Source organism: Dipteris shenzhenensis, chromosome 1 (genome assembly GCF_047967505.1).
Source record: "Dipteris shenzhenensis isolate YYH24624 ecotype China chromosome 1, Dip_SZ_1.0, whole genome shotgun sequence".
NCBI lineage: Eukaryota > Viridiplantae > Streptophyta > Polypodiopsida > Gleicheniales > Dipteridaceae > Dipteris > Dipteris shenzhenensis.
Genome location: NC_141596.1, coordinates 41048195 through 41192373, shown reverse-complemented (window position 1 = coordinate 41192373; position 144179 = coordinate 41048195). Strand labels below are relative to the sequence as shown.

General features: G+C 43.3%; 2 protein-coding genes across 13 annotated transcripts; both read right to left on the bottom strand.

The window, feature by feature from the left end:
* Positions 1-14672: 14672 nt before the first annotated feature.
* LOC147905841 (uncharacterized) lies at positions 14673-22181 on the bottom strand. 4 transcript variants are annotated; one of them, XR_015541814.1, is made up of 5 exons: positions 21824-22181; positions 20316-21569; positions 20156-20223; positions 15044-15129; positions 14673-14908 (listed from the first exon to the last, which is right to left on the bottom strand). XR_015541814.1 is itself a non-coding variant. In XM_087382033.1 (2 exons), exons 1-2 carry the CDS (start codon positions 22127-22129, stop codon positions 20643-20645), a joined length of 1233 nt encoding a protein of 410 aa, XP_087238159.1. In that variant the 5' UTR covers positions 22130-22181; the 3' UTR covers positions 20165-20642. The 4 variants fall into 4 exon arrangements, 1 of the variants encoding a protein (XP_087238159.1); XR_015541815.1 differs by lacking the exon at positions 20156-20223 and having other exon boundaries at positions 20513-21569; XR_015541817.1 differs by lacking the exons at positions 15044-15129; positions 20156-20223 and having other exon boundaries at positions 20513-21569.
* Positions 22182-25131: 2950 nt separating this feature from the next.
* Positions 25132-108076, bottom strand: LOC147905840 (Phosphoglycerate mutase family protein). Of its 9 annotated transcripts, none has more exons than XM_087381989.1 (6): positions 107635-108075; positions 107289-107534; positions 74695-74779; positions 74107-74321; positions 73873-74023; positions 25132-25239 (listed from the first exon to the last, which is right to left on the bottom strand). In XM_087381989.1, exons 1-5 carry the CDS (start codon positions 108003-108005, stop codon positions 73900-73902), a joined length of 1041 nt encoding a protein of 346 aa, XP_087238115.1. In that variant the 5' UTR covers positions 108006-108075; the 3' UTR covers positions 25132-25239; positions 73873-73899. The 9 variants fall into 9 exon arrangements, with proteins under 9 accessions (XP_087238115.1, XP_087238129.1, XP_087238139.1 ...); XM_087382003.1 differs by lacking the exon at positions 25132-25239 and adding an exon at positions 48812-48832 and having other exon boundaries at positions 107635-108076; XM_087382013.1 differs by lacking the exon at positions 25132-25239 and adding an exon at positions 50724-50745 and having other exon boundaries at positions 107635-108076.
* Positions 108077-144179: the final 36103 nt, after the last annotated feature.

Sequence of the window (144179 nt, the reverse complement as noted above, 5' to 3'; positions counted from 1 at the left end):
CAAGATTGCTATGGTTTCATTGAGGAAGTGAGTTCCTCGATCGCTGATGACTAACTCCAACGGGCATCCAAACCACGTGATGACTTGTTCATATAAGAACTTGGCGGTGGATCTTGCATCAGCCTTTGCCGTGGCTATTCCTTCTACCCACTTGGTGAAGTAGTCGGTGGCTAGGATGAGTATCGAGCCCCGATCCCCTTAGCGGTTGGGCTTACGAGACCAATGAAATCGATGCCCCATTTCTTGAAGTGTTGGTTAGCCAGGATCCCGATCAGGGGCATCATATCTGCCCTGTGTGGGATTTGGATGCGCTTGCAGGGGTCACATCATTTGATGAATTCGATCGCATCTCCGAAGAGTGTTGGCCACCAGAGACCAGTTTGCAGCACTTTATGCACTGTAACCTGGGTAGCAAAATGGCCTCCTGCGATTCTTGAGTGGGCTTCTTCAAGCACCTCAATGTATTTGTGTTTGCATACGCATCTTCACAGTATGCCATCCTTACCCATGCGGTAGAGTTGGCCTGCTATCACTGATATGGTGCTGCATCCTTAATGAGTTTACGGGCTCTATCCTTCTTAAGGTCTTGGACTAGGGGTAGTCCATTGGCCAAGTAGTGGCCGATTTCGGCGGCCCATTCTAGAATGACGTCGAGGAAGAAGAGGGAAGCATTGGGGAGATCATCTTCTACTCCGTTGGAGCTTCGCCATTTGGGATCCGCGATAGGTGGTTGGCTAGAACATGGGTTTTGCCCTTGCACACAACGACTGTAAAGTTGAATTCTAGCAGGATTAGCATCCACCTAGTGATGCGCCCATCATGCAAGGTTTGTTGACCAAGTACACCAATGCTTGATGGTCCACGAAGAAGACAAACTTGTTAGCTATGCCTAAACTTCTTGACTGCATAGACCATGGCGAGACCCTCACTCTCGTAGAGTTAACTTCGGCCTCATTTAGTTGATGGCTCACAAAGTATACCAGGTAATCCAAATTATGCTCCTCGAGCTGGGCTAATACACATCCAATGGCAAAGTTAGAGGCATCAATGTGGATGCAGAATATTAAATTCCAGTCGGGAGACCTCAGTACTGGGGCGGTCGGCTAAAGCTAGCTTGAGGGTTTCAAAGGATGTTTGACATTCCTCAGTCCACTCAAAGGATACTAGCAGTTTGTATAACGAGTGGGCTATGTTGGCGTAGAACAAAATAAATCTATGGTAATAGCGTTGGTGGGGGGCAGTAACTCCCAAATGAGTTTGATTTTGTTGTGGTCCGTAGAGATTCCATTCCGAGACACTCTGTGACCCACGATGACACCATGTTTGACCCCAAACTGGCACTTAAGGGGGTTGAGGGATATGCAGTATAGGCGGCACTTCTCGAGGATGAGCCTGAGATACTGCAGGTGGTCATTCCATTTTGAGTTCACACATATATCGTCCAAGAAGACTTCCACAAAGTCCCTCAGGTATTCCTTGAATACCATGATCATCATACATTGGAAGGTAGCTAGGGCATTGGTTAATCCAAATATCATAACCCTGGCTGCATATACTCTCCATTCGGTTGTGAAGGCGGTCTTATGTTGATCTTGGGAGGCGATTGAGACTTGGTTCTAACCCGAAAATCCATCCAGGAAGCTATACGCTTCCTTTCCAGCTACCCTTTCTAGAACATGTTCTATGAATGGCAAGGGGTAGTGGTCACGTCTTGTGGCTACATTTACCTTCTTCAAATCCATGCATACTCTGATTTTTCCATTCTTCTTTAGGACTATTACAATGGGTGATACCCAATCTGTATGCTCGATCTCATAGATGAATCCTGCATCTATGAGTTTTTGGATTTCTTCCCTCACTATGAGTGCGTATTTAGGATTCATAGGATAGGGGCATTGCTGTACTCGCCTGGCATCATCCATCATGGGGATTGTATGCTGTACTACTGCGAAAGGTACACCTTTAATGTCTGTGTATTTCCAGGCCATGCAGTCCTTATATTTCTGTAGGAGAGCTATTAAGGCATTCTCCTCACTGGGTGTGTCATCGGCAACAAATATGGGTTGTGGGTCTTGCCCTTCTGGGGCTAAGTTTACTTCCTTGATCGAGGCCGGTCCATCATATCCTTGAGAACAACCGTCTGGATCTTTTGGCCTGTTGGTTGTGATCCTGAATAGTATAGGCCTTGTAGTGGGCTGGCACCTATCGTATGTCTTCTTTATCCTCAATTTCCTTCTATTTTTCTATTGGAGTAGTGGACTTTTTGGCCTTAGCCTTGCCTTTGGATACAGGGGACTTGGGACCTGAAGGGGGCTCTTCCTTTGTACTTATAGAGTTGACAGAGGTGGTTACCTTACTCACCCTGTTTCCCCAGTTAGAGGAGAACTCATGGTGGGTGGTCATGGCACCTACGTAGGTCAACCAATGAAGATCTGATTTTACCCTTACTGTTCCCTTGCTTACCTCTCGGGGTTTGAGCATATTGAACATCCTTAAGGGAACCAGCGGCATCAAACCCTTGAGCTTTGGGTGGTGATCTGAAACCCTACTCTTTCTAGGAAATCTATGTTGGCTAAGATGTGCATCCAGTTCTGCGAGAATTTCGGCTCGAGAAGAGGTGCATACCAAAAGTCGCCAAAATCCTTCTCATCCTCTTCCTTGTCACAGGGTTGGAATAGCTTTACGGAGGTGGTTTGGGCAGTGGTGTCAGACTCTGTGAGGTGTCCTGACAATGGGTGGGCCTTGTAGGTATGCAGGTCCACTCTCATGGTTTGCTCTGCGTGCTACAAGTAGATATTATCATTACGCTAGTCATGCACGACAAGTCTAAACATTCACAAGAAGCATCTGCCTAAGATAGCTTCATATCCGGGCTGTCGAGTGAAGTCCATGACCACGAACCTGACAGGGTACATGAATCCAAACACCTTAATGTTTATGCCAATTAGTACTCCCAAAGGTTCAGCGGTTCCTCCATTGGCTAGCACTAGATTGGTCTGCTCGATTGTGGATTTTCCCCATTTTTCCCAGCATTCCTTGGTGGGTGCAGACACTCACTCCTCCTCCCCCATCTAGGATGGCTTCCACCTTCTGGTTTTGGTAGACTATGGGGATTGAAGCATTTGTGTCATCACCCTTGAAATATTGGCCTAACTTGTTTATGGGAATCTTGGGTAGGTTCTGCCCCTTATCTAGCGTTGATTGGTTGGCTGGCAGGGGCTGGAGGTAGGAACAACCTATTCATCCAATTGGACAGATCATGACATAGGATGGGATTTCCTCTTAGCAGAGACATGAATGGCATTTTCACTTCTGTAGATAGGAAAGTAGCCAACCCGGCACTTTTGCAAGGTTCTGGTGTGACTTCTTCCTCCATGGACACCATGTCATCAAAGCCATATAGGTCTCCTTCTCGTCTTGGAGGTTATGCAACATTGGGTCCTCTTGGAACATCTTTAGTATCAGGTCCGAAGCTTCCAACTATTCCAAGCTGAGGTGTTCCTCTTCCTCCACTCTTTCTGGGACCTTGAGCGATTTTGTTCCTCAATGCCCCATCAGGTGGGCTGGATGAATAGTATTTGACCCCCTACTAGCCTTTAGTCAATGCTCGAACTTATCCTGGCACTCATGCACCAAGTTTTGGGCATTCTTTATGTATTGCTTCTCTAAGACCAAGTTAGGGTAGGTCTAAAGATAGGTGGGTGCCGGTGCCAGGCCATGAGCCTGCACTAGTTTGCTTACTTTTGGAATCGGAGGTACCTCAGGGTCACCCTAGATGGAAGACTGTTTGGACGTAGACGAGGTGGCAAGGGTAGCTGTCTCCTCATCGGAATCTCGTCCTGGATGAGCACCTGATCGGAACTGTCACCTACTTGAATGGCCTTCTTGGAATGAGTTAGAGGCTGTAGAGGAAACTCTTCACGAGGCAATAGGGATACCTTACCCTTCTTGGTGAGCTTCCTCATGGCCTTGCCTAGTGCCTTGGCCTGCATCCTTGTAATGACTTATAGTGGCACTGCGACCACCTAGCCTTGTTCAATGCTAAGCAGATTGAGGCTGGTGCTCTTTGGTGGGGTGAGGAGTGGTTGGTCTTCTCGTGGGACAGTCCTAGAATAGAAGCTCCATGCCACATCCTGCACACAAGGGAGTGGGGTTGGTTGCGGTTGGGGCGGTGGGCATATGATCCCTATATGGACAGTCCTTCAAGAAGTGTGGGCTTTGGAATTTGAAACAGGACACCAGTAGGTTTGAAGTGCCTTGGTAGGGGCATTCACTTGCTCTATGGGGACCTTGGTAGGTATAACATTGGAGCGAGGGTCTCCGAGCAATTGATTTCAGATCTCTTGCTCTTGTGTTTACAGGGGTAGTTTGGAAAACGGGGACTTATTGATCCTCTTGCGGGAGGTAGTGAGCCAAGGCTTCACTCCCCTCCTCGTAGGGGTAATAATCATGAGGTCCATGATCAGGGTCCATTTGCTCCCAGTCGTTGGGCAACTCTTCAACCAACACTTGATTGACTGGGGCAATGTGAGGTAGTAGGGGTTGCGGACCTAGTATGGGTGGGGGCAACGAAGCAGCCCGGTACTCGCTAGAGCTAGCTACAGAGCCACCTTGCAAGATCTGGGGGTTGGGTGGGGTTGTGCGGCCAATGGGGGTCGCATTTGATACATGGGTTGGGGAAGGGACCTCGAAAATCGACATTGGAAGGTATCATGGTTTCCCCATCTATGGCAGTGTGCATAGTAGAGTGTCGACCTTGCCCTTAGGCATAGGCGTTCATTGGAGCGGTGATTGCCATTGCATACCCCACACCAGACAAACAAGTCGGGGTTGCTCGGCACCTCTTTGGAGGTTCCTGCTCTCCATTGCTGACCTAGCGGCTCCAAGAGATTGGAGGCTACCTCACTCACATCCAAACTTGTAGGCTTGTTAGCCTCATTCTTGCTTGACTCTACACTTGAGGACCTAACCGATGGGGCGACTTAGGAGGGGGACGAGGCCTTGTCCGAATCCACTTGTCCATCATATTGTCACATATACGGACGGCCACCTTGCTACATAAATCAAAGGAGGTGGGATTCATCACCATGAGGTGGTCGTGTAGCTTTGGGTCTGCTAACCCGATAAGGAAGCGAGGCAACAGTCGTTCGTCGCTCATTCGCTCATAGGAAAAACAAGGGGCATTGAGGTGCTTAATCCTTGCAATGTAATCCCTTTGTCGTTTTGTTTTACCCCATACAACTGGTTGATCAGGCTCCATTTATGGCCGCTGGGAGCGAATCCCACAATAAATGCCTTTCTCAATGTCTCCCAAGTGATCGTTTCCTCTAGGGTGAGAGCCCTATACCATTGACCTACCTTGCCGTCTAGGCTAAGGCCGAATGCATTGGCCATTTCAAGGTCACTTGGTGCACCAAAGGCTTCACAAATCTGCTCAAACCTTTCCACATGGGAGACCGAGTCTCCTTCTCTGTGGAATTTGGTCATTAGCTTGGAAATGGCTATGGGACGGCTTCTCGAGGGGTTTGCCATCCCTGCTAGGAACACTGGGGTGTGTGGAGGTGGTATTGCCCCCCTTCCTAGGGAGTTCACCAAAATACGCATAGCCTCGTCAGTCAACACCGTTCAAGCAGCTAGTAGACGTGTTGCTGTGGGCCTGACGGGTGTCATAGGGCTGGCTAGCCCAGGTGGTGGTGTCCATGTAGTTGCTGGTGTCAGCATTGGGACAGAAATACCCATGCCTATGTTCATTGGTGGAATCGGTATAGACGGGAAGGGACCGACTCCCGGAGGTGGTGGGTCCTGGGGCATGGTAACATTGGCCCCATACTACGGGCGGTAGGGTGGGAACTGCGGTGCCCCAAAGTTGGCCAAGGATGGTGGGGCCAGGACTCTTAGAGGGTCATGAGGCATTCCACCTTGGAAGTTCCTGGTATCCCCTCGACTCGGGTCTTGTCTATGGAATTCCCTCATCCATGGATCTTCATCATCCATATTCTCCCACTGGCCTTCCCTTCCTACAGACATGCCGGCAAAGGGGTTCTCCATGTCCGTCGGCTCTATTCGCCCTAAGTGCCAGAACATATTAGAGAACGTACCTTTAAGCCTAGATGCAACCAAAGGTGTAGGAGAGTTGGGAGAGGCTACACTCGTGAAGGGGGCTTCTGATGCCCTTGGACTTGAGGGGCCTTGCATCACTACTTCAAGGCTCTCTATTTTGTTTAAACTCGATGGAGTGTCTGGATGGGGACCTACAAATGAGTGGAGGCTCGGGATCGAGCTTCTGGACTCCCAACTAGGGTGGAGGGTGGGCTGAGCGTAGCTCGACGTGCTTTCTTCTGGCACTGGACCCTTTGGCAAAATCCTTTTAGACCTCAAGTGCATGTGGGATGCCTTTGGCTGGGGACACCCAAGCTGATTTGAGGTTCTGGAATTTTTTGTTAATTCCTTAGCTACCCCAGAGGTATCACACCGGTTGGCAGGATAACTCTATAGCACCGGTCAGTGGGGTGCGGGTATAGCAACGAGCAGTGTAGTATGGTTTTGGTGATGGGCAGCGACATAACCTTTCAGCGACGACGATCGGTGGAATAAGGAAATAGCACCAGTCGGTGTGATGGATGTATCACGACGATCGGTGGGAAAATAATTTCCACGTGGTCGGCGTGATCAGTCAGAAGGGATATCCCCACGGGAGTAGGGATACAAGATGACACCGAACGGTGGGATTGTATAGCGACGATGGTAGGGTAAGCAAAAAACACCGGACGATGGGATTGCACAGTGACGAGCGGTGCGATGGAGTAACACGATGGAAGAGGGGAATGATTATGACCATGGACGGAGGGGTGGGTTCACCGCGCTGGTGGCTAGATAGTCAAATAGCAACGATTGATGGGGAACCACTACAGCACCAGTCAACAACTTGTCAGGTCGATGCAAAAGTAACTTTGACGCGCATTAACTCCAGGCGACGGGGTAAACCGTAGTCAAAGGTTAGGTCAGCGGGGAAGCATTATGGCACTGAGTCAACGCATGTTGACTGGCAGAATCCGACTAACGCATCAGTTGGTGGGGAAATTGCTCGATACAATATGCTATAGCGCCGACTCGACGGGATAGTCATACACAGTTTCACCGACTGAGATTTGGTGATTTCTGAGGATTTTGCAGTTTTTGTTCATGATTTTTTGCGATGGGGGGGTGCTACACTACCTATTCTACCTACTCAATGAAAAAAACTTGAAAACAAACACTTTTTGAAAGTCAAAATGCAAAAACTCCGAAAAGGGGAGTTCTAGAACATGAAACTACTTCAAAACTTGACAAAATCCTTAGTTTTGTTGTTTTTTAAAGGTGATTAGACCACACATACACCTTAGCAATCAAGCCTACTAGGTTCCTATCAACTTGAAACACCAAAAAGCATCCAAAACAAGCTTCCCAAGCTCACAAATGGCATTCCTACATGAAAAAATAGATTTCCATCCTCTCTCTCTCTCTCTCTCTCTCTCTCTCTCTCTCTCTCTCTCTCTCTCTCTCTCTCTCTCTCTTCTCTTTCCACCTCTCTTCTCTCCTACAACTCCACTAACAAGCTCCAAGGTAAGCTTGAAAACTTGTGCAATGGAAATATATCGAATGGAGACAAGTGCAGATGCTAAAGCATACCTTTTCTCCTCGGCAGCGGTGCCAAAAATGTAGTGGGTCTCAGCAGTACTCACATGTCATGGGGTAGTTGAAGATATGCCGAGGGAGCCTCCACTCCTAGCTACTTCTTGTGGGAGAAATGCATAGCACTAGCCATTCGCAAGTGTCACTCAAGCGGCAGATTGTTGCAATGTGGTTTCACGTGAGGAAGAGGGAACAGGAAGAGGGGAGGGGAGAGGGAGGAGGGGAGAAGGAGGGAGGAGGAGGGAAGAAGGAGAAGGGAGTGAAGGGGGATAGAGTGACAACCACAAAGGCACTACAATGGAAACAAGAGAACACCCAAAACACTCTCTTCTATATACTTTCTAATAGGCAAGGGTGGCTCGAGGGAGGCTCGCAGAGGCTCGGGGCAACCTCGGGGAGCTTTGGGAGAATTGAGAGATTTCTCACCATTCAATTAAGATCCCAAACCAAATTCACGAAAGCGCAGAGAACTGCGCCATGACACCTGTCAATGATATGCAATGCTGACTGCCAGTGACTGGAGCAGAGATGCCATCTGACACAGATTGGCAGCGTGACAGTGCAGACTCTACTGACATTGTAGGTCAGACTTCAGACATGTGGCACGCTGCCACTACTGCAAGGGGCCCGGCAAAGGACACCGCGACTGCAAGTGGCCAGCAGAAGACACATGGCATGGCACATGCCAATGTGGACCACCAACATGGCACAACAAAGGGAAAATGATGATGTGGCATGTCAAGGGAGGCGGCAAAGCAAAGACTCCTGCAAATGGAGGCGGTAGAGCAGAGAGCACCCTCCAACTATAGTCTATAGAAAAGTCCACTCAGTGGACTGACAGTTAGAGTACGAGATCCGATTGCTCACTGCTCATCAGTGCTAGCACTGCTAATGCATGCGACAGAATCACCACATGGGACGGATGCCATGTTGGCACGATGGGCCACAATGCAGTGGATTGTAGACTGTCTAGCGGTGCCATATGGCGGTGAGGAGATGACACTACGCACTGCGATGACATGGCAGTGTAGAGTAGAAGGCATTGACGGGTTGACACATGCGTGCGGTGGCAAATTGCCACATGGCAGTGGACAGCAGGACAGTCTGGTGGATTGCTACATGGCATTGCATCGTAGAGAGAGAGAGAGAGAGAGAGAGTATGGGGGGAGAGAAGGAGAGAGAAAAGGAGGGGAAGAGAGAGAATGAGAGAGAGGGGAGGGGAGATATATATATATATATATATATATATATGATGTTATGTATAATAAATATAATATAATATGTTATATAATGTGATATATTGTGCAATATAATACATATTGCATATTATATATTATATTGCACAATATATCACATTATATAACATATTATATTTATTACACATAACATCATATAGATATGTATCTCTCTCTCTCTCTTTCTCTCTCTCTCTCTCTCTCTCTCTCTCTATATATATATATATATATATATATATCTCTATATATATATATATAGAGAGAGAGAGAGAGAGTGTGTGTGTGTGTGTGTGTGTGTTGAAAACTTGAGACACACGGAAGGAGGGCATGCACACGCATAGCCATTCGAATGGAAGCACACACTTGCACATAGAGGGACTCAGGGAGTAGCCACAAGAAGAGGGGAGGTGACAGGGTCACCTCCCCTCCCCTGTCACCTCCCCTCTTCTTGTGGCTACTCCCTGAGTCCCTCTATGTGCAAGTGTGTGCTTCCATTCGAATGGCTATGCGTGTGCATGCCCTCCTTCCGTGTGTCTCAAGTTTTCAACACACACACACACACACACTCTCTCTCTCTCTCTCTCTCTCTCTCTCTATATATATATATATATATATATATAGAGAGAGAGAGAGAGAGAGAGAGAGAGATACATATCTATATGATGTTATGTATAATAAATATAATATGTTATATAATGTGATATATTGTGCAATATAATATATAATATGCAATATGTCAATATAATATGATAGAATATATTGACATATTGCATATTATATATTATATTGCACAATATATCACATTATATAACATATTATATTTATTATACATAACATCATATAGATATGTATCTCTCTCTCTCTCTCTCTCTCTCTCTCTCTCTCTCTATATATATATATATATATATAGAGAGAGAGAGAGAGAGTGTGTGTGTGTGTGTTGAAAACTTGAGACACACAGAAGGAGGGCATGCACACGCATAGCCATTCGAATGGAAGCACACACTTGCACATAGAGGGACTCAGGGAGTAGCCACAAGAAGAGGGGAGGTGACGGGGGACAAGCAACCACGATGAGAGGAAAGGGGGTGGTAGAATGAAGGTGAGGGAGGCTAAGAGAGTAGCTACAAGGAATGTTGGTGAGAAAAGGTGAGGGTGTCTAAGAGAAAATCTGTAAGAAAAAGTCGATGAGAGGTGAGGGGTGGAGGGGTGGAGGAGTGGGTAAGTGATGCCGAAGCAAGGGGAAGAAATCGTAAGGAGAGGGAAGGTGAAAGTGGAGCAAAGATGCCGTAGGTCAAGAGAACAGCTCTGGGAGGGTGATGATAGAAGCAAGGGGAAGCAACCGTAAGAAGAGGGGAGGTGAAGGTGGAGCAAAGATGCCGTAGGTCAAGAGAAACAGCTCTGGGAGAAGGGAGTGGTTAGGAACTAAGGGAGCAACCGTAAGGAGTGGGGAGGGGGAGGTGGACAAAATTGAGGGGGCTTGAGAGACAACTGAAAGAAAAAGTAGTGAACAAAGGTGGTAGGGACTCAAGAGCAGAGGTTGAGGGGCAAAGCGAGGAGAAAGGAGGGAAACATGGAGAAAAGGTGAGAGAGCACACATAAGGAGAGGGAAGAGGGAGGTGGAGCAAAGGTGGGAGGCAAGCTTGCAAGAATAAGAAGATGAAGATGGAGAGCAACTGTGCAAGGGGGGTGGTGAGCAGAGAAGTGGGTGGAGGGAGAAGCCACAAGGAGAGGGGAGGTGAAGAAGGGTGAAGGAACAACCACGAAGAGAGGGGAGGTGAGGAGGGGATAATGAGCTAGAGCGGCGATGATGGGAGCAAATGTTGCGAGGGGGTGAAGGTCATGAAGAGAGAGAGACTAGAGGCATGAAGTAGTGAGGGGAATTTAGAGAGAGGTAGAGAGTAAAGTGTGCCGAGAGACAGGCTAGGAAGAGAGGAGAGAAAGTAGAGAGGGAAGGACAAAACAAAAGAGGTCAAAGGTGGTGATGAGCTTTAAGGTCGTTAGGGGTAGATATCAAGGCTACACTTGCCTCATCTTTCATGAAGATGAAATGTTTGAGAAAGAAGCTAATGGAATGTTTGAGAAAATAGTTCATTTTAATTTTTCAAATGAGGAACCAAAGATTATGTATGAGTCCATACTACATAGCTTTAGTGGGTGAAAAAACCAAGGGTGGTAAAAAATATTTACTCATCTATCCCTTACCCCATCGGAGACGGGTCAACCTACTCGTGGAAGAGAAGAGGGAGCTTGTATTCAAACTTGTGCAAACAACAATGAAGACCAAAGTCAAACATTTGGTCTTTTATACAAGTCACCTTTTGAAGGGAGGGCTAACCTTTTCCTTTTTAGCACTCTCCCTCACTTTACAACCATGGGCTCTTGGGCTCATAGGGCACCAAGGCATATTGCTATTCTTACCAACTCTCCCTACTAGCAAAAATAGTGCTTGTGTTAACCATATTAAAAGCCACTCGTCACTCAAAAAACTTGTCTGCTCTCTATTACACTCTCCTTCCGTTTGCAAACCCTCCAATCAAACTTACAAGCTCAACCCAAGCATATACATTTAACAAAATGTGGAATGACTACCAACTTCAATCATGGGTGGACAAAAAGTTAGAATTGAGTGCTTTTGGAAGCTCCCTCACAGCCAAAATTATAGTAGTTGCCAAAGGGGTCCTAGCCGTGTGTGTGTGTGTGTGCGTTTAGATTTAATAATCCCATCAATAAATGAACCATACAATTAATTCAATCATTTGGATAATCACAAAAAGCTGTAGATGAGAAATGGATTGAATTTTTTAAAGAAAACTAAATTGAAGTAACTTTTGACAATATTGCAATCCAAAAGTTTATAAGGAAAGCAAGAGAATTGGCAATATAATTTTTCTTTCCACCTACCTGCCACCATCCAAACCAACCAATTATTAGAACAATGAAGGTGAATTTGGATAGACAGGTAATGTCTATATCCCCTGGCTTGTTATCACTTTACCAAAGAACTTGAACAAATCTTTCAGATTTCTAAGATAAAAAGGAAAGTGTAAAGAAATTAAGCAAGAAAAAAGAGGGGGTTTACCATTTAAAGAACTTAAAGTATAGTTCCAGAGGCTAAAAAGTGAAGGTGACAAAGGAGGTTTAGTCAACAAAAACTTAATAGTAGTTATATAACTAGGTGTCTAACTATTTAAGGGGAGAATCCATTCACTTGTTAAAAAGCCTAACAATAGTTAAACAAATAGGTACCCAATGATTTAAGGGGGGAATCCATAAACTTACAGTAGTTAAACAACTAGGTGCCCAACTATTTAAGGGAGGAATCCAAAAAAAAAGCCTAACTTACTTTAATGAATTGTCAAGGAAATAAATGAGGAACATATAGTTTGCTTATAAATTAAATGAGAAAAATGAGGAATTGATAAGAAAAGATAAATTTTTAAGAACAATTGAAAGTTAATGAAAGTTATTATTGAAAAATATTAAAAGGTATCGGGGGTAGTCCAACCCCAAATGAGAAAATTAAGGAGGGTAGTCCAAATCCTTATTTAGCTAGTTAAATAGAAAATTTTAATTAAAGTCAAGGGGTATTCCACACCCATGCTCTAGACAAGCAAAAGGAAGTAAAACCAAACTAGCTAAAGCACACAAAAAAAACAAATAAAAGAATCAAGCAATCAATTTAATAAAGGTAATTTCCTTTATAGAAGGTAAAAGCAAGGGAAAAACTAAAATCAATTGCCTTAAATGAATACATAATTTAGATAAAATTGCAAATTGATAAATGCATTAACATGAGCAAAGCAATTGCTTAAATAAGAAACAATAAGGGATGACTTGAAATTGAATCAAGAATAAGGGATGACTTGAAATTGAATCAAGAATAAGGGATGACTGTGAGGGGGACAGTGTTAGGGACAAATCAAGAAAAGAACAAAATAATCAAGATTGTGAGGGAAAAAATTGAAGGCAAAATTCAAAAAAATAGTGGAAAAAATAAAAGAAAATAAAAGGTGAAAAAATATGAGAGAGAGAGAGAGAGAGAGAGAGAACTACAGCGAAGAAGTGGACACTGTTAAGCCAGAGTAGCAGCGCCAGAGAGCTTTGGGTGATTTCAAGAGTACGTGACTTCGTCAAATGCGCAAGGAGTTTACGTGATTTCGTGACTATGCGAGTATGCAGACGATTACTGGCAAAGCAATTACCCATAAATGAGAAAATTTTGTGAAAGTCTAGCCAACAAAGCGAGCAAAGGACCGAGTAAAAGGAACCCAAGCAAAGGGGCTGTAACACGAGTCACGGAGGGCGGGCTGGTTATCAACTGACTAGACAACTCTAGGAAAATTCTTTAAGTAAGGCGACAAGCTTCCAATGAAGACTTTTCCAAAGGTCCAAAGTGAAGGAAAGCAAAGCAGAAGGGAAGCTAACGACAGGCACCTAGGCAAGAAAGTCGAGTCACCTATCCAAAGCTGCCATAAAAAAAGTTCCAAGTGAACACTAAACCAGGGAAGGAAAATGTGTCACAGTTGCAAAGAGAAGGCGTGAAACACGAGAGAGGCAAGAAATGCCAAGACGGTGAGAAGGGAGGAGCACATGAAGGTCTACTTACCTTACGTATGGGGAGCCACAAAAGAACAGAAGACAGGAGAGTAGGCAGAAGGAGCTACAAATCATGCCTGCAAAGAAAAGGGAAAGGCGCGAATCCAGAGCCTTGCAAGAGCTGACAGAGCTACATGAAAATATAAAGGAATTAAACCAACAAGAACCATCTCATCAATCACAAACGAGAGCAACAGTAACCACGCAGTCGTAAGGAGGAAAAGAGCAGAGCCATGCTCGTCCAAAAAGCAACGTAAAGCCTTAGAGTCATAGTCATAGTAGGGAGAAAAAACCAACGTGAGCGAGAGTTGTTGATAACAGTTAGGCCCAGAGAACTAAGCACTCCATCACGATGATGAGCCCAAAGTAAGAGGGTCATGGATTGCATGCATTACAACACCATGATGCAAGCGTTACAAGTTCATCAAGCATGGTCGAGGGTGGTGAGCCCGTTAAGGTTAGGGGTTTCAAGTCAGGGTATAGTTAAGGGGGTTTAATAGTATAGGCTAGGCATATGGGGTTTAGTAGGCTTAGGAGAAAAAGAAAGTGGCAATAAGCAAGAAGCTCAATAACTAAACAAGCATGACCGTTAGAGCAAGTGGCGAGGGGAGGTGGGCATGAAGATAGAAGAAGGGTGTGGGGTATTATATATCACCTATAGATAATGTTCTAAGACTTATTTTACAAGGTTAAAGAAAATGTTTAGTGTGTGTGTGGGTAAAATTAAAATGTTTTTAGTACAACAAGGGAAATTTTGTAAAGATGGGAATAAAGAATAAACTAGGGGGAGGGGGGGGAGCGGGTAGAAGCAAGTAAATGGAAAAATTGCAATTGTGTGTGTGAGTTTAATAATCAAAAATAAAAAATAAAGGATTGAAAAGTTTTATATTGTGTATGTGGGGGGAAATTTTTTTTATGAGTTCAAAGATATACTTGTGTTGGAGATAGGGGAAGTATGGATGTGTATGAATGTGTGTGCGTGTACAGATGGGAAATTTTATTTTTGAAGATATTAGTGTACTCTGTGTGTGTGTGTGTGTGTGTGTGTGTGAATAAGATAAATTATTAAGCTAAATTAATGTGTGTGTGTGTGAGCGATTGTGTACATGTGCTGGATTTAGATTATCCTGCCTTCTTGTCATAAAATGATATTTTTTAAGGCTTTGTAAACAGGTTGTCCATTTTCATGGGACTGTTCTATGTAATATAGTGACAAATGAATTTCACCCCCAAAAAAAGTGTGTGTGCACACACCCACACAAGCGTGTGAGTTTAACCCCCAACTAGGCTCTGGTGAAACCTCAAATTTTTAAAAGAGATTATAGTACTAGCATTTCTCCTCATCATGTATAGTCTTGAAATGCTTCAACGTGATGCAATGCTCACAATGCTCTCCATGGGCCCTTGATACCAAGTCAAAAGAGAAGGGTTAGAAAGAGAAGTTGTAAATACAATTTCAACCACTTTTCTTGCTAAAACAATCAAAACCAAGATAACATACTACAACACCCCATGTTACATGAATCCATGAAATGTACCTAGCCTTTAGCTTGTTTTAATCCCTCTTGATAGTACAAGATTTAGGGGCACCCTCAAGCTCCAGCACAACTTGCAAGGAATAATCCTGTAGTATCGTTATATAAAAACAAAATGAAGAGCAATGTACATACTAAAGGGTTGCATCTAAATGACCACATATATCACAGTAGTGGTGAGGTCAAGTCAGTGCATACACATCAAACCCAAAGTCAAGTGAAGGGGGAACAATACAAGGGACATCGTCTAAGCAAAACAAAAGAAAGAGGGCTAGAAGAAGTAGCAAGTAACGCAGCCCAGGGTTGTTTGAGGGGAGGCTGGGAGTGTTTGGGGTTGCATAAATGAGGATAATCATGTGAGAAGTGCAACGGAAATAAACGAAAGAGAGAGAGAGAGAGAGAGAGAGAGAGAGAGAGAGCGCGCTCACACACACACACACACACACTGAGAAGGAGAGAGAAAAGACACAAGAGAACTGCAAGTGATCTCTGGAGAAAACCCCGCTACAACTGGGGGAAAACCTCGGAACCAACAGGCTGCTCGAGAGCTCAGACAAACAGCTCAACAACCTCGAGAAATAGAGACACAGAGTGTGGATGGACTGCTCCACTCCTGCCCTAGGATTGCTTAACAAGGCAGGCTATGTTGCTCCACAAGGCACTGGACAGCAGTGGCTATACTGATACAAGAGATGATGTCAAACAATGAGAATCGGGAGCCTATATATAGGCAGCCCCCGCTTCCTGGTCATCTGATCTAAAGGGGACCGACCCCCCTGCTGTAAGGTCGACCCAGCACTAGGGCTGGCCACAGCCTTATAAAGGGGGGCTCTCCCCTAGCCTATGAAGGGCTGACACAAGCCATGGTGGCCAACCTCCACCCTATGCTCTACAGCCCTCATCTAGGGCACTTGTAAGCGCATACCCATGCCCCATGCAACACAACAAGGCATATCTGCCCAAACAACCCCCTACGTGGCAACGCAGAAGCAAAGGAAAGTCACAGTCCTACTCTCACGTGGACAGGCACACCCACAACACAAGCCCTCTCTCTATGCTACACTCAGTCACTAGGCGAGCACTCCCACAATCAAGACCCTCTCTCTAAGGTGACATCAGGAGATGATGTCCTCTAATACCCCCTCTCAGCTCCTGGATGGAACAAAGAAGCTAGGGAGCTGGGTGTGTTGCTGGAACAACTGGAGGAATCCATCGTGTGATACTGCACCGCTGAAGACCTCCACAGGTACTGTCGAACTAGAAACCTGGAACTATTGCTCCCAGGCCGTAGGTGCTAGGTACACTCTTCTGGTCTTAGTAATGGTACACTAGGTCAACTGTCCTGCCAAAAGAAACCTACATCATGAGCTTGACGAGTACCTTAAAGGAGCAAGAAAAACAATAGCCAGGAAAATTAATAATCACCGTCTCTGCAGAGTCTCAAAGTAATACACCACCACCAAAGCATGTCCTCCTTGCAACTATTTTCCTTCTTCTCCGGGTCTGTTTCTACGAGGATGCCATCCAACATCGTTTTCAGATAGAACAACATTCCAAAGTTATTTGGGTATGCCATATATTCGTTGTAGGTGTGGATCGGTGTACAGAGTTTTAAGGCTAGATTTTGTAATGGGCTCTTAGTTGTGTGTTAGACTGTCACCAAATCGATGAGCTTTAGTGCTCAAATGGCAACAACGGGTGTATAACAGCTCACAAGGATCAATCAACTCTGTCTGGGTTCCCACACTGACAATCTACTGACCCATCCGGATCTCCAGCAGCATCAGACACTAGTTGCAGCAGAACACTAGGAGACCCCCTCTGGATCTGCTAGGTCATAACGTCCAAACAAAGTAGAAACTAGTAACAAACTACCTCCTGAGTCAACGGAAACAACTCCTCGTGGCTCAAGATTCTGCCTGAAATCCTGTCTCGATAAATAACTCCCTGCTCGATGCACCTGACCAGCAGGTCCACCTGCCACAGACAAGCAAGCAATCCTCCATCATGATCCAGAAAGCCTGCTGGCAACACCTGCCTCGTGTTACTAGAAGGCTTGAGTAAACGTGGTCGCAGCAGTCACACTATTGGCCACCTAGTTACTAGACCCCTCTACGTTCCTTTAGAGACACTAACGCAAATAATGACCTTTCTGGTCACATCGATTACACGTTCGGGATGCCTTGAGAGCTTCTCGTTCCTCAGCTGTCAACTGCTTTTGTTGATCAGCTGTCAAAGCCTCAGGCTGATTGTCGTAGGTATACCGACAAAGCGCTCCTCTTGGTCAAGCACCATGGGGACCAATTACTCCCAGGTCAACTCATTCACCCTTCCACTAGTGATCAAGGATGAATAGAAGGCCCCGTACTGAGAGGATAACTGGGAGAGTAGAGTAATGGCCATGTCCGCTGACGAAATCTGCTTCCGTGCCTTTAGGATCTCTTGCTGAAGTTCCTGTAACTTGTTGATGTGTTCCCGCATCGATGAAGACTTCTTGGGATCCAACAACCTCATCCGGACCTACAGTGAAACCCTCTTCATGGGAGAGGTCGCCAAATGCTCCCATATACTTTTGGCCACTGTCATGTGCTTCACATGATTGATCACCTGAGGAGTACAGTTAAGAAATATAAATGATCCTACCCTGGCATTAACACCGTTCCATAGCTAGGACAAAGTCTCGGCCTCCTTCCGAGCCAGGATGCCAAGGTCCTCTACGAGGGGATCTGGTCAGGCAACACCTATCAAAACGTCAAAATCTGCCATGTCGTATGACTGTAACACAGGTTCCATCATCACCCGCCAAGCGCCATAATTGAGCCCATCTAGCTGTCGGTCAACCAGGAACGTGGGCAACACTGGAATTCTAGTCTTGTTCTCTGCCATCTCGGACAAAGTCACCATGTCGGATTGAAGAGGACGATATACTGAAAGAGAAGGTGGATGGGATGGAAGGGATCTGAGGGTTCAAGAAAGGAGAAGGCAGAAGAAGAGGATGAAGGGGCTGACAGCCCAATGTACCTTCACACCTCGCTTTCCGTCCCTTTGAGACACCACCTCTCTAATCTGACGACACCCTTCAAAGTCACCCCTTTGCTGGTCACCCGAACAGTCCACTCCTCAAACACGCTCCTCAAAGACACCTCCGAACAGCACCCTAGTCCTCCTCTCTGTGTGTTGGCTCAACACTCCCTCCACCCCTCAGGTCTCAAGCCAACCGTGGCTCTGATACCATGTGAGAAGTGCAGCAGAAATGAACGGAAGAGAGAGAAACGGAAGAGAGAGAGAGAGAGAGCACGCCTCACACATACACACTGAGGAGAGAAAGGAGAGAGAAAAGGCACAAGAGAATCGTAAGTGACCTCTGGAGAAAACCCCACTACAACTGGGAGAAAACCTCAGAACCAACAGGCTTCTCGAGAGCTCAGACAAACAGCTCAACAACCTCGAGGAATGGATACACAAAGAGTGGATGGACTGCTCCACACTCCTGCCCTAGGGCTGCTCAACAAGGCAGGCTATGCTGCTCCACAAGGCACTGGACAGTAGTGGCTATACTGCTCCAAGAGATGATGCCAAACAATGAGAATGGGGGGCCTATATATAGGCAGCCCCCCCTGCCTGGTCGGCTGATCTAAAGGGGACCGACCCCCCTGCTGTAGGGCCAATCGGCCAACCCAGCACTAGGGCTGCCCACAGCCCTATAAAGGGGGGCTCTCCCCTAGCCTATGAAGGGCTGACACCAGCCAAGGTGGCCAACCTCCACCATATGCTCTACAGCCCTCATCTAAGGGCGCCTATAAGGGCATACCCATGCAGCACAACAGGGCATATCTGCCCAAACAGCCCTGCACCCCTCGGGGAACCTCCATGGCCTACGTGGCAACGCATGAAGCAGAGGAAAGTCACAGTCCTACTCTCACGGGGGCGGGCACACCCACAACACAGGCCCTCTCTCTCTAGGCTACCCTCACTCACCAGGCAGGCACACCCACAATCAAGGCCCTCTCTCTCTAAGGCGACATCAGGAGATGTCCTCCAACAAATCATTGTCATAATCGAGATATCAACAAATCTGGTTCAGTAGATGTTTGAAATGACATGAAAAGTGCCAGCACTCCAGACACTGCCTCCGCTTCAACTATGGACAAGCTTCGCTCTTTGATGCTCCTTCTATAGCAGATACCTAATTGGAGATCTTGAGTATGTTCCAAGAAGTCCTTCATCCTTTGACCAATACAGTGTTCTAGCTTGTGGTCCATTCACTCCTCTCTCTCGGAGACTTAAATAGTAATTCCTTTGCACACATTTTGGATGCTTAAATCCTTGCATGTTGACCTTACATGATTTTGGCAACACTAGCCTATATCTATTGCGCCTAACTACCATAAGGCCACTTCTGCCCTCCTATAAATACCTGACCACACAGTCCATTCCTCTTCTGTTCACTCCTCTTGATGCCTTACTTAGTATTTCCTTTGCACACATTTGCACTGCATAGAGCTTTTCGGATTCACCTTTTATGCTTCTGGCAACATGAGCCTAAGGGTTTCTACTATCTGTTACACCTACTTACTATAAGACCACTCTGCCTTCCTATACGTACCTCCTTTAAACACACTGAAACCTTGGATCCTAAGGCCAGTAAAAAAGGAAATTGATCTCCCTTTGGCTGTAACAGGGAATGCATCACACTGAATCTTGAGAGGTAGCAGAAGTCTAGATCAGTGAAATGAGAACCGACGAAGTGCACTGACAAAAAAAGCAAATCTTCCCCAATAAACTCAGTTGTGGGACCCAGCAAAACACAATAACGCTCTCACAAGGATTTAGCTTCCTCCACAAAATAGAATGTAGAGAATAGACTAATAAAAATCAAACCACGTGCCAGTCACCTAGCTTATATTGGCCCAGAGCACAGCAGGCAATAGGTGTCCAAACACAACTCTGGTATTCTTTTCACAATGACTAAGAAGTATTGACAGATTACTAAAGTACCAGACATTCTCTTCACCACAAAAAAGTAGGGCATCCAATCGCACATCCCCACACGTTAAGTACAATTCACAAGAGCACATTCAAAATGAGATCTAGGAAACAAAGTGAGCTATGCACCTGGACCATGTTTGTGCGTGATTGAATCGTTTATGCCTGAGGAATGAATCAAACCATGTGTGTAGGCCCTGGTGATAAATGGTGTTCAATGATCAATCGTTTATGAGAAATGGAGAGATCAAAACCTGACACATCTGTGCAATGGTGTACATTGTCTTACAATAAGATTTTGTCTGTAACAGCCACACAGATTTTCCTCCACCTCAAAGAGACATACAGGGGAAATTTAGAAAACCAACCAAAAGGTCACGCTGGCTCCTCAAAAGAATTCCATGATATCTGAAGAATCGGGCCCTAATGCTAGGAGAGCTCTGCAAAATCTTGCTTTCTGTAAAAGGTGGGAAATCACAGACAAACCTGCTTCAAAGGTCTGCATATTGCCACAGCTTCATTGGATCTGAAGGCTCAAATCCTCACCATCCTAAAACTTCTGATGATCTCCAGGTATCCATGTTCCAAAAAATACCACCACCTTGATCGAATGTCTCTAACCTCGCCCATAAAGAACATCAGGGGTCCGCAATTCCTGGTAAAACGGGAGCTCGAGTCGCTCTCTAACAACGCATTTTGGAAACTCATCTTCCGACTTCACCGTGCCACTCTTTTTAGGAGGCTTTTCATCACAAGCAGAAGGATGTTCAATTGTAGATGAATAAGGTCGTTCTTCATTTGTCTGATGAATGGATCCGACTTGAGGTGATTTCTCGGGTTCGGCCTGTTCGATGTGCAAGCTGTCGGGAGAAATGAGGTCACCGACATGATGATAATGAGATCGGTGTGCTGGCGTCCTGGAAACTCTGGAGACGGATTTCCTCCTCTTTTCCCCTATATCAGTCAAGGAAAGAACCGCAAGGGTACTCACCACTATCAGTACGACTTTAGAGGATGGTCCCGTTACTTGCCCTGTGATTTTCCCCGCTATGTAGCGCAGTAGAGCAACAGAGCTTTTGACAGCATTCGCAGCAAATGCAAAAGCTCCCGAGTTCTTCAATCTATTTGCCGCATCCATAGCCACTTCTAAAAGCCTATCAGGCTCTCTTTCCTCCTCGTACTGAAACGCTAAATCACCATCGCTTCCCTCATCGTCTTCTTGGGCTTCCTCCAGCTCAAAGTCAAGGACTTCGCTCCTATCCTGGGGCTCTTCAGCCATGTCCGATCTCTGCCCTGGGCGGGTCCTTCTGCTAGGAGCTGAGACAGGGCGCCGTGGAGATTCATCGTCGTATACTTTCGGATAAGGCGGCAGCGGCAAATCATCCTTGTCAGCCACACTTCCGCCAGCAAAAGCGAGGGCTTCTTGAACTATTTCAGATTCTCTACCCCTGTGTTCTTTGAGTCTTCTAAGAAGAACTCGCCTACTTTCCTCAATCTCAGCAAGACCTGCGTCTCTTTCTGCTCGCTGTTGCTGTTGCAACGCCTGCCAGGCGAAAACAAAATTTAGAGAACGGAAAGTACGCACTCAAAGAACGTTACGTAGTCGGTGACGAGATGCAACGTAGAACGGAAAAAGGAGAGAACCGATCTCCCAGGTGTGTATGGCCTATACGGCCATTGAACAAGTGTTCCCAAAGAGAAGAAAAACGCGATTCCAAGGTCCACTGCAGCATTACAGGCAGTGGTACGTGAGAAGAGGCAAACCGAACCAGAAGAGCTTTAGAAAGGCGAAGGTACCTGCAAAGCCTCCAGGTTCTCCTCCAATGCTTCCAGCGCATCTCGAATGGAAGCCAGGCTGCGCACCTCGGCAGGGCCATCGGCAGGGGGCCTATCGAAGGAGGAAATGCCGTTTTGGAGGCCAGTGCGGAGGGAGGAAGGATCAATGGGGAGGGTATCAAGGGGAGGAGGAGGAGGAGGAGGCGAGGAAGAAGAGGGAGAAAGAGAGGGAGGTGGTGCGTTGAAGAGGCGATCGATGGCGAGGCTGAGCTTGGAGTGGAGCTCAGAGGAGCGGGAGAGGACGACGGCGATCTCCTCAGGCTCCATAGCGACACAGCTCACAGCACAAGACAAGCTCAAGCCCAAAACCAGCTCTGCAAAAAATGGTAAAATGAAGAAGATGATGAAGAAGAAGCAACAGCAGCATATAAAAACCAGCTCATACATTCTCAGTGGCAGCTCGTGTGTGTGTATCCTCACACGTGTGCACAGATTTCCGATGTTGTGCCCGTGTGTGTGTGCGTGCCTGAGCACGGCATGCAGAACACACGCTCGTGCGCGCGTGTGTGTGTGTGTGTGTGTGTGTGAGAGAGAGAGAGAGAGACCATTGCTATGTGCATTGGCACGTAGCCCAAACACATGAGCAACAGGAGAGCATGTAGGCTGAGAGAACTCAAGGTGCCACGAACGACAACGAGAATGGCCTTTCCAATTGCCTTTATGAGCCTATGCGCACATCCGGATCGGACGGTTCCCAGAACACTAGAGCCAGGAGAGCATGGAGGTTGACAGAGAGTGAAGGTGCCATGTGAGACTGTAACTCCTTTCTGCTCCTCTGGATCGCTATTGTTGCCTACTTCTGGCCCAACCATCTTGGTGTTATTTCACAAGATCGCACACATGTGGGTGTATGTGCGCATTGTGCACTCCCCCTTACTCGTAACTTCTTGCCACTTGTACCAATCTTCCATGTGCATCTTACGCACTTGTGTAGTGTTGCATGTATGTGTTCAATGCATGTATGCATGCACATCCCAACATATGCCTCTCGTAGCACTCACTTGTGTTTGCCCATGGGGCATGCACATATGCTTGTCACAAAGAGAGAGAGAGAGAGAGAGAGAGAGAGAGAGGGAGAGAGAGAGAGAGAAGGTGTATGCTTGTGTGTGGGGGGAGGGGGAGGGGGGGATGGGGTCGGCCGGACATGTGTATGTATGGTGTGTGTGTGTGTGCGTGTGCATGCGGGGTGCATGGTCATGCATGCAAGAGAAGTTCATTGTGGATGCGTGTGTGTGTGTGTGTGTGTGTGTGTGAGAGAGAGAGAGAGAGCTTACAAAATAAGCAAGCTAGGGATCCCACCAAGGCCCTGCCTTTTAGAATGTTATAGTAGGTGAAAGTGTTAGTGTGCATTTTGTGCAAATGTATGCAATGGAATGATCTGTCCCATATGCGAATGAGGTATGTGCTTGGTTGTTGGGTTTGTCAAGGTTGCTCCAAATATGGTCTAAATGAGAGTCTTAAGTTGTTAGTTCTCAATTGAAGTGAAAGTAGTCCATCATGGTTTGTAGATTTGTTGATTGTGGGAGGCATCTCTGCTGAAGTGACCACTACGGCCTTGCTTTCAACAAGGTGGCACAATCACTAAGGCCCAATGCACGCACAGCAAAAAATGTGCCTCTGGTTGTTGTGAATAGTTCCGTTCACACACCTAAATGTTTCCCCAACTCATGCGACTCTATTGTGCATTTGGTGCTCAAATTGGCACCTTGATTTTGGAGGGTGCGAATTTGGGCACTGGAGCGCCATTTTTTCTCCACCCAATAGCGCCTTGACATTTGGCACTACCATTGCATTGAATGTTTCTTCCTGCTCTATCCAAACCAATGAAAAATGGACAGGTGCAACTCTGCATCTCACACAGCTCCCCACTGCAATAGTTAGACAAACTCTGCCGCTCGTATTGAATGCCACCATCTGGTTCATGCGCGATAAATTCAGATAATTGGAGTTGAGAATCAAAGTCACACCAGTTGAGCATTTTTTCACTGGCCCTAAGTCCCAAAATGTAAAGTAGCTCGGATAAATATTACAATAAAATTATCCAATAACTTGTAAAAGGGAAAAGAAAGGTGTAAATTGGAAGGAAAGGGAAAGGAAAAAATGCAAATGAAGGTGAATGAATATGGGAAAGGTGGATAAGTAAAAAGAGAGGAGTGAAAAGAGATGAAAGATGGGATGGACCTCTTTTTTTTTTTTAATTGTTTCAATCATTTGAAGGGACGCATTTAACTTAGCTTAGGGGTACACTAATGAATACGAATCTCCCATTTTTCACTACTTGGGGAGACATACTAGGGGGGAATGGACCATTAAATATGAGTGGGGACCTCGCCATTTTGGCAAGAGATCCTCATTTAAATAATATCACATGCTTATAATAAAGGTGGTGTCATACAAGCTAAATGACAAAATAATTCGCTAGCCCTCATGTAAGGCCAAAAGCTTAATCCACATGTGAAGTTTGGTATATGGTGGAGGATGCGATGAGAAAGACATGCCTAATGTCGTGGTTCAGTATTGGCCCAAGGTGGAGGACTGCTCTTTTAGGAGATACTCAGAAGCTCCCATCTCATCAATGCGGCCGTGTTTCTAGCGGTATGGGAAACCAGGAACAAATCGGTCTTTCAACACCAAACGGAGAAAGGATTCATGGCCATGGCCATCATGAAAGAGGTAGGCACATACTTGAAAGACTTCAGCATTATCACGACATGTAAGGACCCAGTGGTTAGCTCCGCACTGGGAGATCTAGGAAGATATATGGCACTGCGATAGGTATTGGTTGCGTGCAGCGCTGGTCCTAGGTAGGAAGCCCCTTTTGGACCAATTTTGTACTTATGGTCTATTTTAGTTCTGGGCTGCACCCTTGCAATACACTCAACAATTTTATTTAATTGTATTAAGAAAAAAAAACTTAATCCACACAAAGTGACAAAGTCCTTTAGGGGCTCACAAAAAGACAAAAACCTAAGCCTAAAAATTGCCTAAACTACCGTTAACCCTAATACTAAATGCCCCATAACACGGTTAACTTGACCAAATGAACTACATTCTGAACTATGAGCTAGACTAACATTCTTTAATCAGCACCATCATTTAAGACCATTGCAAGGCGAAAAAAACGTGTGTGTGTGTGTGTGTGTGGAAGACTTGACAACATCCCTTTGCATAGTGAAAAGACAAAAGAACGAAGCTAGACAATGGAATAGGACTAATTGCATTAATGAAAAAGTTGGTATAAGTCGGTGAATCCCTGTTTATAAAGGAAACCAGTAGTGTGCCATTTTGTAGAAATGACTTTGTGGAAAGTGTATAGAAGTTGAGCTTGGATAAGTCCTGGCAAGCATCACTTTTATTGAAGAAGGGAGTCTGCCTACCTGCCACCATCCAACCAGAAAAATGTGGTGAGAACCCACTTAAACCTTAGTTGGGAAGACATGTGTCATAAACACCCCTCCCTTGTTATTGGGGTCACCATAAAAATAGAAACTTGCAAACTTATACAACTCAATGTATACTTATAAATGCAATGAAAGACGATCTATTTAGGGAACTGAATTAATTTGAAAGTAATGTGAATGGGACATTTAAGGGTGGTACAATGAAGAAGAGGGGGGTTATGACATAGATATGTGTGTGTAGGGAGAGTGGAAAAAAGGGTTTTGAAAAAAGGCAATTCATATGACAAAGGAGAGTAAGATTAAAGGAAGGAACGAACCAATTTTAGTCATGAGACCAAAGAGACAAAGGGGAACTAAAGAGAAACAAGCTTAGTCATAAGAAAAAATCAATAATTGTTATAAGATAAAATCAATGGCAAAAGAGATAAGAGGGACTAGGGAGATAAGGGATAGAGAAGCTTGAACGAATGGTTGGAGTAGTGGATATAAGTACAAAGAGCTAGAGAGGGTAATAAGTTAATAGAGAGACTAGACGTACGGTTATTAAATAATAGAGAGGCTAGTAAGTTTAAGAGATAAGAAGTAAAAGCGAAGGGGTAGGGTAAGTACATAGAGGTAGGGAAGTTAATAAGTTGATAGAGAGGCTAAAAGAGAGAGGTTAATAGGTTTAAAAAGGTTAGAAGGGTAATAGGTTTAAGAGGTGGATAGGTTTAATAGGTTAAAGAGGTTAGAAGGGAAATAAGCAGCCTTTGTAAAGGAATCAAAGAGGGAAAGAATCAAAGGAAAGAATTGAGCATGGTTTTTTTAATTTTAACTAAAAGGGGAAAAGGCATAGAGATAATGAAAAGTAGTGAGGTGAAGGGGGACAAGGGTTAGATTAAAAAACACGTGAAATGAAGAAAGGGAGGGGGTTTAAATTTTAAAAAGGAGGGCATAAATGAAAAGTGGCATTAAAGCATGGACTTGCCACGTGAGTCCAACTTCCAACGAGGGCTTGGAGGGAGGTGGCAGTATAACCGAGGGAGATTTTCTTGCACAAGGCGCGAGAAGTAGGAAAAAGTGTGCGTGCGACCATCATGCAGACTCCAGATATTCTAGAGGAGAACACGGGCGCGGCCAGCGAAGAGCAAAGCTGTAGAAGCCGTGCACAGACTTGGAAGGCAGCGCCAGGGCCCAGGGGACTGAGTCCTGAGAGTAATTAAGACGGCGAGCAGCCAGGGGGAGATGGGTTGGGAGTGGCGTTAGAGCAGGCAGGGTAGAGCGATTGGTGGACCGTGGATATTGGATAGGTTGAAATTAGAGGAAGGGAGGACGAAACTTAAATAGGAGGTGATCCAAAGTCGGGGGTGAGTATGGAAGGGAATGGTCAGGTCCAGCAGAAAGGTAGACAAGGTTGTGGGAGAGGAATAGTCGAGGAGAAATAGGGGAAAAAAGGGGGGAATGGGAAAAAACCAATAAAAATTAAGAGAAAATTATAAAAAATTAGAGACATAAGAGGAAAACATAGACAAAAATTAGGGGAATTAGGGGAGAAAATGGGAAGTGTTAGAGAAATTAAATTGGAGAATTTAGAGAAAATTAGGGAACAAAAGATTAGTGACAAAATAGGGAGATAATGAAAAAAATTAAGGAAAATATAGGAAAAATATTGGGAAAAAAAGGAAAGTAAGAGGGCAGAGAGAGAAAATAAAAGAAAGGATAGGATTAGGGAAAATTTAAGGGAAGCTAAGGTGAGTTTAGGAAAAAATAAGAGGAAATTTTAGGGAAGTTATGATAAAATACAGTAAAAGAGGAAGAAATTAAGGGAAGTTAAGAAGAGTAAGAAATGTAAGGAAAATTTTAAGAAATTAAGTGGATGCAAGAGAAAAAGGGAAGAGTGTGTGTGTGTGTGTGTGTGTGTGTGTGAGAGAGAGAGAGAGAGAGAGAGGGCAAACTTTTGATGCAAACACTTGTCTAGAGAATATCCCTTTTATTGAACGCATGAACCAAAAGATATTCAACATTTACTCCCACAACATCACATAGCAAAATTGGCATATCCCATTGGAATGACCTCATGCACCATTTTTGGCAAAAATATACCTAACCATTGTTTAAAGCATAAAAAAGCACCCATTTTTACTTTTTATCTCACCTTGATCTATATTACCTCACAAAGGTATATATTTTCCAAAATTATGACGTATTTTATGTGCAACACCTAAGGAATTAAACACACCATGCTTTCAACATGATTGAATAGTAGCAAAGAGCATTGAAGGCTCCTTTTGGAATCATTCTAATCAATTTGCCATAGTATCCCTTGAACAACTTCCTGACACATCTGAACTATATTTCCTTGAAGCCCTTTTCATCTTATGAATCTCAAAGCAAAGGGGAAAGAGGGAGAAAATTTTACTTTTTGTATCATGGTAAATTCATTATGCATGACGAGTTATAACCAAAAGGAATTTTAGATCAAAAGATGAAAACAATTTTATGTAGTGCCCATCTAGCTTCAACAAAGGCCTAAAGTGGTGGTCCTTATAGCAAAGTGAGATCTAGATTTCAAGTCTAAGCAAGAAAGGCATAGAGGCAAATTTAAAAAAAACAAGAAATACTACAAATGTTTTTTTAAAATGCACACCTACATGCCAATCTCATAGCCTACCATGTGTTGTTTCAACATTGAGCCACGTGGCACTAATCTATCATATCATCATTCTTTGAGCTTGGGACTCCAAGGTCCACGTCGCCATACTCTTTTGCACGGAGAAATAACATCCATAGCCAACCTATGTGATCCCATACTATGCTCAATGCCATTGCCATAGATATCCGACTTAATACCCCGATGGCATGCTTTCCCATAACCTATTAATGTCTTTTGATAGACCACTACTGTGCGGTGCTTAAAACCATCTTGTAACACTATCGACACTAATTAATCATTACCTGTTCAAGCAAAAAGCTTATCCAAAAGAAAGCACAAGTCTCCACCAAGGAAAGACGTGTCGAGTACGTCAACCACCATTCAGATCCACTTGTCAAAGAAGCTGTATACCCTAACGTCGAATTGGAGAAGGCTCAATTTTTGACAATGGGTGGAGAAGGAATAAGCCCGAATTGAAGCTAAAAAGAAAGTGCAAGATCCAGTCCTTGACTTGTCTCCACCAAGTCTTGATACCATAATCGAACCTCTGTTCCATCAACAAGGGCCACAACATAATGTTTCACTATACCAACTGGAAGGTGCATCCCTCTCTAGCTTCCTGAGTTGCCCCCTCTCCATCCCCATTGGAATCCTCTTATGGAATTGTCCCAACATTTGGGCAAGTTTCAAGGGATGGGTAAAATCAGCAAATCTCCCGCCACCTATGGAAGAAACAAAAGACAACCCAGTCTGATTGCATGAGAGAGATGATATATGCAATATCACTATGCCTTTGATCCATAGAGCACATGATGAGGTCTAGGACATTGTGTATGGAGGCGTAGGTGTGAATGTCTTATCAAACAATCTCTATAATGCATGGGATCTCCCACGATGAAGAAAGATCATTTTAACATCTGCCTTGCAAATCATTCACACACAAAATCCTTGGGTATAGTTAATGGGGTATCCACAAAGGTAGCAAGGATACGATTTTCCCTCCAGGTCACAGTCTTGGATCTCTTGGGACCCAAGACTTTTATCAAGTTTTACTCGGCCCTTGGCTACCACGAGAAGCATCACTGCTCCATGATTGGGGTATTGATCAGCTTACGATAAAAAATCATGGCACAGCAATGAGAATCAATGTGGGGATAGGAGCAATCAAAGCCATTGTGTCGAGACCATTCGATAATACCTCTTCGACCGTGGTATCTAGCAAATCAGCCCTTCCACAACAAAATGCCTTGGTAGGTGACACACAAAGTAATATCAACAGTTGGATCCAAGCATTAGTGACAATCGACAATGGCCATGCACTAGATCCAGTCCTCCCACAAATTGATGCAAAGGTCATGCAAGTAGAATCTCCACTTATGCCTAAAATCCCAATTGATCCTGCAGTTTCAATGTTTATGGCCAACCTTGAATGGGATAATGATCTTGAAGAACAGACTCTCATTACTTCATAGTAGATTTTGGACTTGGAACATATTTAATGATTCTAAACCCCTTTAACAACTTTTATATAGCTTACAGGCATAATTATGCTAGATAGGTTATGAAGCCTCCTTGTAATAAATTCTATAATTATGAAGGCATGATTCTCTTCATTCATGTGTTTGGATCATATCGTTGTTTGGGGGAATCGGTTTTGCCTTTGCAAAGCAAACAATCAATATGATTTTTTGTGTGAGGAGATTTACAAGGGGGGTCTATAGGGGTCTTGGGGGGGATGGGCAACGTGTTGTATGATGACTTTCTCTAGAAGATCACAAATAGAATGACTAAGGGGACTTGCAAGGAGAACTCTAAGGGATGTATGAGTATTAAAAGAAGAAGCCTTAGCTCATGCTACAAACCTATCAAGGGTATCCTTTCAAGGGCTACAATGGTACCCTATCAAGGGTATCCTATCAAGGGCTACAATGTGGGCATTATAAGTTTTTGGTCTAGAAATATACTCCTTGCCATAAAAATTGAGATTAAAGTGTGAGTTTAAACCTTAAGGTTCCTTATAGACTTTTTAAAAGCTCTATTTTAGCCCTTGTTTTTCGCAACACAATATAATTAGGGCTTCTTTGAACAAATATGAAAAGGGAGAGGAGAAGAGTGGAGATGATGAGAGAGGCCACAACTAGAGAGCACACCACAAATGACTAATTGTACACTATACTAGTTAAAAATAATGAATTTATACATACCTCTTTAGGATTAGGGTTAGGTTTTCCAACCCTGTGCCTTTTTAGCACTCTTTGTGTTAGTGCTATGCACATATGAACACATGGTGTTGATATGAATCCTCAACACCTTCCCTCAAGATGAACACCATGAAGTCGGCCTTCCCTCAAGATGATGATTATGGGGAATGGAATAAGGACTGAAGATTACATTCCATCACACCCCTTTAATGGGAATATCCTTTCTCTAAGTCAAACCAAGAGCTTGTCGATGTTTCACAAAAACCCATTTCTCAAGTGGTTTGGTAAAGATATCTACAACATTCTCTTTGCTATCACAATGTTGTAATAAGATGTCACCAAGTAACACTCTTTCTCTGATGAAGTGCTCTCTAACATCAATGTGCTTTGCCTTGAAGTGATATATTGGATTCTTGGCTATGCTTGAGTCAATTGATTATTGTAGTATATTGTTGTTGGATTTATCTCATCAAAGTAGTCTATTTCTTATAATAGTCTTTTGAGCCATATAGCCTCACATGCAATTATTACGACCACACTATATTCTACTCCTATTGAATACAAGGAAACAGTTGTTATAACACCTTGATCAAGGAAAAATGCATATCCTTATGTGGATCTGTTGGTCTCATGATCTACTTAGTTAATGTCACAATATCCATGCAATCTTGGATGACCTCCTCTATATTATATCCCAAATTTTCTTGTACCTCTAATGCAGTTTAAGAATCTCTTGGATGCATTCTAGTGAGATTATTTTGGATGTGCCATAAATTGTGCTAGTGAAATTACTGCATATCAAAATATCCAGCCTTGTGATAGTCATAGATATAAGAGATCTGATGAGATACTGATGGTACTTATTTGTAGGTTTTTTGGAACTTTGGTAAGTTTAAAACTCTACTCCATGGGAGTGGCTATAATCTTGCAAACCACCATATGAAACTTCTTTGGGAGACTATCCACATATTTTTGCTGGCTCATGAAGGTGTTGTCTGAGTCTCTCCAGAACTCAATGCCAAGATAATAATGCACAAGTCCAAGATCTTTCATATAAAACTCTACAAATAATTCTTGTTTCATCTTGTTGATGAAGCTCTCATTGCTTCTTATCAAAATCAGATTACCTGCATACAAAAGGGCAATAGTAATGTCTTCCCCTTGAGCTTTGTAGTAGAGAGTATGATCTGCAATGGACTTGATGTCTCCCAAATTAGCAAAATACTTGCCAATTATGCTATAGCAACTTTTGAGTGCTTTCTTTAAGCCACAAAGACTTTTCTTGAGATGGCAAACCTGATTCTCTTTTCCTAGTTCAACATACCCAGCTAATTGTTGCATGTAGACTTTCTCGTCTAGGTAATCATTGTTGATAAAAGCATTTTTGACATCTAGCTAGTAGGCATTCCATGTGCTGAGTGTGGCTCTTGATCTAAAAAATATTATGGAATCCATGTTTGCTACTGGAGCATAATTCTCTCATAATTCTTCTCATAATCTTGACTATATTGCTCTGCAAAACCTTTTGCCACTAGTCTAGCTTTGTATCTTTTAATGCTACCATTTGGATTGTATTTGACTTTGTAAACCAATTTGTTTGCAATGGCCTTTTTTCATAGTGGAAGGTCGCATAGATCCCAAGTATTGTTTTTGTACAAGCATCACATCTCTTCATTCATAGAAGTTTGCCATTCTAGCCTATTAATTGCATCCTCAAAGTGTAGTGGCTCTTCTATAGCCATGATGGTAGTCATAAGAGAATAATTGGTGTTTTCAATCTGAATTGCTTTGCCTTTCTAAACATATATCAACCTGGCTGGTGGTTTGATTTCTCTTGTAGACCATCTGCTTTGTTGCTCTTCTCAGGGAACTTCCTGCAATTCTTGCTCTTCTTCATAAACCGTCTTGGTAGGTGGTATTTGGTGTGACTATCTCCTATGTATTTGATGTTTTCCATTCTTATTCTTCATCAAACACTACATCTCTAGAGATTATAACATTTCAAATGATGGAATCATACTTGTATGCTTTTCTCTCTTCATTATAGCCAACCATGATGTGTTTTATGTGACTTAATATCCAACTTTCAGCAAAGATCATCATGTATGTGGGCATATGCTATGCAACCAAAGAAGTGGAGATTCCCAATGCATGGCTGGTATCTAGTTTATGCCATATAAGGCGGCATACCCTGAATTGGTTCTGTTGGAAGCCGATTAAGCAAGTACTTTGCAGTATGAATTGCCTCTACCCAATATTGATTTGGAAGATGCTTCTCACTGAGCATTGTTGCTCTAGCACTATTTGCTAAAGTCCCATTCTTCTTTTTAGCCATTGCATTTTGTTGAGGAGTATCTATGCATGTGAATTGCCTTTGAATGCCATTACTTCTGCAAAATTTCATGAATGCTTAAGACATGTATTCAACTCTTGTGTCTAATCTAAGAACTTTGATCGTTCTGCTTGTCTGGTTGTCTACCATGTCTTTGAATTCTTGAAATTTGGAAAAGACTTCAGTTTTTTGCTTCATGAAATAGACCAACAATATCTGCTATAATTATCAATGAAAGTCAAGTAATGAAGTGAACCATCAATGTTGTGGGTCAAGCGTGTTGGTTTGTCTACCATAGAGGTTGAGTATGTTTCAGCCACAGAGGGTTGCAAGGAGGCTTGATCGGCTAGTGGGGGATTTGAGGATTCATGCATGTGAATTGCCTTTGAATGCCATTACTTCTACAAAATTTCATGGATGCTAAAGATAGGTATTCAACTCATGTGTCTAATCTAAGGACTTTGATCTTTCTGCTTGTCTGGTTCTCTAGCACGTCTTTGAATTCTTAAAATTTGGAAAAGACTTCATATTTTTGCTTCATGAAATAGACCCAACAATATCTGCTATAGTTATTGATGAAAGTCAAGTAATGAAGTGAACCATTAATGTTGTGGGTCTATGCAAAACCCCATACGTCTACATGAATCAAATCAAGAATACATCTTGCTTGAGAGGTGCTTCTCTCAGAGTTTCTCTTTTTTGTTTTCCAAAGCAACATGCTTCGCAAACTTTTCCAAGAAATTGTAAGTTTAGGAATGCCAAGTGCCATATTCTAATTTCTCAATTGCATCAAACTTTTGAAATTGAAATGACCATATCTCTTGTGCCATATTGCAAAAAGTGCCATCCTGTTGAGTTGACATGGCATGCAAGTCTAGTATTGAAGCTAGCGTCCTAAACAATCATCCTTCTTTGACTACTTTTCCCACTAGTTCATATCCCAAAACGTATCCTTGATTGTGCATTCGTCTCCATCGAAGAAGATTCTATAGTTATGTTCCATCAGTTGTCCAACTGACAAAAGATGCACCACTACCAATGTAACAAGGATCTTGATCGACATGGTCAACTTGATAGTTGCATTCCTCCTCCTTAGAATCACAAAAAATGTCAAGATACACTATGTTAGTCTTCTGCATATCCTTACACACAAGTTGTATGGTGTTGGGTCCATTGCCACCATAATGAGACAGTGACTTTGAAGTCCGCCATGATGATTTCCTCTTCCATGAGAATTTCCTCTATTGCTACTAGATTGACCTCCTTGGTCATACTGCTTCTTGCAGCAATCTCATGCATAATGTCCAAACTTGTGACAATAGCTGCACTAAATCTCTAACATGTTGGTGATGGATGCATTCCCTCTTCCTTGAAATCTCCTGGTATTGGAATGATTTCCTCTTGGATGCTGATGTTGGTGCTCTGCAAATGTTGGGATTTTGATGCCGATGTCCAATCCTCTAAGATGCTCTTCCTTTGCCTCTATCTCGACTGTAAATGGCTGATCATAGAATGACCCTTCTGTGCTTGAATGGCCTACATCATGAGTTCCTCACCAAGTAACACTAATTATAACCTCTTCTAGTGTTGGAACTTGCCTTGAATGGAAATAATTTGGACTAGATTCTCATATCCCTCTACTAGTCCATTCAGGATGACTTAAACCATCTCTATAGGCTTATGGTCTCTCCTGTTTGCTGCAAATTGATTGTTGTAATCCTTAATTATGAGTACATAAGGATGAACAGATTCAGTGCTATTGTAAAAACTCTGATTAATAAGGTTTCTAAGTGTTAGAATCTAGAAGCATTCTTGGACTCATAAAGAGCTGCATGCTTCTTTTGATGTCTTGACCATATTGAGCTATACAAGCATGAAATCTTGCACATTCTTCTTGACTTAATGATGAGCATACTTATCTTTCTTGTCACAATCCTCTTGTGGTTGGAAAATGGCAGGATCTACTCCAGATGTAGACCCAGTTGGTGCAAGTGTAGACCCTTCTACTTGTGTTCTGGCAATGATGGGATTTGCTTTAGGTTTACTAGATGGCTTAGGTGTAGACCTATCTACATAGTCCCACTTATCTTGAAGTGCAATTATGGTCTCCATTCAATACTTCCATGTAACATAATTGGAGTTTTCTAACTTAGCAGGTGTCTGCAAATTGAGGTTGCTAGTGGTAGACATGATGCAAAATAGTACTCAATGTGCCTGTGAAAAAAACAATCTGTATCAACTACAATTGAGCTGGTGGTGAAGATAGAACTACAATATATATCAATATGTTACAAGGATTTTGTGGCAATAGATGCCAAGAATAGCCATGAAGGCTTTACAAGGCTCAAATATCGTGCACAAAATGTGAAAAAATAGCCAATAAAGCTTTAGAATGGTGGTATGAAGTGTTAATCTATAGCCAACCCACCAAAAAAATATGCATGTGGTAGTGCTGACACGGTTGCTAAGGTGTACTGTCGACATGGCCTAATGATGTGTTACTGGTGACATGGCCTGATTATGTAGACTACTAAGGTGTCACTGATGATAGATGATGATGTGGACTTGATGACATGGCCAACGGATGTGGAAACTTTTGATGATGTGGCATTGGTTGTTGTGATGATGTGGCCTATGCCACATGTTAGATGACATTGTTGATAAGGTTGACATGGTAGATGGTGCTAACATGACTGCGATGTGTTAAATCTTTGACCAAACCTAGTTGTGGCTGAAATGTGGCCATGTGTTAGTGGGATGACCAACCTCGGGTGATAAGGTTCATCAAAATCTTTGAGATTCCATCAAAATCTTGTAGATTCCATCTTCTTCTCTGTCTCCTTCCATCCAACTTTTCGCATCTATTTGGTGGAGTGTGTGCTGCTTGTTGAAGCCCACACAGCAAGCACTTGTGTAGTTTTATTGTGTTCCCTTGGATCATGCAAAGGTCATGGTTGTTGGAGGATTGTTGTTGATAATCATTCTTTTATGCCCATGTGAAACCTTCCCTGACTACATTGCTTCATAGGGCTTTAGTGGATCCTTTGTTATGGAATTATTTCTAGTAGGATGGATATTTTATCTAGTGATGCTTGGTTCTAGGACCAAATTCCACTATAATGGGAACTTCCTGGCATGAGTGATTGTAATAGGTAGACATTGGGTGGATGGATTGGAGCTAAGTACTTGTGACCTTTCAAAGAAAGAAGAAGAAAGAGAAGAATTTGAGGAGTAAGTTAGTAGGAAGAAGGTGTTAATAGGGGGTGATGTACGATCCTATTGGTGTTAGCAGGATGTGCACACTTTCCGAGCAAAAACCTACGAGCAGAAAAGTCCGAGCGATAATTTTTGACACCAACCATGCTTGTATATTTCTCAAAGGAATATACAATTCTTTCTTAATTTCTCATTTATGGAACCATATACTTACTTATTTTTCATTATAGCCCTCATTTTAGAGAACATCATTTATATATGAACAAATAGTGAACACTTTAGAAACTCCTATAAATAACTCCCTACCATACTCTCTTTTGAGGATTATGGTAATTAAATCAATTTAAAAGAGTTTCCCTAATCTTTAGCAATCCCATATTTATAACAATGTATACCATATTCCTTAGATGAGTAGGAAAAAGATATTGGAAACCTCATACTTGAGGCCATTCTAATCGATCATAAATTAATCTCTAATACATTATCAAATATGGGAAGGCAAGGATTGAATTTTCAAAATATTCCCAATTCTCCAAACCTAAGTACTTTTAAGAAAATGTGGTCTCTATTGAACTCCTTCCTACATAATATGAATTAGGGAGAAGTTGTAACTCTCATATACATCTTGAAATTTTTACTTTTTATCTTTTATAACTATCAAAAGTATAATTTTAAGCCTACCATTGCATAGATCATGAAATTTTGAACATTTTTCCTTTTTATAGCTCCTCAATCTAAGATAAGGAGCAAAAGTTATGACCCCTTTTGCGTAGGCTCTCCAAGGGTATTCCACCGGTGGAATAGGGTTGGGGGGCAAGCTCTTCAAACCATATTCCTCTGGAAAAATACACTTAGAGGGTCTATTAAAAAAGTATTATATTATTTTCTTAGGTCATCCTGAGGAACTATAAAGAGGATATTTGCCCAAAATTTCATGATCCAACCAATGGTGAAAGGAAAAGAAAGGATTTTTGAAAGTGATAAAATAAGTCACCACTTGGACATTATATATGTATATTATATAAAGGTATATTTATATCTATATCTGTTTATTAGTATTTCATATTTACTTACATATTCCTTGAAATAATTTGGATTTTTTTGCTCCCCAAAAATGTCTTGAGCTTATATATTTTGACCCCTCCTACCTTTTGTCCGCTCGTCGTTCAGGGGTTTTTGCTCAAAAAATGGAAACCCCCGTGTTAGCATTAGCGAAGTAAGTACTAGTGTATTATCATGCTTCTCCTTAAGTCACATAATTAATTTGAGTTGGACTTGTATTGAATTCTCATGAGACCTCATCTTTGACATGCCATTTTTGTACATCTAGAGTTGTGCATGACATTTTGTCTTGCTTCTCTATATAGAGCCTCTTTCTAAATCCATTTTATGGATTACATGTCATTGAGGTCTGTTCTTGGAAGTAAAAAAAAAAAAAAAGGTCGTGGTGTGATTTGGAGCTCTATTTGTCTAAGTCATCAAATTCAAAGGAGTCTAATAATACACCATACAAACTTCTAAAATAAGGACTATGCCTAAAGAGTTTTATAGCATCTTGGTTCTAGGAAAGTCCTCTAGTTAAAAGTGATCTTACATTGGGAAGCTCAAATGGTTAAATTGATACTAGTGTTAAGCAACAAAAAGCAAAACCGTAAGACAATAATAAAAGGAGAGAGATTTGGAACTAGGGAATGGAGGGTGGGGTTCGTAAATGAAGTCGGGAAAAAATATTTGAGGATCACAAGAACTCATCCATACCCATTTTGATGTCATAAAATTCACCCTACAATCCACTCATCCTTTGGAGCTATTAGTGTAGAACCACTTGTTTGTTCCATATATGGAGGAGTGCATTGGGACATTGGGGGTTGAGATGTCCTTGACTTCCTAGACCTTGATGAAGTTAATAGGATTGCATACCCTTTGTTAGTGAGGAGCTTCTTTCCATGGTAGTAATGTCTCGAGTATCTTCCATCACAATAGGTTCTTGTGGATCTACTCCATTTTTAGTAGTAGTTTCTTGTGTAGTAGCTGCTAGTGTATTCTTGGTTGTCAGTATTGTAGGCTCAAACTTTTAGGGTCTCCACTCTCAGTGTTTTGGCTATACTAGGGGAGAGGTGCATTTAGCCATGAGGTAAGCAAGAGAAAGTGGGATGTGGTGATGATTACACTCAAGGATCCACATTGCTATCATAATATCCTTGACCTTGGAGTAGCTCCTTCGTGATCCCAACTTTTTATTGCCTTTATCAGGTATATCCTCTCCCGTGTTTCTTCCATTATATCATAGTAATAATGTGATATATGTTCTTTGTAGCAAATGTGAGTAGGACTACAATGTCTCAGAGATTTGTTTTTGTTGACCTCAAGTAACTTTTGAAAAGTTTGCCAATGAAAATAATTTGCCATTTACATCGGAAGTTTCTTGTGTGGTTGCCATGATGATTGATGCCAAATTTTTTACCAAGAAAGGTTCTTGCATAGCTCCCAAAGTAGATTCTCTTTTTGCCTTGGTAGGTTCTTGTATTACTGTCCCTTTTTGTAAGATAGGTTCTTGTCTAACTGCCATTTGCCTTGCCGATGATGTAGTAAATTCTATGGTGTTTCAACCCCATTTAAATAGACTAGTAGTGGTCAACTAGGTTCTTGTGTTATTCTCTCTTTTTTGAAGACAAGTTATTTTGTAACTACTCGGTAGGAGATAGAGGATGTTCTTTGTGTATGATCCTCTTATATTGGTGCTTTTCCCTTGTGAGCAGGTTCTTGTTGTTCTACCTTTTTCAAGGTAGGTTCTTGTGGTTCTGCTCTCTGATCTTTGTCTTGATTTTTTCATAATCTCAATAGTCCTGAATTTGATGGTTTCCTCTCTTTTGTTGATGATGATGATTTTAGAGGCTTGGGCATCCATTCTTTCTTTTGATCTTTGTTGCGCACATTGTTGTTGCTACTTAAAAATGATGGAGGTGCTCTTGTTACACCTAGTACCTTGGGTACCTTAATATAAGTGTTTTCAAGGTAATATCCTTGGGCCTCTAGTAGTCTTGTGGGAACCCAATGGTATTGTAGAGTCATTTTGTTCTTCAATGTTGATGTTTGTTGTTTCCATAATGGGATGGCTTTTGATGGTGAGGTTTGGTTGGAATCCTAACATATGATTCACCTTCAAAGTACCCTTGTGGCTCTAGTAGATCCTTTTGGACCCACACTTGCTTGGTTCCTCTTCTTCTTTGTCTTCTTTGTTGGTGAGGTGCTTGTAGAGGTTGAGAGTTGGAATTCAATGTTGATGTTAATGATTTGAATGTTGGTCCATTTGGTAGCATCTTGATGGAATGATTCATCACCAAACAACCCTTAATGTCTTGGATCCAACACTACCAAGAATTGCGGCTTTTGTTAAGGTGCTACAAAAGACTTGCAAGGTGCAACGTGCTTATCCATGGAAACCTTTATCATTAAAGAACTAACAACCTTAATTGAGGTACTTCCTACGGATTGAATTTTAGAATCACAAACTTCAAGGAGTACCTAGCTGAGATGTTTGAATGTTTCCAAGGAGACGAGATTGCTTGAGCATATGCCATGGCCTATATTCAGCATGGTGCACCTATTGATATTAGCTCTACCCAAATTTGAGATGGAGTAATATCTATCTCCTTAGTATCGAAGGAGTTATCAATTGTAGGTTCAATTTCATTAAGTAAAATTGTCCTTATGGTGTAAAAATGTGTAATGGCAATAGGTTGATTATTTTCAAGGTGCATCATCTGAGTTCCTTTAGCACTTAGTGGATTGATTATGGCCGGTGTATGCATCCAATTTAGGAAGTCTTCTAGCTCTTGTAAAGGAGCACATCAAGAGTCTTCATGACTCTTCTCATTGTCTTCTTCCTTATAGGCTTTGAACACATTTACCGATGTCGACCTATTGGTGGTTTTAGTGCTACAAATAGATTTTTGGACATAGGTGAGCTTTCTACATTGGAAATCCACCCTCATAACTTTCTCATCCTTACGTAAGTATATTCTTTTTGAGTTCCAGTCATGGACCAATCCTGCAGTACACATGAAATGCCTACCCAATGTCACATCATAGACATCCGGTTGGCTTGGGTACTACAAGCTTTGTGCTGTCCATCTTATGTCATCCCCACTTGGCCTAGCACTTCTTAGTAACTATGCTTACACCTCCTCCTCCATCCAAGATTGCATTCACTCTCTTACCTTGGTAGGAGATGGGAGGAGGAGGATTGATCAAGCCTCCATTTGAGAAAGTACACTAGAAGAAGATGATGTGGCTAGGGTGGCAGTGTCGTCTCATCAGACCTGTCCTAAAGGATGACCTTATCATGGCCCTTTCCAATCTTAGTGCCACCCTTAGTATTTTTGCATATAGATTGAGTTGTTTCTCTAGGTTGTAATGTATTAAATTTGTCTCTTTTTGCTTGCTTATCAGCTCCATACTGAAGGCCTTGGCTTGGGAACTGGTTATCACATTTGAGGGCACCGAGGATAGTTGGCCTCTTTCTACACTCAACAAGTTAATGCTAAATTTAGGATCATTGGTAGTTCTAGGTGGCCCTTGAATAGGACATGCATGTAAAGGTGATCCATTCCACAACCAAAACACAGCAATGCACTTGCATTGGATGTGGCTACCACTTGTATGGTTTGATCATCCTTGTATGGGCAATCTTTTACAAAGTGAGGTCCTTGGTACTTGTAGCACAATATCAGCTGGTTGGTCACCATTTTGTATGGTTATTTACCAGCCCTATGGGTTCCTTGACATGAATACAATTGAACAAATGATCTCCTTGTCAAGGTGTTCATATCTCTCACCAGCTAACAGATAGGAACCATTCAGTAGATAAGGATATGTTGGTCATTGTGCGTGACATAATGACTTATATAGATGGACTAACTCGTAGTATTATTGTATTGAGAGTAATCACTTCCACTAAGTTTGTGAGCCAGTTCTTCCCAATCCCTAGATAGTTCCTCCACTAAGACCTATTTCATAGGAGTGATTTCTGATGGAGGTGGTTGAGGTTCCATTGTAGGTGGGGTAACGAGAGATTTTGATCCCTAAATTGCACTTGGTTGGTAGGAGTGGCTCCTTGTATTGTTAATTGTCCCTAATTGGATGGATTTGGCAGTGTGGGTAAAGTAAGAGGTGGCCATTGTTGGTACATCGGCTAGGAGATGACCTTGGGATACTGACTAGGATGTCTCATGGCTCCCCCATCGTGCACAATGCATGCACTAGAGTGCAGGCCTTGCTCAAGAGTGAGGGCACTCATTGGTAGGATGGTTCCCATTTCAGATCCCACACCACACATTATCACACCTTATGAACAGGTGGGGATTACTAGGGGCTTCCTTGGCCTTGCCTCCCTTCAATTGTTGGCTTAACTGATTTAATAAATTAGTAGCCAGTTCCCCCATATTCATGCCCTTGGTGGGCATGGTCGTCTCCTTGACTTAACTTGACGTAGTGACCTTCAAGTTTGCTGTCGATACTTCTGAGGAGATAGATGCAATCCTTCCTCCTTGGGACTTTTCTTTCATGTTGTCATCTAAGCACATAGTAGCCTTGCTACACAACGCGAATACATGGGATTCACGGTAAAGGGATGATCATGAAGCTTCAAATCCCATAGTCCAATCAGAAAGTGTGGCAATAACTATGCTGTGGAAGAAAAGTATCCTGATAATCAAAACCATGTACCTGTGCAAATCCTTTTGCCACGAGGCGAGCCTTGTACTTATCCAATGTGCCATCGGACTTGTACTTGGTCTTGTACACCCACTTGGTGCTGATTACCTTGCGTTTTGATGGTCGATCTACAAGGTCCCAAGTGTTGTTCTTCATTATGGAGCCATACTCCGACTGCATAGCCTCCATCCACCTATCATCACCCTGTGCCTCTTCAAGACACTTGGGTTCTTTGGCACCGATGACCTCTTTCATCCTCCTTTCATCAGAGCATAGTTGACCAAGTGTTCCTGCACCCTTCTTTACTCCTCTAATCTCTTGGACCGGCGGTGTTCGGATGGTTCCTCCTCAATGGCTGGAGGTTCTTTGCCGTCCAAAAGCTGCTTTACCCACTTCAGGAATGGTCGCTGCCATTGTGGTTCTATAGGCTCTTCTTCCTCATCTTTATCTTGAATCCTCCCAAGCACCATTGGGGGAGTTCGGTCTATTGTTGGTGGTTGTACTAGATGGATATCCTAGTCCTGGCTATCTGGGAAGGAAGCATCCTCCTCCAATTGATGCGGCTATTCTGAGAAGATGACATCATGACTTACTATTACCTTCTTGGTAACAGGATTATAGAGACGGTTACCCTTTGCCTCTTCACTGTAGCCCAAGAAAATACACTTTCGGCTCTTCGGTTCCCATTTGGTCCTGTTAGCATGAGGGACATGCACAAAACAGTCACATCCAAAAACTCTGAAATGTGCAGCTAAAGGTTTCTTACCAGAAAAGGCCTGTAGTGGAGTCATCCCATTCACAGCCTTCGTGTAGCTACGATTCAGAATGTAAATGGCCGTGTTACATGCTTCAGCCTAGAAAGTCTTTGGCAAATCTTCCCCTTTCATCATACTCCTACCCATTTTGCAGATGACGCGCATCTTGCGCTCTGCTACTCCATTTTGCTGTGATGTATGTGGATGAGGTTTCTGCCTCTTGATCCCGTGACTTTTGTAGTAACTTTTGAATTCACTTGATGTGAACTCACCACCTCTGTATGATCTCAACTTCTTCACCTTCCTCCCCGTTTCTTTCTCGACCATTACATGCCATTCTTTGAACTTACTAAAAGCCTCATATTTAGTCTTCAGAAAGTATATCCATATCCTTCTACTGTAGTCGTTGATCAGTGTCATGAAGTAGTAGGAACCACCCAAAGCTTCCATCTCCATCTTTCCACAGAGGTCCATGTGAACGAGCTCTAGAGGAGCCTTTGCCTTGCTGGCCTCTTTAGGATAGGGCTACCGATGCTACTTGCCCATCATGCAAGCTTCACATACATCAGGCAGTTCTGTAATTTTTGGTAGGTGAATCTGATCTGCAGTTGGTACTATCTGTTGTCCTGCATTGGCTAGATTCGGTCTCACAACCGGCTTCACGTCCACCCCAGTAGCAGTATCCCAAAGCTCATATGCGCTTAGGATGGTCTTCATCTTGAACTTCCAGAGTGGATAGTTAGCGCCGTCCAACTTTCCGCTTTCGTCGAACAGTGGGATTCGCAGTCTTGCGGGCTGGGCCATCTCTCATAATCTGCTCGCAAACAGAAAGACACTACCAAATCTTCTTGCTAGAGCCCAAGCTCTGATACCATGTAAGAAAAAAATACAACGTCTGTGCTCAACAGATAATAGGATCTCGTATGCAAGAGAGAAAAGTAGATAGTATGGAGAATCAAAAATTTGATTACTATAAAACTGATACAATAGATGGCGCTGCCTCCTAGCCATGTGCTCCTGTGTGAGAAGCTTTGATGGCATGCTAGAAATAGTAGAGGACATAGGCTGGATGCTAAGGAATCAGGGTTGTTATAGCCAGTGATGAATATGGGCTTGCTCTTATATAGCCACCAGTCGTAGTCGATTAGACCCAATTGGGAGACCGACCTATTCAGCCCAAAACGGCCGAGTGGAGGTCAGTCTCGAAATAGGCCACCGACCACACGTTAGAACCATGGTGCAGAATAGAGCAACTGACCTATGGACGTCGTTCAGCCCAGAGCCATCCGAGATCATTTGGGGCTCCTAACAGACCCCGCAACCCGAGAGTGGGCTGCCTCGGGAAATGCTCCGTCTACCCTCAGTGCGGTCAGTCATGGGATGCCTTCCTACACTTGCATGTAGCCTAGTTGGCAATGTGCCAACTCTATCTGAAGCCGTCTAGCCATCAGGCCACACATGGCCCCCATCTGGTGTCCAAACCAGGACCTACTGGATAACCAAGCTACTCAAATGCCTTCTCCTCATATGGGGGGCTTACAAGTAGAGTTAGCTGGTTCCTGCGTAGTTACACAGCGTAGTTACACAAGAGTGGAGCATTGATATCTATTGGGTCCACTGGGGGAAAATCCCACTATGAATGATTGTCACTATGTATCCCACTACAAGGGATAGTCACTTAGTATCCTAGGCTCAAACATGTCACTAAATTATGATCCTCCCTCATAGAAGTGCACATGCAGGGCTATAGTATTCACGAAGGAAGTTGGAATACTTCGCATGCCTTCTAGCATAGTCCATGATGGTGGGCCTTGTGGCTTCACTGGCACTCTGGTTTTCCTTGCGAATGGGCTCACCATGTTGGGGTCTTATATTCCAAACCTCCCTATCATATTGGAAAAGGTACCCCTAATCTATTTGTTGTAGAAGAGGTAGGAGACTAGGGATCATTAAGGCTAGAGTTTGAGGACACTAAGAACATGTCAATTTGTGGTGGTTCATGCGCGGCATAAGAATTGATCTTCGAGCTTGTTGAACTTAAGGATGTAGAGCTAGGTGTATAGGTTGACAAGAGGGTATTTGAGGCACTGTCCTCTAAATTAGGGTTAGAGATCCTAGCCTCTAGGATTCTTCTTGATCTCAAGTTTATGTATTGTTCGGCACTCTTGAGACCCAATTCTAAGTTGATTCCACTTTGACACGAGGTCAAGGGGCGACATCCCCTTGTGACTTCCTAGCCAAGCAGTATAAGTGAACACCGTAGGTACAAGCTATAAAAGTGAGCTAAGAGTCAACTTGAGGTCAACTGCCAGTCCACTAGCTAATTTAGCATGGCACTGAATTAGCCATAATTCAACAATGTTTGATTAGGCTTATTCTAGCGTTTTGTTCTTTGGCTTTTAGCATTATTTATCAATTAGGTTTTTAAGTCAAAGCTTAGCAATGCTGCAAACTACCTGAAAGTCAAAGCTTTGGAAACTCACTATCTCAATCGGTAAAGAAATGAAAGAATTGTTTCTTTTGCTCATGGAATAGAGACTCTTGAGAATCACAAAGCTACCTCTTTCCCTCTCAATGGAAACCTCTCTCTCATTGTACATCTCTCAAATAATGGATGGAAATTTTCAAAGGGATGAACAAAAATATTTTTCACCTAAACAAAATTTCTCTCACCAATGGAATGAAAGAAGAAAACACTCAATCTCTCTCATAGTATCAAGGATGGTGCCTTAGTGGTGGAAGGCACAACCATGCTCGCATACCATGAACAAATATAAAGAGGGAGAGGAGAAGAGTAGAGAGAGGGCATGAGCTAGAGAGCACACCACAAATGACTAACTATATACTATATTAGTTGAAAAGAATGAATATATACATACCCCTTTAGAATTAGGGTGAGGATTTCCAACCCTTGTGCCTTTTTAGCACTCTTTGTGTTAGTGCTATGCACAAATGAACACAGGAGGTTGAAAAGAATGAATATAGTGATATACACTATATTAGTTGAAAAAATGAATATATACATACCCTTTAGGGTTAGGGTTAGGGTTTCCAACACTTGTGCCTTTTTAGTGCTCTTTGTGTTAGTGCTATGATCATATGAACACATGAGGTTGAGATGAATCATCAACATTATTCTCTTTAGTTACAATCTTGTCGCATGCATGCAAGCTAACACATCCACATGTGCACAAACATGTGCACATGCACCCGAGTGCATGGACTCAAACATGTGGGCACACACACGCATGCATGCATGCTTGCGCGCACACACACACACACATCTTATATTGCAACCGAAGTGCAACTCCTTACCTCTAAGTAGAACTTCCAAGAAGCCCTCCAAATACAACTTCAAATGGCACTTCTATGAGTTTGCATTTTGAGCCCTCCAAATACAAGTTCAAATGGTGCCCTAGTTGGGGACAATTGAAGAAGCCCTCATCATGGTCATTCCCACAAGATGAGCTACTTTTGTAACTCTAATTACTTTGTTTTCTTGTGCTTAAGAGTCGTTCCTGAAAAACATCCATAAACCCACTCAAGCATATCATGTAGTACATTGTTACTACGGGTGATACCACCACCATGCCTTGAATTGTTGAGGTAGATTGCCTTTGCTATACAATGGGACTTCTTCATGCCTTGAGTGTTTCAAATGGAAACGGCCCCAATTTCTCCACCAACCAAGTAGGTACATGTGTGTAAAGGATATGGTGTAAACATCAAGATGAAGCATGTATGTCTTAATGGTGGCAATAAAAATTAAAGTGATGCAGGTTCACCAAATCACAATGGTAGGCTTACCATGTAATGTGTGATATGCAAATCTCCCCATGATTTTACCATCAACTATATGATATCGACTCTCCCCATTACCACATTGAGCTTGCCCACACTTTTACTCTCAAAAGTAGCTATTTGAGATTGTGAAGCCTAATATTAGTGAAATTGAACAAAGAATTCTAGTATTGCCAACCCAAAATGTTGTGAGGCAAGGTAAGGTTTTGTTTCTTGAAGTTGTGGTGGGACAGGAACTTGTTTGGAAGCATAAGAAGAAACTAAGAAATATTACAACACAAAGAAGTAATTCATTGTTACCATGTTCTCACTTCCATGGAATTCAACCATGGAATTCTACAAATTTTGAATATCTAAGTAAACATCATTGAGAGCATTCATATGAAATGACATAGGTAGCTTTTGATCATGCCAGCTTCCAAGTCATTGTGCCACTTACACAACAACATCCTCCTTGCTTTTCTCTCACACGATGGCTTGTTTCTAAGTTAGGCAAGATTTACAAATCAAGGTATTGGTAGTGGCAATATAGATTTCAAAGACTTTGCTCTAGTAGAAGACTTGAGAATTTCTATGTAAACATCGTAGATCACACTAGCAATGTCACAAGCTCCAAGAATCTCCTTTTATCCATAACTCCCTTAAAGTCCTTTATGATTTCTCAAGAAACTTGCACAAAGAGGCCTTTGTGTCTTGGTTCCTTTAACATTGTAAATATATGTGATGGCTTCAATATACTTTTCAAAGGAGATGAAATTTCAATTTATCCATGCCAATTGCTCCGGTTCTGTTTTTCATAAAGTTCATAAATAAGGAAAAAGGAAAAGTCTTAGAACAAATAAAGCAATATTTTGAATGTTCTAGAACTGGATAGATTAAGCATAGAATTTAAGAAATATTTTGAATGTTCTAGAACTGGATAGATTAAGCATAGAATTTAAGAAATATTTTGAATGTTCTACAACTGGATAGATTAAGCATAGAATTAAGAAATATTTTGAATGTTCTAGAACTAGATAGGTTAAGCATAGAATTTAATACCAATTTATAGCCTAGATTCTCCTCTTCCACCACCACCTATTTCTAGCACTCTATAGGTTTAATATGCATTTTCCTATTCTTGAATCCCGTTGGTGTCCCCTTGTTCTTCTACTTGTTTTGTCATCTTCTCCCTTTTCTTCTATATAGGAACTCTTAATTCTTGGAGTTTATTGATCTTTCCAATGAATATTTATATCTCATAATGGTCATAGAGTGAGTCTTGAAATCCCTCTCACTCCAAGGCCAAAGTATTGTATTTGACATGAAACTTTCTGTTTTACACAACTAAAGATCTTTTATGCAGTGCTGTATTCTAACAATTGTATGATCCCCCAAATGCACCAGTTATTTTTCTTGATCCTTTCACACCTCTCTTGTATAGCTGTTATTTTATCAATTGCAATATCAATAAATACAACATTCCCATATCAAATAGATTGAACAAAATCATGCATAGTATAAAATAGAAGGATCTATTGTGTAGAAAGTTCAATGGGATATAAGCTTCCTTCCATCCAAAAGGTTAGTAGATGTCTTTTTTTATTGTAAATGAATATTGTGGCACAAATTTTCATCAAATATTTTACCCCCCAAGTTTGTGTACTTGCGTATCAAGCCTCCAACTATAAGCTCAAATGGCACTTCTATGAGTTTGCATTTTGAGCCCTCCAAATACAAGTTCAAATGGTGCCCTGGTTGGGGACAATTGAAGATATAGCGTGGGAACCCCTAATAGTAGATTCAAATAGATAAAGTAGAGGAAAGTTAAGGGAAATGTAATTCTAAAGTACGATATGGAGGAAACAAAATCATGCATTGTAGGAGATCTACATGTTGGTGAAGACTAGAGAGGATGAAAAAGGAGAAGGGAGGAGGAGTATGGATAAAAGAGAGGAGGATCAGGCATGGACAAGGAGGGAGCTCTTATGAGGGAAGATGAGGAGAGAAGGATAGGAGACAAAGGACGAAGGAGCACACAAGTGGGGAAAGGAGGAAGAAGGATCTTGCAAGTAGGAGGGAGGAGGAGGGAGATGGAATTGGAGATTGGTGGGAGGAGGGAGTAGGAGACAGCTAGAGGCGAAGTGATTAGATGGTAGGAGAAAGGTGGAAGACATTTTTTAATTTGAAATTTTGAAGAGGATTGGCCCCTTCCCATGGTAGTGTGTAAAGAGAGCAGCAATGGGGTGAGAAAGAGAGGGGAAGGAGAGGGAGAGCGAGTGGAAAGAATGAAGCAAGAGAGTAGCAATGGGGTGAGAGGCATTCACAAAGGCAAGAGCAAGAAGAACATATACATACTCTTCGAAGAAGAGAGCTTGTATTCCTCAAACTTGCAAGTAACAACGATTGAAGACTAAAGTTTGCCTTTTGGCCTTTTATATAATACACCTTTTGAAGGGAGGTCCAACATTATATTCACTCCGCTTCCTACCATTCTACTATCTTATTCCTAGTTTTACAACCCTTTTGGGCCGCTACTACAGCTCCAAGGTAACTTCTAACAAAATTCATGGGTGCATTACACATATTCACAAGAGTTGCAAGAAGGTGACAAATGTAATAATGTTAACCCAAATGGTTAACATTCACCCCTTCAATTGATGCATCCTTAGATCAACATGTCCTGATTAGACTTGAAGTTTGTGTTGCTTGGACAAGGGATGCCGATTGAGTAGTCATTGAGAGATCCAACAAAATGGAAAATGGGGCTCCCAGAACTGAGTGTCATGCATGTCCTCAAAAGTGTGTATGCGATGAGCATGAAGTTTGTACACTTGGAGGTACATGCATGCGGATTACTGCTTGTAGGAGGGGCCTTCATCAAAATCAAAGATTAACTCATGGCGGATATTTAACTATCGTTCTTTGATAGTTAGAGCTTGTTCGAGGATGTCCCGCAATAGAAAGATGATCAACAACCAAAAAAATTTGCATGTCATGAAAAAATGGGAACTCTTACTCTTACGATTTTGTATTCATAATGCATGTTTATGAGATATTTACAACATTCCACAAAGGCCACTGGCCAAATGGGTCCTAATCATTTGTTTCCCATAATGCATGTTAAAAATAAATAAAAGTATCGTATTCTACATCAAATCAAAAATGCCATCGCTAACCCATACCAATGCCTATGTGGCCTAATAATGCCAATGAAACTTCCATGTACTTTGTTATTATTTGTGTTTCTCATTTATTTTATTCCAAGGTGCTATTCATAGTAATTTTGAAGCTCATTTTTGCATTTGTTTCCATGATAATGAATCAAACATCTACAAGACATTGATAATGACATTGAGAATGAGGATGAAGTTTTTGAACTCGCATATTATCCAATCATGAAAGAGATGATGGATGCACTTTTTGTACATTTAAGAAAATGCAAATAATGAACTCAATTAGCATTGATCAAGAAAACAAGAAGAGGTTAAAACACTTTCATATATGAAGGTGCTAGGATGTTGAGAGCATCTAAATGCATGCAACTTCATTGAGTCTGGTTAGTACGCTTCTTTTTATCAACTAAATGTCCAGCCATTATTTTTCTTTACTTTCTCAATTCTTACTACAAAGAGGTTGCTTCATGATAGGATTTTTTACCAATCCCACATATACTTTCAAACTCAAGGTTGGGTGCACAAAAAAATGGTATTATGTATTATGACATCGTTCATTCTTATCTAAATGATTGTGTCTCTTTTTGTCAGAGGAGCATATGGCAATGTAAAAGTGGTATAGATCAATATAATAAGTTGTATCATATACATTTATATCTCAAGAAGTTTTCCAGCACATGTTTATGATTCTTGGCATAAGACATATTTTATTGTAAATCAGTACTAAAACTCATGGATTGGCATGTAAAGAATTCTGATGATAATGCCACACAAAGAGTTCTTGATTGTGATTCATGAAAGCATTGTAAACAAAGATGGCATACCCTTTCACAAGAATCACAAACTTGAAGGATTGGGAAGCTATCAATGGTGTAGATCCTTCAAGTATTCTAGCAAATTCTTCGCCACATTCCACCATGAATGAGCACAAAAAAATGAGCACCTTTTGTCATCACTCCTAATTCTTTGATGACGTAAGGTACAATTTTGCTAAATTTCTTAAAGGGCAACATACAATTATAGAAACGCATCCTACATAATCTATCATATTGTCAAGATCAAGATAATCCTCATACTCAACATCTATAGCTCAAGGTAACCACATGCCAAATGATAAGGGCAAGAGAATAGCACTAGCCATTATGACGTTATTTTCTAGAAAGCTTGAAAGCATGCAAGCCCTTATGATCTAGGCAAGGTAACCCATACAAGTACCAAGGCACCAATTCAACAAGACACATATCCAAGATAACACCCTAGCTTTCTCTATCGAAAATAGCATCTATGGTACAAAAACTTCATACAATACCAAATCTGCTCAACCGTAGTAGAGTAAGACAAAGTCAAGATGAATCTTAATAAGGCACCATGCTTTGAGACAAACCTCAACAAAGGACCAGTTTCAAGCAACCAATGAGCAAGGGGTCGATAGACTTGAGAATGGAAGAACCACCAAAGGACCATGCAAGTTAAATACTAGGGAAAGGAACATACCAAGTTAGGCCAAGCCCAACTTAAGAACCAACCCAAAAATTGCAAGGTCAACCCATTGTTAGGGATGTCAAGATACAAGGGACAAAATCAATCAACATATGAATATCCACTCAACCCAATTTACAAAGGCACATCGTTGTGCAAGAGCATTTTATTTTCAAGGACGATCTGTACCTTTTCCCTGCCACCACCCATAGTGTTTCATTTACATGCAGATATATTCCCTCCCTTTCATGGAAAAATCATCCATAATAACAATATGCAAAGGGCCTTTGCTCCCAATGTGCAACATTGTGTCATATGCGAGTGCGATGATATTCTCAAGGAGATGGGCGGCACACACTATGATAAGCTATAAAAGATACCCATAAATCAAACCAATAACATATGTCACAATATATGCAACTTGGTTTAGTCATTATAATATGCACATAGTAGAATTAACTATGAAAGGTGAGAGTAATTGACTTATGGCAACATATATGCAACTTGATTACTAAACCGATGAGAATTAATATAATTAAAAAAAAAATGATATGTTGAAAGAAGATGCAAAAAACAACCCACTTCAGAGTACATCGTGATAACATCCTACAAGCCATACCCAAAGTACCTATACTAGTACGCAAAAGTCCTAAGATAAGCATGGCTTGGAACCATATCCACTCCTTATAGATACACCTTCACACCTAGAAAAGGCCAAAAGAAAGATCTCCAACAATACATGTGTATGAAAGCACACTTTGCTATCAATTTGGAAGGTTCAAAGCTTGTTTTGAAGTGGAACTTTGAGTTCACACAATCAAGAAGTTTTCAGTATGCATGAGGAGTTCCATAGCAATGTGATGGTAGATGCCTCGTGTCAAGAAGCAATTCATTTTCAAGTTATTAAGGTCTAGTATGGTTCCACCTCTGATTTGGATGCCCACGATAGTACTAAATGTTCTATTTAAGCAAAGTCATTTACAATTACGAACCTTGATGGTAACCCTCCTTGCCACTATGTAGGTCAATTGAGTAGGGTTGCCATTACTTCCCCAATAACTAAAGGATCTCCACTAAAGGATCTCCAACAAGTGACTAACCAAACCACACCATTTTGCAAAGGCATGATTGCTTGGATTTTCTAAGAAATAGGGAGAATTATCCTGAAACACCACACCAAGAACCTTGTGAAGCACATGGACGTTGAGGCAAGCGAACTAAATGTCACATCCAAGGTGCTACTTCGAGGGTGTGATGCATCCACAAAGAGTTTCTCTAGCTTCCACATAGTGCTACAATTGGCATGACTTATTGGCATTTGCCCAACCAATCTTGATCTATGAGGTGGAATAGGGTTGGTACCTCCCCACCTGTGAGCCCCTGCATGTGGAGTGCATGGGGTGGTAGACCATAGAAATAGGGGTAGGCATGGGGCTACAACATGGCCTACCATGTGGGTGGGAGAGAGAGAGAGAGAGAGAGAGAGAGACTTGGTAGATCAGGACTACCATGGTGGGCAGAAGGAGTGCCACAGGGTTGTCCATGGATAGAGAGGACAAGTATGTGTGGGGAAACCTCAGTATGGACTGGTTGGATGCTTTCGAGGGTGTGGAACAGGGTGAACAGATGCATCAATTTTTGGGGGGCCCATAGGCTTGGGAATGAGGCTAGATATGGGCAGGCTTGCCTAGGCCAATGGCAACCTGCCACATGGCTAGGTAGGGCCAGCTAAAGGCTAGAAGTCTACCCCCAAAGGGGGCTTTATAGGCTGCAATTTTGAGGCATGTTTGAGTCAACTAGATCAGTCGACCACTACAGGGTCTATTCTTGTCGCTTTTTGGCAAGGGCAAATAGCCCTATATTGTGATGGGCCATTTGGTGCTTCTTTACTCAACAATTGGAAGAGCTTTTGAAGAGTAGGAAGGAGCAACACTAGCAACAGCAGTTCGGCCTTATCCAGGAGTGAACTGGGCTAGATACCTGCAGACTTAGCTTAGCAAGGGTTGCCCACCTAGACCGGCTTTCAGGACAACAAAGTGGAAGGGATCCTTTGGACTAAGAGTCTACATAAGCTCAGTGGAGCTCATGGGCTCAAAGATCTAGAGGTGCCAAGCATATAGTAGGAGAAAATTGTATTGTGTCCAACAGACCGAAATATATGTGTTGCTTCTATATTTGTCTTGATGCATAGTCTATTTTCTGGCTTGCACACACATGAATGGTTGTGAAGTACACACATGTTAATGAAGCTTGATTCCATAGTGACACACTTCCACGTGTATTCCTGGGCTCATCCATCAATCTTCCACTTCTGCAGGATACCCTTTGGTGGGATTTCATTCTCTAACATGGTATCAGAGCCCTCACGGAAGTTCTTGAGAAGTGGAGCTTGAAGGAAAGGTTCTTGCTTAAGAACGCCCTTGATTCATTGCTCAAAGGAATTAGATTCGGTGTTTGAAAGATTGTACCCAGGCGGGAGGCTCAAGTTCAAGCAAGAATTTGAAGGATAGTGGATTGTACCTAGGTGGGAGGCTTCGGTTCAAACAGGCATACGACACTCTGAACTCTTTCCCTCTTTCAGTTGGTTATCATGGCTAATAGATATAAGATCCCAAATTTTGGTAAGACAGGCAAGCTTGACAGGACCAACTACTCATGTGGAAGATGAAGGTTTGGAATCGATTAGTGTGGGGGATTGTAAGCGGGGATAGAGCTATTGCCTTAGGCCACCATGACTATCCCAACCACATTGACAAGATGGTAGCAGTGCTGACACCAACGGACCGTCTTTCAGTGAGGTCATGTGGCAGATCCAGGAGGCTATCATTGTGGGTATGACGGTGGATATGGTCCTTCCTCATATTCCGATGGCAAACTCCTCTCTCAAGGCCTGGATGATATTAAGGGATATGTATGAGCTCAATAACGAGGCAAGAATCTTGGACCTCGAGATAGAGATGTACGGCTTGAGGACGGATGAAGGGAAATCGGTACAGGAACACACCACCAAGATGAAGGTGGTGCAGGATCAGCTGGCGATAGTTGGTCAAAGGACTTACTCGACTAGGATGGCAAGGTTATTGCTGGGTAATGGTGGTGGTGCCATTAGGTGTTGCCAAGGATGGACCTGTGTACCAGACTGCTTTACCAAACGAGATCTTACATCCTTTATGTCCACCATCGTGGAAATTTTCTAGCGTTCAAAGCATGGCAGGAAAAGCTTGCGCTTTCTTCCAGTACAACCGTTATGTTCACCAAAATTGCATGGGGTTGAATAATATCAATATTCACGTACACATTCTAGCTCATAAGGGAAAAATGATGCTACAGTTCCTACATGGTGATCACCCTTGGGCTGCTATGATGCGCTTCTTGCTTCTTCAAATTACTACTCCTGATTTTGGTTATTGGCAACCTACTCAGTGGGATTTTCTATTGGGCAGTATTGAAGGCAAGGTCAAAGGTTTCCCTCTTGTTTCTCAAATGTTTTTGGATTGGAAACATATTTTCTCGTATTTGGCTTAGCATGGCTGTGACTCTTTGTAGGGTAACTCTTTGAGAGCTGAGAGCATCCACTGGTCCCGGGCTTTTTCTCCACCATTGGTTTTGTAGGAGCCCAGACCCTCATATTTTCCCAATTCAAAAGGGATCTCCTATGTGGCAGATGTCATTCATGATGATGACACTCTGCAGATGTCATTCATGATGATGGCACTATTCTATCCTTCCCTTTGACTACTGGAAAATATTGTTTAGGAATGCATTATCGTCCTGTATGGCAGGCCATTACTCGGATGCTTCAGCCTTTTCAGCCAGTACCGCCTTTAAAACTTCAAGACAAGCTTCAAGATTTGACTCTTTTTCCAACACACTCGTCCATTCGTCCTTTGAACCTGTCTCATATTACAGTGGCATCTTTATATAAAGTTCTGATGTCTCCACCTTGGGCGTCAGATAGGGCTAATCAGATTTGGTGTTTGCATCGTCCGGTCAATGGTGGAGTAAAAAATTGAAACAGATTTAGCACTCCAAGGTCCCTCTTTGACAACAGGTCTTTTTATGGCGTGTTTTGTTGGGGGTTTTTTCGTCCGGACAGCTTTTATCATGCAAACGTATTGCTCCGACAATTTATCATCGGGTTTGGCTCGGAGGGAGTATGTGTCTCATTATTTTTTGCACTGCCCCGAGACACGAGACTCCTTGGGCATTCTTCAGTAGAGATTACGACTGAGATTTCATCAAGCTTCGTTCGGAAAGCTTTTTTGGCTTTTTGGGATATATCCTCAACGACCCAATTTTGAGTTGTTCTTTACCTAGCTTCGCTACTAGGCACTCTGGACTCTCTAGAAAGAACGAAACCACTGATTCTTTGGTGATCCTATTTTTTCTACTTTTGTTTTCTTTCGTCGTTCTTTGTAGCAATCGCTCTTATGACTCATTTCCCATCTCGATTGAAGAGTTTAATGTTTTGATTCAACCTTTATCAAACAACTTGTAGGTCGCTTCTGCAATTTGAAATCAACAAACATGCAAGCAAAAAAGACCTTTGAAGGGATATTGTACAATCATCGGCTTGTTGTCTTGATATTAGCTTCATTAGCTTATCTCAGCGACATGGCTATAACGAACTATGAATACCATTGCCCTCAAGAACACCTCACTTCTTTCGAGAAATGGAGAAAGCAACGCATTGACCCTTCTAATATATGTTAGTGATAAGTCGGATCCTCTAGCCTCATGCACCCTCAATGGAGCTTTCTATACATTAAACAAGTGACATAGTCATCTCCAAGTAATGTCTGCAAACTCACTACATAGACTATGATGTATATTTGTCCTACATGGAGATTTTCTCGATATACTTTTTCACCTTCCCAATTTTGGGATAGCTACCTTGTAATATAAAGCATTCAACATTTTCACCCAAAAAGTGTGTGTGTGTGTGTGTGTGTGTAGAGAGAGAGAGAGAGAGAGAGAGAGAGAGAGAGAGAAAGAAAGAAAGTTTATTAAAGTCTTCAGAAGACCGATGGGTCTATGAGACTATGAAAAACTTGATACAATGAGTTATGGTAGTGGAGCTACTAAATGAGCATCCATACCAATGCAGAATGCAAAAAGATGCAAAATGACAATACTAATTCTTAAGTACAACGTAGTCATATCTCGACTATATATATCAATCTCGCCATCATCGTCAATATCATCATAACCATCATCATCATCATCAGTAGCAGAACATCAGGATAGATGAGGCTGTGGAAGTGGAGACATGAGGTCAACAATAAAGTGATGTCGCCCCCCCAAGGGTGTAGTCCTGGTACGTCTCCTGATCGTAGCTCTGTATCTAACCAGAGCCATTGTGATCCCGTCGGTCCGGGCTCCGACCCTAAACAAGGAGAGGATGTCTCCAAGTATGACCTGTGAGTCAACCCTCTATCTGAGCTGTCAGATCACAAGCTCCGGGTCACGATCATGTGGAGGCCTCGCCTCATGGGGGTCTATCTGATCTCACTGAAAGAACTCCGTGATAGAGTCCTTCGTGCCAATGTTACCATTGTATAGCCTCCAATGCATACAATGGCTATCAAAGTATCCCCCTTCCTAAAGGTGACTATTGTGATCTTTGGCAACAATAGCCCATAGCCAAACTAGATCTGCGGTAGGCAAACAGTGAGGCGTAATCGTAAGCACTGCGAACTGTGCTGGTTTTTTTTTTTTTTTTGCAGTTTTTATTTAATTGTCAAATGAGAAACAAACACTAATTTATTTTGTAGTGTTTTAAAGTTCAATGTAGTTAACTGATAATTGAAAGATCCAAAAATAGCCATAAGTGTTTATGTTGGTAGGTAGAGACTATTAAATGACACTGACAAAAGAACATTGTTTTCGTAACGATATAATTGATTTTTCCAAAGGAAGACTGATTTATTGAAGAATAATTTAGGTAAATCATGACAAAATTACTCAAAAGTAGCCAAAAGTGATGATATTAGCTCAATGCTTTTGTACATGATTCAAAATGGAGTAACAAAAATATAGGCTTGATTCGAGCCCCCAAAAAATGCAATTCAAGGAAGAAGTCCGCTCCTATCTTTTTTCTCGGAGTATCCTATCGCGGTGTCTAAGCACCTCATGAATGAAACCAGCCAAACATCGTTGATCTAGGTAGAAGAGGAAATGAGCCAAAATTCCATAACTATCTCTGAAGAGGCGGTAGAAACGCCCTCGAATCTCATAGTAAACATGACACATGAAGATGAAATGCTCCTCTGTCTCAACCTCCTGCATGTCACACACTGTGTATATGCGCCTCTCCCTGGGTAACCGCTTTGCTCTGTCGCTCTCGATATGAAGTCTATGTGAAGAGACCCAGAACTGCCCAAGAGAGATCCTCAGTGAGTGGGGTAGGTGAATCTGTGTGTATCCTAGTGGATCAATGAAACCCTCCGCTGTGATATGTAAGGAGTAATCTTCGTAGAAGCCCAGCTTCACTAGAAGATCACTCGGGTCTAACCAAATCCGGAATATGTAGCTATAGTAGATTCTCATGGATAACCTGGTTGACCTAGTGATAGGAGGGGAGAGAAAGGAACATCCATGCTGTACTAGAAAGAAGGTAGTCTATCCATGTGGAGTCCTAGTCCTGCAAACCATCTTTCTATGTGTACATACCAGCACCTCTGGTCCTCCCTTGCTGCAAGTGCAATAGAAAAGGACAATGCTAGTCATGGTATCATGCTACGTCCGAATGTGTAATCCCCATACTCCTTGACTCGATACAGATACGTAACGACTGAAAATGTAGCATCTAGCTGTAATGAGGGTGACTCAAACTCCACCCGAATGATCTAGTGAGGGACGGATGGCTTACCACGGATCATCCGTGATAACATGAGAACCTGTAGGTGATCCATCCTGACCCACTCCGTATCCAACAAGTCTAACCCCCAACATGGATTGCCATACATCTCTACTGGGCGGACCAAGGACTCAAAAAGCAACCCTTTGGTCCGTGGATCTTGAAAGTGAGCAGAAGCATTGTCTCTCTAACCTAGCCAATGAAGCATATCCTTTGCTCAAGTGTGCACGCATCGCGGGTCTCATGGTGAAGATGGGTCCGAAAAAGACGATCCCAAGATAAGTGTATGATGAAACTACCTCAACAAGGGATCCATCAATTGTGAAATGCTCATCGTGCATGACGGCTCGAGATGTATAGGAGATCATAGCCTTGATTTTACCCAAGTTGATCTTCAAATCATGAGACTCGCAAAAGGACTGTAGAGCGTCAAGGTGTCTCTAGAGCCCCTCTGCTGAGGAGGACAAGAGAGCCACGTCATCTGCGTAAAGTAATATCCGAATCAACGTGTCCGCAAGAGAGAAACCTACCTCACCCTGTGCTTGCATCACTATCTCGAGCTCGTCGATGTAGAGGTCAAACAAGGTAGGTGATAATGAGCAGGCCTCTTGTTTGACCCCGATAATGCTCATGATCTTGTCGATCCATCCAGATCCAATCCGGACTCTACTTAAAACTCGCTCATAAAGTGCCATGACAGCGCAAATGATGTCCTGGTCGTAACCCAAATCCTGTAGGCATAATATGGGACGGGCTCTCGAAATGTTGTCAAATGCCTTACAAAAATCCACAAAGAAACAATAAACCCTCTGCTTCCGTGTCCTCGCCTCCTTGATGATACATCTGAGCACGAGAATATGATCCATGGTCCCATGATCTCGCTTGAAACCGACCTGTCCCGTTGCTTTGAGTCCTCTAAGAGAGAGAGAGAGAGAGAGAGAGAGAGAGAGACATGTTCAAACTCATCCTCTAAAGACACAACACATAGTGCAGCTTCAATCTCATGATAGTCACTCATAAGATTGAAAACCATAAACTCCATCACATAGGAGGGGCTAGCTACTATGACATCACCCACTGACACCATCGATGCCCAACAGTGGATTTAGACCATAGTAGAAACATATGTTCTCACATACAAATCGACACACCAACATACTCTGAACATACATTTATACAAAGGTTTGCGTACTGAGTTTATGTCGACACTCCAGAGGTGAAGGGCAAACTCAGCTGTGAAAAAGATTAGCACTAAAGGAGAAGTCTATAGGGGCGATGACTCCCAAAAATCGGATCCCAAGGTCTTCATGCCAGAAAAATTGAATAGCTTCTCAAACTTTTGCATATGTTGTCTTATATAGATATATATGCATGCATCCATACACACTTCTTTTTTTGTGAAGTCGTGCACGCATGCACGCGCACACACAAGCGTGCTTGCATGCATACATACATTTTGTGTGTACACGCGCGTGATAGGGCTATAAGACTTCTCCCTTCTAGGCTTGATATCGTGAGTGAAAAAAATTCTTGTAGTTCTTGATATCACACTTGTGAAACATTAGAAATACAATAAGGTAAAAATTCCTTCAAAAATTACAACCCCTAATTTGGGGTGATGGCGAGAAAGGAGAGCAATGAAAGACCATCTCATTGGCTGCTACATCAAAGCATATTCCAATGTTGGGGACTGATGCCTGCATCCAAGAGAAGGTGGTGTTAGAACAAAGACAACTTCTAGCTTGGGACTGTAGGAGTCAGAGACCTCAATTGCCTATTATTGCAATCAGAAATACACACTGGCAGTCAACCAAGAAATCTAGCAATATTATAAATTTGAAAAGAAACTTTTTGCCAAGGACAGAAAGGAGCAAAGTAGGGCCTCTCACAAGGGATTAGCTTATTTGAGGATATTACAATATTTTGATATCACCTCATTAGAGATACCATCTTTTAGGTAGAGAAGGGGAAAACATGAATAGCTTTTAGTGTACGAGACCGCATGTAAAAGATTGTTTTAATATATGTAACAACCATAGGTTCTAGGCATTAAGAAAATTAACGTTAAAGAGATTAACTTTAAAGAAATTTGCATGGAGAATTAGTTGAGGTCACAACATCACCCCAACCAATTAATTGAGACATTAAAAAGACCTTTCATCCTAAAAGAACTATCAGAGCTTGGACTCGCTTGCATCACGTATACTGGTCATGGACATCTTCATCCATATTAGTAGATAGGACTCCCTGCAATACACGACAATTACTTAATGGCAAGCAATAGTTGTGAATTTAGTGCCAAAGCACCGACTATGCGCGCAAACAGTCAAATGGAAAAAGGACTAGCAGAGGCTTTTGAAAGACGTTGTAAGTTGTAAGTCATCGTGATGCACGCAACACTAAAAAGATAACGTAAGTAAGGGCAACGACTTTTAGAACATCTTGATCAAAGAGGGGCTATATCCACCCGAGCTAATGAGGTTCAACCATTGGAATCTAGGGATCAAACGTGATCCTAGCTTTCTTGAGTCGAATTGCTACGAGTGCGTTCGAGAATTAGGATCGAAGAAAACTAAACATTTCGACAATTTAATCACTACACATGACTAAATAAAGCAACAATGAGGTCAACTAGAGTGTATAAGACGATTGACGCCAACCACGAGATTCGCATCGTCTGATACTTAAGAGTCCGAGAGCACGACAACTAATTCAAAGTGAGGACATGAAGCAGGGATGCAGAGACACTACGTCCTATTGGATAGTATCCCAAACCATACGTAGGGACCCCAAAGGAGAAGGGCAACACAATCAAACTGGTCCTAGCAAGTGGGCTTTGAATACCACTTTGAAAACCATGATGAAGCAAGAGGTATATGCTCAAAGAGCTCCGATAAACAGTCACTTGGTTTCCAACTTTAAAGGAGTCAAAGAGCCCAAATAGACAATTCTTGGCTTACTCAAATCATACAAAATGCAAGGACTTTGCTCAAATGTGGAAGTGGCATCAAGGAGGCTATGGCCGAGTTATATCAATCTTTCAAGGGGAAGGACATCCTTTAGTTTTACCCTAGAACTGACCGACAAAACTCCTAAGGCAAATATCCTTGGTCACTCGGAACGAGAGGTTTGCACAAGTTGTTGCAGTACACTCAATGTTTGGCTCTTGAAAGAATTCATAAGACCAGTCTAATTTGGATATAAGCAATTCGCCATAAACAACTCAGATACCACTGAATGGTCACGTAGGATGCCACAACAAGAGGTTGAGAGGCCTTCTAATAGTTTAATAACCACATATGATCCAATAAAGCAACAATGATGCAAGGTATCATCGAGAGTCTGAAAGAGTAATGACACCTTTAAAGGAAGAAGGGTTGAAAGCTGGGCACACTTAGTTTTATGCCATATGCAGGTACCATATATTACAAATGGTGATCCATTTTATACGCTAAGGAGAAAGAAAGTGGATGATCTTTGCTTGCTGCAAGTCTAGCCTGATGAGCATCTTCACTTGGCTATCCGAGGAGGGATTTGTAGGCCATCTTCCCTCGGTCGTATTGATGCCCTCTGGGCCCTTGTATGTGCCATGTAGCTTTAGTTATTGGCACTTAGGTCACCTAGTACTTTCACTGGGAAGATTATTGTCAGTAGAGATGTAATCTTTGCTGAACATTTAGCTTCTCCTCTTGTGGACTGCAAAGCAAAGCCAAAAGTTGACATGTTTGATGCCTTTTGACTCCTGGTTACCTCTTCTTCCCTCGGAGGGGATTTTGACCAGCAACATGAGCCTCCTACAGGCCCTCCAACAAGCAATGATCAGCCAGCAACACATGCTGATTTGTAGGTTCCTCCTCCAGCACAAAATGATCCCAATATTCATGACGCAGTGATTGAAGAAAGAGCTGTCAATAGACAGCAAAGGCAAGTTCTCAGATGGCTTAGTTGACACATTGAGGGACAGCAAACAAGATCAACCTCTTGCTACCCGGACAAGATCATGGAATAGACAGATGCATGGTCACTTTCTTGATTTTGCACTCCTTGCTACAGCTTGCAATGAAGAGCCTTTATGCCATAAAGATGCTTTTGACAGCAAAGAGTGGATGGATGCAATGAGAGCTGAGCTAAAATCTATTGCCAAAAATGACACATGGGAATTAGTAGATCTACCTACTGGCAAGCACGCCATTGGTACCCGGTGGGTCTACAAATTAAAAAGGAAATCTGATGGCAGCATAGATCGACACAAAGCCCGTCTTGTTGCAAAAGGATATGCCCAACAACAAGGCATTGACTTTAAGGAGACCTTTTCTCCCACTTCCAAGATTACTACTATTAGATGTGTCATTGCCATTGCAGCCCATCACCATTGGCAAGTGCACCAGCTTGACATCAAGACTGCCTTTCTTCATGGGGATCTGCAAGAAGAAGTTTATGTGACACAACCTCTTGGCTTTGAGGTTGTTGGCTCTGAAAACAAGGTATGCCGGCTGAGATAAGCCCTTTATGGTTTGAAGCAGGCACCCAGGGCATGGTATGCTAAAATTCATGCACACTTACTGTCCCTTGGTTTTCAAAATAGCCCAACAGAGCCCACTCTTTGTCCGTGGGAGTGGATCTGATTTTTTAGTACTGATTTTATATGTGGATGACATGCTGATCACTGCCCCTGATACTCAGCATATTGCAGCTTTCAAGGCTGATTTGCAGCAAGCTTTTGAAATGTCATACATGGGACAGCTGCACTATTATTTGGGCATTCAGTTTGCTCATGTTGAGGGGGTATTATGATGACACAGTCCAAGTATATTGGACAGCTCCTTGATCGTTTTCAGTTTGACGATTGCAAGCCAATCTCTACTCCAGTGGACCCTGGCTTCAAATTTTCAGCTCATGATGGGAGCCCACCATGTGATATCACCCTTCACCAGTAGGCTGTTGGATGTCTCATTTACTTGTGCCACACCAGACCTGACTTACAGTATGCGGTATCCCAGCTCAGCAGGTTACTGCACATGCCCAGTTCACAGCATTGGCAGGTAGTGAAGAGAGTCTTCAAATATCTCAAAGGCACTCAGGAGTTAACCCTATTCTATGGTGATCAGGGTTCACTTACCACCATGCGTGTTTACACGGATAGTGACTGGGCAGATTGTTCTGACACTAGAGTGTCACATACTAGCAACTGTTTTTTGCTTGGCAGTTCATGTATCTCTTGGCTCAACAAGAAGCAGCCAACACTTGCCAAATCCAGCTGTGAGGCTGAGTACAGGGCAGCCTTCACCACTACAGTAGAGTGTGTCTAGCTTCGACAGTTACAAATCTTGGTATACGCCAGACATCCTCCACTATGGTCTACACTGACAACCAGAGTGCTTTGGCTATTGCGTGTAATCCAGTGTTTCATGCGTGTACCAAGCACATTGAGGTTCACTATCATTATGTTCGAGAGCGGTTGTCAGCAGGAGACATAGAGTTGTCCTACGTTCCCACAGAAGACAACATAGCAGATATGTTTACAAAGGCACTTCCTCGTCCCAAGTTTGAAGTCTTTCGACAGGATTTACACTTGGTTCCCTTTGTTACATGATCTGACATACCCTGTACATTCATAGGTGGCTATATCCCTTGAGATGAACATGTGCCACCATGACCAAAAAATACTAGGTATTTTGAGACGTTTCCAGAATACTTTAGCCCATACCATGGAAGGGGGTTTGCAGGCCATCTTCTCCCGATCGTATTGATGCCCTCTAGGCCCTGGTATGTGCCATGTAGCTTTAGTTATTGGCACTTAGGTCACCTAGTACTTTTAGTGTCTTATGACACCTAGTACTAGTGCTACCACTAGGACACACTGTCTTAGGGTTCCCTTTTATTGTACTTTGTACTTTCATTTCTTTTATAGTTGATGTGATGGCTTTCACTCCTTGCTCTTCTCTTTGCATCCTTTCGCTTCCGTGAGCCTACAGGATTGGCTACCATGAGAGACGACTCCATGTTTATGTCTGAAACGCCTTAGCTCAGGTAAGGGCCAAGAGGAAATAAAGGGTTGCAGGAAGTGAAGGTTCGTAGGATCGAGCTCATTAAGTGAGAATCAAGAGGTGTAAGGGGAGAGGAAAAGGGGGGGAAAGTGGAAGCTAGGAGGAGCAAAGTGGGAAAAGAAAGGCGAGAAAGAAGCACGAGAGCCATTGAGCTCACACGACAAGGAAGTGGAGGCACTGAAGGCCCGCGAGAGAAATATAGTAGGAGATGTCCTTAAGTGAAAGATAGGGGATTCAGGGCTTTTTTGGCTCTATGCTACCATATTTGATTTCCTCATAAGTGCTAGGAGTAGGACCATGTACTTTGAAGGGTATAATTAAGTGAATGGTCCAAAGAATGCAAGGTCTTTTATTCAGCATAGGATCCTTATATGTAAGAAACGTGATAATCCTAAAGGAACAGCCATATTACCATAGTCCCTTTAGTGGACCTAGTGGTTAATGATGTCAAGGATGAAAATGGTAATTAACATCTAGAGCCAACCTTCTAAGGAAACGTGTGTTAGGAGGGTATCTAGGGGAGTAAGATGATCATTATCTAGCTGATGGTCAAGCCCACTATGCTGACATACTATTAAATGTCATTTGGACATTAGCTACCTACACGTAGTAATTGAAGGTATCCTAAGGGATTCTAATTTGTGTGCGCGTGTGTGTGTGCACTGGTGTGTGCACACACGTACACGCGCATGCACATACATATGCATTATATGTATATATACGTGTATACATGTACAATATATGTATATACATGTACACACTTTTTTTGGTAAAATGTATATACTCTGGTAGATTGTGGAGACAGTAGACAATGTGCAAGCAAAAATTCTGGACAAGGCATCTGCAACCACATTTTCTTTATTAAATGTCAAAGTCATGTACTGCACTGAAGCCAACCATATCTTTTGTTTGGGTAATGAATTGGGACTGCATAAGAAAGTATCTAAGTGTCGTACCAGCAAATTCTGAGAGCTGCACATGAGCATCCTCCACCAATTGGACCCTCCCTATCTATGCCTCTGTCACATGCAGTGCATAAAAGACGCTCTCTTTCTTGAGTTCAGAGGCCGGCTGCCTTGTTGAGATCAGCTGCGTTTCGGGGCCTTCACACACTGTTTCCCCTTTGCATACAAAGTGGAGACAGAAGGCATTCAGATTGATACTAAACTCCCCCAATGATTTCATCCAATCACATCCCAGAACAATGCCATTGGGACCCATGTCCAAGGCAAAGAGATCTCCTGCAAAAGCACAATCATTTCACAACATAGTCTGCTAATCATGTGCTGTCCATTGGCAACCTGGACTCTCAACCCGTGGTCGGTCTCCGTGGCTGCAAGCCTAACTGTCTGCCAGGTCGTAGCGTCGACAATGAAAACTGTGGCTACTCCTGCTATTCAATAACATATGAACAATCCTACCACAATGTCACCTCTCAACCTGAGTGGCTGCTACTCTTGTTCAATAACATATGAACAATCCTACCATCAATGTCACCTATCAACCTGAGTGTCCCTGCACCTTTAGCATCATTCAATGCATCAAGGGATATTGAATAGAGCTCTGACTGGGCATCCCAATACTGCCCCTCCTCATCCATTGGAGTATTACCCTCAGCATCATTCCATGCACAGAATGGCATCGCGATGTGGTGCTCAGCGGATGCAACTCTAGAAATCTGATGCTGATTACCAACATTGGGCTGAGATGTATTTCTCTCCTCATCCTCAATCCTATGTGTGATCTGAGCATACACCCTGAGTCATTCAGTACCACCTCGGTCAAAGGGAAAGGAAGAACCTGTTGAAGAACTGAAAGGAAAGCATGAAGCTGAACACGAATTGATGCTTGCTTGCTTGTTTATGGAATGAAGAAAGGTGAGGTCCATATGTAGGCACCTCTTACATGAGCCACCAAGCTCCACAATCATCTCCTCAATCATCTCCTAGATTCTCTCAATCATCCTATGTGGCATCAACCACCACCTAACAGTGCTTATGGGCACCTAACTGTGCCTCTAGCACACACACATAGAAACCAAGGTGTGCCTTGGGCATACACCTTGCGATATCCCATCATACCCCCCCTCAAGCGAATGCCTCAGGCTATGTCAAGGATACATCTAGTCTCATAGTTTCTCATGCCATCTCATGGTGGTCAAGGATAAATCTATGGCTAGGTTCTCATGCTAGCAAGGGGTTCCCAAGGGTGTGAAGTAAACAAAAGGGACACATAAGACCTTCCAATGGTTATCTCCCCTGCATGTACACAATGTCTGCAGGAGGTACCATGGAGCAAAACACATACACATGGCCTACATCATATGGTGACCAGAGATGTTTACAAATCACACAATAGTTTATTTCATTCATTTTGGAGGACTATCCAAGCTGAGTACCTTGACTCAACATAAAAAGAGAGATCTGAAGCATATATGGAGATGGTTCAAAAAGCATAATCTTCATAGGATGCCTCATCTTGTGGAGGCACATCAACTGAAAGTAGATTAGCAGTCTCTGGCTTTGTAGTTGCTTCCTTTTTTGCCTTACAATACTTTTCATGGTGATTGTTTTTGCCACAATGTTTGCAAGGATTGATCTTGAAGCAATCTTTTGAGAGGTGATTAGTCTTCCCACAATGTTTGCAAGGTGAAAACTTGCCCTTTTGAGTTTTTATGGCATAGGCTGTGTCATTGCCTCTCCGAAGTTCCATGTGCCTTTCTTCTTCTTGAAGAGTAGTAATAAGACCTTCAAGAGTAGGATTAGGAAGATTTTTCAAAGTGGTAACAATATGATCATAATCTTCAGGCATACTTTTGAGCAACACTGCCATTGCATCATATGTAGTGATTGAAGAGTTGATAGAAGCAAGTTGAGTCATGAGACTCCGCATGTGATTGACATGGGCAGCCAAAGGAGTGCTACTAGCCATCTTCAATTCAAAGAAAGCAATCTTAAGTGACAATTTAAGATGTGAGAGCTAGCACAAAAAATAATATCAAGCTTCTGCCAAGCTTCAGAGAAGACTCCAAATCAGAAATGTGATGAATATAGTCATCTCCTAAGCCAAGAGCAATGATGCCATAGGCTTTCTCCTCTCTAGCAGGATCTCGTGCCGGGCGTGTTGGAGCTGAGGATTCTTCAGCATTAGAGGTTGTTGAAGAAGAAGTTGAAGCACGTTTGACAAGCCCCCAGAGGTTTTCCCTCATCAATGCAAACTTAACCTTCATCTGCCATGTGTGAAAGCCTTTACCATTGAACTTATCCATATTCAAGAAGGTAGCCATGAGAGGGTCTAACCCAAAATGGGCAGTATCTACTCTCTTACAAGGCTAGAAAGAGTTAAAGAGCTTCAAAGTACAAGCATTTAGAGTAGCAAAGACTTGCAACAAAATTCCATACTACAAATCATAATGGAAATGATGCTTCCACTTGCATGCTTCATAGAGGTGGCTAAATGAAAGTATTCCAAGCAAATCCAGGTATAGCAACTTAAAGGAAAGTTGTAGCCACAGTTGTACTGATGCTATTCAACACTTTAAAACATCAGAAATGCTAAAGTAGCATCTAATGTAGCATCAAACTCACAACATTGTCAAAACTTTCCAAAACAGAGGCCTAAACTTGGAGGGCTTGTATCTCACTCTTCAAAGCAAAGAAAAGAGGGCTTTCTAGGTAGAAACAAAGCTGATATACCAGAGAAGAGCCACTGAGGAGGAGAGGCGAAATGCCGCGTCACGTCGCCATAGCCAGCAGCTTGAAAGTCGACTGGTTTTTTTGCTGTTTCTCCCTCCCTGGTGGACCATTTCCCTTCAAATCTGGACAGGAGCAAGCTCATACTGTTGTGCAAGCTTGGCTCAGAGGCATTTTGGAATGGCTGCTCCAGCAAGTCGCATTGCAAGAAAAGGCGTCAGGAGGAAGATGACTGTTGCGCGGTTTCGTGGGCAGCATTCTCTAATTCCTCTGACGTGAAAGTTCGCCCATACACGAGGAGTCTATAGCTCAGAGGATTTGGAGAATGGCAGAAAGACGAGGGAGAACAAGCTCTCACAAGTTTGGGAAGAAATGGTGAAGATGAAGAAGAAGAAGATGATGACATGGCATAAATGGGCTCAAGGAGGATCATAGTGCTCTGATACCATGTTGAAGAACTGAAAGGAAAGCATGAAGTTGAACACGAAATGAGAATGCTTGCTTGCTTGCTTATGGAATGAAGAAAGGTGAGGTCCATATGTAGGCACCTCTTACATGAGCCACCAAGCTCCACAATCATCTCCTCAATCAGCTCCTAGATTCTCTCAATCATCCTATGTGGCATCAACCACCACCTAACAGTGCTTATGGGCACCTAACTATGCCTCTAGCACGCACACATAGAAACCAAGGTGTGCCTGGGGCATATACCTTGAGATATCCCATCAGAACCATCTCCAGCTCCAGCCACCTCATCATTGGCACAATCTGATTCCTCGTGAATTACATCAAGAATCTCAGGAGCATCCAGATTCCACAAGCTCCTCTTCATCATCTGCCAACTCCACAATCAGCATTTCTCATTTTTCATACTTCCTTGTGCTCAAGAGTCCACGTCTCACCACACTTGAAGCATATATTAGCCCTCTTTCTACTGTCCCTAGTATGCCTCTTAATGTCTCATCTTTCTGGTACAGCATTAAGCTTTGTTCCACATCTTGCATCTGATTGTCTGTATATAGCCTCACACAAGCCATTCTTCCACCAGATATTGTCGGATACCAGGGAAATGGGGCTGCCTTCTTGTCATGCCACTCAAGCATTCAACGCTCCTTCTCAGCCTCCAATGCAATCCCATAAACGCTGCCCCCAGCTTGCTTGTATTTACTAAGTATAGCTTGTATACCCCAGCAAGCTTGGCAGCTCCCTCAAGTTCATAAGCCCACACATGAGATGCCAGGGAAGGGTGTAGCACCTGAATAAATTGCAGCAACTTTTCCCTTGGTGGTAAATCAGAGATGCAAGCTAACTACATAAAATGATGACATGGAATAACAAAATTCACGTAATAATTCAGAACCGAGAGAAGGTGATGCTTCAACCAGAACAAAAGCACTCAATTGATCAAGCACATGAGCTCATCCCGACCGGACTTTTTGCTCTTGCAAAAAGAGGCAACACACTCACCTTACGAGAGGCGACTCTCATCGCACAGGTCGGTTGAAAAGAGCTACAAAGAGCTCTGATGATCTGCAAATATAGAAGCCAGGAAACATGGAGAGTCTCCAAAGGTCACGACCACGTCCATCATGGAACATGAAGTTGCCACGTATCATTGCATGCAAAGGCAGCCAATCATCTTGCATGCCTGCATGGTCCAATCACAAAGCTCCTTCAGCTAGTACGTCCAATGGAGGTGTGAATCTATCACCCCCTCCAAACCTTAGTACCACAAGTAATCCTGTTAAGGATGAGTACAAATTCCCTACAATCCCCCCTCAGCCGAAATGGGGGGAGACTTGAGCTGCAATAACCTGTCTACAAAAGACCAGAGCCAAAAAAGGCACGCTACAAGGTGCTTTACCCAAAGACAAATGCCTACAAAAGGCCAACAGTAATGAACGTCTACAAAAGACCATGAAATGCCTACAAAAGGCCAACACAGAGCACTTGTCTACAAAAGACCAAACACAGTGCGTCCAAAAAGAACCAAATAAATTCAGAAGGCATAATCAGCATCTTCAATCTGTACTAGCGCTGCACTCAACGGATATCTATATTTTGTTCTATAAATTTCAGAAGGTAGGCTCTTTAGAACAATGCCCTTTTTATCCTCATCATCTACACGTGCTCCAAGCTCTTGTAGTTGTCTGAGGAGTGCCTGCATCCAATTAAGGAAAACTCCAAGGGACTCAGTTTCTTCCATCCGAAGATCAAATAGCTCCTGCTTGAGATTAGCTTTAGAATGCTTCATGCGGACTCCAAGCAAGGTCTCTAATGTGTGCCAGTTCTCTGCTGCCGAAGCTTTCACATCAAGATGGTGAAAATACTCAGGTCCTAAAGCTCGACCCAAGTAACCAATTGATTTCTCATCCTTTTCCTCCCACACAGGAATCTTATCAGCATCATGGGAACGTTCTTTCGGCTTCTTCTCTGTACCAACGACCACGCCCCAGAGTCCTTTTTGCATGAACAGCAACCGAGTAGCAAGTTGCCACGAGAGGAAATTTTTGCCATTAAAAGTAATTATAACTCCGCCAAGCTTTTCCTTTTGTGACATATGCATTAGAAACTCGAAGGATTTAGTCGAGCACGGAAGTAGGCTTCTGCAAGCACTTCAAGCGACGACCACTGTTTCTTTAATCTTCTCCTTCTCAGCTTTCTGGGAATTGTGAATGCTTTGTAACGTGAATTCTTCGACATGCACACCACAGACTCACAGTTCTAATACCACTTGGTGGTAAATCAGAGATGCAAGTTAATTACATAAAATAGTGACGTGAAATAACAAAATTCACGTAATAATTCAGAACCGAGAGAAGGTGATGCTTTAACCAGAACAAAAGCACTCAATTGATCAAGCACATGAGCTCATCCCGACCAGGCTTTTTGCTCTTGCAAAAAGAGGCGACACACTCACCTCACGAGAGGCGACTCCCATCTATAACTACTCACACACACACCAAGCCTGCGCAGGTCAGTTGAAGAGAGCTACAAAGAGCTCTGACGATCTGCAAATATAGAAGCCAGGAAACACCAAGAGTCTCCAAAGGTCTCGACCACGTCCATCATGGAACATGAAGTTGCCATGTATCATTGCATTCAAAGGCAGTCAATCATCTTGCATGCCTGTATGATCCAATCACAAAGGTGCTCCAACGAGTATGTCCAATGGAGGTGTGAATCAGATCACCCCCTCCAAACCTTAGTACCACAAGTAATCCTCATGAGGATGAGCACAAATTCCCTACAATCTCCAATATGTCATGCACAAAGAGGGTGGACGATGCCATTCATACATAACAGTCAAGTATCGCTCCCGGATGAGTGGGAAAGCAAAAGTGGTGACTATGAAGCCCTTAAAAATTCCTCCCACATGGTGATCCACATGCTAGGGCATAGGTTGCTAGCCTTTATCGTAAAAAATAGTGACAGCAACTTGATTTATATGCTGATCAATTTGCTTGCTGACCAAGCTCTTGTCCCATCTGCAAAAGAGTGCCCTAAAGCAACAAAGACAGTGCCTCTAAAAAATTGTGCCTGTGCACTTGTTGAAGGAGGTGATACAAGACAGAAAGGCATTCCCATGCCAATTGTAATTTGCGGGTGATCACACCATTCGCAAGCACTTGCTCACGCTGAATGGCCTTCGCATGTGCATCATTGCCTGCTAAGAACGCATTTGAAGATCAAGAAGCATGTTTCAGAGACATAGTATGATGCAATGCCAAGAATTGCCAATGTGTGACTAGGTATCTCTAGGAGAAGTCCCTAAACTAACAAACGCCCCACAAGTATGATTGCAGTGCAATGGAAGAGATGCAGATCTCAAATGAAATAAATTGCAAAATTTGCTGAAGAGAGGCACCTAGTATGGTGTGCGCTAAAACCCAAAACACAACTGGAGAGGTTCGAGATAAAAGTTGATGAAGCGGCTTAGTGGAAGCAACCAAAGGGCCCCTCAAAATGGCCTAAAATGACCCAAAATAGAGCCTAATTTCACCACTAGTACAAGCAGGCGCAATAGCAGCGCCTGTATGCACCTCTTGCCCATCATCACCATCAAGTAGAGCAAACCATTGTCGACCACCTACACGTATAACCCAAGATTTTTTAAAATACATTGAGTAAATCTTGGGTTTGACAAGGAAGATCTCAGATGCCTTAATCCATGGGCACAAGAAACCCAAGGGCGAATCGCCCTTAGATTTAGGCATTACTTTTGTCTTTTGACGAGGAAGATCTAGGAGATAGCTTCATTCTCAAACGCCTTGGTCCATGGACACGAGAAACACAAGGGCGAAGCCCTTAGGTTTGTGAACATTTTAGGCATTGAGTAACTTTTGACTTTTAACGAGGAAGATCTAGGAGATGGCTTCATTCTCAGATGCTTTAATCCATGGGCACGAGAAACCCAAGGGCAAAGCCCTTAGATTTGTGAACTCTTTAGGCAAGGCAAGACTCAAACTTCTCATGTTATTAGAAATGCAGAAGAAACTCACTTGTGTCGCCACCTGTGTCAAGCTCTTTGCCAACCGAGCTTCTGCAATATCTCTAGCGTGTGTGTTCTGTAGTTAGCTGCCAAAACTTCAAAGCAAAACATAGTAAGGGATCCTCGAGCGAGGATTAGTCGAGCAGTCCTCTTGTCATTGTTGTAGGACATTGCATGTTGCGAACTTCTACAGGACCCCCCCCCCCCAAAAAAAAAAAGGTTGCAGATATTTTCTATAGGGTTGGCAATGTCAAAATTGTGTTTCTATCATTGTTGTGTAGAATGTCAGTGTTTACCTTATTGTTCGTTCTGCTATATCATTTGGCTCATAAAGACCATATGTCAAATGATCCTAATTTAGATTTGGACTCCAACTCATCTTGAACCACACAGAGCTAAGGCCCTGCAGAGGTTAGTTTTCACATGTGTAAATCAGGATTCCTCTCAGAAAAGGTGATCTATTTTTTCAAATGTGATGGCAACTACCTATAAAAACTCATAGAAACTCAAGTAGGTTTTAAAAATCTCTCTTCTTGGAGACCCGAATAAGATTGATGGATGCAGTTATGGCAGGATTCTTGATCTTTAGGAAATTATTTGAATGACGGGAAGGAAGCATTTGATTCATGGGATTAAAAAGTGTCCAAGAAAACCTAAGATCCGTTCTCACTAAGGGACGGTCTATTGATGATATATGCAATGCAACCAACTCAACAATGGCTCGGACTGAAAGTGATGGGAGAACACATCTCCAAGAAAACCTCTCCTCAATTTATCAGTAAAGGATGGTCTATTAATGATAATGCAATACAGCCAATTCCAAAATGGGAAAAAACAAAGGCCTAAAGGCTCGGTTAGATCGCTCTAGTATGTAGAATATAAAGAGACCAAGACATGCCCTCCATCATAATGAAACAATGTCTCCAGTTATGCATTTACTTGTAGCAGCCTTTGCTGTAATCTTATAATACCAAAATTATTGGATCTGTTATGGATCTTTCTTTTCTCATAACCAGAAAAGCCCTGTTATTGACTGAAAACATGGAATCTAGATGGCCCAAGAATGGAGCATTCTTACCATGAGGAAGGCAAGCATAAACAGAGGAGCCAATAGACGAATCTATGCTCAAGGAAAATAGAAACTGTGGTACTAGAATGCAAAATTCCTTGCAAACAGGCAGTTAAATTTCCCCACCTATCCAACATCGGAAGAGAATTTTCCTTCTCAATACAGACATAACTATCCAAGGCTTTTATGTTCCTTTGAGATTGGAACCTTAGAACCTTAGGTTTTGAACATGGCACAGACAACAAGCACTTGTGGATTGAATGACACTCACGGATAAAGAGACACAACTCCAAATGGGCTCTAATTCTTTCTTTATGGTCTCTAAATATGTGTCACTAATGGTTCTCCATTATGGTCTCTAAAGGTGTGTCACTAGTGGTTCTCCATTATTTCTGGCATTTGACTTCCTCCAGCTTAGATTTAAGACTCTACCTAAAATCAGATGGACTAAATTGTAAGAGGAACTGCTACACCTGTGCGTTTCCAAGACAGGTTATCAATCAAACAACGACCTTGTTGGAACCTAAATTTTACCACGACTGTCTTAAAGCATCACTCTCCCAAAGTAAGATTGCTCAAAGACTCGGTACTCTTTCCGTTTCTCCCATCTTTCAAAGTCGAACAATTCTGCTCAAGGCCTGCATGGAATCCTCTGAAAAACCTAGCTAGGGATAAATAAAAGAGACACCAACATACTTTTGTCAAGGAAAAACCCCACCACCGATCACGATACACAAAAGATATTCCTCATAGGAAGGCTCCCTACAGGCATGTCATGGGGATATCATCAGCCAGCTACCTTGGAGTTCTTGCTGTTAGGAAGTGGACGGAGAAACATCCAACTACTTGGGTACCCTTTGAATACCACATTTTCCAATAAAAAACACGGGAAACCCTCTCAAATACGCCGAGGCATGATTTTATGATCTGTCCCCCACCTTCAAGCCAGTATCCACACGTATAACATCTTCACACAATTCCTCTGTTTCCTTTTCAGCAGTGGCTTAAAACAAAATGCCCTGCAAAAGGGCATGACATCCTTATGTAGACTAGAACACATTTAAGAAAACAACACAGCAATCATATGGATTTCCCAATTACCTTGAAGAGGGGGTAAAAGCAATACTCTTTAAAAAAGACCAATAAAAAACAAGTAATTCTTACCTTAAGACAGACGTTTTTCTGTTGCGCCTAGCCACACTGTGGAGGATTTTCACATTTGATGAGTCCTGACATAGGAGTGCGTTGAACAGCGGGTACGCTTTCAATATCAACATATCTCACTTCACCTGGGATGAAAGAAAGCACACTGTGCCTGGTTTGCATGCAGAACTATTAGAAAGTGAACATGAAAGCTCCTGGAAACAGCTGGACTAGAACCAAATGCCAGTGTCTTACCTACGCAGATCAAGCCCAGTCAATGCCGCCTGGAGAATTGACAAATTGTCAGAATCAGGTGCAACAATAATGATATTTTCACCGAAGTATTGCGTCTCCAGAACAGACATAAGCTGTGTTACTCGCACAAAGACATCTGCCACGCTCTCATTTGGAGTACCATCTGTGAAAGGAGGAGGCCGCAAGTTTGGAGACTCAGAATCTGTCTCATAGACCTGCTCAAAGAACAAGCCTAATTTTCAGGCTTATTCACTCTGCAACTGTCCAATGGAAATCGTGTCCTTAATGAAATGGTATGACAAATTTACATTTTAATGAAAAAGGCCAGCAAAGAAAAAGATTGAAAACAAAAGATAACTCCAAGAATCAACTTTCCTAGCCATGGCAATTTATACCCTGCATTCAATCTCCATACTTCTTCCAGAAACCAAATAAAATATCGCTCTCAACTTGCTACCTTGGGGTTTTCTGACACACATACACACCCTTCTTGACAAGGTAGCCAACATGATATCAAGTGCCTTAATAGAGGAGTAAACAAGGAGACCAGATCAAAGCAAGGAAGATAAACCGAAAGAGATAACACACCTTATCTAGAAGTGTTAGGCTTCTTCCTTCATAAGCTCCAAGTCCACGAGCATCTAAGAAACTATATTCAGGAACAATGCGGCTGCTAAAAAGAAAAGAGAAAAATCATAAACCTTTTTGGAAACGGTTTTGAGCTTTTTTAGGGTTCAAATCCCTCCATCCATATCCAAATAAGTCCGTGGAGCACATACTGGAAATTCGATTTATCAGAAATACTGTATTTTAAAAGGGTTCCCAACTTCAAACATTGCAAAAAAGTAGCATCAAGGTGTGAAATAATGAGTGGGTACAACAACTATGTCTGGGCACTAACACTAATCATAGCTCCACATCTAAGGGATGGTAATGATTTATCAATGCCCAATTGATAGTTTGTTACCAATCTGGATTTTAAACCAAAAGTGAATTGAAAAAGAAAATGAATTAGCAGGTATAGACATATTACGGATACCACTCAAAGCAACATATAGCACATGCCCCACTCTTCCCGTCCATAAGACATCATTGCTTTTAAGTAAATGTTATCTCAACTTCTTACAAGCCAGTCACCTTACATTGTACCAAATTAGTTAAGACAACCCTTCAGAGCAGTCATTTCAGTTGTCCTAACGTTTTAATTTGAAATTTTCGTTTGTTGTGTTTGTGTGGGACAAAACATTTTGTAAAAAACAGTTTTCAAGAATATGAGATGTATATGTCAAAAGGATGGTTAGAAAGGCCAAAGAAGAGAGTAATGTTGATAGGGGAGCTACACGGTAGGAGCAGCAAGGTGCAGGAGACGTGCACACAAATTGAAAGAGTGTGATTCTGTGTTAAAGCATTGTGACACATAGTTATTGGGTTCGGGTCCACCAACATTGGTGCACAAGCACAATTTACTTCTAACTTTTAATTGCATGAGGAAATCTATTTCTCAAGATTTCAATGATCATGTTATGGGCACGATGTAATAATAGGGAAGTTAAATTCAGCTAGATGTACCTGGTTATTGAGGAATACATTGCTGGTCTTGTCCTCTCCTTTCACTCCCCCAGTTATCACTGCTTGCCACTTGCTCCCTCACAACCTAATGAATGCAACTAGTTCTGAGCTACACCACATGTTGTACAGCCCCGCTTTGGTCATGGACGAGAAGAACTGCACGAGCTGCTCTATTTGCCTATGCAGCACCATACAAGCTTCTTGTTAGCTCCTCTCCATTGTCTACTATAACTGCCCAGGACAGATAAGGAGTCGCGTTGATAACGTCAGAGTCTTTCCATACAGCATCCAAATGAACAGACAATACAATGTCCCTACAACACAGTACTGCAATATTGGAAAGAGGAAAGGGGATCGTTCCAATATTTATTCCTAATGTTACAGAGTTTTTTTGCTACTGCCTGCCATTTCATTCCAGATTGTGAACAAATCCCGCATCGCTCTTTTGTGGAAGCTGCCCTGCTGCTTACTGGGAGTCTTCTCTGCAGCAAACCTCATCCGTGAGAACATAGACCTATGAGACACATCATATCAAGCCAATCACAGGAGGAAATGTCACAGCCTGCTCATAAGAACAGAGGGTGCTAGTCACAAAATCCCCCATAGACACCATAACAAGAATACAGTGATGTAATGCCCGCTCCAGCAGGACAGGAGAAAGATCAGCTAATCATGGCCATGGATCTAAGGTTTAAGCATTTGGGAAACGGTTGAGTCGTCGCATGTTAGCAGAGGCCGTCATAATCAAGTGGAAGCAGGCACAATAAACAAAAGGATATTAAAACTTTACAACCATATTGCAAGATGAACAAGGAGGAATCAAACAACTCCAGTAAGATAATAGCAAGCAAGCCATGCAGGATAACGATAAGGATGAGGAGGATGCCCTTCCATGCATGTAAGACAGCACAATCCTCCAATGCTCAAGGGTTTACTGCAAATGCTAGAAGAGCCAGCACGCAGAGCTATGGAGAACCTCCTTTTGGGATGACATGGTGGTGAGAAGATCATGGACGCCAGTTCGAATTGCTGCCAAAATAGCCTTTTACAAGGAGTCAAATCACACAAAAAGTATAATGTAGACTATTAAATGATTAGCCTCAATCAGTCTTTATACAAAGAGGTATGAGACAGAGGATACATTGACAAAAACTACCCAGGCTTGGGTCCATCTATCACGGGGACGTGGTGGTGATGGTGAAGTGTCCAAACTAACTATCATTGAATTTAGCCTAGGGTACCACGCTAGGGGCCTTAGTTAATGCTGAAAAGGTACCTATGATTTTATGTGCAATAAGTGCAACTCCTATTAGAGTGGTTTCAATTTCTAAGGCCATTGGTTTGGTTCAGTGGGGTCATTCTTTAAAAATTGACCCCCTAGAGATCCTACAAACTAGGGTCATTGGTTCCCAAGCATTAGGGTCATGTTGTGCCATCTGACTCCCCTAGGGGCATTAAAATCCCACGCCTCATTTTGTACATGTGTCTGTGTGTGGCCTCTCTGCTTGCCTTGTGGCACCTAGGTGTCACCCTTGGAAGCCCTTGGAGCCCTTCCATCCCCTTCCTTGCTGTTTTGAGTCTTCTCCCCTACCAGAGCAGCCTCATTCTGAAGATGGCAGATTTTTGCAGCCTCCCTCTTCCTGGCTGAAGTCGTTTTTCGAGCTTTCTTTGCGACAGTTCTCCTCCCCTTGGTGTTCTTTGCTGTTGGCATGCTTCCTGGACCTCGACGCCTCCATTCTGGGCCACTTTTGGAGCTTTTCTCGACTTTCTTCGAACAAAAGTCTTTCTTTCTTGATTCTGAAGCCATATTCTTGGACACCTCTCTTCCTGCTCCTGCCTGGTGCAAGGCGCACTGAAAACGGAGGTGTTGGTGGGCTGGAATCACCATTCTGGTGGTCGCAATCATGGCGGATCTATTTCAGCTTGTTGAACCCTCTCTTTCTTGATCTTTTCTGGTGCTGGAAGACCCTCACAGGCAGCTCCCTCCTACCAGAATTTGCTGTCTTCTATTCAACCTACTTCTGGAGTTGTTTCGGGCTGAAACAGGCTCTTTCTGTTGGCTGGATTCTTATCTTCTCTTTCTACTCTATGCTATTGTCATTCTTACTGAGATTCTGCAAGGTTGGATGCCTTGCCGTTGGCCCGGGAGAGGATTATTCCCGGCACTGGTTGTGATACTCTCTTCCTGGGGGTGCAGTGGCTAGCCTTGGGCTCAGTAATGGCTTGGATATATGTGAATGCATTGCTTGGCATGCTGTCAGGTTGTTCTACTTATGTTATGCTTGACTATTGAAAGGAACCAAGAGAATAGCATTGGGAGTTGGTCACTAGCACAGCCACGGGTTGGCATTGTACTGGGTTGCACCTGCAGGTGAGCTCGTGAAGGGAGCCCCTTTGTATTTGAGCTAACCAATAATTAAATAAATACCGCAAGGGGCGCCAAGTGTTGGGGCCAACAGGTGTCACTCTTCATGTTTTTGAGTAGGGGCATTCTAGCCTCCCTTGTCTTAAATGGTTCAATGATGCTATGCAGTGAAGTTACATGCTTTGTGTTTTCTTTGTGGGCAATGGCAATGTTTCAAGTTGGCTGTATTTCAGATTTGTGAGATAATAGAGTCAGTTACATTGCCCTTTGTTGATCAAAGGCCAGTTACACCATCATCCTCTGACAACTCAATCCCTTCATATCTGGAATCCCATAAGGAACCAATCCCTTCAAATTTGGAACCTCATAATTAATTACTAGATTGTTCAATCCGATGGAAGATTTGATTCTGATGGTGCACTCCTACCCAGTGTCACGGGGACGTGGTGGTCATGGTGAAGTGTCTAAACTAACTGTCACTGAAGTTGGCCTAGGGTACCAGGCTAGGGGCCTTAGTTAATACCCAAAAGGTACCTATGATTTTATGTGCAACAAGTGCAACTCTCATTGCTATTAGAGTGGTTTCATTTTCTAAGGTCATTGGTTTGGTTCAGTGGGGCCATCCTTTAAAAATTGACCCCCTAGAGAACCTTCAAAATAGGGTCATTGGTTGGAAGCCCCTGGAAGGCCCTGGATCCCTTCCTTGGCTCTCCTTTCTGTTTTGAGACTTCACCCCTACCAGAGCAGCCTCATTCTCTTCATGGCGGATTTCTGCAGCTCTCCCTCTACTTGCTGAAGTCGATTTTTGAGCTTTCTTCGCGACAATTCTCCTCCCCTTGGTGCCCTCTTTTTCTAGCATGCTTCCCGGACCTGGACGCCTTCATTCTAGGCCACTTTTAAAGCTGTTTTTGACTTTCTTCGCGACAAAATTTCTCTTTTTCTGAATCTAAAGCCATATTCATGGGCGCCTCTCTTCCTCCTCTTGCCTCGTGCAAGGTGCACTGAAAACGGAGCTGTTTGTGGGCTGAAAACACTGTTCTAGTGGACGAATTCTTGGCTGATCTGCTACAGCTTGCTGGATGCACTTTTCTCTGATCTTTTCTGGTGTTGGAAGACACTCCTAGACAGCTCTCTCTCCTACCAGAGTTTGCTGTCTGCTTCTCATCCTACTTCTAGAGCTGTTTTGGGCTGAAACAGGCTCTTTCTGTTGGTTGAATTCTCATCTTCCTTCTACACTCTTTGCTACAGCCATTCCTACTGAGTTCCTGCTAGGTTGGATGCCCTGCCGTTGGCCCGGGAGAGGATTGGGGCACTGGTTGTGATACTCTCTACCTGCAGGTGCAGTGGTTGGCCTTGGGCTCGGTAATGGTTTGGAAATGGGTAATGCATTGCTTGGTACGCTGTCAGACTGATCTACTTGTGATTATGCATTCTACTGAAAGGAACCAAGGTAATAGCACTAGGAGTTGGTCACTAGCACAACCACGGGTTGGCGTTGTGCTGGGTTGCACTTGCGGGTGAGCTCATGAAGGGAGTCCCTTTATATCTTTGAGCTAACCAATTTAAATAAATACTGCAAGGGGCGCCAAGTGTTGGGGCCAACAGGTGTCACTCTCTATGTTTCTGAATAGGGGCATTGTAGCCTCCCTTGTCTTGAATGGTTCCATGATGCCGTGCAATGAAATTCTATGCTTTGAGTTTGGTTTGTGAACAAAGGCAATCAATTAAGTTGGTTGTATTTTCATCATTGTGAGATAGTAGAGACAGATACACTGCTCTTAGTGTTCTAAGGCTGGTTACAGTGGTTCCATTGCCGGGATCCTCACCAAATCATCCAGAGGAGTCCCTGGGAAGCTTGGATAGAGAAAGCCTTTGCTGATTTTGGTACAGCCATCCATTGCTTTTGGATATGGATAATATCAGGCTTGGATATGATGCACACTCAGAGTCTGACCAAGAGCCACAAATAAGGGAGCACACCCCGGAATAAGAGTGCAGAATGTAGCCCATGAAGGGCAGAATGTTCAAGCTGATGCATTGGGGCAGCCAGCTCCACAAATGCAAAATCCTGTGGGTACAGTTGCATTGGGTGTTGACCCAAGTGTGCAGGCAAATGCTATGGCAATAATGCAAACACAGATGGCTTCTGTGTTGCAAGTTTTGACTCAGCTCACTTAGAGCTTTGTTGAGATTGTGCATAATCCAGCTTTGATGCCAAGGGCAGAGGCACAACCCATTCAAGGTCCATAGATGCATGTGGGACAGCCACTACCAGAGCCACCGACACCAATGGTACAGCCACTATCAGAGCCACCTACACCAGTGGTACAGCCACTTGCAGTGCCACAGAGGCAGGGACCAAATGGGAATGAGCATGGTAGCAATGCTCAGAATGTGCAGCAAGGGCAGCAAGCCCAACCACAATATGTGGTTCAGCCTACACACTTTGGAGGAGGTTCCATTTTTCAGGCCATGACCTCACAGCCAGCCCCAAATTCTTTGTATGCTAATGTGGGGATACAGCCTGGATTGCAAGGAGGCAACCCTATCATGTCACACACTCAGCTAGTGCCACCTATGCCTGCAAACCCAACTGTGGGGGGTGTTCTTCATGAAGGATTACAAGGAAGGGGGGGCAGCATTGAAGTTTGAGACCTTTAATGGTCATGCAGATAGAATGAAGGCTCTTACTTCTTGCAGCAATTTGATTTGGCTTTTGATGGAGGGTACTTCAGAGAGTCTTCGAAAATTAGGAAGGCAGCCACATTCCTCAAGGGAAATGCCATGCAGTGGTGGTCTAACCTTCTCCTTTAGGGCCAAACACCTGCTACATGAGTTGAATTCAAAAAGGCATTCTCAACCGCATGGCTCACCACTACTTTTGAAGTGGATGTCATGACTCAGGGAATGCAGGAATCTTGAGGATTACAACAAGAAGTTTTGGGATGTGCTTCTACCTGTGAGCTCTACAGAACAGTCCCTATTTCAGAGCAAGCTGAAAAGTATTGTTGTGGTCTTCCCAAAGAGTTGAGGGACTATTGCACCAAGACATATTTCTAGCATGTCACAGTTGATAGAGAATGCCAACACAGCTTACTCACTCATGTAGGGCAGAGTCTCAAGTTTCAAGAGCAACTTCAAGGAGGAGCCAAAGAAACCACAGCAAGCTGGAAAAGTCCCTCTTAAATCAAAGTTTGTGGTAGGACAAAGGAGAAAACAACAACCCTCTTCTCTCACTCCTAAGGAGAGGAACAAGTTGTTTACTGAAGGGAGGTGTTTTCTTTGCAAAGAGACGGGTCATAGGGCAGCAAATTGTCCTAACAAGAAGAGGAAAGAACCTGCAGCAACTCAGGCTGACACTAATCAAGGCAATAGAGAGGACCCCAGAGGCAAGAAGCCCAAGCCAAGTGCTGGCCATATACCTGACATTATTGGAGGTGAGCATGATGAGAAGAAGACAGAGATGTGCAGAGCATGGGGCAAGCTACGGGATCAGCATTGTCTCTACTTCTTTTCTTTTTTTTGCAAAAAGAGACTTCTATTAAGTATTAAAGAAAACCGTTAGAGCAAGCTCCATACGGATACACCATGCAATGCATGAAAAGCTCAAGAGCCAAAAAGAAAGGATTGTGGCTGATAGTGCTATCTCAATCCACTAGAACCCTCCAAGAAAAAGGGAGAATCCCTCCAAACTCGAAGAAAAACAGTCCTCCTAGAAGAGGCTCACGGGCCCTACATGCTAACCCAAGTGGCTATCAACGTGTGAACCATGTCAGTCCAAATACCCATGAACACCTGTGATGGGTGTATCTGCGTGCCATCCAATGCCTTTGTACATTTGGCTCTCCAAATGTGCCAAGAGGAAATGCTAGCCAAAATCTCCCAAGAGGTGTCCACTGAAGCATAGGAAGCTCTAAAGGGAGTAAGTGGTACATCCTGAAGAGAGCAGGGCTCTATCACCTGCCCGCGGACCGAGAGCGCCCAAGAAGAAGGCTCACCCTCATAAAACACCTGGGGCCCAGTAAGGGATAACCATGTGACCGAGCCCCAAGTCATGAAGAAAGGAGAAGTAGGAAAAATGCTGAGTATCCGAGCAACCCCTTTCCAAACAGTCCTCACCTGACTGCAGTCTGGCAAGTGCTGTGGCCACATGTGAGGGACCGGCCACCCCCTGCAAGTGAGAAACCCAAATCTCCAAGACTGCCTCTGTGAGAGTCTCATCTGTGTATAAGGCATCGGGGATCCTGATGCTGTGAGACCGTCCTCTCAGATGGGGCTCTGAGATAGACAAAACTATCGGAAAATGATCGGAGGTGGAGACACCAAGTGCAATGCAAACTGTCCCCCCTCTATCAAGAGCCCAGTCATCCACATAGAATCTATCAATCCGAGCATGGCAGTATCTCGAGGACAAAGGAGTCTCACATGCACTGAGGATTGCCATTGGGCAGGAATAAATGTGCTCCTGTGAGCTTCCCCTCCCTACCGCCGCTCGCTCTACCTCCCCTTAGCTCCTCCCCCCGCCGCGACCACCTCCGCTCCCTTCCCTCCCCCTCCGCCCTCGCCCCCCGCCCCCCCTCCCCCTCACCCGCCGGCCACCTCGCTGCGCCCCTCCCCTCGCCTCGCCTCGCTCTCGCCCCCCCCCTTCGCTGTTCTCTCTCGCCCGCCGCTCCGCTCCAACCCGCCCCCCTCACTGTTCTCCCGCCCCGCCCCGCCGCGCCGCTCCATCTCCCCTCACCCCCGCCGCCCCCTCCCTTCGCCTCTACTCCCCCCTTCTCCCCCGCTCCTTCTCACCTCACCCTCGCCGCCCCCTCCTTACGCCTCCACCCCCCCCTTCCCCTCGTCTCAGCCGCCCTCTCACCCCCCCTCCGCTCTCATCCACTCCGCCCCCCTCCGCCCCACCTCGCTTCACCCCTCCCCCCCCCTCGCTTCGCCTCACCCCCTCCCTCCCCCGCTCTGCCTCACCCGCCGTCCCCTCTCACCTCACCCGCCCCCCCGCCTCCATTCCGCTCTCCCCGCCCCCCGCTTTACCTCTCCGCCCCCGCCACCCCCCCCCGCCCTCCCGCGCCCCCCCGTTTTTCCCCGCACCCCGATCCCTTCACCCCGCCCTCCGCTCCAACCCCCCCCGCCCCCTCACCCCGCCTCGCCCGCCTCACCCCCAGGCTCCACCTCCCGCTTCGTCCCCCCTTTTTGGGGTGGCAGCCTGTTCATACTCCCCATCGGAAGCTTGCAGTTAGTCTTGGCGGTCTGGCGGCCCCCTGCCCGGATCCGGAGGCCCAGTCGGACCCTCCCTCTCCAGATGCCTACCGCGTTATCCTGACAGAGCGACAGTCATCTCGTGTTCAGGAGGTTGCCATTGACTTTGCGCGTACCTCTGTTTACGGTAGAGTCATTGGTCACTCCCCCTCCAGGTTAGCCATCAGGGACTGGCTCCAGTCCACTCTCCTGCTAGAGGATGGCCATATTGAGGAGGTGGCCCTTATGGGAAGGGGCATCTTCTGGCTCAAACTCTCCACTGAGAAAGCTGCGAGCAACCTGATTGCCAGTTCCCCCACCTCGGTGGATGGGAAGATTATCATGATAGTCCCGTGGTACCGTGGATTCAGCGCAGCGGAGTTCGATGCTCGGTTCCGCATACCTCGACACCCAGTGACACTTGTTTTTCCAGGGCTTGCTGCAGAGTTGCGCCCGATTGTCAGGGACTTGGGCTCCCATTTTGGCTGGGTTATGCACGACACCTTTGCCGACGCGGTGACCACGGCAGGAGCCCCCCGAGTCCGAGTGGCGGTGGCGGATCCTGCGACTCTCCCTGCTGTGATCGAGATTGTGACAGGTGCCGGCAGTATCACCCAGAGCATGATAGTCACCGGACAGCCAGGTCAGTGCCTGCGGTGCCACGGCTTTGGGCACTTGGCGGTTGCTTGTCCACGTTTCGCCAGCTCGTCTCGACCTCCCCCGCCCCCGACCCCTCCGCCCCCACCCCCACCCCCTGGACAGCCACGTCAGGAGGAGCCGAGACAGCAGGAGTCGGGTCCAGAGGTAGTGGGCGGTTGGACCGAGGTTAAAAGGAAAAGGGGAAAGAACAAGAAGACTTCGGATAAAGGCAAGGAGGCAGAGGTCACCCTTCCTGCAGCAGCACCCCAGAGACCTGTCAGGCAGCCGCCCCAGGGGTCTGGGAGAGCTTCTTCTTCGACGGCAGCCCGCCCTCCACAGCCTCAGTTCCCCCTCTCTCCCGTTCCCCCGCCCCTTTCCTCCCCGCCCCAGCCCCCTCCCCAGTCTCCCCCCCCCCCCCCCCCGTCGCCCGACCCGCAGTTTCAGCCCCCGCCTCCTCTTCCTCAGTCTTCTCTTCCTCCCTCTCAGCCCCAGCTCCAGCTGCACCCCCATCCCCCCCCCCCCTGGTCCCCCTCGCCTCTCCCTCAGAGTTAGCTGCACCACCGGCTTCCCAGCCGTGTGCAGCCCCCGCTCCACCTCCTCCACCTCCTCCGCCAGTCGCCTCCGTGGAGTCAGAGCTGCCTATCCCTCAGCCTCCTCCCCCTCCCCCCTCGCTGGCAGGACACCCGGAGTCTACACCACCAGTGGAGCAGGCTTCCCTTCCCGCTAGCCCCTCAGTGGTAGACTCAGTTGGGTCTCAGCTCCATGAGAGAGAGCTTCCACGAGACTTCTACAGATCTGGCCCCTGGGACTACCTGGATGTGGCCGACCTTGGGACCTTCCCGGCTTGTCTCGACATCAGTATTTTCCTGCTCCGCAAAGGGGCGGATGGGAGGATTGGTGCCTTGGCTCCCAGGGATGGCCCTAGCTTCGCTTTCACGTTCCTCAGTGATGGCACCGAGACCTGGACAGACGACTCGGTTTGGGAGGCTCTCAGAGAGCAGACGCACGCCCAGGTGTGTTCCTGGATAGGCCCGTCCGGTGGGCAGCTCCTCGAGACTCAGTGGTCCGAGGGCGACGTGCGCTTGCGGTGGCGTTGCGCCGCCAAACGCTTCCGACTGATAGTGATCCTCCGACCTCCCCTGTCATGGCCTCTCCCCCAGGATGTCAGAGCTTGGTCCCAGCAGAAACTCCGAACCTTCTACGGGATGACCTCTTCAGAGATCTCGAGCTGGCTCGAGAAAGCATTTGCTCATGGCACCAAAGGCCTCTCGCCTTTGCTGAAGGTGTTGAAGAACGGGCAGGACGACCCCGTCTCCCCCTCCAAACCTTCTCATAAGCGGCAGCGCCTCCATTCCGATACGTCTGGTTCTTCTTCGACTTCGACCGCGAGCAGACAGTTGTTCGCAGCCCCCCTTCCCTCTCCATGAGCTTACACCTCGTATCCTGGAATGTGAACGGGTTTCACTCCTCTGGCACCCGTGGTCCCAGGAAGCTCATTTTGCGGCAGGAACTTCAGCCTGCAGTGATTGGTCGTTTGGATGTACTTCTGCTCCAGGAGCACAAGCTTTCTGTGGCTCATTCCCGTAGCTGCGGGAAGATTCTCCCTGGACGGTCCTACACTTATTGGGAGCCCTCGATCGGCGCTCAGGGGAGGAGTGGGGGTGTCTGTACTTCCGTGTGCGAGCAGTTAGCCCAGGGAGTTTTTGGTCACGGCACGTTGATTCCTGGCCGAGCCCTTTGGGTAGGCCTGGACTTGGAGGGATCCAAAATAGGCATCCTCAACATTTATGCCCCCACAGACCTCCGTTGCAGAGCCACCTTCTGGAGGACACTTACAGGGATTCTTCCAGACATGGATTCCTGGATTGTTGGAGGAGACTTCAACAACCTGGAGACCCTGGAGGACCAGCAGGGCAGAGGCCCGGAGTTCACAGGTATGGCCCAGGCAGAGCAGTCAGCTTGGGACTCTTTCATCTTCGAGACGGGAGGGAGGGACAGTTGGAGAGACCCGTCCTTCCGGCGTTGGCACGGGAGCCTGGACTTCTCTTGGGGCTTCCGCAGGGAAGGAGGCAGACTCCTGGAGAGGCTTGATAGATTTTATGTCAGTGACTGGGCCATCAGCAGAGGCGGCCAGGCGGGTATAGTTCCAGGGACGACACTCTCCGATCATGCGCCTGTGCTCCTTTCCTTAGATTCGGCAGCCCAGACCCTCCCCTCCCGATCATGCAGGATTCCCGACTCCATCTTCTCGAGGGTGGACGTGCGCAGCAGCATATGCAGTCTTTGGGACAGAGATTGGGGGGAGGGCGTGGATCTGGTAGACTCAGTCGCACAGGCTCTGCAGGAGTCTAGCCAGATCTGCCAGCTCGCAGCTTTACAGGTTCGACAGGATTGGTGGGGCAGAGAGAGAGCTCTTCGGAGGGACCTCGCCTCCATTCAGCGACTCCAGCAGGCTTCCCCGGGTTCGGAGGAGCTGCGGATCCAGGCCCTTCGAGCCAGAGCCCTCCTGGAGGAGACATTCCAGCGTCGTTCCGAGTTTTCCTTTCACGCCTCTCGCTCCTTTTGGGCCCGAAAGGGTGACCGGATGTGCAGGGAGTTCTTTAGGACGCATGGCCAGAGAGCTGCAGGTGATCAGCTTCGGAGTCTCAGGACAGCGGAGGGTCACATCGTTACGGATCCAGGGGAGGTCCTGGGGTTGGCCACGGACTTTTACAGGACCCTCTTCCAGCAGGAGCCGCTTGCCCCTCGTGCCAGTCGTGCCCGTGAGGAGGTGTGGAGGCACATTCCATCCCTGGTCCAGCCTAGCATGCAGGCGACGTTGTTGGCGCCTCTCACCTCGGATGAGATGTTGGAGGCCTTGATGGCTATTGATGGTCAGAAGTGCCCAGGTGAGGATGGGCTATCCCGAGCTTTCTTCACCTCCTTCTGGGACCAGATCCATCAGCCCCTCCTTGCAGCCCTGCAGGGGATTTTCAGCAGCGGTCGGATGCCAGAGAGCCTCTCCTCGGGACTGATTTGCCTCATCCCGAAGGGAGGAGATAGACAGGAGATTCGCCAGTGGCGTCCGATCACTCTCCTTACCTCTGCCTACAAAATCCTCGCCAAGATGATCAGTGCCAGAGTTCGGCCTCTACTTTCAGACCTCGTCCATGACACTCAGACAGGCTTTGTCCAGGATCGCAGTATCCTGGATAACGTCTTCACCTTTTCAGAGGCGGCGGAGTGGGCTCAGCACAGCGGATCACACCTTGCCATTCTACTTCTCGATTTCGAGAAGGCCTACGATCGCGTGGATTGGTCCTTTTTGGAGGGGACTCTGGAGCGGCTAGGTTTCCCGGCAGGTTGGATTCAGGGTATCTCAGCTTTGTACAGGACAGCGTCTAGCAGAGTCATCATTGGAGGCAGGTTGGGCGAGCGCTTTAGCTTGGAGAGATCAGTACGTCAGGGCTGCCCCCTGGCCCCTTACTTGTTTCTCTTCTTCGCCGAGGCCATGACTTACTACCTTCGGGCGAGGTCCACAGGGCTCAGGGGTATTCGCCTTCCACTCCGGGAGGACACGGAGCTCTTGGACTCGGAGTACGCAGATGATACAGCCCTTTATGTCCAGGACGACGAGCGGATGCTAGAGAGGGTGCGGATGGCCCTGGAGGTTTTCTGCTCGGCCGCTGGGGCGAAAATCAATTGGAACAAATCCGTTGGTTTTCTCACAGACCCTGGGGCGTGTTCTCAGTGGGGGCGATTTTTGGGCTTCAGATGGATTCCACGTGGACAGACAGCTAGATACCTTGGCTTCCAGGTTGGCCTAGACATCACACCAGCTCAGCAGTTTCTCCCGGTGCTAGATTCCATCCGACGGAAGCTGGCTTTCTGGAGCACTGCTAAGCTCTCTCTTGCAGGTCGTGCCTTGGTAGTCAACCAGGTCCTCCTAGCCACGGCTTGGTATGTGGCTTCCTGCTGGTGCTTCTCGAGATCCAGCGTGGCACAGCTCAGGAGGTTGGTTCGGAACTTCCTTTGGTCTGGGGAGGATGGTCATAGAGATATCAGAGCCAGGGTTGCGTGGCAGACAGTCATTCTTCCGCAGGCTGAGGGTGGCCTGGGGGTCATTGATCCAGAGCTTCAGAGTCAGGCCTTGTTAGGCAAGCTTGTCATTCGCGGTTTGACCCCAGGGGGGCAGACGTGGAAGATGCTACTTCAGCAGGGAGTCGGCTCTTGTGTCCCGCGCCGAGGTGGAGATTGGCTACCGTCCTTCAGGTGGATCTTCACCTCCGCCCCGCTCACTCAGCCCCGTTCCCCTCTAGTTCGTAGCCTCCTCATGGTCTGGAGGCGGCTCCGTCTCAGTCTCATTCAGTCCCCTCCCAGCTGTCAGGAGGAGATCGATCGCCAGCCGCTTATCTGGAACAGTCAGGTCAGAGATGCCGAGGGCCTTCAGTTGGGGGAGAGATCACATATCAGGTGGGACGGTTGGATGAGGGGCCCAGCCCGATCCCTGCGTGTTTGGAGGGATACGTACAGACATCTAGAGATGACAGATCTTGCAGACGCAGCTGGAGGTGCACGTGGAGCCCAGGCGAGACGCATGGAGATCGACGGAGCGATCCCAGCGGCTTGGTTGGCCCCACCTGAGCCCCAGATCATCATGCCTGGTGACACCCGATGGCTGGGACAGTTCACCCCCCGTGGCATTCCACTGGTGGTCGCAGGACGTTTGGATGACTCTTCTATTTCCTTCTTCGCGGTTTCTGGGGAGGGACGACTCAGGACAGAGGGTGCGCTCATCGACCCCCTACTCCCGTGGCAGAGGGTTCGGGTCGTAGGCCTCTTGGGGAAGGTCTGGCATACCGACCCTAGCATCGAGCAGGACCAGGTGCAGCTCTGGCGTCTTTGGCTTTGGGAGGGGCGGGCCTTAGCAGAGCTTGATTGGGATCCAGGAGAGTGGTGGTGGCCAGAGATTGTGACAGGTCAGGGGCCGACCTCTTTCTTCGCCTACAGTACGACTTTGGGCAGGCGAGTTCTCGGGAGGATGCAGAGCCGCCCCCCCACCCAGCGACCCAGCTGGTACGCACAGGGTCTTTCCAGGTTCTTTTTACAGGCATTCTGGAAGGCCTTGTGGGAGAGTTGGCGGCCACGGAAGATCTCATACTTCCTGTGGCTTCTTGCCCACAAAGGTCTTCCAGTGGGGAGCTGGCTGAGGCAGATAGGCCAGGACGGATGTTGCCAGATTTGCCATGCGGATGAGGAGACACCAAAGCACTGCCTGTGGAGCTGCACTCGCGCCCAGGAAGTGTGGAGGTGGACTTTTGGGATTCTTACTCGCGCAGCACCAGAGCTAGGATTGATCACTTGGGGCGCGTTCTGTTGGTGCAGCACCGCACCTGGTCTTCATCACTTTTTTGAGGCATGTCAGCAGGACCCCACTTTCCTTGTCACACAGGGCACGTGGGGACCGCTCGAGGGTATCCCACAGCACCTAGCAGAGGCTGACACAGGAGTCCGGGAGAGGCAGCCAGTATGGGAGATTATTAGCAGCATTACAGGGTGGCACATCTGGACCTCGCGCTGCGCGCAGATCCTCGGTGGCACCTCCTTATCGACTGCCCAGATCATGGCGGAGATTTGGAGTGAGATTATCCATACCCTCAGAGGCCAGTGGGACCAGATTCAGGGAGACTCCCGGGCCGGTCAGGAGAAGCGGAGACGCTTCCTCCGGACTTGGGACACACAGGGCCTCTTCTTCGAGCAGACTACGCAGGGCCTTCGGTGGCACTACTCACCACCCCGATGGCTGTTCGTTCATACTCGTTTTCTCCCTCCGTGAGAGGATGGTTTTCTATTTTGCTACCTTTTAGGGCTGTGTCCGATTTGTGACCGCAGCCGTCAGCTATAAGCTGACCCCTTGTATCTTGTTCTCAAAGTAATATAATTAGCACTGTTTTTTCGGAAAAAAAAAATCAATCCGAGCATGGATAGGCATCTGCACCCTACGGTTCGACCACGAAAACAAAAGTGACTGAGACTGAATATGAAATGCATCATCTGACCAAACATCTCTGCAACTGAATTTGAACAAGAAGGCAACCCGAGCTGCTCTCTCGAGGGAATGAATACCACCTTCTCTGTCCCCTTGCTTATCGGATGATGCCTCAACCATGTTGAAGTCACCTCCAATAATCCACGAATCAGCAATGTCAACCCAAGAGAGTAACTCTTTCCAAAAAAGAACACGGTCCCCTCTGTTGTTCAGGGCGTAGAGGTTGAGGAAACCAACCTTACGTCCGTCAATCAAAAGTAAAATCCACTAGGCCCTGGAGGGGGTGATGGTACCGTGTCCAATGACCAGAGGGAGAAAAGAATCTGAAACTAATATGCATGTACCTCCTCTGGTTCCCAAGGCAGGAAGCCAAAAAGTCCGGCCCGAAAGCAGCTTACTTGACTTGGAGCAATCTCTGGTATCCAATTTGTGTTCCTGAAGAAAAAGAATGTCTAAGGCAACCACCTGACACACCTGGATGGAGCTGATTCCTGATCAGCTGTCTGCAACGGCGATGGGGGATGTCGCCCAATCCCTGTATATTCCAATTGGCTATCCTCATCGGCGGGAGGAAGCGGGTTGGAATACCTTACCCGACTTGGTGGCGGAAAAAGAACCCTCCACCGGAGCTGATCTCCTGCCATACACACGAGGTCCAAGGGAAGCGCTCTCCGAAAGTGGAAGGTACAAAATCATCATCTATGAGGTCAGAGAGGTCCTCAAGAGCGAAAAAGGAGTTCCGCTGAGCCAGTCCTGGGGAGGGGGTCCGAAAGATTCCTACCGAAGCAGGGAGAGAATGTAAGACCCCCTTCCCTCTATCCACGGGAGGATTACCAAAAAGCGAGCAGCCCCAAATAAGCGAGCAAGATTAAATAGGTTTCAAGCGAGCAAGAACCTCATCCAGCATCTTATTCCTCTCAATATCATTGGAACAATTGATGTGATCATAAGAAAATTAAACATATTCCAACAATGAAGGCATGCCTGAAACTCACAATTAACTTCTCTTTCATCCCCATACTATCACATTTGAGTCGTGGAGAGGTAGAGACACAACAATACATAAAATTTGCGATTAAAAAAGCAAACACTACTCATATTAAACATCCACACAGTAAGATAATGATAGATCACAAGGTAGAATATATGACTGAAAATATGTAAACGTGATCATGTGCTACATATACATATCATGTCTTTTATGCTTGCAGAAGATCATCCATACATTCGATCCAAAAACATGGAAATGGTTTTTATGTCCATTTTCTCGATCAACTAAAACTATATTCATCAAATAATGTTATTTATCAATTTTTGGCATACCCCCCCCAAAATCAAGACCCCCATTGCAAAGAAAGGTAAGAAACACAAGTGCTTGTTCTTATGCTCATGAGACAACAAAATGCATGAAATAGGTAACCAATGGGGTCCTTATTTTACTGTATGTATGTAAGTATGTATATATGTATGTATATACATACATATATATCTATATGTGTGTATATATATATATGTGTGTGTGTGTGTGTGTATACACACACACACACACACACATGTATGTATGTATGTATGTATATATACACATACATTATGTATATATTGATGCATATCTTGATGTATATATTCATGCATACAGTTTTGATTGATGGAGAAAATAGGCATGAAAACCATCTAAATTGGCTCTTGCCGTTCGATTTGATATAGGACATGATCCCATTGGGATTTGTAAGTCCAAAGATACGGGGTCCTACTTTTAGGGCTTGAATTCTTGAAATAGGTAGCTTGTTAGTGTGCTACCTATTTCATGCATTCAGGCCTCAAAAGTAGGACCTCATTTGCTCCTACATGGGGTCCTACTTTTGAGGCCTAAATGTATGAAATAGGCAGCGCATTGACGCACTGCCTATTTCAAGCATTCAAGCCCTAAAAGTAAGACCCCGTATCTTTGGAATTACAAATCCAAATGGGATCATGTCATACATCAAATCGAATGGCAAGAGCCAATTTAGATGTTTTCATGCCTATTTTATCTATTTAATAAAACTACATGCATTAAATAATGTTGTTTATTAACTTTTGGCATATACCCCCAAAATCAAGACCCCCATTGGAAAGAAAGGTAAGGAATACAATTGCTTGTTCTTATGTTCAGGAGACATTAAAAAAGAGGCCTGGTAGCCTAAAAATGGCAGCACATCAATGCGCTATCATTTTTGGGTTGCCAGGTCTCTTTTTTGTTGTCTCACGAGCATACATATGGAGGTTATTATACAATATAACTAAGAAGTAGTATTGAAGTAGTTCTACAATTTGGATGCATTAAGAGCATTCATATAGCAAGGAAGAATATAATAATTGAATATTTTTTTTTTTCAATACATATTGCTAGTGAGACTACCAAAAGGAGGCTCTACCCCTTGTGATGTCTCTGGATACAGAATATGAGATTGCTTGATGCTTGGATTGCAGCTGGAAACGTTGCGTGGGCAAAGCCACTATATGCCTCAAGTGTTGGAAATTGATGTATGGCTCAAGTGCTAGAACGTGCAAATCATGGCCAAAATCAAGACCCCTTAGAGATTCCATCAGGGCTATCCTTTTACTACTACACACGTCACCTTTAGTTGAGGGCAGAACTATTCGTCATCACAGGCAGCAGGTTCATGGGACCCCATCCCATGATCCAAGGCATTATTCAAAGACAAAGTATTTTTGACCATTTTCAAATCGAGTTTGCCAATTCCTAATCTGATTGATTTCATTTATTGGACTTGCAATGCTTGCAAAGCCCTTGCTTAAGCTTGAATGAGCCTCTTGATTTTGGGGGTATAATGGTCAAAAATGACTTGACCGCCCAAAATCAAGAGGCTCATTCAAGCTTAAGCAAGGGCTTTGCAGGTCTTGTTTTTGGGTGGCAAAAGCACGAAAAATGACAGTGCATTAACGTGTTGCCATTCTTATGCTTCTCCCCTCCAAAAACAAGACCCCCAAGCTATTCATTGGAGACACCAAAATGAGGGGAAGGATGACGTGAGGAGTAGAGGAGCTGGCCAATGAGGGGGTGAGAGCCTTGGAATTGCCAGCAACAAGCATGATGCAAGGAGGTGAGAAGGCAAAGAAGCAAGGAGGTGAGGAAGCAAGGAGGCGAGGAGGCAAGAGGCAGTCTTGAAGGGCAACAAGAGGGTGGAGGTGGCCGAAAGAGTAAGCAGGAAAGGGAGGGATGGAGATTGCTTGCAGGAAATGCTTGAATACAACATTGTTGTGATTAATTGCGCTACAAACAACTCAAGCCGTAAAGCATCATGGATTAGTACAACAATATAAATCACAAATGGATGCATACACTCATATACATCACCGATGGATGCATACACTTATACTCGTATCAATTTTCAATATTGTATTAGATGGACCCTTAGCATATATGTGTGCATAGAAGACCATTTCCTACATTGATCCCTGATTTCATAGGTAAATTATTCCGTTTCTCACATTCTAACATGTGAAGATTTAATGTACATGCATTATGGGCACATTATATTGCAGTTTATGACTAACTTTTTTAATGAATGCATGATACTTGTATATGGTCAAAGAAGGTATATTATCATTTTTGAATGACAACATTACTCTATGCTCCATTTTATCCTATATTAGAAACTATGATCACTAGATATTACATAAATATATTGCTCCATTATATCCTATACTAAAAACTATTTTGACGCAAATACATAATGCCAATTGAGGTTAGTACTTATGACAAGTGATGAAAACAATCTAATGGTATGAATGAGATCTTGTAAATTTTGGATATATAATATGGGTACTATGTTAATTGAGCTATTTTTCGAAGGGAATATTTTCAACTTAATTACTAAATACATACTTACAATGGTGATGTGATTCCCATCTATATGTATAATCAAGTTTTACTTTGTGTTAAAAAAAAAGCTTTTGCATAAGGTTAAAATTCGAATAGTATATATATTTGTTTAAGACTACCCATTGAGCTGGCTCCTATCCTTATATTGAACATGATAATGTTCATAAAGATTTTAGGAATACAAATAGATAGCATTGGCTCTCTTTTTAGTGGTTGGGAATGAACCCTAAAAGTACCCTAAAACGACTATGTATTCCCTTATTTGTAGCATGGAAGTGATCATGGTAGAGTGGCATAATCCCTATTTTGCTTTTTCCATAGGTTCTTTTGCTACTCATGGTTGGCGGATACACCATGGCATAGATCCGAATAGATATTGGTTTTTTGCTTCAACTTGCTTAGACTAGACTTTCCTTGATGATTGTTCGATTGTGCATGATGAGTAGTCACTCGCTTAATTGATGCATTAAGTGCAATGTTTTCCTTAAAGTTTTTCATACTATAGGATACGAGTTTGCTTATAGGGGTGGAAATAGAAGCTTGTTAACGCCTGGTGCATATTTTCCATTAGATGCAGCAGGATACTAGTTACAAAGTGTCTTTGCCAATTATTTCACTTGAATCATGCTCCTCTTATGCTTGAGTTTGTGGTCACGTATTGAGTTTAACATAATAGTCTACAGGATACTAGATGAGCACTCAACATAGTGGTTAGATGCATTCATTTCTAGTACGATAGAACTAATTGGATCTTGCCATTCGATTTGATATATGACATGATCCCATTCGGATATGCAAGTCCAAAGATACGGGGTCCTACTTTTAGAGCCTGAATGCCTGAAATAGGCAGCGCGTTTAAACGCGCTGCCTATTTCAGGCATTCAGGCCCTAAAAGTAGGACCCCGTATCTTTGGACTTGCATATCCGAATGGGATCATGTCACGCGCTGCCTATTTCATGCATTTAGGCCTCAAAAGTAGGACCCCATTGGTTAACGCGCTGCCTATTTCAGGCATTCAAGCCCTAAAAGTAGGACCCCGTATCTTTGGACTTACAAATCCAAATGGGGTCATGTCATATATCAAATCAAACGGCAAGAGCCAATTTAGATGATTTTCATGTCCATTTTCTCCATATATCAAAATTGTATGCATCAATATATACATATATGCATCAACATATACATACATACATATATATATATATGTATGTATGTAAGTATGTACATGCATATACATACATACAAACATCAAAAGTAAGACCCCATTGGTTTCCCATGTCATGCATTTTGTTGTCTCATGAGCATAAGAACAAGCACTTGTGTTCTTTACCTTTCTTTGCAATGGGGGTCTTGATTTTGGGGGGGTATGCCAAAAATTGATCAACAACATTATTTAATGAATATAGTTTTAGTTGATGGAGAAAATGGACATGAAAACCATCTAAATTGGATCTTGCCGTTCCATTTGATATATGACATGACCCCATTTGGATATGCAAGTCCAAAGATACGGGATACTACTTTTAGGGCCTGAATGCCTAAAATAGGCAGCACGTTAACGCGCTGTCTATTTCATGCATTTAGGCCTCAAAACTAGGACCCCATTGTGTTGCCAATGGCGTCCTACTTTTGAGGCCTAAATGCATGAAATAGGTAGCGCGTTAACGCGCTGCCTATTTTAGGCATTCAGGCCCTAAAAGTAGGACCCCATATCTTTGGACTTACAAATCCAAATGGGATCATGTCATATATCAAATCGAACGACAAGAGCCAATTTAGATGGTTTTCATGTCCATTTTCTCCATATATCAAAATTGTATGCATCAATATATACATATATGCATCAACATATACATATACATACATACATACACACACACACACACACACACACACACACACACACATATAGATATATATGTATGTATATACATACATATATACATACTTACATACATATAGTAAAATTAGGACCCCATTGGTTGCCTATTTCATGCATTTTGTTGTCTCATGAGCATAAGAACAAGCACTTGTGTTCCTTACCTTTCTTTGCAATGGGGGTCTTGATTTTGGGAGGGTATGCCAAAAATTGATAAACAACATTATTTGATGAATATAGTTTTAGTTGATGGAGAAAATGGACATGAAAACCATCTAAATTGGATCTTGCCATTCGATTTGATATATGACATGACCCCATTCGGATATGCAAGTCCAAAGATACGGGGTGCTACTTTTAGGGCCTGAATGCTTGAAATAGGCAGCGCGTTAACGCGCTGCCTATTTCATGCATTTAGGCCTCAAAAGTAGGACCCCATTGTCAACACAATGGGGTCACAATGGGGTCCTACTTTTGAGGCCTAAATGCATGAAATAGGCAGTGCGTTAACGCGTTGCCTATTTCAGCCATTCAGGCCCTAAAAGTAGGACCCCGTATCTTTGGACTTACAAATCCAAATGGGGTCATATCATATATCAAATCAAACGGCAAGAGCCAATTTAGATGATTTTCATGTCCATTTTCTCCATATATCAAAATTGTATGCATCAATATATACATCAATATATACATATATGCATCAACATATACATACATATATATATATGTGTGTGTGTGTGTGTGTGTGTGTGTGTGTGTGTGTGTATGTACATGCATATATATACATACATACATGCATACAAACATCAAAAGTAAGAACCCATTGGTTTCCCATGTCATGCATTTTGTTGTCTCATGAGCATAAGAACAAGCACTTGTGTTCTTTACCTTTCTTTGCAATGGGGGTCTTGATTTTGGGCGGGTATGCCAAAAATTGATCAACAACATTATTTGATGAATATAGTTTTAGTTGATGGAGAAAATGGACATGAAAACCATCTAAATTGGATCTTGCCGTTCCATTTGATATATCACATGACCCCATTTGGATATGCAAGTCCAAAGATACAGGGTACTACTTTTAGGGCCTGAATGCCTAAAATAGGCAGCCCGTTAATGCGCTATCTATTTCATGCATTTAGGCCTCAAAACTAGGACCCCATTGTGTTGCCAATGGGGTCCTACTTTTGAGGCCTAAATGCATGAAATAGGTAGCACGTTAACGCGCTGCCTATTTCAGGCATTCATGCCCTAAAAGTAGGACCCCATATCTTTGGACTTACAAATCCAAATGGGATCATGTCATATATCAAATCGAACGACAAGAGCTAATTTAGATGGTTTTCATGTCCATTTTCTCCATATATCAAAATTGTATGCATTAATATATACATCAATATATACATATATGCATCAACATATACATATACATATACATATATATACATATATACATACATACACACACACACACACACACACATATATACACATATAGATATATATATATGTATATACATACATATATACATACTTACATACATACAGCAAAATTAGGACCCCATTGGTTCCCTATTTCATGCATTTTGTTGTCTCATGAGCATAAGAACAAGCACTTGTGTTCCTTACCTTTCTTTGCAATGGGAGTCTTGATTTTAGGGAAGGTATGCCAAAAATTGATAAAGAACATTATTTGATGAATATAGTTTTAGTTGATGGAGAAAATGGACATGAAAACCATCTAAATTGGATCTTGCCATTCGATTAGATATATGACATGACCCCATTCGGATATGCAACTTTTAAGGTCTGAATGCCTAAAATAGGCAGCGCGTTAACGTGCTGCCTATTTCATGCATTTAGGCCTCAAAAGTAGGACCCCATTGGCAACACAATGAGATCCTAATTTTGAGGCCTAAATGCATGAAATAGGCAGCGCGTTAACGCGCTGCCTATTTCAGGCATTCAGGCCCTAAAAGTAGGACCCTGTATCTTTGGACTTACAAATCCAAATGGGGTCATGTCATATATCAAATCAAACGGCAAGAGACAATTTAGATGACGCGCTGCCTATTTCAGGCATTCAGGCCCTTAAAGTAGGACCCCGTATCTTTGGACTTACAAATCCAAATGGGGTCATGTCATATATCAAATCAAACGGCAAGAGACAATTTAGATGATTTTCATGTCCATTTTCTCCATATATCAAAATTGTATGCATCAATATATACATATATGCATCAACATATACATACATACATACATACATACATACATACATACATACATACATATATATATATATATATATCTATGTATGTATGTATGTACATGCATATATATACATACAAACATCAAAAGTAAGACCCCATTGGTTTCCCATGTCATGCATTTTGTTGTCTCGTGAGCATAAGAACAAGCACTTGTGTTCTTTACCTTTCTTTGCAATGGAAGTCTTGATTTTGGGGGGGTATGCCAAAAAATTATCAACAACATTATTTGATGAATATAGTTTTAGTTGATGGAGAAAATGGACATGAAAACCATCTAAATTGGATCTTGCCTTGCGATTTGAATACGACATGACTCCATTTGGATATGCAAGTCCAACGATACGGGGTACTACTTTTAGGGCCTGAATGCCTAAAATAGACAGCGCGTTAACCGTATCGTTGGACTTGCATAAAATAGACAGCGCGTTAACGCGCTGTCTATTTTATGCAAGTCCAACGATACGGGGTCCTACTTTTAGGGCCTGAATGCCTAAAATAGACAGCGCGTTAACGCACTGTCTATTTCATGCATTTAGGCCTCAAAACATATGCATCAAATAATGTTGTTGATCAATTTTTGGCATACCCCACCAAAATCAAGAACCCCATTGCAAAGAAAGGTAAGGAACACAAGTGCTTGTTCTTATGCTCATGAGACAACAAAATGCATGACATAGGTAACCAATGGGGTCTTACTTTTGATGTTTGTATGTATGTATGTATGTATATATGTACATACATACATACATACATTATATGTATGTATGTATGTATGTATGTATGTATGTATATGTATATGTTGATGCATATATGTATATATTGATGTATATATTGATGCATACAATTTTGATATATGGAGAAAATGGACATGAAAACCATCTAAATTGGCTCTTGTCATTCGATTTGATATATGACATGATCCCATTTGGATTTGTAAGTCCAAAGATATGGGGTCCTACTTTTAGGGCCTAAATGCCTAAAATAGACAGCGCGTTAACGCGCTGTCTATTTCATGCATTTAGGCCTCAAAACTAGGACCCCATTGTGTTGCCAATGGGATCCTACTTTTGAGGCCTAAATGCATGAAATAGGTAGCGCTTTAACGTGCTGCCTATTTTAGGCATTCAGGCCCTAAAAGTAGGACCCCATATCTTTGTACTTACAAATCCAAATGGGATCATGTCATATATCAAATCGAACGACAAGAGCCAATTTAGATGGTTTTCATGTCCATTTTCTCCATATATCAAAATTGTATGCATCAATATATACATCAATATATACATATATGCATCAACATATACATATACATACATACATATATATATGTATGTATGTATGTATGTATGTATGTATGTATGTACATATATACATACATGCATACATACAAACATCAAAAGTAAGACCCCATTGGTTACCTATGTCATGCATTTTGTTGTCTCATGAGCATAAGAACAAGCACTTGTGTTCCTTACCTTTCTTTGCAATGGGGGTCTTGATTTTGGTGGGGTATGCCAAAAATTGATCAACAACATTATTTGATGCATATAGTTTTAGTAGTTTTAGTACACATACATACATGATACATACATACATACATACATGTGTGTGTGTGTACATACATACATGGATGTATGCATGCATGCATGCATGCATACATACATACATACATATTGATGCATATAGTTTTACTAGATGGGAAAAATAGGCCCCACTCCGATTTTTGTGGAGAGACACAACTAGACAAATAGAGCAAGTCCAAGGGGTCGCTAGGGATAGGGACACCCCCCGGCAAATGGAGATGCCCAGTATGCAATTTTAGCACCAATTTTGGGATGTAAGCTGCATAGTCATGTCCAAAAAAAGTTGTCAATTCTTGCATTAAATGTAGGGTGGTGAATATATCCTATTCTGTCATGGGGCCGGAGAAGACGGAGGCAAAAAATTGAACCTCCAAAAAGACTTCTTTTACCGGTCTATGGGGACCGGCTCTTACTAGTGTTGAGAATGGACAAGACAGCTACTGTTGGTGTGATATGGGAATCTCCTAGTTTGCAATTTTAGCACCAATTTTGGGATGTAAACTGCATAGTCAGGTCCAAAAAAAGTTGTGTTAATTCTTGCATTAAATGTAGGGTGATGAATACATCCTATTTCATCATGGGGCCTGCAGAAGACGGAGGGAAAAAATTGAACCTCCAAAAAGACTTCTTTTACCGGTCTATGGGGCCCAGCTCTTACTAGCATTGAGAGTGGACAAGACAGCTACCGCTGGTGTGATATGGGAATCTCCAAGTCTCAAGTTTTGGGATACGTGAAATTAGATCATGCTAACGGTAACTCTAAGAGGTTCCAAAGGCAGGCAACATTCTTCATCATAGCTAACTCAAATGCAAGGCAGTGAAAATGCCAAGAGAGTTGCTAGGTAGCATTGATTTTGGAAAGGGATATGATGATACTTTGTTGTGTTATGTAGGATATTAATTTCCATTAAATTTGAGGCATGTTAGATATAACTTCATAAAATCCTAAGTCATCAAATTAATACATTACAAGTTCAAGCATAAATAATAGTCGTGAAGTTAATGCATTAAATATTCAAGCCTAAAGAAGAATTAATCAAGACCTAATGCACCGTACCAGAGACTTTGGCCTTACCCTCATTTCATAGACTTGCCAACATAAGGCCAAAATTTTCATTCTTAAGAATATGTGGAAAGACCTTACGTTTGGCCTACTTTTGGCGAAAAAATTTCATTCTAAAGAATAGGTGGAGTGAAATTGTGTTTGATAAATACAAATCAATGCTCAAGTTTGGACATAAATAAAGATACATGAATTTTTAGATATACTATTAAAGACAAATGAACATATAATGGGATGAAATCCTATTGATGATACATGAATTTTCAATAGAACTGTCATTCAAAAGATTTGATGGATTGAATGTAGCTTTAATACATTATCCCTTTTACAAGGGTGTTTGAGTTTGAGGCTTGAAACATATGAATGAATCTGTGTTGAAGCCTAGTGGTTTGTTAAGGATATGTGAAACTTATAGTAAAAGTACTTACAATGGAAGGGATTATATCAAGATCCTATTAAGGACATGTGAACATATAGTAGAATAATTCTACATAAAATCAGTGGATCAAACTTAATGGCTCAAAAGCAAAAAATGATGATGGTGCAACCTAGGGGCTACTCTACGGCACTATGGCAGCAATCTTTGTAGTTACTATCAAAGGTAGTGTAACTTTTTTGTCAAGGAAAGAGACGTGAACCACTCCACGTGACCTAGATCTATATGACCTAGGTTGCACCGACTTGTTTCTTTCATGGATAAAAAGTGACCCTTAGGTGATGCTATAGCACTCCCTTTTTTGGCCCATTGTTATAGCACAATTGGGGCCTTTTGACCTAATACTAGCTACCCATCAAATATTTGTTGTAGATGTTAGGAGTAATTACCAAACTACTAGTGGTAGTTTTGTCACCACCATTACTAATTTTATTAGAGTGTTCCTTAATGGTAGTTCTCCTACTACTACATACAATATTTTCAATAGTAGTCCTAATCCCAATGATAGTACACATAATATTATTACGACCGTTCAACTTTAATCATCATTATATCTATGAATGCATATATATAGGTCTATCTATATCTATACCTATTTATTCCTCATCCAAATACGTTTGCATTTATTTTTGGTGCTTTGCTTACTTTGAAACTAAAGATAATGTGATTTCATTATTGTTTGCATTCTTGTCAAACATGAGGAGCTGGAATGCATAAGAGTTGGGAGGCACATTATAATTTTTGTGCAGATTTGAGCCATTGAATAGCCTGGTGATTCTGATTGTTTTCTTTCTTATTAAATCCTTAATTTGGTTATTTCACACCGAACATCGCCATATCAATTCATATTTTTTTTGTTCTAGTAATGTCCTATCGCAGCATAGTCTAGGGTTGATCATACAAGATAAATGGGTGCTCACATTTAATATATTTTCGAGAGTCAGAGGATAGTGGCTATAGACTACAAAATCATCACTTTGAATAAATTTGGCGAATAATTTCTATTGCACTAACGATGAAAGAAATTTATCAAAGGCTGATACAAGGCTCAAAATCACACTGGTGCTACTAGGCTTAATAGTCATAGGCTAGTAGTAGTACTAGTGTATTTACTAAGTAGTGTGCGTGCCTCTCATCATTAAAATTCATAGTCTTCAAAAATATATGATACATAAGTCAAAATATTCTAATTAGTTTTATCATCCTAATGTTGAAACTGACTTAAATTCATAGTCTTCAAAAAGGTATAATACATAAGTCAAAATATTCCAATTAGTTTTATTGTCCTCATGTTGAAATTGACTTTCTCTTCCTTCATCTCCTATGAGCTTCAAACCTTTAATCCATTAATCTCTCAAATAGTAAGAATGGTCTTGTATTAAGAGGCGATGATATCTAAAGTGATCTACAAATACTAAGAATGGTCTTATATTAAGAGGTGATGATATCTCAAGTGTTCTACAAATAGTAAGAATGGTTCAAGTGTTCTACAAAAGTATTAGGTACCTCTTAGGGGCTGAAGGGAAAGAGTGATGATATCTCAAGTATTCTACAAATAGTAAGAATGGTCTTGTATTAAGAGGTGATGATATCTCAAGTGTTCTACAACTAGTAATAATGGTTTTGTATTAGGAGGCTCCAAGGGGGATGCCTTCGAAGCAGTGGAAGTATGCTCTGTAGTAGAGGGCCTGACCCACCGTGGACCACAGGTGGTGCGGGGTGCAGGAGGGACTCGAGCAACCCTAGGAGGAGGGGGAGCTCGTGTCTGAGGCAGTGCCTGTGGAGCGGAGGATCCTACTCCTGTTCTCTGTCGTAAGCTAGTACGAGCTGGTTGCTTTCTGGGCCTCTTTTTCTTCTTTGGGCAATCTCTGGCGAAGTGCCTCGAGGACCTGCAAATCCTGCACTGGTCCTTCCGACTTGCAACCTCGAACCTTTGGCGGAAGAAAGACCCATCAGGTCGCTGTAGCATGATGTGGTCATTTGAAATATTAGGGTCCTGGACAAGGACCCTAACTCTGGGTACCCCATCCATCCTGACCGCCTCAGCAGCTGAAGAAGGCTCGCCAGGAAGAGGGGGGATCTCTACTACCACACCAAACCTCTCGCCCGGTCAAAGCCCAATTGAAAGGGAAACAAAAAAATCCTCCTGTAGCCTAGAAGTAGAAACCCAGCCTATAGCAAGTCTCTCATGACATCTAGGGAACCTAGGCACACCTAAAAGAAACCTCGTCCCAACAAACGAACATCCTTAAGGTGGGGGACGAGTTCCTGGGGAAGCACCGCAAGCATCCAACCTCTAGCCTGTGATCTGGAGGGGTGTGAACCAAAGATACGTGCGAAGAGAGTCGTGGAACACTCATGCTCGAAGTCCTTTTGCAACTGTTGCGGCTCGTCTTTTGAAAATGTGACGGTTCTCGCGGCCGGTGTGTGCGGTAACAAATTGACTAAATGGGTGCCGATTCGTCAATCGAGGTGGGTAAGGCTGACTCAAATACAATAAAGAAACTCGGTCCGCTTTCCTAATGCCCAGGAGACCCCCAAAAAAAACGGGGGTACACCTGAAGGGAGAGGGTGAGGGAAGGAGGGAGATAAGAGAGAGAGCAAGTCTAGGTTGAAGGAGGAGGGAGGTTGAAGGAGGGGGATCTGGAAGGGGAAGAGGGAGGGCAGCAAGGGAGGGGACAGCAGGAAAGGGGGAGAAGTGAAGAGGACTCTGATTCTTTCAAGCTGGAAAAACAGCAAACTGAGTTTTTATTTCAGTTTCAAGATTGTTTTTCAAATGAACTCCCAGAGGAGTTACCTCCTGAGAGGCCAGAAGATCATACTATTGATATCATTCCTAGCAGTTCTCCACCTAACCGACCACCATACAGGGTGAGTGCGGCACAGCAGGAGGAGATCATGTGTCAGGTGAATGAATTGCTACAGAAGGGGCTGATTCAGCCAAGCTCTTCTCCATATTGTTCTCCCATCCTACTTGTGCAGAAGAAGGATGGATCTTCGAGAATGTGTATTGACTACAGGGCTTTGAATAAGATCTCTATCAAGAATCGATTTCCAATTCCACGCATTGATGATATCTTGGATCGATTAGAGGGATCAGCCATCTTCACTTGCATTGACTTGAAGAGTGGTTACCATCAGATACAAATCAGGCCCAAGGATGTACATAAGACTGCCTTCAAGACCACTTTTGGGCTTTATGAGTTTCTTGTTATGCCATTTGGTTTGACCAATGCTCCTGCTACCTTCAATCGTATGATGAATCGCATTTTCAGAGAGCACAGGAAGTTTGTGGATACATTCTTTGATGACATTATTGTGCGCTCGAAAGATGAAGAGGAGCATAGGCAACACTTGGTAGTTGTATTTGCAGAGCTCAAGAAACACAGTTTACTGGTCAATACCAAGAAGAGTGAGTTCTTTATGCCAGAGATACATTTCTTGGGACACATCATCTCACAAGATGGAGTGAGGATGGACCCCGCCAAGATAGAGGCAATCAAGAATTGGCCTCCATTGAAGAACTTACATGAAGTTCATAGTTTTCTTGGCTTGTGTTCATACTACAGGCGCTTTATTCCCTATTTTGTTGAGATAGCTTCACCCTTACATGCTTTGCAGAAGAAGGCAGTGCCTTTCCGTTGGGTAAAGAAAGAAATTGCAGCATTTAATGAACTGAAAGAAAAGCTATGCTCAGATCCTGTCATCATTTTGCCAGACTTGTGAAAACCTTTTGTTCTTCAATGTGATGCAAGCGGCAATAGTGTTGGAGGAGTACTCATGCAGGAAGGCAAAGTGGTTGCATATGAGAGCAGGCTGCTCCGAGATGCTGAACACAACATGAATGTATATGAGCAAGAGTTGGTAGCTGTAATTCATGCTCTTACTGTGTGGAAGCACTATCTTTTGGGTGCTGATTTTTATGTGCAAACTGATCATCAATCGCTACGATACTTTCTCACTCAGAAAAAGTTATCAGAAAAGCACATGAGATGGGCAAACTTCCTTTCCATTTTTCATTTTCAGATTGTACATGTGGCTGGAAAGAAAAATGTAGTGGCCGATGCACTTTCCAAAAGGCCACGTACGGAAGCTATGTCAAAGAAACCACAGGTATCTGCAGTCGCCATTAATGAAGTAATTTTCTTGAAAAAAAAAACAAACTGAAATACTTGGTCAATAATGACCACATGGAATCCCTCCATAAAGGATTGGATACTTGATCATCTCATCCTCCATAAGAACATAACTGATTATCATGACTAGTTATCATAACTCAATTCCCTAATTGAAGATCATAAAATCAAGTGCATGACTATCAACTTGCCAACTCTGAACAGACCACCCTCAAATAGGGTATGATTTTGAATCTGTCATGGATCTAACTCTTCAATTCATAGAAGATATGCAAGTAGTCTCTGACACTTCTCCTCTTTGGAATAAGCTGCTCAAACCCATAAACTGGATATAATAACTTTGAGATTCTTTTGTCCTAGTACTATGTATCCAAAAGTTTGATGAGACCAAACAAATGTTGGAAAGGTCACCTCCCCATCTGTAAGCCCCCATATGAGGAGAGCGTGGGAGAGGGAGACCTAGGGCAAGATGTGCCCAAAAGAAGAGTGGGTACCTGGTTGATCTGCAGGAGCATAAGGCGGAGCAGAGGACAACAGCAGGGACCCAAGAGAAGAGGCTATGAGCTCACGGATGACATCAGCATTAGTACGGAACATCATGCTCTCGACCCAATCCGATAAGCCTCCTAGGGAACAAACTCTCCCTCTGACGAACTCATATAGACTCATCACACCCCAAATCAAAGTCTCTAGAATCTGCATCTCCTGTACTGTCATGATCATGCAGAATCGTGGGACAATATCAAAGGCCTTCTGAAAGTCTATAAAGCAAGCGTAGACTTTCTAAGCATCTGGACCTCGCCTGTTCAATGATAGCCCTCAGAGTAAAGATGTGATCTAGAGTGGAATATTGAGTATGGAATCCTACCTGTTAGAGTGCCCGCTACCCCCGAGCCTTTGTATGACTACAGATCTCCTCTCTAGTACCGATCCATAAATCTTAGCCAATGTGTGGTCAATCATGAGGGTGCGGTAATCCCGGTATCCATGGGGTCTCCTGCTTTGTGTATCAATACATAATGGTAGTGCTCCAAGCAAGTGGGAAGCCGTGGCATACAGCATGATTGAACATAGGTGCTAGAACCGGAGCCAAGACCTTCTACACGTGCAAAATGCTCAGTCCATAGGCCCTCATGATCCTGTGCTTTCCGGTTGTGTAGCCGACGGAGGGCAGCCCGTACATTCTGTTTAAAGAACAAGCGATAGGTAGTGGGCATGGGCATAGGACATATCACGTGGTGCCTGCATCACGACATCAGAGAGAGAGAGAGAGAGAGAGAGAGAGAGAGAGAGAGAGAGAATAAACAAAGGGGACAAAAAAGTCATCATTGGGCCACCAAGACTTTGGTTAAGGTCATGGGTTAGCCTATGGTTGCCCTAGGGTTCCGTAAGAGGGGCGAGATAAATCCTCTTGCACACTAAACATAGGTATGATTGGCCTTTGTTAGGGGCCTATACTCATGGTGGGTAGCCTTTGATATCCCATAAGAGAAGGACAAATAAACCCTCTTGCACAGTCTAAGTGGTATGCTTGCCTCTCTTGCGGGGGGGCCCACACCCACACTCACGAAACATGGGTAAGTAGCACAAGCAAGCAATGTGGGTGCGTGACATTAAAAATTATACTTGGAGGAGGAACAAGGCGGCATGGGTGCCACGAGCATCAGCCTTTTCCAAAAAAGACTATAGGCGAGAGAAAGGAGAATACACCCAATCTAAGTATGGTGAGAAAAACAAAGCAACACAAAAACAATGGGGCCCAAGAACAGTGGTCCTTTCCAAAGGGACTATAAGGCTACGCCCAAAAGCTCAGCTCAAAGTATGGTGAGAAAAACAAAGGCATGCATTGCAACACAAAAACAGCCCACCAAAGATTATTGTGGGATTAAATTGGAAGACGTTAGTTAGAGAAACTCGAAACGTTTCCACTAAGAGATTTAGGAAACTAGACATGAACAATCACACTAAGGAATTCAAGATTTATAAAACCTATACATGAAAAATGAGAGATCCCACTCAGTGCTGTAGTTGGGCTTCACTTCAACTATAGAATTAGAAACAGATTTTTGCAGCTATTAAAGAGGATAACCTTCGATTGATATTGTTGATATAAGCAATGATTTCAGCTGCCTGGTATGCTCTTTGAGTGATTGATGGCCATATCCAGCAGCTTCCTTCGCACGCTCCCATCTCCCTCAATTGAAGTGCGGCTTTCAAGGCCTGTTTCTTCCCTTCCTCCGATAATCCACTATCAATATTCGTTTTGGCGACGGGGTTGGTATTAATGATGCCCATCTTCTCAAATTCGGACTCACCCGCTCGCACAAGATAGTACCTTACGAGATACCAGAGGAGAACGCAATTTGAATAAGCGCATTCAAGTGACAATATGTGACTCCAAAACACAGCGAAGTACCTTCCAAGGGAAAGCTTACATGTTGTTGAGCTTCACAGGAGGCATCTGCACCAAACCAGCGTGAGCTACTCCAACACCGAAGATGTTTTCCACGCTGGCTCCTATTTTCCACTCTTCCAAGCATGGTATGCCACCGAAACAGAAAAGGGTCGTGAGAGTCCATGTCAGAGCAGCGCGAGCGCCCTGTCGAGGCACCCAATTCCATTTTTCGTCCCTGGCTCGGGAAGAGTCAATCCCGGAATAAGGCAGGGCATTTTGGGGAGCCTGGAGAGAACCAATTGCTGGCTTGGGTGTCCAGTAATGGTGGTGAGAAATTGAGGCTGCAGGGATTGTGAAGGTGGAAGAACCACAGCTAAGGCGTGGCCACAGCATTGTGGCCATGCTCGCCATCAAATTGGGCAAACTAGTTTCGAAGGAAGGGGATGGTTTCCCAAGTGCCAAAAAGTTTCATGAGCCATTGTGCATTTCCAAGGGACAAAAGTTCCATGGCAATGGCTCACCCCTCCTCGTGAAGCCCCTTGCTCCCTCTCAATCCACGTATGTTATGCCCCTCGTAGATGGTTGTGTGCGTGGTGGTTGTAAAGGCACCGTCTAATGCGAGCTGTAAGGAGAAAAAGGGCTCCTCCTACCCTATCCGAGTGTCCTACTTGAGCTGGCCAAAACCACTCCCCCAGGTCCCACTAAATATCATGGAGAGGCCGGCCCTCTCACAGCCAAAGCTGCCAAACTACCCCCTCTAAGACTGATAAGATTATGTCTGGATCAATGTGCCAAACCTTGCCCAAGCAGCCCATTATCCTGATCCGATGTGAGAAAGAAAAAAGGCCTCACTCGTGTGCCCCCGCATGACCACTTGACTAGAGCTCCCTGCATAAAGAGCTGAGACCCCTCTGATCCACCTCTCCAAGAAGCCAAATCTCTGCATGGTGCCCTCCAAGAAGGACCACTCGACTCTGTTATACGCCTTCTATCATGATGCCCTCCAAGAAGGACCCCTCTATCATAGGCCTTCTTGAAATCCAAGAGAAGGATGGCAAGAGGCTACGACTCCTCCCTAGCCCAATCCACTGCCTCCCAAAAGGTGAAGATCTACTGCATTCATGAACAAAAGTAGTATGTGTGTCATGAATGATATCAGGCAGATGGAGCCTCCACTGTAAGCTCAAGACCTTGGCCAAGGTCTTTATACGTGGTATCCAGTATAGTGATTGGTCTCCACTGACGAATGTCCAATCTACCCCCCCCCCCCCCCGGATCAGGCAAATCCAGCCTCAACTCAAAGATTGTGGAAAGGAGCCTAAGTTGAAATCTCCTAGCAAGCCAACCTAAGCGGAGTAAGTATGATACACTCCTTCAAAAATAGAGGGCTGCTGACTTTCTTTCCTCCCCGACCACGAGCTTGTAAGAGAATCCTCTTCCAAGAATTCCCTCTAGAACTCTCCCCCTAGCCCTGTGCATGCCATGTGGACCCTTTTGGATGCTAAGTGTCCTTTCAAAGGACCCTTAATCTTTTGACCCCTCTTGTCATCCCTCTATAATGCTAGGCCTATTAATTCCTAGATGTTAATCCGTCCGTCCACCGTTGCACTATCAAGCCCTCTTGGTTTTTCGCCTCACCACCATAACCAAGCTTCTGACTTTCGTGATTATGGTTGACGTAACATTCCCTTCCCCTTAAGAATGGTTTACATCCTCTAAAACAAAATTGGGAAGCCTCCTCTACCCTTTTCCATGTTGAACTCTCTTCAGGTCTATCTTTCCACTTAACCAAACATTCTAGCCATATTGTATGTTGCGTTCTTTTTTCTTGTCTATCTAAAATTCTTTCTGGTTCATGTGGTATAGTAGTAGATTCAATGAGTTCAACTAGGACTTCATTTCCAATGAGATTATCATCATCTCCTAACTTTTTGTTTAGCCTACTTACATGAAATTGGATGCACTTTGCATCCCTCTGGCATGGCTAATTTGTAAGCAAGTTCTTCAATTCTCTTACGTATTATGAATGGTCCAAAATACCTAGAAGATAGCTTTGGACATTTACCTGTCTTTAGGGATTCTAAAGATTCACGTACCCTGAGATAGACTTTCTCATTTGCTTCAAACTCCAACCTTCTACGATGGGGGTTTGCATGACTTCTTGCTCTATCTTGAGCCAATCTAATGCTATCTTTAGCTAACTTAAGCATTTGATTCACATCCTCAAGAAAGTCATGGGCCTGTTGAACCTTCCCTTTTTCGAGTTCAACTGCAACTGGGTGGGGCTCTAGGATAAAATCCATACATAATCATGAACGGACTAAAACCTGAGCTGAATGTTTGGTATTGTTATATGCAAATTCTAATATGGGCAAGTATTGTTCCCAATTAGTTTTTCCTTTACTTACATATGCTCAAAGCATATCCTCAATGACCTACGGTAGATTGCTAAAGCTTTGAAAAACAGTTGTATTGATAGTCATGATGGACAATAGGACTAGGAGATCATGAACAATCGTGCTCTAATACCAATGATACACTCCTTCAAACATACAGGGTTGCAAACTTTCTTTCCTCCCAACCATGACCTTGTAAAAGAATTCCCTTCCAAGAATTCATCCCTCTCCTTCCATCTTGGAATTCCCTTTAGAACTCTCCCCTCCCCCTAGCCCAGTGCATGCCATGTGGACCCTTTGGATGCCAATTGTCCTTCCAAAGGACCCTTAATCTTTTGACCCCTCTTGTCATCCCCCTATAATGCTAGTCCTATTAATTCTTAGACATTAATTTTGCACTGTCAAGCCCTCTTGGTTTCCCACCTCGCCATAACCAAGCTTCTAAAAGTTGTGATTATGGTTGATATAACATAGAAGATTCTTCCAAAAACACCAAAAGAAACTTAGGGGTCAAACCATCCTCCCCAAGGAACTTCTGAGGAGGGGGCCTCAACTGCCGTCGACTCAAACTTTATGGGACTATTGATAGAAGCTGCCCCAAACTTCCTCTCTCATGCTACAAGAGTCGCAACTCCTCCTTAGGCTGAAACAATTACTTGATAAAAGTCCATGATCAACTCAAGGATGTCCTGAGGATCCATGCACATTTGCCCCTATGCATCCCACAACCACTAAGCTGAGTCCCTATTGATTGTGGCCCAGTGGTTTGGAAGAACAGCCTAGTTATCCTATCCCCATGTTGCACGCATCTAGCCTAGGAGGATTGGTACGAGAACTTAGCCTGACAAACCTCCATGTCTGCAAGGAAGGCCATGCACTCTCATATCAGTCTCACTGAGCCACTGGTCGCCTGGTGGATGCTACTCTTTGGGTCTCTTTGTGGATGCTAGGTCACAATGCAGTGCTTTCTCCCACTCTTTAAGAGCACACCTCTATCTAAGGGCATAGGGTTTAGGGTCCAACAGGCAACCACACCGTGTGATAATATTTTCATAAAGGAGCTCAGTAGTACTTTTGGCATCAACTTTGTGTACTGCATTTGCCTTGGCCCATTTAGTAAAATAATATGTTGTCAAATTATGTACCGGGATTTTGTTCCTTTAGTAGCAAGATGTATGGTCCTACAAAGTCAATTCCCCATTTTTCAAAGGGTTGTTGCACCATGACTGTGTCCCCCCCTTCACGGTGACGCTGTGATTCCTAGGGATCCCACTACCCACAAGAGCATAAGGTCATTCTTCCTTCCATCAAACATACATTTGATATAGTGCTAGAATCTCCCATAGAGTTGAAAGCTTCAATTGTGGCAGATGATCATCTCTGATTGATTTTAGAGAGCCCAGAGTCCCTTTCGAAGATGATTCTTCTTGAGACCATCGATGCAGGAATACTTCACAAAGACGGGAGATATCTGGGTTACCAGGCTATGTCTTCATTGCAGGAAGATGGTCCACTTAGCTTGGGGCCGCACTAGAGGTCAGAGTTAGAACCCCCCCCCACACACACACACACAAGATAGATAGAGATAAAAGAGGGAGCCCTCCCTAGACTCAAGGAAGCAGTTACATTCCTATCCATAAGAAGTGTGGAAAGAATCAATCCGATCCACTCAATGCATTTGTTTTGCTCAAGGGGCAGTTGAAACAAGATTGGATCCAGCATTTGGTCATCTTCTTCACAAAGAAACTCGATGGTATATCTGGCCAAAATTGTAAAGTTCCCCACTTATTGGCAACAACATCAGTAAAGAGGTGCAAGAAAAGGAAGTGGCTCTACCACTATCACCAAAACCTCTTGAGGATCTGGCCACCCATGTGGGCACAATCCCAATCGCCTCCTCATGCCATATTGCCCAATGAGGATTCACCAGAGGAACAATTACCTCTGATGGAGGTAGGGAATGAGGAATTGCCATAGGAGATGCTACAGCTTGGTGCATAATCGCAGCCAATAGATCTCCATCAACAACATAATTAAGAGCTAGAGGCTAAGCACAACTCAGCAACATCATGGCATTCAATGAGCCACAAGGGGATCTATTGCAAGATAACCAACAAGACTACTGCACCAAAGTGTCAGAACTACTGATGGAGAAAACCATAGACAACATTGTAGGGTCATCAAAGTGGATGCATGGGCACCTCATGTATCAAAGATTACGATAAAACTCATCTCCATTTGCCATCCTCCAACATCAAGCCAACTAAATGCTCCAAATGTTGGAAACATTCATTAGCTTGGCCAAGGAGGAGCATACCCGAGAATTGGAACAACAAACTTTAGCAGACATCGAAGACCAATTCCACGGAATCGAGATAGAGGTCATAGCACTTCATCCTAAATAGTCGAGAAACAACTTGACGAAGTGCCGATGAATCAAGCTCTCCAAAATCAGGAGATAACAGTGCTTAACATGACTTCCGCCCTCTAGTAGAGACACATACAATTGTAAGCGTGGCAGTTCATGCTACAACAATCCTACAAAGTGGAGGAACTTGTACAAGCTAGGATCGCACTAGTCCAAAAAGAAAAAGAACTCTAGGATTGCCATGAAAAGCTTGTAGAGATGCAACAGTCTCTGCTGGCATGCACTTTCTGTGTTGAGGAGATCACAAGGGAATGCCTTCTACTCACAGAATAGCTTGCCACAAATTTATAGGAAACCAGTGCTCAAGCCCAAGTCTTGGAGCAATGGTCAAGTACCAGTGAATCCATTCCTCAATAAGAACAGGTCACCTTATAGAGGTACATATACATCGATCTACCATAAGTATAAGGAGAAGTATGATGAGCTTCACTTCCACAAGTTTTACAATCTCAAAGCTTGAACTCCAATTGCTAGTGCAAATCAATGTGGCAATGGATGACACAATAAATAAATCCCCACTACAGTGCATGACCACACTTTACAAAGAGCTTGTGGCTGCTCTACAAGTAGAAGATCATCTCAGAGGACATGCAATAATCCAATGGAAGCAGCTGCAACTCAAGATCCTATTTGCTCATCCAAAAATAACATGGGAACATTCTATAGGGGCAAAATCCTTGCCCAACATTTGTCAAGACTTATCAAAAGATGTAAAATATGTATTTTTCTTGTCCATCCATGCAGGGTTTACTACACTCAAGACACCTATTTTCACTGCATATGTGTGCATCATGGGCAGTCCTTCCCTTAGGGTCATCAGTGGTCTACTATTGCTACTACAAAGACCCTCATTCATATCTACAAGTAATGAGATTTCCACCATCCCATCTTGCAGCTAAAGACCCCATCCCACCAAGAAAAAGAAGTGTCAAAGAATGACTTGGCCTATCTCACATCTAACTTACCATATCTTACCACTCTATGCCAATCTTGCACCCATAGTATGGCTCGATCTTTGATGTGACCTTCTTGGATGAATACCCCTGTGCACCTCCATGCCTCAAAACCCATCCCAAGTTCTATGCAATACCATGACATCTCCGTTTGGGATGCCAACATAACACTTTGGGTGAGAACCATACCATTAATTGGCCCATTGATCGAGCCATACTTTGGAGTGGAATGGAACATCCAAGGCACATTGATCTGGGCACTCTAGAACCATGACGCACGCATGCAAGGGAACATTGACCACATCCTATTGCATATCTTTAGCAAATCCTTGGAATATACGTCTTTAGGTTCCCAACCACATTGACTGCCATCTATGTTGGAGTTTTAAGCTAGGTTACATCCTCATGGGTTTGTTCTCTTGTTGGAACGTAAGGTTACTAGCCAGTGATTGGCCTGTACAGGGAAATGACTGCTGATTGGTTCGTGAGAGTAAAAGAGACACTTGAGTCTTAGGTCAGCGAGTGCATGAAGAGACACACACTGTTGTGGGAGGCCAGCAGGGATTGGTCCATGCAATCGAACCTTTTGGAGATTGGTTGATCTATGCCTTAGTATGCCTCATGTAAGCATTGGAGCTAGTCTCTCTGTCAAGGTTTCATGCCTGTAGGTGTCGCAACATTGAGCAACTACTCATAGCTTAAGTGTAGGAAGCCTTTTATTGTTTATAAGGCCAACAAACTGAGTATGGGTGAGGCCAATAGATATTCCAATTGTATGTGTCCATAGTCGAGCTCAAGAGATTAATCAATAAACGTTTTATAACTCAAATATTGTCTATCATTTGTAGAGAGAGAGAGGTTGATTCACTATTGTGCAGAGTGAGAGAGTTCATCATTTTGTGCACTGCCTTTATATTGCATGTGAGAGTTCCTTGTTATTTGAAGTGCTTGTGATAATCGAATTCCATCAGTGGTATTAGAGTGGTGTTTAGTAGATCTCATGGGAGTGGTTGTGTGAATCTGCATGTCATAGCAAGCGTCAACATTCTCCTGACTATTCTGGATTAGTTTTATTTAGCATCAAGGTCTAAGTGTAGTTGGGCAAAGACATTTATGCTGCAAATGGACCATGGGCCATCCCTAGATTGGGTGAGTACATTGGGAATGGAAATCATCCCAAGAGGTAAAGTAGCCCGATACCTAGGCACCCCTCTAGGCCTAGATTTAAATCTACAACAGAGGTTTGAGTGGTTCTGAAAGAAGGTGAAGGAAAAGTTGCGAGCCTGGTCCGGCATTGTGTTGGGTTGGAATGCTCGCCTCCTAGTGATTCAACACATCCTTGCTGTATTAGTAATCTACACTGCCTCAATCTGGCATTTCTCAAGAACACAATGGCTGAAAATCGATAAAATTTTTCACGCATTCCTTTGGGCTGAGGAGCATGGGAAATGCAAAATGCACTATGTGCCTTGGGACCCTTTGAAGGCCCCAAAGCTGTAGGGAGGGGTACGGCTGCCTGACTGTCGGTTGCTGTAGAATGCAACCCTCTTTGCAAATGGCTCCCATACCTCTTTGAGGGGTGCGCCCTGGGCATCCATCTCCAAATTCTTCATTGAGAACTCCAACACGAGGTGGACATGAAACTGGTCAAATCTCTCCTAGTATGATAGGTTATGCTTGTTCTTCCCCCTGCTAATACAAAGGTCTGATTTAATTTGAGGCTTGGTCCAAGCCTGGAAGATATGTGTGGAGCTTTTATCATTTGTGAAAGGGAAGAAAGGGCCTAAGAGGTGATGTGAGCGCCTCAAGGAAAGTGTGTGGTGGAGCAAGGCCTAGGGAGGGAGAACTGTTTTCGGAGAGCAAGGAGCTTATATAGGAAAGGGATAAGAACTTGGGAGGATTTGTGGGATCCTAGGGGGGCAGATTGGATTAGGGTGGATCAACTCAGATTGAATCTAGCTCTAACAGATGGGGAGGTGGATCTGTTGCAGGCTATGATTGATCGAGTTCCCGAATCGTGGCCCTCCAATACTGTCCCCTCAACAGATTAGAGATCTAACCAATGGGTTGTGGGGAAGACCCCCCCTTGCAAGGTGAATGCTAGAGGCTTGTACAAACACATGCTAGATATTGAGTCCCGAGTTGGTGATTGGAATAGGAAGTGGAACCAAGCACAGCCCGACATGGTGGAAGGCCAGATGCACAACGATTTGGAAGGATTTCCTGGTGGGTAAAGCTAGGTTCGTCATGTGGAAGGTGTTGTGAATATGTGGCTGCCGATTCGGGGAAAGCTAGCAAAACGCCTACAAATTAACCCCATGTGCAGAATCTGTGGCAACTCTCCTGAATTCATGAGACATCTTTTCTAGGGCTGCCCCATCACATGGGAAGTGTGGCATTTGGTGGAGGGAGCTGTGAAAAAATCAGGTCTAATGGTGTAATTTAGCATTCGGCCAAGGTGGATAGCCGCATCCTTGGGGACACATACAAGCGCCCTTCAACGCTAGCGGTGAGTTGGCCCCTCATAAGGGCGGCGGTGCATCTAATTGTGTGGGAAACCAAGAACAGAGTGATCTTCAAAGACTAAACGCAGAAAGGCTTCATGGTAAGGTCCATTGCGAAAGAGGTAGGCACATACCTCAAAGATCTTAGCTTCAGATCTTAGCTTCATCACGGTAGGCAAGAATCCAGTATTTAATGCTACGTTGGAAGAGGTGGGAAGGTTCATGGCACCGTGACCCCTACAATATAACCAACATTTATTTTTTATTTTTATTTTTTAAAAGGATTTCAAGTAAGTATTAAAAAAAAAATTAGTCAAATTAGCATGATTGTGATCTACACTAAAGCTTCGAATATGTCTTGCCACCTTGAAATCTGGGTAACACATGAAAAAGTTACATGATTATGAAATTTAAGTGTATTGTTTAAACCCCCCACTGCCCCCTCCCACCCCCCTTGGGTCTCACATATTATAAAAAATATGTACAAATCTTAAAATCTTTCATATTTTTAAAGTATAAACCTTATGTTGTGGTAGGGAGGACTAGAGATTGTCATATTTTTCCCTTGCATATTTAAAAATTTTAAAGGAAATCCATGCATATTATATATGGACCTTGTTTCCCCATACCCTAGATTTTGGACGAGGGTAGTAACATTATACACCTTGAGTTAGCGCCCTAGGTCTACAAGTCCACACATGAGTGCTCTATTAGTGCTTTGAGAGTCCATGCTTAACCATAATTTTTTGTCACATCATAGTAATCTACATTTTATTCGAAAAGAAACACACACTTGAATTGTTATCATGAGAGAAAACACAGGATTGCTATGAATATCTTGCTCATAGTTGTCTTTCTTTGACAAGCCTTTGTTATATGATTAAGATTGAGTTAAGATTTCAATTTGGCTCACAAAGCAAGGTGGATTTCAACTTCTCTCTACAAACTTTGGTTAAGTGGGTTCAACAAACTTAGAGGATGTTTATTTTGCACTCTAGGGAGTTGTGCAAGCAAACAATGGTTCTATCAAAGGTTGTATTTACCTTAGTGAATGTTCTTGATGATTGTAAACCGAACGTTCAGCTTCAACTCTCTTTTATGCTTTGCTCCCCCGTGTGGAATGTTTGCAAATGAACCCACAAACTCCACATAGCTCAGCATCTTCTCATTTGCATCAGGCAAGTTGATGAACGCTGCTAAGCTGGTCACCTCGATTGAAGGCACCTTGATGTCCTATAGCAGTAGCACCTCTTGCACTTCGTCCTCCTTCCTTTCATTTCTCTGCACACCCACGCATGTAGAAGGGGAATGGATTGATGTCGAGCTGCTATGCCAAATAGGAACTTGAACACTCTCTCTTAAGGCTTGTGAATTGTGGCTTGATTCTCTCTGGCAATGATGAATCTAAGGATAGGAAATGGAAACACTAGAGCAAGATGTACATACGAACCAAAAAGTCAAACAAAATGGGTGAATGAAATTCTTTATCATCATCGTCATCAATAATTGCCCAAGAAGGTTGGATGTGGTAGCTCTTGGCATCCAAGCTACCACGTGTCCTCCCCTTTCTTTTCGTCCTATCCATGGTTAATAGGTTAAAGATGGAATAGGGGGGATATGTTCTTTAAAAAATATATATATATCAAATAGGGAGAAGGAACAATTTTTTTGCATTAGTTTCATTATATAAGTGAAAGTTTTATAAGGCTTGTGAAATTTTATATGGTCTTACAAAAATTGAAGCTCAATACATTCGCGAGGATTTGAAACTAAATTTAAAAAAACAGTTAAGTTTAGCCTTAAAGGTTACAAAAGTAAAAATAAACTCCATAAAAATTTTCCAAAGTTTTATACAATAAATATTTATATAGTTCTAGCATCTTAAATATAATTTTCAACAATTATGCTAGATCTATACATTAAGTACCAATAGAATACTTGCACAATCAAGTGCAATTCGGGTCAGTTTTCAAAGTTATGATAATAATTCGGGGTCTTATGTATTTAAACATTAAGCTATCCAATATTGCACTTGCCATGTGAATAGGTTTCCCCAACTTGAAAAAATGCTAAATTCATTAATTGGTTGAAGGGAAAGGAGGGTAAAGTGTTATGTAAGTCTTAAGAGCATCTACAAGGCATATAGGTGACCCTCTTCCATGTGCTAACTTTCAAATGTGGTTTCACAAAGAACCACATGGATATTTTCAACTCTTCCATGCATGTTAGCAACCAACAGTCGTGTTGATCTCTACTTTTGAAGTTGGAGCTGATATCATGTTAGCTATATGAATTGATTGAATACACATTTTGGAAAGCTATTTAGCATACACTCACATAGGAGGAATAAAGTCTCAAGAATCATCATGAGACTAGAGCCATCTTATCAAAATATTTGGGAAGCATGGGAAGGAGATAGATTAAATCAGACAAAAAGGGAAATGCTTTGATTTTTATGCTTAGTGCCGTTAGCACTAACTTAAAGCATACCACTACAATCATTTGATCACCATACATGTATTACCCAAGCTTCATTCATTGAATCCATTTAAATAAAATCAACGTGGGTTTAGAGATGCCTCTCTTACAATAGGTATTAGCTTTGTTTTAGAAGTTGATTGCATCCCATCTTGCTACATTGTTCTTATTTCTTTTTCATCATTTCATCTCATTCTTTTCATCCTCTCCTCCTCCCATACTAAATCTTGCATTTTTTATGTGGGTATTGGAAATTTTCAAAGATGCCACTACAAATAACCTCCTTCTACTCTCTTCTTTTGCACCAATCCATTCATATCTATTGTTTATTCTTCAATCATCATCTTTGAATTCAAGTAGTGCTATAGTTTCCCTCAAACTCCATGATTTGTTTGCAATAGATTATGTACCTTCTTAAACAAAAAAGGAACAATCCTATTCCCTAAGATATTACATGTGATTAATCTAAGTTAAAAGCCTCCCCATAAAGCAAAAAAATAACCTAAGCCACATGGAAAATAAAAAATGCCCCTTCAAAAGTTCATCCCTTTCCTGTTCGTTCCCACCTTGTGCCTCCTCCCACCTTGCCCTCTTCTCCTTATCTGTGACCATCTCCCTACCCCTCCCCCTCTCTCTCCCTCCTAGCCCCTCTGCCTCTCCAAAACCCCTTTCATCCACGCTATCTCAATCTGCTATTTGACCCATCATTTTGGCTCCTTCTCCATTGTCACAAATGATTCCCTTATTGTTTGTTCTTTTTTCTTTGTGTCCGAGCGATGGTTTTTCCCCATGGCGTCCACTAAGTAGTATGTAAACTTGCACGTGAGTTCAACATAGGGGTATTAAATTCAAGGATACTCACATAATAAAATTAATAGTAGGGATTTAAATAACACAGGAAAGTTCCATTTACATAAGGGGTTTTTTAATTGCATATCCTCAAGAACAAAATTTAGTAAAAAAAGGCTTGGGTGGCTATGATGTAGCAAAGGGATGTGCATTTAAAAAATAAGGATGGGTAGGGGATGAGGAAGAAATAGGGGATTATTGGAATAGGGATGGAGACCATGTATAAGGCCCTCAAGGAAACACCTTATATACCATGTAACATAATTAAGGGGGGTTCATAGCTATAACAACACACAATGAAGATGGCATACCCGTGGCATACCCCTCTATATACAATTATTTCTAATAAGTTAGATGTAGGAGTTTTCGTATGTCATTCAAATGGGTACTCCATGATGACATGATATAGAAAGTACAAATAATATATATAGTTTAAAAGTAATTCAATTATGTACCATTAAGAGGTCCCCATTTATAAAGAGTTCCAAAATTTTATTAACTAGTGGCAGGAAAGGCAAGAAATATGTCCCCCTAGAAAACTTTAAATGAAAATCCCTAATAATTTGTTGGTCCCTCTTGACCTGATTAACTTAAGCCCCCCTCACAAAATTCACATAATTTAATGATTATTATTGGTTTTTGTTTAATGAAAGTTGACTAATTTTTGTAGGGGAAGGGGGGGGGACCTAAGTAGCTACTCACCCCATTAAAAATTCCCTCCCCTTCAGCCAGATTAACCTCACCAAACTCACAAATCAGTGATTAACATAATTAGTTGTAGGATTTAAAATTCTTGCCCTAATCTATTGCCTTGCAAAGCCCAGTTGCCCTTCAATTTGTGCAAGGCTTCTAGATACCTCTTGCATAGTTCTATATTGGCAGCATCACCTATTTGCATCTATGTTGAAATCAATCAATTAATTTGTTCTCGCTCCCTCACTGCATCGATTAACCTATCCATGTTCCTGATTATTTCCTCGCCCTCCCTTCCCCTGTGTTGATTAGACTATTCCTTTGTGTCAATTAGACTAGCACTATTCCTGCTCCTCTCCTTCCATCTCTGCCTACTCCCTACCCCTCTCCCTTCCCCTCCTCTCCTTGCGCTTCCTTCCCTCCCTGCACTCACGCCTTCCCCTTCTCTCCCTGCACCCAGCCCCCCCCCCCTCCTTTTATTCTATCCAAGGAGACAAAAGGTTCGAGATGCTGAAGCTTCTAGAGAAAGCCACAAGCAAGCCATCACAAATCATCTCATCGAGCCTTACATTAATCGATCAATCTGCTCATCGAGCCTTATGTTAATCGATTTAATCCAACAATATTGCACCCGCCCGCCTCACTCAAGTAATTAATTAATAGGGCTATGTATCAACTAGGGGACCCTATTGCCTCTTGCACAGTTTTGGGGACCAGTTGACTATTTTCTCAGGTTGCATTGAGCTATCTAGAAGGTTGCAGGTGCTAACCTCTTGTTCTACAAGAACCTAGAGTCATTCAGCTTCCTTTCAATCAACAACATTTTGGATGGTGTAGCTATTGTTTTTTTGGTTCGAGAAGGTGCCTTTTATGCTATGTTCAATGTCTTAAGCAAGATTCCATGTTATTTATTGATGCTCTTTTAAGAGAAACTATGTGCAGCTTCCAGACCTAGAGCTATCTCTGTGCTTTCTTCTGCTTGACATGATAGCTGGAGTTCTAAAAGAAACATAGAGAATCGAGTGAGGTGGATGGTTTTTCCAGCCATTTCAATCAATCATCGTGAACCCCCAAGGGACTAGCTATGCTATCCTTTTGCAAATCATCAAAAAGAAGAAGAAAGGTAACAAAGGGCTGGATAGCAACAAGCTATCGATTTTATTGACTTGCTTCCCTTAGCCTTAGGTAGCCGCAGATCTTCTTGGTTCATAGCTTCTTGAATCAGTTCATGCTTTTCAATGTGTTTCCCCTCCTAAGGGATGTCTCTAGAGCAACAATGCTTCCTTCCTTCTACTCATGGCTGGCCTTTTCGATTCTCCCTCCCCCACTACTGCCTTTGCCTCCTTTAAAGGTACCAAGGAATTCGTGTTTCATTCCATGGCAAAATCGTTTTGCAGCTCATGATTGATTGTAGGCTTCTTCTTCTTCTTCTTCTTCTTCTTTCCTTCTTTGTTCCAGAGCTTGATGGCAAAAGCAACCTTGATTCATAGAAATAAGAAGTTTTTCAAAAGTATTCCGCTTCTATACATTGTGTTTTTTATTCCTGGATTGAATACTGCTTTCTTTCCACGTAGGGGATCTTTTAGAAAATAACCAGCTAGGGAAGAGGCTTAGAAATTGCTTCTAAGATGGTGAAATGTCTCACGACGTTCAAATTTCTCATGGTTTTGTCTTCATTTTACTCAGGGAGGCGCTTGGATGCAAGAAGTGGCAAATTCATTGAATCTCCCAATAGTCATGTTGTGGACTATGCTTGAACATCCGAATCTAGTGGATAGAAAGATATGTCAAATCAAATGCCATACACTTGACTTGCCACAAAGGCCATATGGTATAGGTAAGTGGCAAAATGTTACAAGTCATTTTTATTCATGATAAGCCTCATCCACATGCTTGGGAAGCATGAGTGTTATTTCATCCCTTTCTTAGTCTATTCATTAGACTAGGGAGCTTTTTTTAGAAGCTACAATCCTTCTTACTAATACCTACTATGACAGAATACATCATTCGATTCATAACATCATATCAAAGCAAAGAATTGAAGAAGGTTAAGTATGGCACATTGGCACAAAATCAAAAGCCTATATAAATCTACCTCAGTAGATCAACAAGGAATTTAGGGCTTGTTTCAGCCCCACTACTTTATATATTTTATTAAAAGGTAATAGTTATAACATGCTCGTGCAAAATTGCCTAAAACTCGCCAATCATCATGTCTTATATATTACAAAATTTCCCTTAGGGGAGATACAAAATGGAAACATTGACGAAGGTATACTACATACAAAATGACAAAATTGCTGAAGGTATACTACTACAAAATGGCAACATTGCCGAAGATATACTACTACAAAATGGCAACATTGCTAAGGGTATACTATTAATCTAACTCCAAACTACTAGAATTGACCCCACCCCACATGATCCCTCGGACTTTCCACCTCTGCATGATCCCTCCGTCTCCTCTCTCTCTCCAAGAGGTCTCCACCTACAAGCTTCTCCTCCTTTGTGTTGCCTGGGGTTCCCAAATTGCCACCCTAAGAATGAAGCAATTTTAAAAATAAGATTATAGCTTAATTGTAAAATCAATGGTACAATGAAACATGCTTGAGAATAGTGATTATTAGAGTAGACTTACATGCCAAGAAGCCACTGTAGCCCAATTGATCTGGTACCCCTGACTCTCCAGCTCTTGAAAAAATGGCCTCGTCCCTACTTGCCGTGTGAACATGTATGCATCATATGTAGGAGGATGGCCAATCACATATTATTGTGGACCCAAATTAAGACAGATCCAAAGAGAATGGTATTACTAATAAGAGTGAAGAGAGTCTTAGTGGAGGCAACCAAATGCACATTGAATGATTTTGATTTGGGATGGCTATTCATTAATGGAAAAAATACAACATGCCATTTTATGAATAAAATGTATTTCGATTATTTCAAGAAAATATTTCAACATCTCAAAAAAAAAAAGAACAATGGTTAAAGTATTAATGTTATTGCCATAAGCCACATGCAACCAAGAGAGCATAACATACCCAAACCCTCAAATATCACTGGAATATTCGCATCACATTAAGTTTTATTAGCATGCTACACGCAGGACATTAAGTAAACGTGATGACACTTGGAATAAATACATGCATTCCTTAAGAGGGAAATTATTTTGGTGACTCAACTTGTCACTAATCAAATGAGTCAAGGTCTACCTTTGGATGATTTGATGCAAGTTTACCCATTTTCTCAAAGGTCACTATAACTCATATCATAGATAGATATAACGCACGCAATTTCAATTAACCAAGCATGTAGCTTACAATTCCAAAAAAGTTAGTAACCTAGTGTTTCAACAAGCAATAAGAGATTATAATCACATAATTTATGTCAAAATAGACCTATAATACCAAAAGAGGAGATTTTTAGTCTTAGTACTAGATCGCTTTCCTTTGAGTCCCATTGATAAATTAATGAGAAGTAAAATAGGGATTGCCCTTCCCAAGTGCGAAGGACCTACATAAACTCTATGTCTTACAATATCCTAGAATTCTAAAATATTTTTCATCTAATATTTTCATAAACATTCATAGGTCTTTTATGTAGAGTACAGTTCACAATTGCGAATGAAGTCTAGTAATTTATGAGACTAGATTACAACCATCTTTCTCAAGCAACTATCTACAACCATCTTTCTCAAGCAACTATCTACAACCATCTTTCTTAAGCAGCTAGATTATGAAAATTTGAAGAAGAGTAATGCAAAATGAAACTACTATGGAAAGATGAACCGTTTCACTCGAGTGTTGGAAGAAAGCTTTCAACCAAAGGGATGAGTTATACCCAAGCTAGCCATGCTAAACTAAAATAAGAACAACTCCATGAAAAGGAGACCTTATTGAAAATGAGGAACCCATTCAACTATTCTAAAGCTTCCCAAAGACTTTAACTGCTTTGCTAAGAATATATATCCTTCAATTATTTAACTTGTAGAATCTAGGAAAGGCCTGCATTACCAAAGTCACTATATTCAGGAGATAGACAACGATTATTGAAGGTCTAGCTAGAAATATAGAAGGAAATACTATATTCATGAGACAGAGAACGATTCTTGAAGGTGCAGCTAGCAATATAGAAGAAAATACTACATTACCAAGATTTTGTTAACACAATCAATGTAGACCATCATATTTAGTTTAAGAAAATCAGACATAGTGCCTATATCCGAGGAACTTATTCAATACTACAAAGAATCTTTTGAAGAATTAGATGGCTTACCCTATCTTCTTTTGTGTGTGTCTAGCTATGGTTGCTTTTTCCTCTTCTCGAGCCCGTGAGTTGATCCTGTTAGTTCCTCTCAAGCTCTTGCCAATATCTTTTTGTCTTACCAACGATTTGAGTTGAGGGTTATCGAACTTTTCCACTCAAAGACCACATTAATGCACGGCACAAGGGCCATTGATGATGGAAAGTTGGCTAGACATACTAGGTCTACAGACTCCTTTGAGAAGGGGAAAAAGATGATTTGGAATACGATTCTCAAAATGCAACCTCTCATCACAGGAAAGCAGGTTCCTAGTCCATTCGTGTCAAGAAAGGATACGATCAACATGCAATATTGCAATCTCTCATTAAAGAGCTTAGATGAAGAATCCATCGGAATGAAAGATCCCTCTGCTCGCTTCTCCAACTTGCTAGATTATTGTCGAGTGTCGTGGCTTAATATGCCAACAAAAATTATAATTTTCCTATTGGAAAATGTTAGAACAGAGTGTAACTTCAGCAATCCTTCTACTTTCAAAATTCCAAAGCGCAATGAACCAAATCAAGGAAGCAAGCCCTCTATTGTCTCTTCGCTCACTAGCTTTGCAAATTCAATCTGAAGTGATTGGTCTTTCATGGGTTGCCCCTGCATTCCCATCTTTGCTGCCTTCTAGAATTCAAGAAAAGCAGAACTCCTTTGTGCCGTATCAATCATCAACTTCCAATGATAATGATTACACCAATATTCTTCTTGAGCAGTGTTTACTCCTAGCACATCTTGTTGTCCAAATCCCTCAATTTGAAATTTGAAAGATGGTTCAAAGCAACTGAGAAGCTGCAAGTCCATTGCTCAATTTGCGGAGAAAAAAAAACCCCCAAGGCATCCACTTAGAAAAGAGGAGATATATCTTTTGCATTCAAGGTATCCTTAAAAAACCCCTATGTAACTTTAAATTTTCCTTTGGTTTGGATAACCCCCTCTATGAATTTTGAGGTTATTTTCTAACCCCGTCTTCCCCATAAACTTTTTCTCCTTTGATGTTTGAAAATCCCTTATGTAAAATATATTGAGTTCAAATTAATAACATCCATATTGGCAACAACTGATTGTATAAAAGTAAAGTTTATCACCTAACATCTTACCACTTTTAAAAGCAATTTTTGATATGATAAATTCTCCTAAAGTATTTCTAAAGTGCATGATGATGTTGCAATATAGCGAAAAGCCATTCTATTAACATACCTTTCTTTTGCACTATGTCTAACTCCCTCACAAGATAGATCCATGCCCAATCCACCTCCTTTTACTCCCAAACCATTCCTTCCCTCGCTACGTCTACTTTCTTTTCTCAACTTCTTGATTCCAAGCATTTACATTACACGCTCAAGAACATCATAATTATTTTGTCCTATATTTGTTTCTTTATCATGAGCCTTTGGTTTTATTTGTCAAACAGGATTTTGTTGGTATATACAAAGAATTTTTAAGTTGTCGTTCCACACAAATTTGAAAGAAGGAAGAATCTAAATCAGATGGAAGAATGTGAAGTAGAAGGATGTGAAGCAACACACATTTTGAAACTACCATGGAAAAATTCACAAAAATGGTAGCTGCAAATAGGTTTCTCTCTCTCTCTCTCTCTCTCTCTCTCATTGTCTATGTGTTAATTTGCCATGTATCATGCTTCGTTGCCATGTGGTATCTTTGCAAAGTGATCCATAGCCACATCATTTCTCTGGTATGCTTCAACCTTACACAATCTACCATATATAAACTAAATACAAAATGTAAAAACTAAACAAATATCTTATATATAACATAGCGTTCTCCCTCCCTCCCCCCCCCTCTCTCTCTCTCTCTAAGAGAGAGAGAGAGAGAGTTATATATACAGTTATAGTTTATAATCTCCCTCCCTCCCTCCCCCCCTCTCTCTGTATAACTATAACTGTATATAACTATATATATATATATATATATATATAACTCTCTCTCTCTCTCTCTCTATATATATATATATGTTAATATAAATATAAATAAATAAAAATATTTATTTATTTATACATATTATATTCTATATATATATATACAATTTATAATCTCCCTCCCTCCTTCCCTCCCCCCCCCCTCTCTCTCTCTCTCTCTCTCTCTCTCTTTATATATATATATATATATATATTTGTTTATATATTTATTTAATGAGATAAATATATATTTGTTTAGATATATACATCTATATTTTGGTGTTATATGTGTGTGTGTGTGTGTGTGTGTGTGTGTGTGTATGTGTAGCTATCTCTCTCCCCCCTCTTCCCCCCCCTTCTCTCTCTCTCTCTCTCTCTCTCTCTCTCTCTCTCTCTCCCCTAGTTCTATCTTTCTCTCTCTACATGGTCACGTGTCCTTCGCCACATGTCGCTAATTTGTCACACTTCGCAGGCTGCTCGACTCACTCCCAAGTGTAGTCTTCGCCATGTGGCAGGCCAGCGGAGGTGTGGGATATGCATTGCGTGGCCCGTTGATGTGGTAGTTCGAGTCTCGCGCCATGTGGCACTAGTTGCTCCACAGTAGTCTGATGCTGACAGGCCATGCCATGTGGCACTACCAGCTCCATAATAGTCTAATGTTGATAGGCCACATCACCGTATCACTTTTGGGGCCTGCGTTGCCATTTACTCTCTCCTCGGTCTCTGCGTGTCAGCAGCCCTCTCACAGTTTGCTCAGTTTTGCATGCCATTGTACCGCGACACGTGGTGGGTCTTGCAGCTTATGCGAGGTGCCACATGGCAAGTCTCGCAGTTGTAGTCTACAACACACATGATGTTGAGATGTGCAATGCATGCAGCGTTTTGTGCAATCCGGGACACGTGTGTACAATCGAGGCTACATGCAAAGGCAAACTAGAGTGGGCGGGCAGACGCTGACATGTGGCACGAGACAATGCTTTGGAGCGATACCTTTGGGACACGTGGCAGGAGTCGGAGCTGCAACTCCACATGAATCCATAAGGAACCGTTCGCGCGCACCACATCTTCGGCACCTTCTTTCTCATTGGATGTTCCTTTGTTTGCAAGTTGGTAGAGACTTAGGTCAGCATTTTTAAATGCCCTATTTTAGGCACATGCAAGCTTTAGTTGTCTTCCTTGACCCCACCTACAGATAAGGGGTTAAGTCAAGCCACCTTGGGTCAAGTTGACCTGGGTATGATTAGGTGATGATAGGGTTGGTCAAGTTAACCCCAAGACAAGTTAACCCCTAGTTGGGTCACCACAGTAAGGTTTGGTCAAGATTGTGACGTGGTACCACCATTCAATTGACACATGTCATATAACCACGTCATCCTCATTTGTCCCACCTCAGTAGTGCCACCGTAGCACTACCATGTGGTAGTCTCTTGCAAGCACATGCGTCATATAGCCACGTCATCCTCATCTGTCCCACCTTAGCAGTGCCACCTCAGCACTGCCATGTGGCAGTCTCCTGCAAGCACACAATCACTCTGCAGGCACACTATTGTGACATGAAGTTGAGGGTAATAAACTTCACGCACCTCTTCACTTCCTGTAGCATTCGAACTGACTGCCAAAGATACTTATCATTGAGAATGAGACATTAGAAAGAAGCTTTTATGCCAAGATACCACACCATACTTTCCTCCCTTAGATGAGAATGAAGATGGTAACATCCCAAGTGATGTTGTAGTCAAGCATAGGGAGAAGGAAAGGATCAGCAGAGGCCATAATCTCAGCGAGCCGGTCTGCACCAAAGAGAAGAGCGATACGTTGTTGAAAGAAGATCTTGCGGCTCAACATGACATGAACTGATATATATCGAGGAGTTTGAAGGGGCTGATTAGGTCGGATGGGTAGATTCCAAGGAAACATTGCACCTCCTTCATAGATACCTTTACACTTAGCTCAAAACACTCTACGAACTGTCATTAGACACAGAGGCCTATAACTTTCAGTAGAGACATGATATCAAGGAATCAAGCACACAAAGAGATGCGCCTTGAGATGGGCTTCGCGCTGATATAAGTTTCATTGAAAACAGACAGACGGTTGAAGAGATATGGACAGTTTACTAGAAGGGGGTAAAAACTGTCATGAAAACAGACTGTCAAACACAGAGACTCATAACATTCTGCAGCAGTATCTGATTCAAGATCTAAGTACATAGCGACATGCGCCTTAAAGAGAGCTTCGTGCTGATATATGTTTCGTAAGAAACAGAGAAGCAGCCAAAAAGTTATGGACAGTTTACTAGACGGGGGTAAAAACTGTCATGAAAACAGATCGTCAGACATAGAGACTCATAACTTTTTGCAACAGTATCTGATTCAAGATTTGATCACACAAAAACATGCGTCTTGAAGAGAGCTTCGCGCTGATATAAATTTCATTACAATCGGACTACCGAGCAGAAAGTTATGAGCAAAACACTAACAGGGGGTTAAACTGTCATGAAAACTACCCTTCCCCAGGCTAATTTCGCCTGAGCAGGATGCTCCCTCAAGACCCCACCTTCATCAACGATCCACCCCTCATAGATTTTGCCTAAAAGAGGGGAAGAAGTTTGCATGGTGGCTCGAGAAACAAATGGACCATGTATGCACAGTGAGCGGCCGAATAGAAAGAACCTTCAAGGCTTTAAAAGAGAAAAGGGACGAGAGACTCAAGAGAGAGAGAACCTGAAGTGACCTTCATTACAAATAGAGTGAGAATCCACTTCAACACTACAAACACAAGGGAGAAGAAGAGGTTTCATACATACAAGAGGGAGCGGAAGCTCCAAGACTACTCATAGAGAGAGAATAAACTAGAGAGAGATGGACTCAAGATTCTACATGAGAGAATATCTACAAGAGGGAGAGAAGGCTCATGGAAGAGGCTTGGGGAGACTAGAGCTACAGCAACATGAGGCCCAATGGTGGAAGAGATTCTGATGAACAAGGGAGAGGAGGGCTCCTTTTATAGAGATTTTGTTACCCTCCTTCACCCATTTACAATTGCTGCCTGTAGATTCCTTTCCCCATCAATCACATAAGCACGTATGTCACCATCCATGTCCTTTTTGGCTACTCTTGCCATGTGTCCCATCAAAAGATGCTCAAGACTCTTAAAATATTGAGAAAGTCAAGAGTCTCCTCACATGGAGCCCATAGGGACCCTCTCTTTTCCACATGTCCACATCCTCCTTATTCCACATAGGAGTTCTAGAAGGATTCCTCTTGACTTCACACTCCTCCACATGCCTTCCACACGCTTGGCATGTGGCCTCTCTTATATTATTGGAACACATGGACATGAGCCCACCTCTTTATATGACTCACTCTTCCTATTTTCTAAAAAACTCATAATATCCCATACACAAATAACTCTCACCCCATACCAAGGTATTTATAATTCATACCTATGGTATTTACAATGAGCCATTCCACTCATCCTCTCAATCCCATACAATATCATAGAAAATAGAGATAAGTGAGAGCTGCTAGGCTATCACTTGATACTCAAACTCTTATCAAACATAGAGAAAAACAATATCAATGCCAAGTTAAAAATATCAATTTTTGGTGTCACATCTTTCCCCCCCCAGCAGATCCTCTCTAGTACAGAGAGGGTCTGCTGGCCCTCAAGGTGGTCGAGCATAGAAGAATTTAAGGCGATACTCATTGGTGCGTCCGGGTATCACCATGCCATCAACATCCTCAAGCTGAAAGGTTCCATTTGTGACATTCATATACATCCTTATGAAGACGTGGCCAAAAGTAACCAATCTTTGCTTCTGTTGTGGAGTTAACCCTCGAGGCAATATGCCTTCTTCCACATATTTCTGAACATCTTGTAGTTTTGGCCATCCAGTGTCTACCCAAAAAACCACCCCCCGGTCTGGCACTACAATGGCTTTAGCTAACTCATCTGCCCTTTGATTTTCTTTTCTGTTTATATGAACAAACCTGCAAAAATCAAACCGACTACATAGTCCCATAGCCTTTTGATTAAGCTCCTTCAAATGAGGACTTCTTGTCTGGTAATGCCCTTGCATTTGCTTTATAATAAGCTGAGAATCTCCTCTTACTTCCAATTCTTTAACTTGACTTTGAAGACAACCCTCCAAACCAAGAATCAAAGCATTATACTGAGCTGCATTGTTAGTTGTGATACCTGGAAGCTCTTGTCCTCTTGCCCATACCTCTTGACCTTCAGGATTCATCAAGACTATCCCCCCGGCTCCTTGTTGGCATGAAGGACTAAAAGCCCCATCAAAATACAAAACAAAAGCTATTGGTGGTGTATCCCTTTCATCTTTAATGTTCTCCTTACATTTATTTTCTTCTCCTAGATCCTCCCGCCCTGTGAGCAAATCTGCCATAGTGGACCTAGTGGTATTTTCAGTGACAAAAGAGAAAGAGAACTCTTGAAGCTCTGACAACCATTTTGCAAATCTCCCCCCAGGATTAGGCTTGCGAACTAGATATGCTAATACAGACTGAGAGGTAAGGAAGAAAAATGGTCGAGGTAATAAATAGGAGCGAAACTTTCTGACGGAAAACACCAAAGAGAGAGCTTGCTGCTCCATTTCTTCTTACCTTATTTCCACATCTGTAAGCTGTCAGCTGGCATAATAGATGGGTTGCATTCTACCTGCCTCTCCTTTTTGTAGCAATACAGCACCAACTGAATGCAAAGATACACTTGGATTTACATAAAAGTCTTGAGACCAATCAGGGGGCTTCAATATTGGGCCCTTACTCATGGCCTCCTTAAGTTGCTGGAAAGACTCTTGTTGCTCCACACCCCATTGGAAAGAAACTCCTTTTCTTGTCAACAAGTTCATGGGATGCACTATCTCTGTGAAATCATCACAAAAGCGTTGATAATACTTGCTCTTTCCTAGAATTCTGCGAACGCCAGTGACATTCTCAGGACTTGGCAATGCCATGATTGCTTGAACCTTGTCAGGATCCATTTGCAGGCCTTCTTGAGACACAATATGCCCCAACAAGACTACTTTTGTTTGAGCCAAATGACACTTGCTAGGATTTAGACACCCTTTTGCTTCATCAATCCTAGCTAAGGCCATCTTTAACTTCTCCATGTGATCCATGCGCCGAGAATAAATGCAAAAATCATCCAAAAACACCCTTATGAACTTTCCCAAGTAAGGCTCAAGAACTTGACTCATGAACCTTTGAAATGTAGCTGGTGCATTGGTCAACCCAAAAGGCATCACTCGGTAAGCAAAAACTCCCCAAGGTGTGACAAATGATGTTTTCTTTTGATCTTCCTCCCGAATACGAATTTGAAAGTACACAGAATACCCATCACATACAGAATACATCTCATGCCCTGCCACTTGGTCTAGTATTTCATCTTGGAATGGCAAAGGAAAATGATCCCTCTTAGTGCATGCATTCAAAGGACGAAAGTCCACACAGACTCGCCACTTATTTCCTTTCTTTGGTGTGACAACTACAGGAGATATCCATTCTGAATCATCAACAGGAAAGATGAATCCCACCTCAAGTAGTTGTGTTACCTCTTTCTTTAGTGCCTCAGCTTGGATCACCCCCAATCGCCTTAAGCGTTGCACAACTGGCTTGCTTTCTGGCTTCAACTCAATCTTGTGCTCCACAAGAGAGACTGGCCGAACCTGTGAATAGCTTGTTGCAAAGAGACATGGAAAATCATCTAGCATATCCAAGTACTCGAGCTTCTCACTACCTGATAGAGAATCACCAAGAAGCTCTTCATTGCGTTGGCGTCGTTTAGTGTGCTCCACATCCTCCACATGAAGTGTCTCTACAGGATCTTCTTGCACCACCACCTTGTTCCTTCCTGACTCATCCCGATCAGCACCAAGACAAAGACCAAAGGCCACTCCTTCCACCTCACCCTCTGAGTTGGACTCCTCGGAGCTACACCCTGTCTCTTCTTCTTCATCAGTTAAGTCAGAGCTTGAACTCTCTGATGTTCAAGACTCCTCCTTGACAACTTCCTTTTTGCGGCTTCTGATGTTGTAGCGCACCTTCTTATCATTTCCTTGCAAAATCAATTCTCCAGTATCCCACTTTTGAACAGCCTTCACCTTGCGTAGCCAAGGCCTTCCCAAAATCAATGGATAGGCACGTGCATCTGGCTTGGTAGGGATCACCTGAAAAGTAGTCGGCACAGAAATTCCACATACATCCACTTCTAGATTCTTCACAACTCCCAAGGTCTTAACCCTAGTGTTGTCAGCCAATTTGATGCGATAAGGAGAGGTAGTACTAGAGTATTTTAAATCAGCATCTATCATGGTCTTCTCACTCATGACATTAATCGATGCTCCTCCATCAATGTACACATTAGAAATCACTTGACCATCAATGATCACATCAACCACAGGTACATCATCACCAACATCTATATCTACCTTTTGAACAACAGGAAGGGCACTTTTCTTCTTTTTCTTCTTTGACACTCTTGTGCTTGCTAGTTTTCCCCATTCCTTCCGTAGTTTTGGAGACAAAGCAATTAATTGACCAAAGGTGATATGAGCTTCCTTTTCTTTAAGGTCGGACAACAAGTCATAGCTTTGAATTCCTTGTCCTAAAGGAAAGTCTGACTGGCTAATTCTCCTTCTAGATGCCTTCTTTTTCTTACTATGGTGTTCCTCTTCCTGATGTTCCTCATCTACTTCTTCCTTGCTTTCTTCTTCTTCTTTTGGTTTACCACGCCCCCGTTTAGCCATCATTACCTCTCTTTCCTCATCCCCTGAAGAAGCTTCTAACAAGCATACTTGTTTTTCTTCTTTCTTTCTCAATCTAGGACACTCGGGGCGATAGTGACCTTTTTCATTACATTCATAGCAAGTGACCCCACTCCTATCTCGAGGCCTATCTTCACTCTTTGGTGCTCTAGGTTGTCGTGCATTAACCAAATGCAATTTCAAATCAGTAAACTCTGCCATCAATTGGGAGATATTATGATCTAACTCAGAGGACTTTGGTACCTGAGGAGTGCTCATTACCTCCACCTTAGAAGTTGAAGCTGTTGAAGACACAAAAGAGGATTCGATCTTAAGAGAAGCTTCTTTCTTGGTCGCAATGCGAAGCGCCTCCACGTATGTTGTTGGATCTTTACTCATTACCTTTGAGCGAAGACGAGGCTCCAAAGCCATAACAAATTTGCTCATCTTTAAGTGCTCCATCCCTGAGAGACTTTGAGGGGCCGATGATGCCGATGCCACAGCTCGCAAAGCTGCCCTTTCATACTTTGTCCATAAAGTTTCATATCGAATTGCCAATGCAGAGACCAACTCACCCTCTCCTTGACAGAACCGGTCCAACTGCAACATCAAAGCATTTGGCGACTCCACTGCCCCAAATCTCTGCTTCATTGCTGCCACCACTTGGTCCCAGTCCTCCTTGGTAGAGTCCGGCAAGGTCTCATGCCAACTCAAGGCTACACCTTCAAGGAAATCAGGCAAAATCTCCACCCGATCCTTCATGGACCATCCAGAAAGCCGGCATCCTCGAACAAAATCCCGAAGATAAGATTCCGGGTCTTCCCCTTGGGTCCCTCGAAACACTGGAATCTTCACCATGATGAAACACAAAAAGGAAACACCAAGATCCAAATAATATCCCAAACAAGATCCGAACAAGATCCCACAGAGCCTTAGTATACCAAGACCAACTTATTATGCATAACCACTTGTTGAAAACCCTCCACAATGTGATCCTCAACAAAATCTTCAAAAATAAGTGACCAACCAGCACCATGAAAACATTGTGTATACATGCTTTCTAGAATCACCCTTCTCACAATAGGAAGTGCACATAAAAGCTTCAAGATATTGTAATCTTCATCATTTGCATAGCAAAAGAAGTCGAAAGCATTAAGAATCACCACTCCACTATTATAGTCAAAAACTACCCAAAGACTCAACTCTTCTTCACACCAAGCTGCCAGTGCATGGATCAATCCCCAATTTATCATTGTGCCTGCTGCCAGCGTTGTCGATTCACCAACATATTCAACAATGCAAACATAAAGGATATGATCATGGTGACTGTGCGAATAGCTTGAGCATCACCTTCACAATCTTCAAGTTCTCTTAAACGGGTTGCAATCTCTTCTAACGGAGTTCTTCCAGGCATCTTCTTTATCTCATACAAACACATGCCTCTTCTAGGCATAACATGCAAATCAAGTACACCCGAGACCGTTTAGTAAGGTGGGATGAATCCAATACCAAACGTACCCGGCGTCTCCACCAAAAGATGTGACATGAAGTTGGGGGTAATAAACTTCACGCACCTCTTCACTTCCTGTAGCATTCGAACTGACTGCCAAAGATACTTATCATTGAGAATGAGACATTAGAAAGAAGCTTTTATGCCAAGATACCACACCATACTTTCCTCCCTTAGATGAGAATGAAGATGGTAACATCCCAAGTGATGTTGTAGTCAAGCATAGGGAGAAGGAAAGGATCAGCAGAGGCCATAATCTCAGCGAGCCGGTCTGCACCAAAGAGAAGAGCGATACGTTGTTGAAAGAAGATCTTGCGGCTCAACATGACATGAACTGATATATATCGAGGAGTTTGAAGGGGCTGATTAGATCGGATGGGTAGATTCCGAGGAAACATTGCACCTCCTTCATAGATACCTTTACACTTAGCTCAAAACACTCTATGAAATGTCATTAGACACAGAGGCCTATAATTTTCAGTAGAGACATGATATCAAGGAATCAAGCACACAAAGAGATGCCCTTCAGATGGGCTTCGTGCTGATATAAGTTTCATTGAAAACAGACAGACGGTTGAAGAGATATGGACAGTTTACTGGAAGGGGGTAAAAACTGTCATGAAAATAGACTGTCAAACACAGAGACTCATAACATTCTGTAGCAGTATCTGATTCAAAATCTAAGTACATAGAGACATGCGCCTTAAAGAGAGCTTTGCGCTGATATATGTTTCGTAAGAAACAGAGAAGCGACCAAAAAGTTATGAACAGTTTACTAGACGGGGGTAAAAACTGTCATGAAAACAAACTATCAGACACAGAGACTCATAACTTTTTGCAACAGTACCTGATTCAAGATTTGATCACACAGAAACATGCGTCTTGAAGAGAGCTTCGCGCTGATATAAATTTCATTACAATCGGACTACCGAGCAGAAAGTTATGAGCAAAATACTAACAGGGGGTTAAACTGTCATGAAAACTACCCTCCCCCAGGCTAATTTCGCCTGAGCAGGATGCTCCCTCAAGACCCCACCTTCATCAACGATCCACCCCTCATAGATTTCGCCTAAAAGAGGGGAAGAAGTTTGCATGGTGGCTCGAGAAACAAATGGACCATGTATGCACAGTGAGCGGCCGAATAGAAAGAACCTTCAAGGCTTTAAAAGAGAAAAGGGACGAGACACTCAAGACAGAGAGAACCTGAAGTGACCTTCATTACAAATAGAGTGAGAATCCACTTCAACACTACAAACACAAGGGAGAAGAAGAGGTTTCATACATACAAGAGGGAGCGGAAGCTCCAAGACTACTCATAGAGAGAGAATAAACTAGAGAGAGATGGACTCAAGAGTCTACATGAGAGAATATCTACAAGAGGGAGAGAAGGCTCATGGAAGAGGCTTGGGGAGACTAGAGCTACAGCAACATGAGGCCCAATGGTGGAAGAGATTCTGATGAACAAGGGAGAGGAGGGCTCCTTTTATAGAGATTTTGTTACCCTCCTTTACCCATTTACAATTGCTGCCTGTAGATTCCTTTCCCCATCAATCACATAAGCACGTATGTCACCATCCATGTCCTTTTTGGCTACTCTTGCCATGTGTCCCATCAAAAGATGCTCAAGACTCTTAAAATATTGAGAAAGTCAAGAGTCTCCTCACATGGAGCCCATAGGGACCCTCTCTTTTCCACATGTCCACATCCTCCTTATTCCACATAGGAGTTCTAGAAGGATTCCTCTTGACTTCACACTCCTCCACATGCCTTCCACACGCTTGGCATGTGGCCTCTCTTATATTATTGGAACACATGGACATGAGCCCACCTCTTTATATGACTCACTCTTCCTATTTGCTAAAAAACTCATAATATCCCATACACAAATAACTCTCACCCCATACCAAGGTATTTATAATTCATACCTATGGTATTTACAATGAGCCATTCCACTCATCCTCTCAATCCCATACAATATCATAGAAAATAGAGATAAGTGAGAGCTGCTAGGCTATCACTTGATACTCAAACTCTTATCAAACATAGAGAAAAACAATATCAATGCCAAGTTAAAAATATCAATTTTTGGTGTCACACTGTGCACTGCGGATCCTCTTGCCCCCTCACCAGTGCTCTACTGGCACACCTCTCCATAGGCACTATTTCTGCATGACCCCCTGAGTACTACATCACCACTATATCATCTAATCAAGTAGAATGTGCAAGATGTCATGCTAGGAGAGCTCAACATAGTCAAGACATCAAAAGAAGCATGGGATATGTTCGCTACTCTCTACAAGTCCAAGAACACTTCTAGGATTCTCACATTGAGAAACCAGATCAATGAGAGTTTCCAAAATAGTAGCCAAACCGATCATGCTTATGTACTCGGGATCAAGGATTACAACAATTAACTCGCAATAGTAGGAGAGACCATGAATCCAGCAGAAATGGTTCAAGTCATCCTAAATGGACTAGGAGAGGGATACGAGAATCTAGTCCAGAGTGTTGCCATTCAACGCCAAATTCTGACATTGGAAGAGCTCTAGTCAATTTTACTTGGTGAAGAACTCAAGACTCAGGCCATTCATGTACACAAAGTTCATTCCAATGATCAAGCATTCATAGCTTCAGATAGAAGAAAAGGCAGAGATAGATCATTCCAAGAAAGTGGTCATCATCAATAACAAAGTTAGCACAAAGTCAGAATCAGTATCAGCATCATTCTTAGCAACATCAGCATCAGCAAAGAGGAAATCATTCCAATCGAGGAAGATTCCAAGGATGATAGATGCATCCACCAACATGTCAAACATCTAGTGCAACTATTGCCATAAGTTTGGACACTATGAAAGAGATTGCCACAAGAAGCACTATGACCAAGGTAGTCAATCTAGCAGCAATCGAGGGAATTTTAGCAGAAGAGGAAATCATCACAGTGGGACATTCAAGTCACAGTCATTATGCAAATGAACCTGAGAGTATGTTCCTTGCAAGCGAGGATATGCAGCACACTATTGTCTCTATGCCAACATGGACTTCGGTAGCACAGAATGTGAGTGTAGAGTAGCGGCAAAGCTCCCCTTGTACTTGCATAAGGCTAGGAATAGTCTCTCTGAGGAATCCTCAACATGCAAGTTCTACTTGCAACTCCTACATGCATGTTCTACATGCAAGTCCTACATGGAGCTTATACTTGCATAAGGCTAGGAATAATCTCTCTTAGGAATCCTCAGCATGCAAGTTCTACTTGCAACTCCTACATGCATGTTCTACATGCAAGTCCTACCTACGATTCCTACGTACATGTTCTACATGCAAGTTCTACATACAACTCCTACATGCAACATGTGAATACTACATGCAACTTCTATATGCAAGTTCTACATGTAGAGAGAGAATGTCTTACAATCCCTACATGCAGAGAGAGAAGCTCTCCAACTTGTATAAATACCCCATAATGGAATGAAGCCCACACTCTTTGGGGCATTGTGTTGAGTTCTACTTTGGTATTCCAAGCAATTGTCTCCAAGTGTCCATGTTTCCTTGCACTCCACATCCAAAACCATGTCCTAACCTTGCAACTCCTCCTCACCTCTCCTCCAACCTTGCAACCCATCCTCTCCCTCTCTTCCTCCTCCTCCCTCCTCCTCCTCCCTCCTCTCCCTCTCCTCCTCCCTCCTCCTCCTCCTCCCTTCTCCTCCTCCCTCCTCTCCCTCTCCTCCTCCCTCCTCCTCCTCTCGCTCCTCCTCCTCCCTTCTCATCCTCCCACCTCCTCCCTTCTCCTCCTCCCTCCTCCTCCTCCCTTCTCCTCTCTCTCCTTCCCCCCCATGCTCTTACACCTTCTTCATGCTCCCCCTAAACCCTTAGTCCCTCAACCCTTGACCTCCATGATCTACGAGGGAGATGAGTTCTCTGCCATGCACTTTACCTTGGACCTTGGATCCTACTCATGAACCTTGAAACTCTTCTAAACTCTAGAACTCCCTCTAAACCTTGGAACCTCCTTTTAAACCCTGAACCTCCCTCTAACCCTCAAACTCCCCCTAAACCCTTCAACCCCCAATGAAGGTGAAAGCCTTTACTACCCCATGATGATGCATGTCCCTTTCACACATGCATGCTCTATGTTTGCTTACCACACTTAAGCCTACGTCTCTTACCGGAATACGACTCAAGGTCCTAAGCTACACTTATACTACAACGACAACTCCGAAATATCTGTAGGTGACAAAAAGCCTCGAAACCCTACATACTGAGAATACCCTGCTCTTCCTATAGAAGCTGTGGGAAAGAGCCAACATTTGGTGCCACTGTCGGGGAGTCTAGTGTCTCAAGTAATGAGTAAACATACACAAGTATGTGTAAAAAATGAACTACTATGAACTTTCACGAACATAACACTCAAGGGTGAGGAGAGAATTTTTTTTCCAACTCTAGCCAAACATATCATCCCCAAGCAGCAACCTTGGGTTGCTACCTTAAGAAATTTTCTTTATTTCTTAAAAAGAAGCCACTTGAAGAACAAATCAGGCTAGGTAATGGACACAAATGTGTAGAGCTCCCAATTTCAAACTTTTCATCTTTTTACAGAAGAGCGATCCGAGCTAACCATGAAAAGTTATGGCCCAGGAAGAGTTTAGGGTTTGTTGACCTTAACCCTACACCCATTCCTATAAAAGCCCACTCCACCCCCTTATTCTTCTTCTTTCACATCTAGACTCCATCCTCTTCCCCATTCCGAGCCCTATGCAAGACCCTCCTCCCTCTCCATCGACCACCACCCTACTCCCATCCTCACATAGTGAGTTATTTTGAGCCCTTCTCGTAGCAATAACCTAGCCATCCACCCACCATCCATTTGCCTCAACAATCCTGTTACATCGAGAAAGACTTGGAGAGCATTAAGGTGACCATCTCCTCCTCCCTTTGAATTTCCATCAAAGTTTTTCGTCCATCAAGTTTCCACCACCAGTGCCCCGCCTCACAAAACCCCCCCTCTCTCCACCACCCCCCCCCCCCCACCCATTCTACCACCACCCCCCTCTCCATCTCCACACACCCCCCCTCTCCACCTTCACCCCGCCCCCCCCCCCCCCCTCCCACCCCCCCTCTCTCCACCACCCCTTCTCTCTCTCTACTCCCCCCCCTCCGTCTCCACCACCACCACCACCACCCTCTCCATCTCCACCCCCACCCCCACCCCCACCCCCACCCCCACCCCCACCCCCACCCCCCTCCCTCTCCACCACCACCACCCTCTCCCTCTCCACCACCACCACCCTCTCCATCTCTACCCCCCCCCCCTCTCCACCACCACCCCACTCTCCATCTCCACCCCCACCCCCACCCTCCATCCCCCCCCTCCACCACCCCCCATCCCTCCATCCCCCCTTTCTCCCCACCTTCCCTCCCTTCCCTCCCTCCCCCCCCCCCCCCTCTCCCTCCCCCCACCCTCCATGCCCCCCCCCTCGCCTTCGCCCCCCCCTCGATCCCCCCCGCCCCCCCTCTCCACCCCGCCCCTAACTCCCTCCTACCTTCTAAGGGCCTAAGGCCACCGGCTCGATGGTGACACAAAGTCGCCCGCCCGCCTGCCAACTGATGACACGCCACCGACAGCCGAGACGAAACTACTCGAAAACAGAGGGGCAACGCCCGCCTGTCCACCCCGCCCCACCTCGCCCGCCTGTGGTGGCGTTCCCTCCTGCTTGCTGCCTGCCTCTGCTCACCGCCTCCATCTCCTCCCTCCCCTCCTCCCTCAGTTAGACTTAAAGCCCATTCACACCAAACCTTTGATTAAGAGACCCCCCCAACACACAAAAAGGCCACATTTCAGGCCAATTTAACCCTTCGTAACTCGTCGGTTTGGTGGCCAAATTGAACCCCGTTTGAACCATGGTTTCACACACAAAAACACTATGCTACAAGGCATTGTTCCAGCCCATTACACATCATTTAGGCATCCCTAGCACTCGTTAATTTGTGCCCCTTTGTGGGCCTCTTTTTGCACTAATTTGCTCATAACTTTCTGCCGTGACCTCCGATTGGCGATCCATCTGCACCAACACATTTCCCTACAAATGTGGGACAATCCTAGGCACATGATTAACACAATGTCCCTACAACACTAATGCATCTCTAACCCCCTAACACAACTACATCAACACCCGCACTTGCGACAGAGACACCCATCCACCACTCGCCAAATCTGCATGCAACTATGCTCCGGCCGCCATCGACAACTACACTCACCAAATCTGCATGCAACTATGCTCCGGCCAACACCTCTGACAACCCTCTACCCCAATTCTCCCCTTGAAATTCAAGAAATCCCTCTGACTCCTCCACAACACGACATGGTCGGGTGCCATCGCGATGATGGGGATCTTGAACTCAAAGCAAAGGGGAACAATTTCTTTAACCCTTGCAACAATTTTGGCAACAATAATAACAATCAAGGCAAGTGCCCCCTGGGCAAACTCGTACTTTCCAAAGACAATGGTAGGGGCGATCCAACCTGATTCCTCTAGCATTTTGATGCCGCATACAGTGAAACCAAGGTTGCCTGGTTCCCCATGGCCTTAATCGATGAAGCCTCAGAATGGTACTTAGACCTCCTAGTGGAAGAAAGAGCCACATGGGACTTGCTGCAAATTGAATTCAAGAGGTGCTTTCAAACGAAGAGAGTACAAGATGATCCCGCTCTCCAACTAAGCAAGCTCGAACAAGGTTGCCGAGAAGATGTACGCACGTAGCTGGGCAAGACGAAACACTTAATTACCAAATGTAACCCACGCCCTGATGCTAAGTACCTCATGGCCTGGTTCATTGTAGGCCTAAGGAAGAAAATCTGCAAAGACATGAAAAACATTAGCAGTTTACGAAACATTCAGTGCTGCTCATGGAGCAACCACCATTAACATTGAGGATGGCATGACTGACTGTGACACCTGCAATGATGATGGAAGAGCCAGTGCATGAGATAAGTGCTCTAAAAAGGGGAAATCCAAGTCCACAGTCGAAACGTCTAATGAAGATCTTCTAGAGGCCATGACCATGAAGGTAAAAGAAGAAATGATGCAAGCCATGGAACAGAAGCTTCACATGTCTTAGCTGCCACCTCAAACTTATCCATGGCAAGAAAATGTATGGTGCCCACACTGCATGGCCAATCATACAGCAAATCAATGCTCGGTCCTAAGAGCCAAGATCACTACATAAGCAAATCCACCGCCAAGGTTGTGGTGCCATATCTGCGTAGTCAGTGGCCATGATGAAAATAGTTGCATCTTCAACATGCGCAACAACCCGCCCCGACCTCAACAATACCAATCGACACCAATACCAGTGTGTACAGAGGCAACCGACACTTGCACAAGTGCCCCCAGCTTTGAGGTTGAATCCTATTCCCATCACAAGTTCCACAGTTACTCAAGAATCCAAATCGATGACCATATCCAAGAGTGCCAAATCCAGCTCCTCCTGCAGTTCCAATGTAACAACTTCAAGCCGAGGAAGTGGATTTGCCATTTGAGTATGAAGCTAAGAATGTAATTACGCGCTAGCGAAAAGAGGCCACCAAATACCCTAATATTCCAATTCAATCAAGATGACTTCTTCAAAAGAAAGCACAAGTGCCTCTACCTCTGCCAATCTCATCCATATTAACTCCCGAGCCTTAAATAAAAGAAGCTTCATACCCAAATGCAAAAGTGGAGAAGGGTTGATTTCAGGCCCTTCAACAATGGGTACAAAAGGAACAAGCTCAATTTGAGGCTGAGAAGCAAGCACAAGATCCAAAATCCCTGACTTGGCCCCACCAAGTGTTGATATTGTACTTGAGCCTCTGTTTTGACAACAAAACCCGCAACATAATGTATCGCCACAACTTGAAGGAGCCGCACTCTCTAGCATTCTAAGTTGCCATGTGTCAATTTCCATTGGAATCCTATTACGTAATTGTCCCAATCTCTGGGAGAGTTTTATTGAACTCGCAAATCCCCCTCCACCTATCAAAGACATAGAAGATATCCCTATGCAGATGGGAGAGAGAGATGACACATGCAACATCACTATGCCTTTGATCCACAAGGCATATGATGAAGTCCAAGACATAGTGGATGGTGGAGCAGGTGTAAATGTCCTATCCAAGGAGCTCTACGATGAAATGGGTCTCCCACCAATGTAAAAGGCTAATTTCAACATACGCCTTGCCAATGATTCATGGGAAAAACCCTTGGGAATAGTGAATCACGTGTCAACAAAAGTCACAAGGGTCCACTTTTTCCTTCAATTCACAATCTTGGATCTCCCCAAGAAATCCTATCAAATCTTGCTCGGGCATCCTTGGTTGCATGAAGCATCAGTCCTCCATGATTGGGGAACTGATAGACTAACAATCCAAAATCACGACACCGCAGTCAATGTCAATGTGGAGACAGGAGCAATAAAACCAATTGTGCACAGAGCATTGGATGAAACCTCTTCAACGATGATGTCCAGCAAATTAGCTCCCTTGCAACAACATGCCATAGCGGGCAATATACAAAGCAATGTCAATAATTGGATACAAGCATTGGCAACCATTGACAACTGCCATTCACTAGACCCCATCTTCTTGCAAATTGATGCTAAGGTCATGCAGGTAGATCCTCCACTCACACATGAAGAACCAATTGATCTAGAGGTTCCATTCTTTATGGTTGATCTTGAGTAGAATAATGAACTTGAAGAAGGTACCCATACTAATAAGGCCTCATATATTCCTTGGGACCTTGAAATTGAGGCTGAGAATGCTCAATTTGAAGATCAAGTCTTTGACAATGACTTAGTCATTCTGCATGCCCTAATGGTGGTCGAGCTTCTCGAAGTTGAATAAAAGCAAAAGATCCCGTAAGAAAGCTAGAGGATATCACCTGTAGCCAAGGCCGAACAATGAGCTCGAACGAGTCCAAATTAGGATCATCAAATTGTATCTTTCCAAGCTAGCTCCCTCAAAATCTGAGCCACCTCCTCTTGAATGGTCAACTGATGGATTTGAACCCTTACTTGTGAATACTTTGCCAGTGGAAAAATTACCCCACAGTTCCTAACATAAGAAGTTTTGAAAGTATAAGCCACATGTGCAGACGAAGCTCGATCAAAAGACTACAGAAAAAGAAAGTCCCTAAGAGCCTCAAAAATTAGTTAATGATACTATGCCATCCAGTACCCATAGCACATGTCAGGCTAGTTCAACACCATCAGAGGCTGATATTCGAGAAGTGCCGAAGTACTTCAATAACTACACAAGTGGTAGTGTTCCCATAGCAATGCCAAGACCACTAAGAGAATCTGAAGTTCAAGAAACCGATAGCATTGGAGAGACTCCAATCTATGAGGGACCAACAAAAACTCGAACAATAAACCTCGCCCTTGAAGGGGAGGAAGAAAATTTGGTTTTCATTGGGAAACAGCTTACACAGGAAGATGAAACCAAGCTCAAAGCACTACTAATGGAATACTGAGATTGCCTAGCATGGTCATACAAGGAAATGAAAGGAATGTCACCAGAAGTGGCAGTACACATGATACCTATAAGGGAAGGTGCCCACCCTAAGGTATGTGGACCTTATCGAATAAATCCAAAATATGACACCATGATTTATGACGAACTGGAAAAACTCTTAGATGCTGGATTCATCTATGAGATCGAGCACACTGATTAGGGTTCACCCATCATCATCGTGCCTAAACGCAACAAGAATCTAAGAATATGCGTTAACTTAAAGAATGTGAATGCCGCCA

Bases quoted from the DNA above. Each gene is read 5' to 3' on its own strand.
- LOC147905841 (XM_087382033.1), bottom strand. From the start codon at position 22,129: ATGGAGCCTGAGGAGATCGCCGTCGTCCTCTCCCGCTCCTCTGAGCTC. The intron at 21,570-21,823 runs GTACCTTCGCCT...TTCGCCTGGCAG, and splicing joins AGAACCTGGAGGCTTTGCAG to GCGTTGCAACAGCAACAGCG.
- LOC147905840 (XM_087382003.1), bottom strand. From the start codon at position 108,005: ATGGCGAGCATGGCCACAATGCTGTGGCCACGCCTTAGCTGTGGTTCT. The intron at 74,780-107,288 runs GTTATCCTCTTT...TTTTCTTTTTAG, and splicing joins ATCAACAATATCAATCGAAG to CAGCCGCATTGTTCCTGAAT. The intron at 74,024-74,106 runs GTAAGACACTGG...CATGCAAACCAG, and splicing joins ACTGGGCTTGATCTGCGTAG to GCACAGTGTGCTTTCTTTCA.